This window comes from Rhinoderma darwinii, chromosome 10, assembly GCF_050947455.1.
Source record: "Rhinoderma darwinii isolate aRhiDar2 chromosome 10, aRhiDar2.hap1, whole genome shotgun sequence".
Lineage (NCBI taxonomy): Eukaryota > Metazoa > Chordata > Amphibia > Anura > Rhinodermatidae > Rhinoderma > Rhinoderma darwinii.
In genome coordinates, this window is record NC_134696.1 from 3,680,129 (window position 1) to 3,824,307 (window position 144,179).

Consider the following 144,179-nt stretch of genomic DNA (forward strand, 5'->3'; position numbering starts at 1 on the left):
CTGATCCTGAGTTATATCCTGTATTATACTCCGGAGCTGCACTCACTATTCTGCTGGTGGAGTTACTACCGTGTTTCCCCGATAGTAAGACACCCCCGATTGTAAGACGTATCGGGGGTTTCAGGGGGGTCGGCTAATATAAGCCGTACCCCGAAAGTAAGACATATGTCTTACTTTCGGGGAAACACGGGGGTATTGCCGCCTCCTGCCCACTTCCGCGCCGCCCCCCTCTCCATACGTCACCGCGCCGTCCCCTGCACTTGCTCCTGCTGCAACTGCCGGAATCGAAGCGCGCGCCGATTCCGGCAGTTTAACCCATTAAATGCCGCTGTCAATAGTGACAGCGGCATTTAATGTGTTTGACAGAGGGGGGAGCTCCCTCTGTCACCCGATCGGCGCCCCCGCAAACAAATCGCGGGTCGCCGTCGGGTTTCCATGACAGCCGGGGGTCTAACAAAGACCCCCAGGTCTGCCTTCAGCATCTGCCTGTTAGGCGATGCCGGAGGCATGACCTAATAGGTTGCCTGTCAGTTTTACACTGACAGGCAATAATGCTTCGGTATACTTAGTATACCAAAGCATTATATATGCGATCGGCACATCGCATAGTGAAGTCCCCTGGTGGGACTAAAAAAAAAAATGTAAAACAGTTAAATAAAGTTTGTGAAAAAAAATAAAATAATAATTCGACAATTTTTTTCCAATATAAGACATACCCCGAAAGTAAGACATAGTGGGGCTTTTGGGGATAAAAAGAAAGTAAGACACTGTCTTACTTTCGGGGAAACACGGTATGTACATACATTACATTACTGATCCTGTACTGATCCTGGGTTATATCCTGTATTATACTCCAGAGCTGCACTCACTATTCTGCTGGTGGAGTCACTGTGTACATACATTACATTACTTATCCTGTACTGATCCTGGTTTATATCCTGTATTATACTCCAGAGCTGCACTCACTATTCTGCTGGTGGAGTCACCGTGTACATACATTACATTACTTATCCTGTACTGATCCTGAGTTACATCCTGTATTATACTCCAGAGCTGCACTCACTATTCTGCTGGTGGAGTCACTGTGTACATACATTACATTACTTATCCTGTACTGATCCTGAGTTACATCCTGTATTATACTCCAGAGCTGCACTCACTATTCTGCTGGTGGAGTCACTGTGTACATACATTACATTACTTATCCTGTACTGATCCTGAGTTACACCCTGTATTATACTCCAGAGCTGCACTCACTATTCTGCTGCAGGAGTCACTGTGTACATACATTACTTATCCTTTACTGATCCTGAGTTACATCCTGTATTATACTCCAGAGCTGCACTCACTATTCTGCTGGTGGAGTCACTGTGTACATACATTACATTACTTATCCTGTACTGATCCTGAGTTACATCCTGTATTATACTCCAGAGCTGCACTCACTATTCTGCTGGTGGAGTCACTGTGTACATACATTACATTACTTATCCTGTACTGATCCTGAGTTACATCCTGTATTATACTCCAGAGCTGCACTCACTATTCTGCTGGTGGAGTCACTGTGTACATACATTACATTACTTATCCTGTACTGATCCTGAGTTACACCCTGTATTATACTCCAGAGCTGCACTCACTATTCTGCTGCAGGAGTCACTGTGTACATACATTACTTATCCTTTACTGATCCTGAGTTACATCCTGTATTATACTCCAGAGCTGCACTCACTATTCTGCTGGTGGAGTCACTGTGTACATACATTACATTACTTATCCTGTACTGATCCTGAGTTACATCCTGTATTATACTCCAGAGCTGCACTCACTATTCTGCTGGTGGAGTCCCTGTGTACATACATTACATTACTTATCCTGTACTGATCCTGAGTTACACCCTGTATTATACTCCAGAGCTGTACTCACTATTCTACTGGTAGAGTCACTGTGTACATACATTACATTACTTATCCTGTACTGATCCTGAGTTATATCCTGTATTATACTCCAGAGCTGCACTCACTATTCTGCTGGTGGAGTCACTGTGTACATACATTACATTACTTATCCTGTACTGATCCTGAGTTACATCCTGTATTATACTCCAGAGCTGCACTCACTATTCTGCTGGTGGAGTCACTGTGTATAGACATTACATTACTTATCCTTTACTGATCCTGAGTTACATCCTTTATTATACTCCAGAGCTGCACTCACTATTCTGCTGGAGGAGTCACTGTGTACATACATTACTTATCCTGTACTGATCCTGAGTTACATCCTGTATTATGCTCCAGAGCTACACTCACTATTCTGCTGGTGGAGTCACTGTGTACATACATTACTTATCCTGTACTGATCCTGAGTTACATCCTGTATTATACTCCAGAGCTGCACTCACTATTCTGCTGGTGGAGTCACTGTGTACATACATTACATTACTTATCCTGTACTGATCCTGAGTTACACCCTGTATTATACTCCAGAGCTGTACTCACTATTCTACTGGTAGAGTCACTGTGTACATACATTACATTACTTATCCTGTACTGATCCTGAGTTATATCCTGTATCTCTTTATTTTATATAAATTTACAAAACATAAACTGAAAAACAAATACATAACTAATTCCATATAACCAAAAAGTCACAACCCAATTCTTATAAACAAATTTTCTTATATACATCTCTGTATATGAGAAGAGAAAACTATACCAGACCCGGCCACATACACCCCACTCTTATATACTTACATCTACACTTCATCCGAAGCTAAACAATAACTAGAATATATACAAACATCATATAAACGTCATCAAAAGTACCAACAGAAAATCCCCCGACCCGCGTCAACCAAGGGCCTAAAGAAACAACATAATAATGATGATAATAATAATAATCAAACAACATAATAATAACAAATAAAATAATAATAACAAAAACAATCCAAAATATAATAATACTAATCCCAATTTTTTTTTTTTTTTTTTTCATATATTTTTTTTAAAATTTTTTTTTTTTTTTTTTTTAAATCACACTATACACATCCTGACTTTCCTTAACCTTACCCTTCTTACCTAAACTCCACCACCCCAGCCAGCATCTCGCCTCATGTCCTCTCACGTCCGCATAGTCCAGATGCTGGCCCCCACCACCACACCCAACACCCCAGCCCAGCCCCCCGCCCCATGTCCTCCCATGTCCGCATAGTCCGGGGCTGGGTCAGGCAAACCCCCCCCCCCGACCCCTCCCAACCTATCTATTAACCCCCTTAAGTCTATCCCTATTCTAACAACATTTTTACAATATAATACAATACACATCACCAACTTGTCCAAATACCAAACCATATACAAAATACACCGTACCCGAAAGCACCAAGTTCGGTCGCTTGTAAACCTTTTTCCTGCCATTTCAATCCTAAACAAAACAAAAATCTTCCTGTGCTTACCTAGCCCATCACCAGATAGAGAGAAGGGAAAGCCCCCCCCCAGCACCCCCCCAGAGGCCAAGGTACCACGTCCACCGCTGCACCCTCCCTATCGCTTGCCCTATCTCCTTACCCTATTACTAGCCCTTTCTTGACCCTATTGAAAGCTGACCCTATGCTGACCCTCACCTTTCCCTTATTCCGAGCCCTATCGCTATATTTTTTTTGGTGCCTCAGCGGAACGCAGACCCCCACCTCCAGTTGAGCACCAGTGACGACCCCCCCCTCCCTCATGAAGGCAGACACATTAAGGCACCCAAAAGGAAAAGCCCCTCCAAAGACGAGAGGCTTTGGATGCTCCCAATCTGCCAACCTCCAAAGAATGCACCTTCACCAGGTCACCCATGATATTGCTAACAACCTCATCCACTAGGAGGATTTTCTTCTGGGTAGAAACTAGACATCGTGCATTCCACATAAAGTGCCTGACCACTATACTGACTAGAAACAAGGTGCAATGGTCCCTACCACCGAGGTCTCCGAACACTCCATAGGCCCACCCAGCATAGGAGAGGCTGGTTAGGCCTGGCCAACCAATGGAGGCTCCCACCCTTTTGTATACCTCTGTATTGAAAGGGCAATGAAGCAGGAAATGCTCCATGCTTTCCAGCACTCCGCCGCACTCCTCCCGGGGGCAATCCCGATCATCAGAGCTTCTGCACTTTAGATTGCCCCTCACATACAGTCTCCCATGGAAGCAACGCCAAGCCAGATCCCAAAACTTCTGGGGAATCCTCGCTGAATTTAAAAGTTTTAATCCCACCCCGAGGTCACTACTTGGGCAGTCTTTGAGCGCCAGGGGCTTCTGGAAGTGGGTCATCAGGACCCTCCTGTCAAGAAATTTTCTCGACATGGTCCTGATCTCCCACACCTCCAGACCCCACCGGCGAACAATCTTCAGCGCCAGGGTGGCATAAGCCGGGAGATGTCCGTGAGGTGTACGCAGGTCTTTCACTTGCCCTCCTCTCTCCCATTCCAAGGCCGAAACCACCCCCTGCAGGAGGATATCCACCAAGGAGCCCTCTCTTGCCAGAGGTTTGCCAGGTTGATCTTAACAAAGGTGTTCACTAGGAACACCACCGGGTTAACCATACCTAACCCGCCTAGTGTCCTTGGTAGGTAAGTAACCTCCCTCTTGATTAGGTTGAGCCTGTTCCCCCATAACAGCTGGAAGAACAGGCTATAGACCCGAGTCCAGAGAGGTTCTGGCAAGATGCACACACTGCCCAGGTAAAGCAACATGGGCACCAGGTAGGCCTTGGCCAAGTGAACACTTTCCCTCAGGGTTAAGGACCAACCCTTCCATTGGTCGACCTTCTGGGCAACTAGATTCAGCCTATCCTCCCAGTTCTTCTTGGGGTAATCACCCGGGCCAAATTCGACTCCTAAGATCTTAGCAGACCCCTGAGGCTCTGGAAGGGTGTCCGGGAGATCAAAACCAGGATCTCCTCCTCCCAGCCAGAGACTTTTGCACTTATCCCGGTTGATCTTGGACCCAGATGCCAACGAGTAACGCTCCACTTCCGACATCACCCACTCTGCCTCCCCTCTCGAGGAGACAAAAATGGAGACGTCGTCTGCGTACGCAACCACCCTCTGAGTGGCCTCCGGCCCCTCCAGGCCGGCCCCGACTCCCGCCAATGGCCCACGATCGATCCTTTTAAGAAAAGGATCAATTGCGAACGCATATAGCAAAGGGCTCAAGGGACAACCCTGGCGGACACCAGACCCAACCTCAAAGGGGGTTCCAACCCAACCGTTCACCAGCGCAAAAGTCTCAGCCCCAGTGTATAAGGTCTGTAGCCAATTGACAAACCCCCCCGGTAGGCCGTACCTCAGAAGGACCGACCAGAGGTACTCGTGGTCCACCCGGTCAAAAGCCTTGGCCTGGTCCAAGGACAGGATGTACCCCTCCCACCGACCAGAATTTCCCTGCTCCACTGCCTCTCTGACACTGAGGACAGCACTAAATGTGCTGCGGCCTGGAACAGAGCAATGCTGGACCGGCGAAAGGAGCCGGGATGCAAACTTCACCAGCCGATTAAACAGCACCTTTGCGAGAACCTTTCTGTCCGTATTGAGCAGCGCTATGGGACGCCAATTCTCAATACGGGTCGAGTCTTTACCCTTCGATAAAACGATCAAGGCCGACCTCCTCATTGACATTGGCAAAGTACCCGAGGAAAGGCACTCATTAAACACCTCAGTCAAGAGGGGAACTAGGGTTCCTTTAAAAGTCTTATAAAACTCGGATGTTAAGCCATCCGGCCCTGGCGATTTTTTGAGGGCAAGCCCATCAATCGCCAATCCAACTTCCTCTTCCTTGATCGAGTCTATCAAAACACCGAGAGAGGGGTCTACCCCTGGCTCAGGGATGGTTTCAGCCAGGAAAGCCGACATCTCGTCTCGGTTTGGATCTTGCTTCCCCAAGAGGTGCGAGTAGAAGGATCTGACGACCTCCAAGATCCCTGATTTGGATCTCTTCAGAGATCCTGTACTATCAATCAGTCCTGTCACAACCTTACGACTCACTGACATCTTACAGTTCCTGTAGGGGTCGGGCGAGCGGTACTTCCCGAAATCCCTCTCAAGAACTAAAGATGTGTGCCTATCATACTGACACCTCCTGAGCAAAGCTTTCACCACGGAGATCTCCTCCCCACTACCCCCGGTTGAGACCAGATGTTCGAGTTTCCCCCTCAGTTCCTGATATAGGCGGTACCTACTCATGGACCTGAGGCTTGAGAGCCTGCGGAAAAATCCTGCCACCCGGACTTAGTACCACTGAGATCCAACAAAGGTACCTGGCTCTGAAGAAAATCCTCAAAGGCCTGTCTTATCTCCGCTTCTTCCAAGAGAGTAGAATTCAGCCTCCATATACCTCTTCCCATCTGGAGGGACTCTGCAATGTTCAAAGAGAAAATAATCATACAGTGATCGGAGAACTCCACCTCAACAACGGACACTGGTGAAGAGATGGCTTCCTCCTTCAAAAAAAACCTGTCTATCCTAGACCTACAACTACCTCTACGATAGGTGAAACCCGAGTGGCCTGGGGTATGCCTGATGTGGATATCCACCAGGCGAGCATCGCTAACTATATTTTTTAATGCTACACTATCATAGGTCAATTTTTTATCTCCGGAACCTCCTCTATCTCGGGGCCTCACGACAGTATTGAAGTCCCCTCCAAAGATAACTTGTCGACCTGAAAAAAGGAAAGGCTTAATCCTCATGAAGAGACTTTTACGGTCCCATTTGCTCTGGGGTCCGTATATATTGATTAGTCTTAATTCCTGTCCCCTCATGAGGACATCTAAGATCAAGCACCTCCCCATTTCTAACTCAATCATCCGTCGGCATGTTACCGGTGCGGTGAAAAGGACCGCCACTCCGCTATAGGGCTCAGCCGCAAGAGACCAGTAGGAGGGCCCGCGTCGCCACTCCCTCCTAGATTTAACGACGTCTGCCAAAAGTGACAGCCTGGTCTCCTGCAAAAACAAAATGTCGGCTTCAACTCGGCCAAGAAAATCAAAGGCTGCAAATCTCGCCCTATCTGACTTAATGCTGGCAACGTTAATTGATGCCAGCGTCAACGGAGTGGGTGCCGCCATCATGGATGTTTGAGTTAGACGGCTTTCTTCTTCCCACCCCCTCCTCTATCTGATGAGGACCCCCCTTCTTTGCCTCGCTTCTTGCAAACTGAGGAGTCCATACTCACCACCCTATTCCCATCTTCATCCCCAAGTTCCGGGTCAACCTCCCCCTCTGGGGGCAACGGCCCCTGCAGCAGGGGAGGCTCAACGACTCTAGGGTGCCCTACCATGCCCTCCCTCTTAGTATGAGAGGCTGGAATGTCCACGAGAGCATGGTATCGATCAGTAGAGCTCACCAGGGGGGTACAGGATTTACCTTCCTGGGCCAGGGCGGGGCCAGATGTATTTGGCCCATGGGTTTTGCCCGGTGTCCCTTTTGCTGTAGGCTGAGTCCTCTCTTCCTCTCCCACACTTTCATAGTGGGAGGACTGAGAGTCCTCAGCCCTCTGCTCCCTTTGGATCCTCCTCATCTCCCCGTTCAATTCGGCCTCCCCAGGGGCATCAGCTTCAGGGGGGGCATCCAGATCCGAATCAGAGGTCGTCCCAGTTTCCTGGAGCGCCCTCCAAATCCTCTCCTTCCTTCGCTTCTCCGCCCTTCTCTGGCGAGAAGGGGGACCCTTCTTTGCATTCTTCCCTTGCCCCTGTGCCCCATCGTCCCTGCCCGCACCCTCACCCACGGAGGCCTCCCTCCTTTCATCCTCCGCAGGTTTGGAACAGGCATTGACAACAGAGCGAGGACACCGACTGAACGGGTGACCTAAGTCACCACACAGGTTGCAGCGAATACGGTCACACGATGCGGCTAGATGACCAATCCCCCCACAATGAGCACACTTCTGCACCTTGCAGCCTGCACTCAAATGTGAGGGGTCGCCACACCGGTGACACAACTTCGGCTGCCCCTGGTAGAAGACAAGGATCCGATCTCTTCCCAGGAAAGCAGACGATGGTATGTGGGACACCGTCTGTCCCAGACGCTTTAGTTTAACCATGAACGTCCAGGCCCCTGACCAGATGCCAAACTCATCCATGTTCTTCCGTGGCATCTCTACTACCTCTCCGTACCTTCCCAACCAGGTCATGATATCAATACAAGAGAGTGACTCGTTACGGGTAAGAACGGTCACTCTCTTGGGACCACTTTGGCGAGAAATTGCTTGTGCAGCAAAGTCTCGCCAGCCAGGCTCGTCCTTCATCAGCTCGTAGTTCCCCCAGAAGACCTCAAGGCCCCCTAGGTGAACAAAGCTGATGTCAAACTCGACCGAGCCATGAGGATGTATCAAGGCAAAGATGTCACTCGCCTTGAAGCCCATCCCCAGCAGCAGCTCCACCACCCTCTTTCTGGGAGGGCACGCATCATTGCCACGCCACCGGAGACGGACCACATTCCTCCTGGCTACAGCCTGCCCGGCTGTTGGGAGCGACCACTGATCTCCTCGTTGCTCTCGGAAGGCATTTAGACCATATCTGTCTATCCAGAAAGACAGGTCCTTCTGCACTCCCCCTATGGTTAGGGTTTGCTTTCCCTCTCTTAAAGCGTCCAAGAGACGTTGTTGCAAGTTACCGTCCCCGGACCTTGAGGATGAAGATGGGTGGGCCCGCTGTCCCCCCGCTGCCACACCAGCATAAGACCTGCCGGATGTCACAGCAAGAGGAGCGCCAGGCCCATTGCCCCTGGTTGATACCCCATCCCCACCACCCACAGACACAGCACTCAACACCCCATTACCAGCAGACACTCCAGCATCTTTATTTACAGACACCTGCATACCCCCAGCAGTTCCCACATCCACAGCCGCAACTTTTTTATTTAACCCACCAGGTCCCCCTGCAGTCATCCTTCTGGCCAGGCCTGGTCCTATGTTATGTATTTTTCCTGTACATTTTGTGTGGGTAGACACTGCTTCAGTCTCCGCATCATCAGGCACCTTTGCAGGGACGCCACCAGATGTTATAAGCGGTGTCCCCGCTGTGCCCTCCGCCTCATTAACCTCCATCTTTTCTATGTGCGGAACATTTTTGGGAAAGGGGCCACCGTCGCCCCCGACGCCAGCAGCCCCCTTCTCGCCTACACCACTTTTCAGTGATGCGGACGAAGGAGCCACTGACGTCACTGGAGCCGCCTCCGGCGCCGGACCACTCCCCCCTCCCACAGAGGAGTGGCCAACAGAGCCGGAGCCCCCTCTGTGACCGCCCTTGTCCGGAACGTCTGACGGCTTGACACCGACAGACTTCCGGCTTTCAGACACCACATCCGGTTTCTGGTTTACCCGTTCTCCAGACCGCTGACTCGCATCAGAGACCAGTTTCCCGGGCTCGCCATTAACCGGACACGGGGACACACCCCCTGGCGTCACCAGGCCACCAGTACCGCCCCCTTTGCAGGGGTTGGCGTCCGGCGCCATTTTGACCACCACGTGTTCTAATGCCGGACCCGTAACACTCTCCCCGCATTCCCGCTCCAGCCCCACTGCAGAGGCTTGAGCTGGGGGTCTTGCGGGACCTGCGCCCTGATCCTGACTTTCATCTGGCTCAGAGCACAGGAAGGATCTTGCTGTATACACCATTTTAAATGAACCTTCAGCAGATTTTTTTTCCTTTGTCTTTTTTTTCTTCTTAAATTTTTTCTTCTTTTCCTTTTCCTCCTCTGCGGGTAACTCTGCACCGAAACAAAATCCCTGGAAGGATACCGGCGACTCCACATTACGGATCTGAGTGAGTAATCCTGGAGGCCGCTCACTGTCAGTATCAAAACTCTCCTGATTTCTCCCAGCTGTGTGTCCACCCTCCTCCTCCTCACTGCTCCTGGGTGCCTCAGAATCTGAGCCTTCTCTGGACTTTGCATTCTCATGCTCCATTTTCTCCCCCACAATTTCCTTTGCTGTGTCTGGGGCTCTGCTGTCTTCCTCCACACTTTCTATTTTTATAGGTTCTGCCATCTCGGCAAACCTCTCTTCATTTTTTAATTTTTCACCAAACACCCCTCCGCCTGCCAAAATCTCCTCACGTCTCTCTTCCACTTCTTTTATTTCCTCCAACAAGGATTTCACATTTAAAAGGTATCGGGACCTCTTACCTCCTGAGGCTTTTGCAGCTCTTCCTCTGGCGACCGCCAAGTCCGCACGGAGCCGTTGCAGCGACTTCCTGAGGTCCCGATACTCCTCCAACCGCATAGCCAGACGGGAGCTGAAGTTCTCCACCGTCTCTCCGGTCCTCAGCTGTCCCCATTCCTCCACACGACCGTCATCCAAATGTCCGGACGGCGCTGGTCCTTCTCCAGATGACAACACCTCGATCACCCTGCCGGACCGCGTCTCCATACCCTTATCCAGGGTTCCAGCCTCAGGGGGAGCCAGGACAGCCTTGCCCCGAGATGATCTCCTCACCCCCGCGACCGTTTGCATATTCCCAGCCAGCTGGGATGACCCTCTACCCCCCGCTGGCATGCTCCGGGAGGTAGAGGTCTGAGGCTCCATCCTAGGATGGAACCCCCCTCAGGGTACTTTCCAAGCCCAGGCAGATGGTATGAGGCCTGGGCAGATAGGATAAGGAAAGTCCCTGGATCCAAGGCCTGCACGGAAGTCTCAGCAGCTCTCTCCACACCTCCTACTCCACCCACTCCAGAGCTGCACTGACTATTCTGCTGGTGGAGTCACTGTGTACATACATTACTTATCCTGTACTGATCCTGAGTTACATCCTGTATTATACTCCAGAGCTGCACTCACTATTCTGCTGGTGGAGTCACTGTGTACATACATTACATTACTTATCCTGTACTGATCCTGAGTTACACCCTGTATTATACTCCAGAGCTGTACTCACTATTCTACTGGTAGAGTCACTGTGTACATACATTACATTACTTATCCTGTACTGATCCTGAGTTATATCCTGTATTATACTCCAGAGCTGCACTCACTATTCTGCTGGTGGAGTCACTGTGTACATACATTACATTACTTATCCTGTACTGATCCTGAGTTACATCCTGTATTATACTCCAGAGCTGCACTCACTATTCTGCTGGTGGAGTCACTGTGTATAGACATTACATTACTTATCCTTTACTGATCCTGAGTTACATCCTTTATTATACTCCAGAGCTGCACTCACTATTCTGCTGGAGGAGTCACTGTGTACATACATTACTTATCCTGTACTGATCCTGAGTTACATCCTGTATTATGCTCCAGAGCTACACTCACTATTCTGCTGGTGGAGTCACTGTGTACATACATTACTTATCCTGTACTGATCCTGAGTTACATCCTGTATTATACTCCAGAGCTGCACTCACTATTCTGCTGGTGGAGTCACTGTGTATATACATTACATTACTTATCCTGTACTGATCCTGAGTTACATCATGTATTATACTCCAGAGCTGCACTCACTATTCTGCTGGTGGAGTCACTGTGTACATACATTACATTACTTATCCTGTACTGATCCTGAGTTACATCCTGTATTATACTCCAGAGCTACACTCACTATTCTGCTGGTTGAGTCACGTACGATGAGGTGCTGACAGCTGCAGGATGCTCCATCAGAAGCTTCAATGTCAACATGAGTAAAGTGATGGCGCCCGTCATGGGTAACACTCACGCCTTCAGTGCTTTAGCTGTGAAAGAGCATGAGGTCCAAAACCGCCGGGGGTGCCATGGCCGCTTAAAGTACAATGTAGTTTTGTTGCGTTTTTGCCGTGATTCTGCCGCGAATCGCGGCAAGAACCACGACGAAACGGCATGTCCTGTAAAAGGAGCTTTACACATAAGGTCACATGACCGCAGCTCCATGCACAGCAGAAAAACTCCACAGAGAAGACTGAGCTGCTATGTAAGTATACGGGGATGGATTTGTTTAAGGGGTCTGTATTTAGGGGGTCTGGTTTGGGGACTGTATTTAGAGGGTCTGATCTGAGGTTTGCTGTCTGTATTAGTTTAAGGGGTTTAGGTCTGTATATTTAGGGGTCTGCTAGTTTAAGGTTTCAGGGGTCTGTATTAGTTTGACGTCTGGGGTCTGTATTAGTTTATGGGGTCTATTTAGGGGGCCTGTATTAGTTTAGGGGTTTGTATTTAGGGGTCTGGTCTGGGGTCTGTATTAGATTAGGGGGTCTGGTCTGGGGTCATTATTAGTGTAGGGGGTCAGGTCTGTGGTCTGTATTTAGGAGGGTCTGTATTAGTTTGAGGTCTGGGGTCTGTATTTAGGGGGTTTGTATTTAGTGGTCTGGGATCTGTATTAGTTTATGGGTCTTTATTTTGGAGTCTGTATTAGTTTAGGGGGTCTGGTCTGGGGCCTGTATTAAGGGAGTCAGGTCTGTGGTCATTATTAGTGTAGGGGGTCAGGTCTGGGGTCTGTATTTAGGGGTCCGGTCTGAGGTCTGTATTTATATAGGGTGATTGTTCTGGGGGTCTGTATTTGTTTAGGGGGATCTGGTCTGGGGACTGCAATAGTTTAGAAGGTCTGGGGTCTGTATGTATTCTATGATCTAGTCTGGGGTCCAAATTTATTAGTCTGAGTATAAGGGGTTGTCCGGGGACATCGATATGTCATCTGTATAAAAACCAGTCCGTGCCTGCACAACCCCTTTCATGTGTGGTCCTGGGCCTTGGAGTCTAAATTTGTGTGTTTCTATAGAGGCTGGAAATGGCTGCAGAAGTGATGGGCAAAGATGTCTCATCAGGAGAAGTCGCCATAACGGTCTGCGTCAGATAGAGAAGAAAAGAGAATGACTCCCATCAGAGAAGACGTCACCTGTGAGTCACTGGATCTATAGGGGATCTGTCACCTCTCCTGACATCCGTTGTAGGAAATCCTTGTATTCTACACATCTCTGTGTACCCAGGACTAATAGACAAGTGCGTGTTACCAGTCCCATTGTCAGGAGGTCGTGTCCTTACACAGTGTGACACAGTCAGCGATGGTTGGAGACTGTCAGTATGTAGGGACAAAGCCGTTTGACAAGGGGAATCGTAACAACCATTTGTCAATGCTCACACAGAAATTAGTGTTCACTATAGACAAGGCAGAGCGGCGTTGGGGAAGGGGGGCCCAAGTTTGGGAAACAGCCCAGGGCCTATGGTCTACTTAATCTGCCACTGGGTCTTAACTATAGTGACAGCTGCAGTCCACAAGATTGCAGGCAGCTGAATGCATTTAACTGGACTGCAGCTGTAGTGAAATGTTTAAAATCAATTCAAATGTTCAGCCATAAGTACCCCTACCCCTATGTATTAAGAGGTGCGAATCAGTGCTCTACCCTGAGGCATCATGGGAAGAATCTGAAGACTAATCTAGAGGGATGTAGAATATTATTCTGGGCTGATCCCCGGTTATTCCTGCAGTGTGGTCCATAATCCTGGAGTACAGGGTGTTGTACATAAGATTCTCCAGCAGGTGGCAGCATGTACCCAGTTATTTCATGTTAGTTGCGGATATTGTTCATATCTTACCATCATGATGCCATTACTGCCGCAAAGAAAAGCAAATATGTCACTTCAGTGTCTGCGCCATTTATGGGGAGTTCAGACATATCAATCTTTTTTTTATAAAGTTTGACCACTGTGTTCATTTTAAGGGTATGTATACTTTTGCAAGTATTTTTGATTGCCTCAAAGTATCTAAACTAATAATAATAATAATAATAATAATAATTTAAAAAAAAAGAAAGTCACTTTGCAAATAGTTTTGCTTAAAGAATTCCTATCATTTTGTGTGTACAGCTCCTTTGCTAAACTATGTGTCTTCATGGTTACACACTACAAAGAAACTCTGTGTAGTTTGATCCTGCAGTCATGTGTTACTCCTTCAATTTGTAAGTAAGGCCATATTCACACGAGCGTATTTCACGTCCATGTTACGCGCGTTAAAACAACGGACGTCACACGGACCTATGCAATTTAATGGGGCCATTCAGACATTGTGTGTCAACATTTCAGTGTTTTTCACGCAGCGTATGTCCGTGTGTCCGCCGCGTGAAACTCACTGCATGTCCTATTCTTGTGCGTTTTTGCGCATCACGCACCCATTGAAGTGAATGGGTGCGTGAAAATCACGGACAGCACACGGACGTCATATGTGTGCTGTCCGTGATTCACACAACAGTTGCTAAAGAAATGATGAGAAAAAGAAAAACACCTCCTTCAGTTTATTTTGCTGACATAAAAAAGCGTGACATACTGATGACATACGTGCGTAAAAAAACCGCAGTCACGCACCGTACACAGATGTCATATGGAGCTACAAAGCTAGAAAAACGCTGCGTTTTTACGCGCGCAAAAAAATTGACACTTTCGTGTGAATAAGGTCTTAGTATGAGGGAGTGGAGGGAGGGGAGTAACGCCTGACTGCAGGGTCAGACTACATACAGGGATTGTTTGTAGTCTGTAGACTTGGAGCTACATAGTTCAGCATAGGAGCTGAAGATACAAAACGGGAAGACTTTTTATTAATCAGGACTATTTGCAAAATTGCTTTATTTTATTTTAGATGAATTGGAGCAATAAAAAAATTTGAGTCTACCTCGGTATTAGTAGTAGGGGGATGTATTCTGCAGAAAGTGATCACTCAGTTCTAGAAGTTGTTGTTGGAAGCAGAAAAATGTAAGTGTCAAGTCCTGAGCGACTGTGACAAGCGGCAAATTGTGATGTGCGGATGACTGGGTCAGAGCTTCTCCAAAAACTTCCGGTCTTGTGGGGTGTTTCCGGTCTTGTGGGGAGTTCCCGGTCTTGTGGGGTGTTCCCGGTCTTGTGGGGTGTTCCCGGTCTTGTGGGGTGTTCCCGATCTTGTGGGGTGTTCCCGGTCTTTCGGGGTGTTCCCGGTCTTGTGGGGTGTTCCCGGTCTTGTGGGGTGTTCCCGTTATGTAGACGTTTGTATCGACCAAAACTTCTCCAAGGAAGTACAACCGGTGACCAGGACTGGAACATGGGCAACCAAGTCTCATTGAGCGGGGGCAGCAAGGCATGCAGGGTAATAAAGCTCCGTTACATCATCAGGGCCCCATTACAGTGACAGCCACAGGAGCCCATAACAGTGACAGACCCCAATATAAGTGACAGTCTCTGTAGAAGAATACATTGAGCCGAGGGAGGGGTGACGGAATAGAGAAATCAGTGGAAATCTTCCCCCTCCCATCTCCAGGACTTCACTTGTTCGGTATAAAGGTTATTATTATTATTATTATTGTTTATTATTATTTTTATTATTTATTATTATTATTTTTGTTTATTATTAGTATTATTTATTATTATATTCTTTATTATCGGTTATTATTTTAGTATCAGCGTTATTATTATTATTATTATATCTGTGTTGGAGGATGAACGTCTTGTATGAACTTCTCTTCCTTGACAAACATAAGAGCAGATAACATTATAAGATCTTACTAAGCGGAAATCACGAGACATCGCGGCGGTGACACGGGATCGATAGGCGGCCGCTCAATCCACACAACTGATAAGAAAATCATTGAAATATGTGAAGCGAATAACGAGGTGACGGGGGTCGCAGCAGGAAATGTATGAACATATACAATATATTATAGCTACATCTCACACTTGTTGAGTCACTTCGTCGATCATTCACTTCACTTGTATTATACATCCTGGCCTGTACTCCAGTCACATCCAGAGCTGCATTCACAATTCTGCAGCTCTGGATGTGTTACCAGAAGAGAAGTGCATTATGTGACTTTAGATGAACTACATAAACTACAGTCTCCTTCTGAAGGCCAACATACAGGACTGTGAATGCAGCTCTGCATGTGACTGGAGTACAAGCCAGGATGTGGCTTCAGATCTGTATGAGAGAATAAAGCAAAGTATTAGTAAAGCTATAACTGAAAACGGACGGATCCTTCTCTAAATGAACAAAACGTAAAGAAATAAGATCTCTCCTGCAGCATCGGTGGGATGAGAGGAGCAGAGCGATTGCAGGATCCCCGCAGCTTCTGACATCATCAAATGAAATGTAAATCTTGTCTTTTCAGCCATTAAATACATTGACATTACATTCCAGTTATGTTTCCCTTCATTGATTCATATTCTGTAGCCTTCAGAGCTGAAATCTCCCAGCATCCCCTGCTTGTTCAGTGTCTGCACAGGGATTGCTCTGGTGATTTGCATTCTGAGAAGTGTCATCATCACACCAGGAACTGTACAGTCATCTAATGCAGGAACCATGATCCTTGCATTATAGGAGCAGTGCTAACTTGTTATGGGAGTGTCTATCCACAAACTTGCTGACTGTTTCCAAGTGTGGAATAGGGGAGTGCCTATCCACAAGCTTGCTGACTGTATCCAAGTGTGGAATAGGGGCGTGTCTATCTACAAGCTTGCTGTTTCCAAGTGTGGAATAGGGGAGTGCCTATCCACAAGCTTGCTGACTGTTTCCAAGTGTGGAATAGGGGGACGTCTATCTACCAGCTTGCTGACTGTTTCCACGTGTGGAATGGGGGGTGCATATCCATAAGCTTGCTGACTGTTTCCAAATGTGGAATAGGGGAGTGCCTATCCACAAGCTTGCTGACTATTTCCAGGTGTGGAATGGGGGGCGTCTATCCACAAGCTTGCTGACTGTTTTCATGTAGTTATGGCCAAAGCTGCTCGGATATTAATTTTGAGTCTTTAATGCCTCATGCGCACGTCAGTATTCTGGTCAGTATTTTGCTTCAGTATTTGGAAGCCAAAACCAGGAGCGGGTCCAAAACACGGAAGAGGTGCAAATCTTTCCATTTTAGGTTTTTCTCTGTTTATGTTCCATTCCTGGTTTTTGGCTTCTTTTACCCAAAAAAACAATAAAGGGGAGGGGGCTGAAGTCTCTTAATTTGAAAACCAAATGATGACAAAAAGGTTATAATTTTACATTGAGGCGAATTGTGGACACAGATATACTGCGAGCTTCCTTTAATCTGACATTTGATAATCAAGAAAGTCTGATCCTGTTGTTCCTGAAGGTTTTCTACCCCTACAAGAAAATGTAATAGACGTCCTATAATCCAGAACATCTGATAATCCAGCACCGAGTCTTGTAACAAACCCCTGGTCTACGTAAAGAATCGGCTGAGATCCGCTCCATACAATGAACTTCTTGATAGGAGCGGTTTTACTCCAGTGGTTGTCTGCTCCACCAGCATGATCGGACGGAGTCGGGGTAAACACCTAATACCCCCCCATGTAGATGGTATGGCCCGTGTCTATCTGCCTCCTGTATCCACATAATACTATTTCTTGCTACAAACGTGTAAACACTGAGGCCGATAACTGATACATTGTTTCTAGTTTGTTGCTCCTCCTTATCCCGGGAATATCTATAGGTTCCCTCATTACGGCAGATCTGTAGGACGGATGATCTCGGAACACGGTTTCAATTTCGTCCCCACGTAACCGACACCGGCTCCCTATCACTGATCAACGCCGCCCATTGTAACCCATGCCAGGTTGGCAAAACACAGACATGGGGGTGATTAAGGCCCCTCCACAGCCCCAGCTAAAGACCCCCTTAAAGGAGAAGATGCCTGCACTGGGCAAAGCGCATGACCCCCACCTGCAGAAAGAAGGGCTCCGGGGACCTCTAATGATTTAGACCTTTGACCTTGTGTTTTAGCTATTAATATAATGGATGGAAAGAGTGATATCCCCGGCGGCGGCGTCACCACGAGGATGTACCAGGGACTAGGTGTTCCGTTTCTTTATATAACAGAGCCCCGGGCCCTGGACACATGATCGGTGTCCGGCCTGCAAGTATTTTTAATTACACTTGTATCTGAGCACCTGATCTCTGCAGCCATGTCTATGAATTGCGCCATTGATGTAGCAGTGCTGAGCCCCCAATCACATCACTATGGCATGTGCAAAAGAAAGTGATAGATGACAATGGAGAAGGGGGTGAAGCTGGGGTCTCGGAGGGTATGATTGGCCGCCGCTGCTGCTGGAGAATTAGTAGGCATGCATGGAATCTGGGTTATGACTGGCAATAGATGCAATGTAACCAGAGCCTGCAGCTTTCCAGGAGCACAGGGTGGAGCAGAACAGGGGGCAGTGTGCGCTTGCAAATTTGGTCTTGTCGTTGATTTGTGCCTGATTTTGCTGTCCTTCAGCATCCCCCTTCCTTGCGTCACCCCCCCCAGCCTCTCTACCTCTGTCTGCTGGAGCATAAGGGAGGCATTGAAGATGAAATGTTCTTTCTGGAGGCAGGGGCTTGTGCTCCGATGTCTCCAGGAGCCCGGCTGCATGCTCCACAAGGGCAATGGCCATAAAGGAAGGAACAAGAGGGGGATGCACAAGGCAGGAAAGGTAAGGAGGGGGCTGTGTCTGGGCTCTAGACAGGGAATGACCTCCTGGCATGGATCAGATGGTGCTGCCACCTTCCTTAGGTCTGCTGAGAGTCTGCAGGGACCATGTAGTCCTGAGTGGCTTCTGCTGACAGACCATAGGACTGACTTAGGTCCTGTCTTTATTGTCTGGTTTTGTTCTTTTCCACCCCTTTAAGGTCTAGGTAGGAAGACGCCCCACACAGGGGCCCCCCAAGACTGAATGAAAGAAGACCTGGGATTTGCAGCCCAGCCTCTGTTTGGATACAGGGGGTGGGGGGCAGGAGATGCTGCTGCATACAGACAGGAGGGTGGAATGTTCTGCAGGGTGTAAGGAGCTGTGGACTGTGTAAGAATGGAGGTGCCTGTAAATGGAGGGTGGGGAGCGAGTTTTCACCCTCCCCCTGTTTCTTTTTTGGAGTTTAGTGGATACAGATGCTCCGATCATTCCCCTTGACGTGCAGCCAGGAATGAGTGAGGCCCAGTGTCCGGGACATCCGCTGGCTGCAGGTTGGGGACTATCTATACGTTGCGATTTTCTGCACACCTTAAAGCGACAATGACATAAAAAGCCGCATGACTGAACTATGAATCTGGGGGTGTATGAAGGAATCTGATGAAGGAGTGCTGTGCACCTTGTCTAGCATCTCAACTCCATCCTTAACCCATGCGTCACCAGTGCCTGACTATAGTGACTGCTGACGGGTTCATTGACTTTCATATCTTGTAGGTGAGTTGAGTAGCTCTGCACCCCTCGCATTCCCTGAGACCCTAACTTGTGATGTTTTGGTTGTAATATCCACGGGTTAGGCTCTTGGGAGCTGGGAGTTGTGCTCTTGCATCTGTGATAGGGAATACAGTGAACTTTATGACCACCGTTGTGGGCTGCTGACTGGTACCGGTTGGGTACATGCCCAGTGACCAAGCTCTGCTGCATCGTAACCCCCTGTGCACTTTGCAGAGGATTAATACTTGCATTCATTTGCATGGTACTTGTCGGAGCTCCACCCATTTTCATGCAATTAAAGGGATAGTACACAGCTGAATAACTTAGGCTGACACTTGGCGGATCACACACAATGTTTCCAGTGAATATATTTCCGATCTTCTTTTTTTAAACCTTTCTTCCTTTGAGAGCAGCGCAAAGTACCCCTGGGGCGTATCAAAATCAGCTCAGTACATTGCAGCCTGACCTCATAGCATCTCATCGAAATTCCCAGCATGCCTCACGCCTCCAGTTTAAAAATTCAGCCATGTGGTGAAGGTCTCCAGAAATGTCTGCGTGATGCGATCTGCACTTGGGCTTCTTACATCAGATGCAGATTTAGGGTCTAAAGAAAGAACATTGCACAGACATACATATTCTATAGATCGTGTCGTGCCGTTACATGATGACGCATTGTTACGTCTCCTTTGTCTCTGATTATTATCCATAAGGAGAGACCACCAAGGACCCCCTGACTCCTTTCCTCCAATCAAGACATTTTTTCCTATTTCTTTTTTGTGCACTGTCACTTTAATAACGTGAATTAGATTCAATTCCTTTCCTTTGTATCATTTCCCACCTTAAGGATAAACTGAACAGAATGGACAATATGGCTGCTGTGTACGAGCCGCCGTCTATGGAGGGGTTGTCTAGACAGGCGTAAATCGCAGCATATTCCTCCCTTTATACTCGCTGTCACAGATTACAGATATTATTCTAATAACTATTTTTATATTGCGCCGACATGTAGGATAAACTATATATGAGAATATTGGTGAAGCCACACAACATCCTATATGTAATGATGACAATGATCTGTATATATCTATAGAGAGAGGCAGAACCCATATATATACCTACATATCTCTATATAACTACATACCTCTATATACCTCTATACATATACATCTATACACCTACAAACCTCTATATACACCTATATATCACACTATATATTTATATACCAACAGATCTCTATAAATCTATAAACCTATATATCTCTATATAACTACATACCTCTATACACCTATATACCTACATATCTCCCTCTATATACCTACATATCTTTATATACCTACATATCTCTATATACCTACATATCTCTATATACCTATCTCACACTATATTATTTTATATGTATTTTCTATCTCCCTCGTCCTCTATACTGAACGTCTATATTATTCTGTCCTGAATTTAATATTTGTGTATTGGGTTTATCTGTTATGTGGCCTCTAGAAAATGATACAGAAATCATGTAATATCCAGAAATACAACGTATACTACACTAGATACCCCCTTATAGTATCATTCATATGGGGAGAGCCGGCGCCAGGTGCGGCCTGTGAGAATGGGGCGACTGGTAAATGCAGTTACCAATAGTGGTACCATCCGGGACTGATCTTCCTGGTCTTATCCTATATGATTTCTGGCCATTGCCCTTTTCTCATCTTGTATGGGCGCCACTTCTCTAGGTCTGGGGTTTGGCGCCATGCTCACTATACACGTCAGGGTGGCAGAGCCCCGGCATGATAGGACGACATCTTCAGTCGCTGGAGGGTCTTGGTTTTCATAGGTTCAGAGGGAATCCAATTTCTGTAGTCATCTGCTCCAGGTTCCTTCAGACAGGTAGCCCCCCCCATAATCTAATCTTCAGAAAAGTCGACAATAGATGTGACAATAAGTAACGAACCCCAGAGAAAGAACAGTCCAGAAACAGCGGCCGAGCCTGGAAAACTGGTCACAAATATAAAGGTCTATCGTGACACACTGAGACTTGGGGTACAGGATAATGAGACGCTGACACTTGGGGTGCAGTATAATGATACACTGATACTTGGGGTACAAGATAATGATACACTGAGACCTGGGGTACAGGATGATGACACGCTGACACTTGGGGTACAAGATAATGACACGCTGACACTTGGGGGCAGGATAATGACACACTGACACTTGGGGTACAGGATAATGACACGCTGACACTTGGGGTACAGGATGATGACACGCTGACACTTGGGGTACAGGATGATGACACGCTGACACTTGGGGTACAGGATAATGATACGCTGACACTTGGGGTACAGGACAATGATACGCTGACACTTGGGGTACAGGACAATGATACGCTGACACTTGGGGTACAGGATAATGACACGCTGACACTTGGGGTACAGGATAATGACACTGACACTTGGGGTACAGGATAATGACACGCTGATACTTGGGGTACAGGATGATGACACGCTGACACTTGGGGTACAGGATGATGACACGCTGATACTTGGGGTACAGGATGATGACACGCTGACACTTGGGGTACAGGATAATGACACGCTGATACTTGGGGTACAGGATGATGACACGCTGACACTTGGGGTACAGGATAATGAGACGCTGACACTTGGGGTACAGGATAATGACATGCTGACACTTGGGGTACAGGATAATGACACGCTCACACTTGGGGTACAGGATAATGACACGCTGACACTTGGGGTACAGGATAATAACACGCTCACACTTGGGGTACAGGATAATGACACACAGACACTTGGGGTACAGGATAATGACACGCTCACACTTGGGGTACAGGATAATGACACTGATACTTGGGGTACAGGATAATGACACGCTGATACTTGGGGTACAGGATAATGACACGCTGACACTTGGGGTACAGGATAATGACACTGATACTTGGGGTACAGGATAATGATACGCTGATACTTGGGGTACAGGATAATGACACTGACACTTGGGGTACAGAATAATGACACTGAAACTTGGGGTACAGAATAATGACACTGACACTTGGGGTACAGGATAATGACACACTGACACTTGGGGTGCAGGATAATGACACACTGACACTTGGGGTACAGGATAATGACACTGATACTTGGGGTACAGGATAATCACACTGACACTTGGGGTACAGGATAATGACACTGATACTTGGGGTACAGGATAATGACACTGACACTTGGGGTACAGGATAATGACACACTGACACTTGGGGTGCAGGATAATGAGGCACGGAGACTAATCTATCTCTCCGCCCCCGTTGCGCCTTCTTCACACTATTTCTCCAGCGTTTTCAGACCTGATGTCAGTTAATACAATTTATTTCAAGCGTTTTTTATTTAGTGTTATTTTTTTATCTTTATTTTTTTCTGTTTTTTTTTTCTATTTCTACATAAAAGTCTTTGGGGAAAAACACCAGAATAAATGGCGCTGACTCAAAAAAAGCCACATAAATGCAACAAACCAAAATGCTTTGGGGGGAGTTTGGCGTAGAAAAGATGCAGTAGGGACTTTTTTTGTGGAAAGGGAGCGTGACTTCGCAATAGGGGGCATGACATCGACTCGCCACATTTATTATAATTTCCGCTTGTAAACTGGCGTAAATTATACTGGAAGTTTATGCAGCCCCTAAGCTTGAGTAGATTTCACTCTGGGCAACATAACAAGGTGGAGCCCAGAACCTTGACTCCCCTCCAGCGGACAATTAAATAAAAATAAATAAAAGATTACTCACCTCTCCGCTCTTCTTCTCGCCCTCCGGGTCCCTTCATCATTCCAGTATGGCTCATACAATGTACAGACATCGGGCACCATCAGGATGCTGTACGTGACGCTGTGACGATGTTCGGTGTTAGGACCTTATATGAGCCGCACCGGAATGATGAAGGTACCCAGAGGGCGAGAAGAAGAGCGGAGAGGTGAGTATCCTTTTTTTTTTCATCATGGACAATGAGGGGGGGGGGGGGGCGGCTGAATTTTAAAATCAATGCATGCCTATAGGGGTTTTCACACGTCCGTTTTTTTAACAGACCAAGTGAACGGCCCGGGACAAAGTAGGACATGTCCTATTTTTGCCCATTTTCCCGGATCCCTCCATAGTCTCAGTGCTATGAGCGATCCGTGAAAACGGGTCCCGCACGGGTGCAAATAAAGCCTAAGACGTATGAAACGTATGACACTTTGTATGCCTTTCAATAATTCACTAGAGGCTTTAATATAACATCTTGCTGCAGTGTTTAAGACCTTAAAAAAAATGTGCAAAAACGGCATGAAAAACGCAGCAAAACAGGGACATTCCTTCAGATATTTCTTTGTCGTCGGGGGAGGAGCTATGAACGGCTGCACTGGAGCTCTATAATAGAGCTCTGCATTACTGATGGTGATCACTAGTTACCGTCATATAATAGAGATCAGGTGATTATACGGGTCAGATAATGATGGGATTCACTGGATTACCACGATGTGGCCATTTACACGTAGTGATTAGTGTTGGGACCTGATATCCTCAATGTCCAGGCAGCAGAAGGGTTAAATAGAGCTGTCTGGGGCTCTGGATGTAGGGGCCTCCGCATCTGTGTTCTGGGAGGGGGGGGGGGGGATGGATATCAGATAATTAGGAGAAATCTCAGGACAAGTTTCCATTGATGCAGGTTTCATACAAGGGGCAATTACCGAGGCTGGATGAGAATGTCGCAGGATCTGAATACAACACAAGACGGAGTCTCCACATGTGAATCGTCCTGTGTCATTCAGCTGTAATAGAATAGAAGAGTTCAATTGTGCACCAGCGGAATAATCACGAGGTGAACGCAGCCGAGAACGAGGATTCTGTAAGAAAGTATTAAACAAAAACCATGCCCCCCCCCGTAACTCACACCGCTATTTAATACTTCTTATCATTATCACAGTGTCATTTCCATTTTTTTTCATATTATTTACAAATCCTGTTCATTATCCTATAACCTTTTATAACTATTAAAAACTAAATGATCTTTGTGCATTACCAAAAATTATGCTGTGCCCTGTGTCCCCCCCTACTGACTAATGTGTTGTGTGCGTGAGCTGCCAAGAGGAGTGGGGGAAGGGAAATGACAACTGTCCTAAGCACAGTTATGAATGACAAAACTGGATGTCACTCAAATACTGCCCCCTATATACAAGAATACAACTACTATAATACTGCTCCCTATATACAAGAATACAACTACTATAATACTGCTCCTATATACAAGAATACAACTACTATAATACTGCTCCCTATATACAAGAATACAACTACTATAATACTGCTCCTATATACAAGAATATAACTACTATAATACTGCTCCTATATACAAGAATACAACTACTATAATACTGCTCCTATATACAAGAATACAACTACTATAATACTGCTCCCTATATACAAGAATACAACTACTATAATACTGCCTATATACAAGAATATAACTACTATAATACTGCCCCCTATATACAAGAATATAACTACTATAATACTGCTCCTATATACAAGAATATATCTACTATAATACTGCCCCTATATACAAGAACATAACTACTATAATACTGCTCCTATATACAAGAATATAACTACTATAATACTGCTCCTATATACAAGAATATAACTACTATAATACTGCCCCTATATACAAGAATATAACTACTATAATACTGCTCCTATATACAAGAATATAACTACTATAATACTGCTCCCTATATACAAGACTATAACTACTATAATACTGCCCCCTATATACAAGAATACAACTACTATAATACTGCCCCTATATACAAGAATACAACTACTATAATACTGCCCCCTATATACAAGAATACAACTACTATAATACTGCCCCAATATACAAGAATATAACTACTATAATACTGCCTCCTATATACAAGAATATAACTACTATAATACTGCCCCCTATATACAAGAATATAACTACTATAATACTGCTCCTATATACAAGAATATAACTACTATAATACTGCCCCCTATATACAAGAATACAACTACTATAATACTGCCCCTATATACAAGAATATAACTACTATAATACTGCCCCTATATACAAGAATATAACTACTATAATACTGCCCCTATATACAAGAATACAACTACTATAATACTGCTCCTATATACAGGAATATAACTACTATAATACTGCTCCTATATACAAGAATATAACTACTATAATACTGCCCCCTATATACAAGAATATAACTACTATAATACTGCCCCCTATATACAAGAATATAACTACTATAATACTGCCCCTATATACAAGAATATAACTACTATAATACTGCGCCCAGTAAACAAGAATATAACTACTATAATACTGCTCCCTATATACAAGAATATAACTACTATAATACTGCCCCCTATATACAAGAATATAACTACTATAATACTGCCCCCTATATACAAGAATATAACTACTATAATACTGCCCCTATATACAAGAATATAACTACTATAATACTGCCCCTATATACAAGAATATAACTACTATAATACAGCCCCAATATACAAGAATATAACTACTATAATACTGCCCCTATATACAAGAATATAACTACTATAATACTGCCCCTATATACAAGAATATAACTACTATAATACTGCCACTATATACAAGAATATAACTACTGTAATACTTCTCTCTATATACAAGAATATAACTACTATAATACTGCTCTCTATATACGAGAATATAACTACTATAATACTGCCCCCTATATTCAAGAATATAACTACTATAATACTGCCCCTATATACAAGAATATAACTACTATAATACTGCTCCTATATATAAGAATATAACTAGTATAATACTGCTCCTATATACAAGAATATAACTAGTATAATAATGCTCCTTATATACAAGAATATAACTAGTATAATACTGCTCCCTATATACAAGAATATAACTACTATAATGCTGCCCCCTATATACAAGAATATAACTACTATAATACTGCCCCTATATACAAGAATATAACTACTAGAATACTGCCCCTATATACAAGAATATAACTACTATAATACAGCCCCAATATACAAGAATATAACCACTATAATACTGCCCCTATATACAAGAATATAACTACTATAATACTGCCCCTATATACAAGAATATAACTACTATAATACTGCCACTATATACAAGAATATAACTACTATAATACTGCTCTCTATATACAAGAATATAACTACTATAATACTGCTCTCTATATACAAGAATATAACTACTAGAATACTGCCTCCTATATACAAGAATATAACTACTATAATACTGCTCCTATATACAGGAATATAACTACTATAATACTGCGCCCAGTAAACAAGAATATAACTACTATAATACTGCTCCCTATATACAAGAATATAACTACTATAATACTGCCCCCTATATACAAGATTATAACTACTATAATACTGCCCCTATATACAAGAATATAACTACTATAATACTGCCCCTATATACAAGAATATAACTACTATAATACAGCCCCAATATACAAGAATATAACTACTATAATACTGCCCCTATATACAAGAATATAACTACTATAATACTGCCCCTATATACAAGAATATAACTACTATAATACTGCCCCCTATATACAAGAATATAACTACTATAATACTGCCCCTATATACAAGAATATAACTACTATAATACTGCCCCCTATATACAAGAATATAACTACTATAATGCTGCCCCTATATACAAGAATATAATTACTATAATGCTGCCCCCTATATACAAGAATATAACTACTATAATACTGCCCACTATATACAAGAATATGACTACTATAATACTGCCCCTATATACAAGAATATAACTACTATAATACTGCTCTCTATATACAAGAATATAACTACTATAATACTGCCCCCTATATACAAGAATATAACTACTATAATACTGCCCCTATATACAAGAATATAACTACTATAATACTGCTCCTATATATAAGAATATAACTAGTATAATACTGCTCTTATATACAAGAATATAACTACTATAATACTGCTCCTTATATACAAGAATATAACTACTATAATACTGCTCCCTATATACAAGAATATAACTACTATAATACTGCCCCCTATATACAAGAATATAACTACTATAATACTGCCCCTATATACAAGAATATAACTACTAGAATACTGCCCCTATATACAAGAATATAACTACTATAATACAGCCCCAATATACAAGAATATAACTACTAGAATACTGCCCCTATATACAAGAATATAACTACTATAATACTGCCCCTATATACAAGAATATAACTACTATAATACTGCCACTATATACAAGAATATAACTACTATAATACTGCTCTCTATATACAAGAATATAACTACTATAATACTGCTCTCTATATACAAGAATATAACTACTAGAATACTGCCTCCTATATACAAGAATATAACTACTATAATACTGCTTCTATATACAAGAATATAACTACTATAATACTGCCCCTATATACAAGAATATAACTACTATAATGCTGCCCCTATATACAAGAATATAACTACTATAATACTGCTACTATATACAAGAATATAACTACTATAATACTGCCCCTATATACAAGAATATAACTACTATAATACTGCCCCCTATATACAAGAATATAATTACTATAATGCTGCCCCCTATATACAAGAATATAACTACTATAATACTGCCCACTATATACAAGAATATAACTACTATAATACTGCCCCTATATACAAGAATATAACTACTATAATACTGCTCTCTATATATAAGGATATAACTAGTATAATACTGCTCCTATATACAAGAATATAACTACTATAAGGGCGGGTTCACACATGGCGGAATTTCACTTAAATTCCGCTGCGGACACTCCGCAGCGTTAATCCGCAGCGGAGCCGTTTCTCCATTGACTTTCACTTTAATTTAGCAGTGTTCGTTTACACGATGCGTACAATTCCGCTGCGGAGCATAGGCTGCGGAGCGGAATTTGGTGTCCGCAGCATGCTCTGTCTGTTGCGGAGCAGTGGCGGACTGGTTGCGGACTCATGGCGGAATTTCTCCATTGACTTCAATGGAGAGTCAAAATTCCGCAATGAAGTCCGCAGATCTTATGTGTGCTGCGGAGCATATTGTTTTTACTACCATGACATTTCTTCATTCTGGCTGGACCTATGTATTTCTAGGTCTACAGCCAGACTGAGGAAGTCAATGGGGCTCCCGTAATGACGGGAGCGTTGCTAGGAGACGTCTGTAAATAGTCACTGTCCAGGGTGCTGAAAGAGTTACGCGATCGGCAGTAACTGTTTCTGCACCCGGGACAGTGACTACCGATCTCAATATACATGTATCTGTAAAAAAACATATAAGTTCATACTTACCGAGAACTCCCTGCGTCTGTCTCCAGTCCGGCCTCCCAGGATGACGTTTCAGTGTAAGTGACGGCTGCAGCCAATCACAGGCCAAGCACAGGCTGCAGCGGTCACATGGACTGGAGCGTCATCCAGGGAGGTCGGGCTGGATGCCGAAAGAAGGACGCGTCACCAAGACAACGGGCGGTAAGTATGAATTTCTTTGACTTTCACTAGGGAAAGTGCTGTCCCTTCTCTCTATCCTGCACTGAATAGGGAGAAGGGAAGCACTTTTACCACAGTCCGCAGCGGCCAGTCCGCATCAATTTTCTGCACATTTTGTGCAGATCCGCAGCCGTAATCCGCAACCCGGATTAGGTGCGGCATTGATGCGGACAGTTGCGGAGGAATTCCGCCATGTGTGGTCATGCCCTAATACTGCTCCTTATATAAAAGAATATAACTACTATAATACTGCTCCCTATATACAAGAATATAACTACTATAATACTGCCCCCTATATACAAGAATATAACTACTATAATACTGCCCCTATATACAAGAATATAACTACTAGTATACTGCCCCTATATACAAGAATATAACTACTAGAATACAGCCCCAATATACAAGAATATAACTACTAGAATACTGCCCCTATATACAAGAATATAACTACTATAATACTGCCCCTATATACAAGAATATAACTACTATAATACTGCCACTATATACAAGAATATAACTACTATAATACTGCTCTCTATATACAAGAATATAACTACTATAATACTGCTCTCTATATACAAGAATATAACTACTAGAATACTGCCTCCTATATACAAGAATATAACTACTATAATACTGCTTCTATATACAAGAATATAACTACTATAATACTGCCCCTATATACAAGAATATATCTACTATAATGCTGCCCCTATATACAAGAATATAACTACTATAATACTGCTCCTATATACAAGAATATAACTACTATAATACTGCTCCTATATACAAGAATATAACTACTATAATACTGCCCCTATATACAAGAATATAACTACTATAATACTGCTCCTATATACAAGAATATAACTACTATAATACTGCTCCTTTATACAAGAATATAACTACTATAATACTGCCCCCTATATACAAGAATATAACTACTATAATACTGCCCCCTATATACAAGAATATAATTACTATAATGCTGCCCCCTATATACAAGAATATAACTACTATAATACTGCCCACTATATACAAGAATATAACTACTATAATACTGCCCCTATATACAAGAATATAACTACTATAATACTGCTCTCCATATACAAGAATATAACTACTATAATACTGCTCTCCATATACAAGAATATAACTACTATAATACTGCCCCCTATATACAAGAATATAACTACTATAATACTGCTCCTATATATAAGAATATAACTAGTATAATACTGCTCCTATATACAAGAATATAACTACTAAAATACTGCTCCTTATATACAAGAATATAACTACTATAATACTGCTCCCTATATACAAGAATATAACTACTATAATACTGCCCCCTATATACAAGAATATAACTACTATAATACTGCCCCCTATATACAAGAATATAACTACTATAATACTGCTCCTATATACAAGAATATAACTACTATAATACTGTCCCTCTATATACAAGAATATAACTACTATAATACTGCCCCAATATACAAGAATATAACTACTATAATACTGCCCCCTATATACAAGAATATAACTACTATAATACTGCTCCTATATACAAGAATATAACTACTATAATACTGTCCCTCTATATACAAGAATATAACTACTATAATACTGCCCCCTATATACAAGAATATAACTACTATAATACTGCTCCTATATACAAGAATATAACTACTATAATACTGTCCCTCTATATACAAGAATATAACTACTATAATACTGCTCCTATATACAAGAATATAACTACTAGAATACTGCCCCTATATACAAGAATATAACTACTATAATACAGCCCCAATATACAAGAATATAACTACTAGAATACTGCCCCTATATACAAGAATATAACTACTATAATACTGCCCCTATATACAAGAATATAACTACTATAATACTGCCACTATATACAAGAATATAACTACTATAATACTGCTCTCTATATACAAGAATATAACTACTATAATACTGCTCTCTATATACAAGAATATAACTACTAGAATACTGCCTCCTATATACAAGAATATAACTACTATAATACTGCTTCTATATACAAGAATATAACTACTATAATACTGCCCCTATATACAAGAATATAACTGCTATAATGCTGCCCCTATATACAAGAATATAACTACTATAATACTGCTCCTATATACAAGAATATAACTACTATAATACTGCCCATATACAAGAATATAACTACTATAATACTACCTCCTATATACAAGAATATAATTACTATAATGCTGCCCCCTATATACAAGAATATAACTACTATAATACTGCCCACTATATACAAGAATATAACTATAATACTGCCCCTATATACAAGAATATAACTACTATAATACTGCTCTCTATATACAAGAATATAACTACTATAATACTGCCCCCTATATACAAGAATATAACTACTATAATACTGCCCCTATATACAAGAATATAACTACTATAATACTGCTCCTATATATAAGAATATAACTACTATAATACTGCTCCTATATACAAGAATATAACTACTATAATACTGCCCCTATATACAAGAATATAACTACTATAATACTGCTCCTATATACAAGAATATAACTACTATAATACTGCTCCTTATATAGAAGAATATAACTACTATAATACTGCTCCCTATATACAAGAATATAACTACTATAATACTGCCCCTATATACAAGAATATAACTACTAGAATACTGCCCCTATATACAAGAATATAACTACTAGAATACAGCCCCTATATACAAGAATATAACTACTAGAATACTGCCCCTATATACAAGAATATAACTACTATAATACTGCCCCTATATACAAGAATATAACTACTATAATACTGCCACTATATACAAGAATATAACTACTATAATACTGCTCTCTATATACAAGAATATAACTACTAGAATACTGCCTCCTATATACAAGAATATAACTACTATAATACTGCTTCTATATACAAGAATATAACTACTATAATACTGCCCCTATATACAAGAATATAACTACTATAATGCTGCCCCTATATACAAGAATATAACTACTATAAGGGCGGGTTCACACGTGGCGGAATTTCACTTAAATTCCGCTGCGGACACTCCGCAGCGTTAATCCGCAGCGGTGCCGTTTGTCCATTGACTTACACTTTAATTTAGCAGTGTTCGTTTAGACGAGGCGTAAAATTCCGCTGCGGAGCATAGGCTGCGGAGCGGAATTTGGTGTCCGCAGCATGCTCTGTCTGTTGCGGAGCAGTGGCGGACTCATGGCGGAATTTCTCCATTGACTTCAATGGAGAGTCAAAATTCCGCAATGAAGTCCGCAGATCTTATGTGTGCTGCGGAGCGTATTGTTTTTACTACCATGACATTTCTTCATTCTGGCTGGACCTATGTATTTCTAGGTCTACAGCCAGACTGAGGAAGTCAATGGGGCTCCCGTAATGACGGGAGCGTTGCTAGGAGACGTCTGTAAATAGTCACTGTCCAGGGTGCTGAAAGAGTTAAGCGATCGGCAGTAACTGTTTCTGCACCCGGGACAGTGACTACCGATCTCAATATACATGTATCTGTAAAAAACATATAAGTTCATACTTACCGAGAACTCCCTGCGTCTGTCTCCAGTCCGGCCTCCCAGGATGACGTTTCAGTCTAAGTGACGGCTGCAGCCAATCACAGGCCAAGCACAGGCTGCAGCGGTCACATGGACTGGTGCGTCATCCAGGGAGGTCGGGCTGGATGCCGAAAGAGGGACGCGTCACCAAGACAACGGCCGGTAAGTATGAAATTCTTTTACTTTCCCTAGGGAAAGTGCTGTCCCTTCTCTCTATCCTGCACTGATAGGGAGAAGGGAAGCACTTTTCCCGCAGTCCGCAGCAGCTAGTCCGCATCAATTTTCTGCACATTTTGTGCAGATCCGCAGCAGAATCTGCAACGCAGATTCTGTGCGGCATTGATGCGGACAGTTGCGGAGAAAATCCGCCACGTGTGGTCATGCCCTAATACTGCTCCTATATACAAGAATATAACTACTATAATACTGCTCCTATATACAAGAATACAACTACTATAATACTGCTCCTATATACAAGAATACAACTACTATAATACTGCTCCCTATATACAAGAATACAACTACTATAATACTGCCCCCTATATACAAGAATATAACTACTATAATACTGCCCCTATATACAAGAATATAACTACTATAATACTGCTCCTATATATAAGAATATAACTACTATAATACTGCTCCTATATACAAGAATATAACTACTATAATACTGCCCCTATATACAAGAATATAACTACTATAATACTGCTCCTATATACAAGAATATAACTACTATAATACTGCTCCTTATATAGAAGAATATAACTACTATAATACTGCTCCCTATATACAAGAATATAACTACTATAATACTGCCCCTATATACAAGAATATAACTACTAGAATACTGCCCCTATATACAAGAATATAACTACTAGAATACAGCCCCAATATACAAGAATATAACTACTATAATACTGCCCCTATATACAAGAATATAACTACTATAATACTGCCCCTATATACAAGAATATAACTACTATAATACTGCCACTATATACAAGAATATAACTACTATAATACTGCTCTCTATATACAAGAATATAACTACTATAATACTGCTCTCTATATACAAGAATATAACTACTAGAATACTGCCTCCTATATACAAGAATATAACTACTATAATACTGCTTCTATATACAAGAATATAACTACTATAATACTGCCCCTATATACAAGAATATAACTACTATAATGCTGCCCCTATATACAAGAATATAACTACTATAAGGGCGGGTTCACACGTGGCGGAATTTCACTTAAATTCCGCTGCGGACACTCCGCAGCGTTAATCCGCAGCGGTGCCGTTTGTCCATTGACTTACACTTTAATTTAGCAGTGTTCGTTTAGACGAGGCGTAAAATTCCGCTGCGGAGCATAGGCTGCGGAGCGGAATTTGGTGTCCGCAGCATGCTCTGTCTGTTGCGGAGCAGTGGCGGACTCATGGCGGAATTTCTCCATTGACTTCAAAGGAGAGTCAAAATTCCGCAATGAAGTCCGCAGATCTTATGTGTGCTGCGGAGCGTATTGTTTTTACTACCATGACATTTCTTCATTCTGGCTGGACCTATGTATTTCTAGGTCTACAGCCAGACTGAGGAAGTCAATGGGGCTCCCGTAATGACGGGAGCGTTGCTAGGAGACGTCTGTAAATAGTCACTGTCCAGGGTGCTGAAAGAGTTAAGCGATCGGCAGTAACTGTTTCTGCACCCGGGACAGTGACTACCGATCTCAATATACATGTATCTGTAAAAAACATATAAGTTCATACTTACCGAGAACTCCCTGCGTCTGTCTCCAGTCCGGCCTCCCAGGATGACGTTTCAGTCTAAGTGACGGCTGCAGCCAATCACAGGCCAAGCACAGGCTGCAGCGGTCACATGGACTGGTGCGTCATCCAGGGAGGTCGGGCTGGATGCCGAAAGAGGGACGCGTCACCAAGACAACGGCCGGTAAGTATGAAATTCTTTTACTTTCCCTAGGGAAAGTGCTGTCCCTTCTCTCTATCCTGCACTGATAGGGAGAAGGGAAGCACTTTTCCCGCAGTCCGCAGCAGCTAGTCCGCATCAATTTTCTGCACATTTTGTGCAGATCCGCAGCAGAATCTGCAACGCAGATTCTGTGCGGCATTGATGCGGACAGTTGCGGAGAAAATCCGCCACGTGTGGTCATGCCCTAATACTGCTTCTATATACAAGAATATAACTACTATAATACTGCTCCTATATACAAGAATATAACTACTATAATACTGCCCCTATATACAAGAATATAACTACTACAATACTGCCCCTATATACAAGAATATAACTACTATAATACTGCCCCTATATACAAGAATATAACTACTAGAATACTGCTCCTATATACAAGAATATAACTACTATAATACTGCCCCCTATATACAAGAATATAACTACTATAATACTGCCCCCTATATACAAGAATATAACTACTACAATACTGCCCCTATATACAAGAATATAACTACTATAATACTGCCCCTATATACAAGAATATAACTACTAGAATACTGCTCCTATATACAAGAATATAACTACTATAATACTGCCCCCTATATACAAGAATATAACTACTATAATACTGCCCGCTATATACAAGAATATAACTACTATAATACTGCTCCTATATACAAGAATATAACTACTATAATACTGCTCCTATATACAAGAATATAACTACTATAATACTGCTCCTATATACAAGAATATAACTACTATAATACTTCTCTTATATACAAGAATATAACTACTAGAATACTGCCCCCTATATTCAAGAATATAACTACTATAATACTGCTCCTATATACAAGAATATAACTACTATAATACTGCCCCCTATATACAAGAATATAACTACTATAATACTGCTCCTATATACAAGAATATAACTACTATAATACTGCTCCTATATACAAGAATATAACTACTATAATACTGCTCCTATATACAAGAATATAACTACTATAATACTGCCCTCCTATATACAAGAATATAACTACTATAATACTGCTCCTTTATACAAGAATATAACTACTAGAATACTGCCCCCTATATTCAAGAATATAACTACTATAATACTGCCCCTATATACAAGAATATAACTACTATAATACTGCCCCCTATATACAAGAATATAACTACTATAATACTGCTCCTATATACAAGAATATAACTACTATAATACTGCCCCCCTATATACAAGAATATTACTACTATAATACTGCTCCCTATATACAAGAATATAACTACTGTAATACTGCCCCTATATACAAGAATATAACTACTATAATACTGCCCCCTATATACAAGAATATAACCACTATAATACTGCCTCCTATATACAAGAATATAACTACTATAATACTGCCCCCTATATACAAGAATATAACTGCTATAATACTGCCCCCTATATACAAGAATATAACTACTATAATACTGCTCCTATATACAAGAATATAACTACTATAATACTCCTATATACAAGAATATAACTACTATAATACTGCTCCTATATACAAGAATATAACTACTATAATACTCCTATATACAAGAATATAACTACTATAATACTGCCTCCTATATACAAGAATATAACTACTATAATACTGCCCCTATATACAAGAATATAACTACTATAATACTGCTCCTATATACAAGAATATAACTACTATAATACTGCCCCCTATATACAAGAATATAACTACTATAATACTGCTCACTATATGCAAGAATATAACTACTATAATACTGCTCCTATATACAAGAATATAACTACTATAATACTGCTCCTATATACAAGAATATAACTACTACAATACTGCCCCCTATATACAAGAATATAACTACTATAATACTGCTCCTATATACAAGAATATAACTACTATAATACTGCTCCTATATACAAGAATATAACTACTATAATACTGCCCCTATATACAAGAATATAACTACTATAATACTGCTCCTATATACAAGAATATAACTACTATAACACTGTCCCTATATACAAGAATATAACTGCTATAATACTGCTCCCTATATACAAGAATATAACTACTATAATACTGCTCCTATATACAAGAATATAACTACTATAATACTGCCCCCTATATACAAGAATATAACTACTATAATACTGCCCCCTATATACAAGAATATAACTACTATACTACTGCCTCTATATACAATAATATAACTACTATAATACTGCCCCCTATATACAAGAATATAACTACTATAATACTGCCCCTATATACAAGAGTATAACTACTATAATACTGCTCCTATATACAAGAATATAACTACTATAATACTACTGCCTCTATATACAAGAATATAACTACTATAATACTGCCCCCTATATACAAGAATATAACTACTATAATACTGCCCCTATATACAAGAATATAACTACTATAATACTGCTCCTATATACAGGAATATAACTACTATAATACTGCCCCTATATACAAGAATATAACTACTATAATACTGCCCCATATACAAGAATATAACTACTATAATACTGCTCCTATATACAAGAATATAACTACTATAATACTGCCACTATATACAAGAATATAACTACTATAATACTGCCCCCTATATACAAGAATATAACTACTATAATACTGCCCCTATATACAAGAATATAACTACTATAATACTGCTCCTATATACAGGAATATAACTACTATAATACTGCCCCTATATACAAGAATATAACTACTATAATACTGCCCCATATACAAGAATATAACTGCTTTACATTATTGTAGATGTGTTTTTTGCTGCAGATTGTCATTTATTTATCAGGCTTTTCTGTCCCCTATTCTCTGACACTTGTCCCTCTTTAGTTTTTTTGTCTTTAACCCTTCATTATCACAGTCAGTAGGGGGCAGATTGGAGAAATGTAAAATAACAGACAAGATCTTCCCCTTCTCTCCCTTTTCTCGGCTCCTATGAGTTGTTTTTCAGCCGAGCTCGATGAAATTAATAAGATAATTAGAAGCGGCTTCAATCAGCGCACGTCTCACCGGCTTGGTCCCACTAATTATGGGGGGGTAATTTCATTTTTTTTTTAAGGAGGGATTCATCTGTGGGAGAAAGGGTCTTGCCCTCTTAGCGCTCGACCATCCCACATGAATATCTAGAAATGCCAGGGCAATAGAAACTACATGAGACGACAGGGAGCAAATAACAAGAGGAATATAATGTGTTTCCCTCTCCCCCTCCTGAGTTCGCTAAGGACATTTGACTTGTCTGAATCTCTTGCTCGCTGTTCTTCTCGGCGTGAGATTTCCTTGCAGAAAAACACTCTGGATGCAGCATATGGTGCGATAAAATACAGAATTCTGCCGCCATTCCCTATTAAGGTGAACCCGCCACCAAGAATGTCATTAAAAAACAAGAAGCCCAAGGACGCTAATGATCCGCAGAGGTAGCAAGCAGCGCAACGGTCCAGTTTCTGCTAATTTTTTGGGTGGGTGTTTTAAAAATAAAGGATAGGGTTAGATAGGGACTGTGGTAAAGTATCACATCATTTCTAGTTCGTAGAGGAAGTCTGCAGATGCCCAGAGTCCAGGTCTGAGGATGTGTCACATGAGCACATGACCGTAACGCTTGTATGACAGTAGCGGTGTGGACATGTGACAGCTTGTGCGTCGTGCCGACTCGACTCTGCTGCTTCAGGCCCAGAACGCTACCTGCTGTGGGCATGCTCTTCCACAGCAATAGAGTCCACTCAGCATGACCTTTCACATGGTCACATGACCCGGACGATAGCGTCATACCAGCGTTACGGTTATATGACCATGTGAAATAGAACTGGACTACTCAGAACTGTGCGCAGAGGCATTCATTAACCCGGGACAATGGTTCAGTGTGGCGCCCCCCCACGTTACACGCGCACCTAGAATTTGTCCTACCACCCCCATAGAAAGTATAGGCCCTATATATATATATACACATATACATTTTAGGCCCATTTCCCATCACGCTATTGCACTCCGTTTGACGTCAAATAACATTTGCCGTTTGCATTGACAGTAACACATAAATAGTGGTGGTATACCAGACCCCTAAATTAGTAGGATCCCAGACCCCTAAAATGAATCTGACCCCAAACTCCTTAAATTAAGGAGACACCAGTCCAGACAAAAAAAGAAGAAGAAATTCAGGCGCCAGATCAGAGCATTTACTGACGCTCCTCTTAAGCTCCGGACGTCATCCAGCGTAAAGACGTTGTGCTCGCCGCCTAGGCTTCTGATCTTTTTCAGTAAAAAATAAAAGGGTGCAGTTTTGGGGCTTCGCTACACATGAAGTGGGATTTGCCACTTATATCTGGGAATTATTTATTGTCTGTCAAGATGGATATCTGATCCCCGCGTTACATATAATGTTAGGGATAAATATCGCCACTAATATCACTATTACTCTCAGACTACGGCTTTCCCATAGTGGCACCATGCATAGTGGTAGTCGTAGTCTGAGACGCTCTCCACACTGTGCAGACGTCTGTAATTTGATGTTAGAACATTATAATGAATAGAATAGCTGGTGGCGTCACTCATCATCGTCCGTCCACCTAACCAATATTATAAAATAAACCTAAAAAAGAATAATTACAAATTACAAACTAGAACATCAAGAATAACCTAGTTATAATTAAATAATCAGTGAAGCACTGAGGCACTACAAGTCCTAGTATAACCTAGTAATAATTAAACAGTTGAGAACTGAGCCACTACAAGTCCCAGAATAACCTAGTAATAATTAAATAAACAGTGAAGCACTGAGGCACTATAAGTCCCAGCAAAACCTAGTAATAAATAAATATGCAGTGGAGTACGAAGGCACTACAAGTCACAGCATAACAGTAGAAATAAATTTTGCAGTGGAGCAGAACAGCAGTGCTCACCTATCTTAGGTATGATGCGTGATCACAGGGGCAGGTTGTGGAGGAGGGCAGTCTCTAGGATATCTTAGCAGCTGGCAGGGCTGGGCATGATCTTCAGACTGCATTGTTTGCGGCATGCTGAAGAGGGTGAGGAGCTACAGGAGCCTGTTGGGGAGGGTGATGAGCTAAAGGAGCCTGCTGGGGAGGGTGATGAGTTACAGGAACCTGCTGGGGAGGGAGGGTGAGGAGTTACAGGAACCTGCTGGGGAGGGTGAGGAGCTACATGAGCCTGCTGGGGAGGGAGGGTGAGGAGCTACAGGAGCCTGCTGGGGAGGGAGGGTGAGGAGCTACAGGAGCTTGCTGGGGAGGGAGGGTGAGGAGCTACAGGATCCTGCTGGGGAGGGTGAGGAGCTACATGAGCCTGCTGGGGAGGGAGGGTGAGGAGCTACAGGAGCCTGCTGGGGAGGGAGGGTGAGGAGCTACAGGAGCCTGCTGGGGAGGGAGGGTGAGGAGCTACAGGAGCCTGCTGGGGAGGGTGAGGAGCTACAGGAGCCTGCTGGGGAGGGAGGGTGAGGAGCTACAGGAGCCTGCTGGGGAGGGATGGTGAGGAGCTACAGGATCCTGCTGGGGAGAGTGAAGAGTTACAGGAACCTGCTGAAGAGGGTGAGGAGCTACAGAAGCCTGTTGGGGAGGGTGATGAGCTACAGGAGCCTGCTGGGGAGGATGAGGAGCTACAGGAGCCTGCTGGGGAGGGTGAGGATCTACAGGTGCCTGCTGGGGAGGGTGAGGAGTTACAGGTGCTTGCTGGGGAGGGTGAGGAGCTACAGGAGCCTGCTGGGGAGGGTGTGGAGCTACAGGAGCCTGCTAGGGAGGGTAAGGAGCTACAGGTGCCTGCTGGGGAGGACTAGGAGTTATAGGAACCTGCTGGGGAGGGTGTGGAGCTACAGGAGCCTGCTGGGGAGGGTGAGGAGTTACAGGTGCCTGCTGGGGAGGGTGAGGAGCTACAGGAACCTGCTGGGGAGGATGAGGAGCTACACGATCCTGCTGGGGAGGGAGGGTGAGGAGCTACAGGAGCCTGCTGGGGAGGATGAGGAGCTACAGGAGCCTGCTGGGGAGGATGAGGCGCTACAGGAGCCTGCTGGGGAGGATGAGGAGCTACAGGAGCCTGCTGGGGAGGGTGAGGAGCTACAGGAGCCTGCTGGGGAGGGTGAGGAGCTACAGGAGCATCCTGAAGAGGGTGATGAGCTACAAGAGCCTGCTTGGTGTCGCGAAGGGTTTGTGGACCCACTGGGCCGTACCGTCTTGGCGGTATGGCAGCTGGCCAACAGGACGCAGGTCAAAGTCTATAGTTCGTATAGGGTACCTGTGGCAGCTCGGACAGTAGCGAGGCAGGCTAGGCAGGAACTTGGCAGCAGGAGGATGTCAGGTGTGGAGAGGCAGGTCAGGCGTGGAATACAGCACAGCACGGCTAGAGCTAACACTAGATTCAGGATACAGGAACAGGAAACAGGAACAGGAAAACACTGGGAGCAGGAAACACTAGGGGGCCATTTGCAAGACAGACTAGGGATACAACAACAAAGCTCAGGCATAGAACTAGGGGGCTGGACCCCTCTTATAGTCCAGAGTACTCACAGGTCAAAGGTCAGGAACGAGGTCCGGTGCGCGCACTGCCCCTTTAAGAGCAGGCGCGAGCGTGCGCGTGCACCCTACGGGATCCGGCATTGGTGAGTAGACGCGAGCGCTGGCTTCCCTGAGGAGGAGGCTGGGGCCAGCACTTGCCGACTCGTGGCTGCGGCTGTCAGGGGAGGAACGGAGCTGACAGCCCTCAGCCACGGACATGACAGTATCCCCCCTCTTACGCCCCCTCTTCTTGGGACCAGAGCGAGAGAGAATTTTTTTTCAGAAGAACAGGAGCATTAAGGTTCTCTTCTGGCTCCTTCAGGACCAAATCCCTTCCAATCCACCAAATAAAAGGTCTTTCCTCTCACTCTTTTGGTGTCCAGGATCTCTTGAACCTCAAAGGTGTCTGAAGGGCCGCTGGCGACAACCACAGGGCTAGGAGTCTTGGTGTAGCGGTTCAGGACCACTGGCTTCAGGAGGGATACGTGGAAGGAGTTGGGGATCTTGAGGGTAGGAGGCAGCCGAAGTTTATAGGCGACAGGGTTGATTTGTTTTAGGATCTCGATCTCCGAGGAACCTAGGAGCAAACTTGCATGACTGTACTCTTAGTCAAATGTTCCTGGAGGACAGCCAGACCTTAGTGCCAGGAAGAAACTGAGGTGGTTCTCTTCTCCTTGTGTCCGCCCTCCGTTTCATACGATCCACTGCCAGCAGGATGGAGGATCGAGTTTGCCGCCAAATTTGTAGAAAGTCCTTGAAGGCCGCGTCAGCAGCTGGTACCTTGGATGAATCAGGAACCGTGAGAGGCATTCGTGGGTGTTGGCCAAGGACTATGAAGAACGGAGTCTTCCTTGTGGACTCGCTGGTATGATTGTTGTAGGAGAATTCAGCCCACGGGAGCAACTGTACCCAGTCATCATGTTGCCTAGAGACAAAGTGACGCAGGTAGTTCTCCAAGATTTGATTGATCCTCTCGACCTGTCCATTGGACTGAGGATGGTAGGCCGAGGAAAAGTCCAACTTCACACCTAGAAGTCCGCAGAGGGCTCTCCAGAACCTCGAGGTGAACTGAACCCCCCGATCAGACACAATATGCTGCGGCAAGCCGTTCAGGCGGAAGACGTGCTGGATAAACAGTTTGGCCAGTTGAGGAGCAGACGGAAGACCGGTCAGAGGAACGAAGTGGGCCATTTTTGAAAATCGATCCACGACCACCCAGACAGCACTGCATCCAGCAGAGAGAGGCAGGTCCGTAATAAAGTCCATCGCTATATGCTGCCAGGGAGCATCGGGCACAGGCAATGGCTGGTGCAGACCAGCGGGTCTGGAGTGAGCGACCTTGTTAGTTGCACACACAGAGCAGGAGGAAACAAATTCCATAACATCTTTGGGCAGCGTGTGCCACCAGAAATGACGGGCAATCAAATCCCGGGTCTTACGGATCCCCGCATGAACTGCCAGTCTTGAGGCATGTCCCCAGCGGAGGACTCTCCTTCAGTCAGCCATGCACACAAAAAATCTCCCTGGAGGGATGTCCGCAACTTGCAGTGGATTGACTGAAACAATACAGGACGGGTCGATAATGTTCTGGGGCATCTCCATAGTGTCCTCCGTCTCGAAAGACCTGGATAAGGTGTCGGCTCTCACATTCTTGTCAGCCGGGCGATAATGGAGCTCAAACTGGAACCTGGCAAAGAACAGTGACCACCTGGCCTGACAAGGATTCAGCCGTTGGGCTGTCTGGAGGTCGGTGAGGTTCTTGTAGTCCGTAAAAATCAGGATGGGATGAGCTGCGCCCTCTAGTAGATGTCTCCACTCCTTCAGGGCCAATTTGATGGCCAGTAACTCTCGATCCCCAATCGAGTAGTTGCGTTCTGCGGAAGAGAAGAGCTTAGAGAAATATCCACATACCCTAGACTTGCCCTTGGAACCTCTCTGGAACAGGAGTGCACCCGCACCGACAGAGGATGCGTCCACCTCCAACGAGAACTGTAGAGAAACATCTGGATGATGGAGGATAGAGGCTGACATGAAGGCACTCTTCAGGGTATTGAATGCGGACTCTGCCTCAGGAGTCCACACCTTGGCGTTCATGCTCTTTCTTGGTGAGGTTAGAGATGGGAGATGTTAGTGAAGAGAAGTTTGGGATGAACTGTCTGTAAAAATTGGCGAATCCCAGAAAGCGCTGTATGGCCCTCAAGCCTTGAGGACGTGGCCATTCCAGGACGGACTTTACCTTTTCAGGATCCATCTTGAGGCCTCTATTTGAAATGATGTAGCCCAGGAAGGGTAGAGCATCTCTCTCAAATACGCACTTCTCCAATTTGGCGTACAGTTGATTCTACCTTAATCGCAGCAAGACTTGACGGACATGTTTCTGATGCGTCATAGGATCTGGAGAAAAAATTAAGATGTCATCAAGATAGACTACCACACAAACATAAAGGAGGTCACGGAAAATGTAATTCACAAACTCCTGGAAGACCGCGGGAGCATTACACAGGCCGAAGGGCATTACTAGATACTCATAGTGTCCGTCCCGGGTGTTAAATGCCGTCTTCCATTCGTCACCCTGGCGAATTCGGATTAGGTTGTAACAGAAGAGAACCATCCTTCTTTTTGACGAGGAAGAACCCGGCTCCTGCCGGGGAGGAAGACTTGCGTATGAATCCCCGCTCCAAGTTCTCTCTAACATAGGCGGACATAGACAGAGTCTCTAGCAGAGAGAGAGGATATACCCTGCCACAGGGAAGGGAAGCACCAGGAACCAGCTCGATAGGACAGTCATACGCCCGATGTGGGGGCAGTGTCTCCGCCTCTTTCTTGCTGAATACGTCTGCAAATGAAGCAAAATGACTCGACAATCCTGCCAATGACCGAGGCAGAGGAGGCTGAGCCAAACGAATCTGTCCCAGGCAACAATTGTGACACTCGGGGCCCCACTGGAGAACCTCTCCAGAGTTCCAGTCCTGGAATGGGGCATGCAATCGGAGCCAAGGCAGGCCCAGCAACACAGGATCAACGGCTCTGGGTAGGACATAGAGCGACAGCAGTTCGGAGTGGAGGGCCCCTACTTGGAACCTCAGTGGTTTGGTCACAGCAACAACTGGGTTAGGCAGGGGTAGACCATCTACAGAAGCAATTGTCAATGTGCTCTCCATAGGGGTGGTAGGCAACTGAAGAAGGTCCACCAGGTCTCTACGGATGAAATAAGCCGCGGATCCCGAGTCCAGATACGCAGAGACCTGATGCATTCTCTCGCCGGACACTATGGTCGCTGGTATGGACAATTTGGATGAAAGTCCTTTTTTACCCAGGGTTGTCACTCGTAGCAACTCTAGGCTTTGGGGCTTTAGGTTACACAGGCACACAAAATGGCCACCGAGGCCGCAATGGAGACAAAGTCCCGAAGTGCGTCTGCGTTGTCTCTCCTGGGTGGATAGCTTACCCCGGTCCATCATCACAGATTCCTTAGGAGGATCGACATCTGAGGACAGCAGGGGTTGCTGCAAAGTAGGTCCCAGACTAGCAGGGTCTCCCTCCCGACGAACCTCTTGTAGGTGTTCTCGGATCCGTATGTCAATCCGGGCGGACAGAAGGATGAGGTCATCCAGGGTAGATGGCAGGTCTCGAGCGGCAAGTTTGTCCTTAATCTTAGGGGACAGTCCATTCCAGAATGCCGCCACCAGAGCCTCATTGTTCCACAACAGTTCTCCCGCCAGGGTGCGGAAGTGGATGGCGTACTCACTCACGGAGGTTTCTCCTTGGCGTAGTTTAATCAAGGCAGCCGCTGCAGATGAGACCCGTCCAGGCTCCTCATATACCATGCGAAAGGTACGGAGAAAGGCTTGGAAGTCACGGGTCTCAGGTCTTTGTCTCTCCCAGATAGGGTTCGCCCATGCAAGAGCCTTTCCGGTGAGGAGAGAAATGATGAATGCAACCCTGGCGCCGTCAGATGAAAATGTCCTGGAACACCGGCTGAAATGGATCTGGCACTGGTTCAAAAATCCACGACAGGAACCTGCGTCTCCATTATAGCGGTCCGGAAGTGGCAAAGAAAAACGCGGGTCGACACTGCCAGGAGGTATAGTAGGAGGAACGGCAGCTCTTGCTTCCTGCTGATGAACGAGAGCGTTCAAAGCTTGGAGGAGTTGGTCCTGTCGAGACTGGAGATGCAGCAAATCCGCCCGCATCTCTTGTGACGTCGTCATGGTCTTGGATTGACCAGCGGGGTCCATGGCCTGAGCTTACTGTCGCGATGGGTTCGTGGACCCACTGGGCCGTACTGTCTTGGCGGTATGGCAGCTGGCCAACAGGACGCAGGTCAAGGTCAAAGTCTATAGTTTGTATTGAGTACCTGTGGCAGCTCGGACAGTAGCGAGGCAGGCTAGGCAGGAACTTGGCAGCAGGTGGACGTCAGGTGTGGAGAGGCAGGTCAGGCGTGGAATATAGCACAGCACGACTACAGCAAGCATGACACTAGATTCAGGATACAGGAACAGGAAACAGGAACAGGAAAACACTGGGAGCAGGAAACACTAGGGGGCCATTTGCAAGACAGACTAGGGATACAACAACAAAGCTCAGGCATAGAACTAGGGGGCTGGACCCCTCTTAGGGCATGCCCAGACGTGGCGGATTTCTTCCGCAACTGTCCGCATCAATGCCGCACAGAATCTGCGTTGCAGATTCTGTTGCGGATCTGCCCAAAATGGGCATTAAATTGATGCGGACTGGCCGCTGCGTATTGAGGTGAAAGTACTTCCCTTCTCTGTATCAGTGCAGGATAGAGAGAAGGGACAGCCCTTTCCCTAGTAAAAGTAAAAGAAATTCATACTTACCCGGCCGTTGTCTTGGTGACGCGTCCCTCTTTCGGCATCCAGCCCGACCTCCCTGGATGACGCGGCAGTCCATGTGACCGCTGCAGCCTGTGATTGGCCTGTGATTGGCTGCAGCCTGTGATTGGCTGCAGCCTGTGATTGGCCTGTGATTGGCTGCAGCCTGTGATTGGCCTGTGATTGGCTGCAGCCTGTGATTGGCCTGTGATTGGCTGCAGCCTGTGATTGGCCTGTGATTGGCTGCAGCCTGTGATTGGCTGCAGCCGTCACTTAGACTGAAACGTTATCCTGGGAAACCGCTTAACTCTTTCAGCACCCTGGACAGTGAGTGACTATTTACTGACGTCGCCTAGCAACGCTCCCGTAATTACGGGAGCCCCATTGATTTCCTCAGTCTGGCTGTAGACCTAGAAATACATAGGTCCAGCCAGAATGAAGAAATGTCATGTTAGTAAAACCAATACGCTCCGCAGCACACATAACATGTGCATGACAGCTGCGGACTTCATTGCAGAATTTTGAATCTCCATTGAAGTCAATGGAGAAATTCCCGCAATGAGTCCGCAACCAGTCCGCCACACCTCCGCAAAAACCATTGTATGCTGCGGACACCAAATTCCGCACTGCAGCCTATGCTCCGCAGCGGAATTGTCCGCAACGTGCATACGACCCAAATTAAAAAGCTGTGGAAGGCAATGGAGAAACAGGTCCGCTGCGGATTTCCAGAGCAATTCCGCCACGTCTGGCCATGCCCTTATAGTCCAGAGTACTCACAGGTCAAAGGTCGGGAACGAGGTCTGGTGCGCGCGCTGCCCCTTTTAAGAGCGGGCACAAACGTGTTCGCGCACCCTACAGGATCTGTCATTGGTGAGTAGACGCGAGCGCTGGCTTCTCCTGAGGAGGAGGCTGGGGCCAGCGCTTGCCGACTCGTGGCTGCGGCTGTCAGGGGAGGAACGGAGCTGACAGCCCGCAGCCACGCACATGACACTTGGGAGGGTGAGGAGCTACAGTAGCCTGCTGAGGAAGATGAGGAGCTACATGAGCCTGTTAGGGAGGGTGAGGAACTACAAGAGCCTGCTGGGGAGAGTGAGGAGCTACAGGAGCCTGCTGGGATGGGTGAGGAACTAAAAATGCATATTTGGTTAATGGATTCATGAGTTTTCAGTTTCACAGGTTTCTTCTCCAGTCCATGGAGACAATGGAATCCAATGACAAAACGCCATCTGGAGGAAATTGCTTTCATCTCTACAGTTGCATTTGCCATCAAAATGAAATATCACCACACACATAGCCCCTTAGGTTTAGAAGTACCCCATACCCCATTAAACTCATACCCCATTAGACCATCAGAGGATCTGCTTCCTAACCAAAAACACAGGGATCCTTAAACATCTATCAAAGGTCTATGGATGAAACTAGCAGATAATAAAGTGAACAGCAGCAACCAACGTCAGGTAGCTGCTGCTAAAGCAAATACAATCTTGGGATACAAAGAATAGGAACAATATATATATATATATATATGATAAAAACACACATTTGTAAATATGGTACCTAGTTAAACCACACATAGAATAAGTGCTAGTAAATGTTTATATTGAGGTTCATGATACCAGAGATTTCTCTAATAATCTTTTCATACCTAGGCTGGCAAATATAACTCGGGCACATTCACTATGTCTAGAATAAAGAAGATTTAGTTGTCAGTATTTACAGTAAGAGCAGTTCAACTAGGCAACTCTTTTCCACTAGACGTCGCGATGGTTAATGGTCTCGGCAGGTTTTTTGCCTCTGGATGTAAACAAGAATGTTTGCATTTCCTGACAGCTAGCAGAGATCATGAAAATAGTGAGCAATGGAAACATAAATTCTATTCAAAAATTGCAGAACGCTTCATTGTACAATGGTTATACTTTATATACCGCAGACTGGACCAGCTCTTTAATAGTTGACCTGGGAGGGGAGGGTTGTTGATAAATATTTTCTTAGAATTTGGAGAGTGTTGAAGTCTGGATAATATTTTCATGGATGGACTCGGGTGTGGACATTAGAAGAGTTAGAAAAAAATGTTACTATGTGGTCTACCCTGGTGTCTACAGAAAGATGAGTTACTATGGGCAACAGCATTAGTTCTCCATTGCACCCCAATGTGTTCAGAGGTGATGGGTCAGGGGCGGCCATATTAATTACAATAGTTCCCACAGGTAAATAGCGGAGAGACCACCAGGATCCAGTCCTTAGCGAGACCATTGTGTGTGTCATATAGTAGAGGCCCCAAGTAAATTCCTCCTACGCTCCTGCTTCAGGTGGAATTACGAAATGTTACGTAGAGTATAAAAAGAGCGGCACGGGGGCTCAGTGGTCATCGGTGATCCTGGGTCCTGACCTGACCAGGGGTAACATCTGGATGGAGTTTGAGTATTCTTACCTGGTTTTCATGCTCTCCTGAACTTTTGTTTTTTTACAAAGCAGAGCTATTTGAAACAAGTGGAGCTGCAGTGTAAAGCATGGAGAAGGGACTGTGCAGCAGCCTGAGCTAATATACGAGGTGGAGCTGAGAATCTAATAAACAGTGCAGCTAAGCTAAAAAAAAAAATAGCCAATATTAATAAAAATTAATAGTCGGTAAGCAGGATATTACAACTGGATGTCCGCCTTGATAATCATTCAACTCCACCTTAAATACATCATTTAATACAATGAATATCTGAAAATTAGTGAATCTGAGCAGTGCATTATGGGATTTATGTGACAGTAACACAGTGTTCATCTGTTAGGTCACATGGCTGAGATTGGGGGTGGAGCTAGACTGCTGTCTGTATATAATGATATCAGCAGAATTATGAAGGCAGCTCTGGATGTAAATAGAGAAAATAACAAAAAAATAATTAAAAAACGTAAAAAAATAAAACAAAAACTTACAAAGTGACAATAGGGCAGTGGGTGGAGCCTGAATAGCGGCACAGGAGCGTTTTGCAGCAATGGTGACACCCTCGTTGCTCCAAAATGCTCATTTGCATATATTGATTAAAGTGATTTTCTCTGCAACGGACGCGCTCATGTGAAAAAGGAAAATAACATTAGATTCAGACGAGCCTACATTATAATACTCTGCTGCTAGTTTGATAGGTACATTTCTGGTGACAGACTCCCTTTAAAGAAAAAAACACTGAAAAATTAAGTAAAGTTTGTCGCTTGGACTTTTATTTTGTCTTCTCGTCTGTTCCCATTTTGTAAATATTTTGATTTCCTTCCTGTAGACAATATATTTATTATTTGTTAAGATTATTTTTAAAATCGTTTATCAGAAGTTTTATTTTAAATAAATAAGATATTGTGAATGTAAAGATCTATTACTAAGGCCTCATGCACACGGCCCGCGATTGCACGGGAGCACGGCCCGTAAAAAATGAAAAGTAGAACATGCTCCATAATTCCCGGCATGGTCCTGTGGTACGGACACCTTATAATACTGCCCCTATATACAAGAATATAACTATTATAATACTATTCCTATACAGAAGGTAGTATTCTGTATAGGACCCGCAATGACGGCCCGGCCCGGTTCTATTGGCCGCGTACACCTTTCCGTACCGCTATGGATACTGTATATAGGAGCAGTATTATAGTAGTTATATTCTTGTATATAGGGGCAGTATTATAGTAGTTATATTCTTGTATATAGGAGCAGTATTATAGTAGTTATATTCTTGTATATATGGGACAGTATTATAGTAGTTATATTCCTGTATATAGGAGCAGTATTATAGTAGTTATATTCTTGTATATAGGGGCAGTATTATAGTAGTTATATTCTTGTATATAGGAGCAGTATTATAGTAGTTATATTCTTGTATATAGGAGCAGTATTATAGTAGTTATATTCTTGTATATAGGGGGCAGTATTATAGTCGTTATATTCTTGTATATAGGAGCAGTATTATAATAGTTATATTCTTGTATATAGGGGCAGTATTATAGTAGTTATATTCTTGTATATAGAGGCAGTATTATAGTAGTTATATTCTTGTATATAGGAGCAGTATTATAGTAGTTATATTCTTATATATAGGGGGCAGTATTATAGTAGTTATATTCTTGTATATAGGAGCAGTATTATAGTAGTTATATTCTTGTATATAGGGGGGCAGTATTATAGTAGTTATATTCTTGTATATAGGGGGCAGTATTATAGTAGTTATATTCTTGTATATAGGAGGCAGTATTATAGTAGTTATATTCTTGTATATAGGGGGCAGTATTATAGTAGTTATATTCTTGTATATAGGAGGCAGTATTATAGTAGTTATATTCTTGTATATAGAGGGCAGTATTATAGTAGTTATATTCTTGTATATAGGGGCAGTATTATAGTAGTTATATTCCTGTATATAGGAGGCAGTATTATAGTAGTTATATTCTTGTATATAGGAGCAGTATTATAGTAGTTATATTCTTGTATATAGGAGGCAGTATTATAGTAGTTATATTCTTGTATATAGGAGGCAGTATTATAGTAGTTATATTCTTGTATATTGGCGCAGTATTATAGTAGTTATATTCTTGTATATAGTGGCAGTATTATAGTAGATATATTCTTGTATATCGGGGGCAGTATTATAGTAGTTATATTCTTGTATATAGTGGCAGTATTATAGTAGTTATATTCTTGTATATAGTGGCAGTATTATAGTAGTTATATTCTTGTATATAGTGGCAGTATTATAGTAGTTATATTCTTGTATATAGGTGGCAGTATTATAGTAGTTATATTCTTGTATATAGGAGCAGTATTATAGTAGTTATATTCTTGTATATAGGGGCAGTATTATAGTAGTTATATTCTTGTACATAGGGGCAGTATTAGGGCATGACCACACATGGCGGAATTCCTCCGCAACTGTCCGCATCAATGCCGCACCTAATCCGGGTTGCGGATTACGGCTGCGGATCTGCACAAAATGTGCAGAAAATTGATGCGGACTGGCCGCTGCGGACTGCAGGAAAAGTGCTTCCCTTCTCCCTATCAGTGCAGGATAGAGAGAAGGGACAGCACTTTCCCTAGTGAAAGTAAAAGAAATTCATACTTACCGCCCGTTGTCTTGATGACGCGTCCCTCCTTCGGCATCCAGCCCGACCTCCCTGGATGACGCGCCAGTCCATGTGACCGCTGCAGCCTGTGATTGCCCTGTGATTGGCTGCAGCCGTCACTTACACTGAAACGTCATCCTGGGAGGCCGGACTGGAGACAGACGAAGGGAGTTCTCGGTAAGTATGAACTTATATGTTTTTTTACAGATACATGTATATTGGGATCGGTAGTCACTGTCCCGGGTGCAGAAACAGTTACTGCCGATCGCTTAACTCTTTCAGCACCCTGGACAGTGACTATTTACTGACGTCTCCTAGCAACGCTCCCGTCATTACGGGAGCCCCATTGACTTCCTCAGTCTGGCTGTAGACCTAGAAATACATAGGTCCAGCCAGAATGAAGAAATGTCATGTTAAAAAACCAATACGCTCCGCACCACACATAACATGTGCATGACAGCTGCGGACTTCATTGCGGAACTTAGAATCTCCATTGAAGTCAATGGAGAAATTCCGCCATGAGTCCGCAACCAGTCCGCCACTGCTCCGCAACAGACAGAGCATGCTGCGGACACCACATTCCGCTCCGCAGCCTATGCTCCGCAGCGGAATTGTACGCATCGTGTAAACGAACACTGCGAAATTAAAGTGAAAGTCAATGGAGAAACGGCTCCGCTGCGGATTAACGCTGCGGAGTGTCCGCAGCGGAATTTAAGTGAAAATCCGCCATGTGTGAACCCGCCCTTATAGTAGTTATATTCTTGTATATTGGCGCAGTATTATAGTAGTTATATTCTTGTATATAGTGGCAGTATTATAGTAGTTATATTCTTGTATATAGGGGCAGTATTATAGTACTTATATTCTTGTATATAGTGGCAGTATTATAGTAGATATATTCTTGTATATAGTGGCAGTATTATAGTAGTTATATTCTTGTATATAGTGGCAGTATTATAGTAGTTATATTCTTGTATATAGGAGCAGTATTATAGTAGTTATATTCTTGTATGTAGGAGCAGTATTATAGTAGTTATATTCTTGTATATAGGGGGTAGTATTATAGTAGTTATATTCTTGTATATAGGTGGCAGTATTATAGTAGTTATATTCTTGTATATAGTGGCAGTATTATAGTAGTTATATTCTTGTATATAGTGGCAGTATTATAGTAGTTATATTCTTGTATATAGGGGCAGTATTATAGTAGTTATATTCTTGTATATAGGTGGCAGTATTATAGTAGTTATATTCTTGTATATAGTGGCAGTATTATAGTAGTTATATTCTTGTATATAGGGAGCAGTATTATAGTAGTTATATTCTTGTATATAGGAGCAGTATTATAGTAGTTATATTCTTGTATATAGGGAGCAGTATTACAGTAGTTATATTCTTGTATATAGGGCAGTATTATAGTAGTTATATTCTTGTATATAGGTGGCAGTATTATAGTAGTTCTATTCTTGTATACAGGGGCAGTATTATAGTAGTTATATTCTTGTATATAGGTGCAGTATTATAGTAGTTATATTCTTGTATATAGGAGCAGTATTATAGTAGTTATATTCTTGTATATAGGTGGCAGTATTATAGTAGTTATATTCTTGTATATAGTGGCAGTATTATAGTAGTTATATTCTTGTATATAGGGAGCAGTATTATAGTAGTTATATTCTTGTATATAGGAGCAGTATTATAGTAGTTATATTCTTGTATATAGGGAGCAGTATTACAGTAGTTATATTCTTGTATATAGGGCAGTATTATAGTAGTTATATTCTTGTATATAGGTGGCAGTATTATAGTAGTTATATTCTTGTATATAGTGGCAGTATTATAGTAGTTATATTCTTGTATATAGTGGCAGTATTATAGTAGTTATATTCTTGTATATAGGAGCAGTATTATAGTAGTTATATTCTTGTATATAGGGGGCAGTATTATAGTAGTTATATTCTTGTATATAGGGGCAGTATTATAGTAGTTATATTCTTGTATATAGGAGCAGTATTATAGTAGTTATATTCTTGTATATAGGGGGCAGTATTATAGTAGTTATATTCTTGTATATAGGGGGCAGTATTATAGTAGTTATATTCTTGTATATAGGGAGCAGTATTATAGTAGTTATATTCTTATATATAGTGGCAGTATTATAGTAGTTATATTCTTGTATATAGGTGGCAGTATTATAGTAGTTATATTCTTGTATATAGGGGCAGTATTATAGTAGTTATATTCTTGTATATAGGGGCAGTATTATAGTAGTTATATTCTTGTATATAGGGGGCAGTATTATAGTAGTTATATTCTTGTATATAGGGGCAGTATTATAGCAGTTGTATTCTTGTACGTAGAAAGCAATGTATAAGAAGTTACACTTTGTCAATAGATAAATGTGAATTGTTAGGCAGAATTATGCACAAAGTAATTGTAAATTCCAAGCCCCCGCACGTATTGGCTGATACAAATTGTATAACACAGCAGGTGACGACATGGAGACATGATGGGAGAAACATTGAAAATAATGTATTATTTGTTTTACCAAACGACTGTCTTTGTCTTTATTTTGTATCTTGCTGTTATTACCTCTCTCTGTATTGCCCTCTTAGTATCCCATGTCTGATTTGCAGCAGTGTTACCCGTCTTCTGTCAGATTTAAATGATACTAAAATAGAAAGTAAATCCTTCCAGCTATTGTGTTGATAAATAGAAATAGCCGACTCCTGTTTCATCCTTAGTGCGTCTATGGTGTTGGACTATTTCATGTTGTCGGTAACTCAGCGACTCTACAATTTGTTCATAAACGTTCACAGATATAGAAAGGTTTACGTGGTGTCTCCTGATGCGGGAAACTCATGGAAGATAGTCACGTGTTTTAAAGCGCTCCCCAGGAGTCACAACCCTTTTTGATATTGCTGCTTAGGCTGGGTTCACACGACCTATTTTCAGACGTATACGAGGCGTTTTTTGCCTCGTTTTACGTCTGAAAAAACGTCTCAAATACGTTGACAAACATCTGCCCATTACTTTCTATGGGTATAACGCTGTATTGTTCCCACGACGCGTAATTTTAGGCGTCGTACGGCAATTACGACGCGTAAAATTACGCCTCGTAAAAAGAAGTGCAGGACACTTCTTTGGATGTTTTTGGAGCTGTTTTCTTATAGACTCCAGTGAAAACAGCTCCAAAAACGGACGTAAAAAACACCGCGAAAACGGCACGAAAAACGCAGCGAAAAATGCGAGTTGCTCAAAAAATGTCTGAAAAGCATGGGCTGTTTTCCCTTGAAAACAGCTCTGGATTTTCAGACGTTTTTGGTCACTATGTGTGCACATACCCTTATTCTTTATTATCTGTTGGTGGGGGATGGGGGATGTTGGGGTTTGTGACATAGGGCCACAATGTTTATGCTTATACAACATGACAGGTACACACTGAAATCAATGGACATCCAGTGTTTACAACAGGAAAGGAAGGAGACTCCTGGAGTCAAGACACTTTTTCGACAGTTTTTAGCCTCACCCCAAAATGTGTCCTTAAATAAATGTCTGTGAAGTTTGCAGGAACAAGTACTGGCTGAGGAATGTTTGTACCGTATATATAGAACTTCCAATCATCTGGCAACTAATAGTCCAGGTTTCAGGATTGGGCCATCAGAACCTAAAGTTTAGAAAATCGGATTGTTTAGACTATTAAAATATCTAAAAACATACAGATAGGGAATTTAGATTGTGAACCTCCTGGGGACAGGGATAACAGCTTTTAAACAGCGCTGCAGAATACATTGGTGTTACAGAAGAAACATAAAAATACAATAATAAATAAATATTGCTACATGCGTAATACCAAAATGTATCATTTCTTTCTTCAAGGGTTACGTACACCTCTCAACTTCATATTACAGTTTATACCTAGAATTAATTGATATAAATAGTGCAATCACTGTGTACATACATTATATTACTTATCCTGTACTGATCCTGAGTTACATCCTGTATTATACTCCAGAGCTGCACTCACTATTCTGCTGGTGGAGTCACTGTGTACATACATTACATTACTTATCCTGTACTGATCCTGAGTTACATCCTGTATTATACTCCAGAGCTGCACTCACTATTCTGCTGGTGGAGTCACTGTGTACATACATTACATTACTTATCCTATACTGATCCTGAGTTACATCCTGTATTATACTCCAGAGCTGCACTCACTATTCTGCTGGTGGAGTCACTGTGTACATACATTATATTACTTATCCTGTACTGATCCTGAGTTACATCCTGTATTATACTCCAGAGCTGCACTCACTATTCTGCTGGTGGAGTCACTGTATACATACATTACTTATCCTGTACTGATCCAGAGTTACATCCTGTATTATACTCCAGAGCTGCACTCATTATTCTGCTGGTGGAGTCACTGTGTACATACATTATATTACTTATCCTGTACTGATCCTGAGTTACATCCTGTATTATACTCCAGAGCTGCACTCACTATTCTGCTGGTGGAGTCACTGTATACATACATTACATTACTTATCCTGTACTGATCCTGAGTTACATCCTGTATTATACTCCAGAGCTGCACTCACTATTCTGCTGGTGGAGTCACTGTGTACATACATTACATTACTTATCCTGTACTGATCCTGAGTTACATCCTGTATTATACTCCAGAGCTGCACTCACTATTCTGCTGGTGGAGTCACTGTGTACATACATTACATTACTTATCCTGTACTGATCCTGAGTGTAATAGTGAGTGCAGCTCTGGAGTAAAATACAAGCTGTAGCTCAGGATTCGTATAAGGTACGTAATGTCATGTAATTATGGGGAAGTGTTTAATTTTGATTTCTGTGCTGTAACAGTAGGAACAGTGGTGGAAAAACAATTACAAGTTAATAATTCATATTCAATTCTATAATTAGTACCCAATGAATTATTGCAGCACTATTATTACAATGTATTCTGTTTTGATTTACTCACTTATTACAGGAAAAGAGGCGATGCCAAAAAGGAAGTGACATCATGAAACCGCAATACAGACAGGAAGTGAGTTCATGTTCTAAACTGAACACTCCAGAGACGAGTGTGTGACCTCCCATGACATGGAGAGAACTTCTAAGAAAAGTTGAATTGGCGCTGACATTTTTTTAGTAGTTGGATCTGGATGATCGTTTATTGCCATCTACTTAATCTTTACTTATTTTAGTTATATATCTCCATGGTTACAGACTACAAACACATCCTGTGTAGTCTGATCCTGCAGTCATGTGCTACTCTACTCTCACTGCCAATACAACTGTCGATTAGTTTATTAGTAATGGGAGGCAGAGGGAGTGACGTAACACATAACTGCTCGATCAGGTTATAGCCTGCAGCCATGTAGACACATACGTCCGCATAGGAGCTGTAAACACAACATGGTAGGAGATTGCTCCAGGGCAAGTAAAAAAATTGGTTCCAAGGACAAAAGTATTGAGACACCTACACATTCCACCTCCAGGAGATTTGATCACATCCCATTCTAAATCCATAGACATTAATATAGAGTTGGTTCCTCCTTTGCAGTAAAATATCTTCCACTTTTCTGGGGTCTTTTCTACAAGATTTTGGGGTCTGTAGTAATTTTTGACCATTCACCCAGAAGATCATCTGTGATACACTGTATATACACCCTGTGGCATAGATGTGTTTGTACATTCGGAGGTAGTGGATCTGTTCTTCCGTTTTTTATTGATTACTATTTATCTAAATGTGTCGGTTTCTTCGCCGTTCTCATGTGTTGCGGTTAATTTCGCCTGCGACGCGTTAAAACCACGTAAGTCATACAAACAAGGACACGTGAATGGCGCGGACGCCGCAACCTCCTGATTTCTCTTTTCCCCGAGGTGCTCCCTCCTTTATCTGGATAACGAGCTCACAGTGCGGCCAAAAATGTAGAATTTCAAAGGAGTCCGGGAACCAAACATGAAATTCCAGCCTCGGTTCACAAAGAGGCCACGATTCAGGGGGGAAGGACAAGGAGGCCGGAGGAACGAAAATCCTGATGTGACATGAAAAGTCCGGAGCGGGTGACACCATATAAAACATACAGCCAAATGCTCAGTCAATTACAGTAAAGACCCCCGAGCCGGAGGACCCCACCGGTCACAGGTGCAGCTTTGTTACTGATTATATCGTCCTTATATTTATCTTATCGTTTATATTCATTTTTCTGCCGCCCTCCCGCAATTCCATGAACTGGCGCAATTCTCTGTTTGGAAAGAGTCTATAGCGCTGTTCATCCTGGACCTTCTGGTTCATGAATAGAATCAGAGAACGACAGTGGAGACTGACACAGGTATAGCAGCAAAGTGGAAGTGTCTGTGGAGACGGACCAAGAGACAAGATAAAATATTATAAACCTTCACACGCGAGGGCGACTCAGGGGCCGTAATAAAGTGCACCCAGGGTGTAGCCTGCAGGTTATCATATTATACGTGTATATAGTTTGTTCTACAAGATTTTTATACAAGCAAAACGACCTAATGATTGGATAAGGCCTGAGGCGCCGCTGATCTCCTGAGCAGTATTATTAACCGTGAAAATGCAACCATTAGTTAAAGGGGCTCCGTGTAGTCGTAAAGTGTATGGTGCGGAGTATGGTCTCTGGGACCTCCCATTCAGGTAATACCTCTGCTTGCTTTGAGTGAATGGGAATAAACCTTAGAGGAACAGCACTACATTAGAACTCATATAACTATGGATGTGCGGAATAGTCCAATGCATAGGGGGAGAAGCAGCGTCTTATTTCGATAGTACAGGATTTATTTACAGAAGTTTTGTGGGAACGTAGCGCGCTGATAATCAGGAGCGATAATCATCGTCTATCAGAATATTAAACGCTGCCTCCTGTTGCGGGTTTTGTGTCGCCATTGAATTCAATGTGGAAAACCCGCAACAGAAAAGCAACGAAAACGCAGCATAAATTGACATGGAATTAAATTCCGCACCGCAGGTCAGTTTATTGACGTTTACGCTGCGGTTTTTCTCCGCAGCGCGGGCAGGAGGTTTTCTAAATCTCATCCACTTTGCTGCTCCTGTAAATGCTGCGGAATTTCTGCACAGAATTTTGTTGCAGAAATTCCGCTACGTGGAGAACCTGCCCTGGCATGTGCTGCTACCACAGGTGCAGAGCTCGTCACAGTGTCTCAGGACTCCAGGGCTGCACCTAGACTTTTTGTTGTAGTACTGATTGAGTTTAACTCTTGAGTGACAGCTGCAGCCAACGAGATGGCGGGCAGCTGAATGTATTTATTTGGGCTGCAGCTGTCACTATAGTTAAAATCAATCAGTAAATAAAAGTCTCGGTGGAGCGCCGGCTTTACGAGCCCTACAGCTGTGGGAACAGGACTGGCTCAGGATGGGGTGTTGGGCTGTGTTCACACGAGCATGTTACGTATGTAATGGACGGAACGTATTTCGGCCGCAAGTCCCGGACCGAACACAGTGCAGGGAGCCGGGCTCCTAGCATCATAGTTATGTACGATGCTAGGAGTCCCTGCCTCTCTGCAGGACAACTGTCCCATACTGTAATCATGTTTTCATTACAGGACAGGAGTTCAACGGAGAGGCAGGGACTCCTAGCGTCGTACATAACTATGATACTAGGAGCCCGGCTCCCTGCACTGAGTTCGGTCCGGGACTTGCAGCCAAAATACGTTCCGTCCTTTACGGACCGAACATGCTCGTGTGAATCCAGCCTTACCGTCAAGATGCAAACAATCCATTCAGTGACAACAAACAGATCTTCAAAAAGGTGAGGAATTGAAACCCTAAGTAAATGTTCACAATGATTGGGTTTCATTTACAAAGACCCCTGTAGGACCGGTCCCCCCTCCTGACGTCTCTATTTTAGTAAATACTCGTATTCCTCCTGAAATAACAATTCCAGAGCAGCTTTTCATACAACTCCACGATGCGCCGTTCCTCTGATATTCCTCCGAGATTAAGGGTATGTTCACACGGCTTATTTTCGGCTGTTTTTCGGGCGAAAAATTAGAGGCAGAATGACTCCAAACATCTGCTCATTGATTTCAATAGGAAAACGGCGTTCTGTTCCGACGGGCTATTTTGTTACGAGGCCGTTTTGTTAAAAAAAAACACCAGCGAAAAAGTGCATGTCAAATCTTGAGCCGTTTATCATTGACTCTATAGAAAAAACGTCCGTAAAAAAACGTGAAATCCGCTCCGTATTTTCAGATGTTTTTGATTTTGCGTGCGCTCATAGCCTAACATTGACAACTGTTGCCATTCCCCTTGTCAGTCGTGTCCCTACAGTCTCATCTGTCCACTCTGATTGGACATTGTCAGATTTTTGTAGGGACACACCCCCAACCAACACCTAGTTGTCAATTTATTCATACATTTCTAGGAGGAATAACGGAGGAACGGCACAACGTGTGGAGTTCTAGGGAAACATGATCCATTATGATGCCAGTATTTACTAAACGAGACCTGTCCGGAGAGGGACCGGTTCTCTTTAACCCCTTCTCGACATCCGCCGTATATATACGACGCACGCCGGGTGGGGGAATATGGAGCGGGCTCACGGGCTGAGGCCGCTCCATAGAGCGAGTGTGTCGGCTGTGTGTTACAGCTGACACTTCCGGGTAACGAGCAGGATCCCGTTCGAGCACGATCCCACTTGCTTAACCCGTTGAATACCGCTTTCAATAGCGATCGCGGCATTTAACTGACTAAAAACAGGGGGTTGACCCCCTGCAACGTCCCAACGGCCCACCCGTGGCAAGATCAGGGGGTGCCGTTGGGTGGCACAGCTGCCTGGGGGCCTAAGTCCCCCAGGTCCACCATCTTTGTACTCCTATGAAGCCTTCATAGGAGACTGTCAGCCTTCGTGCAAGCGATCTAACGATCGCTGGTTAAAGTCCCCTGGGGGGGGGGCAAGTATAAAAGTAAAAAACAGTAAAATAAAGGTTTTTTTTAACAAAAAAAAATTATTAAAAGCTAAAAAAACAAAAACCTTTTCACATTTTCCGTCAAGCACAATGTAAAAAAAATAAAAAGCGAACATAACTGGTATCGCCGCGTCCGTAAAAGTCTGAACTATTACAAGATATCATTATTTAGTCCGCACGGTGAACGCCGTAAAAAATGTAAAACATCAGAATTGCTGTTTTTTGGTCCCTTCTTCTCCCACAAAAAATGAAATAAAAAGTCTCACGTACCTCAAAATGGTACCAATATAAACCCCAGCTCGCCCTGCAAAAAATAAGCCCCCACACGGCTAAATCGAGAGAAAAATAAAACCGTTCTGGCTCTCAGAATGTGGCGACAAAACTCAAATGTTATTTTTAACGTTCAGTATTTTCCTTGTAAAAGTAGCAAAACATAAAGAGAACTGTATAAATTCGGTATCGCTGTAATCGTATTGACGCGCAGAATAACACGCCGTTTTTACCATACGGTAAACGCCGTAAAAACAAAACCACCCAAAAGTTGAAGATTCACAGTTTTTTTTCCTATTCCACCCCACATATATATTTTTTCTCGTTTCCCACTACATTATATGGTACAAAAATGGTGCTGTCGAAATCTACAGCTCGTCCCGCAAAAAACAAGCCCTCATACGGCGATATTGATGGAAAAATACGAGTTATGGCTTTTGGAAGGTGGGGAGGAAAAAACAAGTGAAAATCCAAAAAATGGCTGCGGAGGGAAGGGGTTAAGGAATTAACGTCTAAAACGCTGCAGATTGAAGATAATAAACGTCCTCGTGCGTCGTCTTCCGGATCGGCGCCGTTTCTTCACTCTGGGTCTTCGGGAGATGGAGACAAATATCGCTGTGTGGGATCCAAGGGAGAAGTATCTAATATTTATGCCTAAAAATGACAGCGCTCATCTCCCAGCACAGGACTGTGGAGGAAAAGCTGTCAATCACACAACAGTCCCACCCATACTCAGCTGCTCACATTGTAAACACTGGGGACAACACAGCAGAGGCCATTACGAGTATTTTTTCACTTTTACAGTTACATTATAATACTACTTTATCTTTTTGCTGATAGAAGCGTCAGACTGGATGTCTCCAACCTGAGGTTCTCCAGCTGCTGTAAGACTACAACTCTCAGCATGCTCAGAAAAACTGTGGTTGTAGTTTTACAAGAGCTGGAAAACCCCCAGTTGGAGGCCACAGTTGCCCCTTTCATTTTCTGCATCCACAGAGCGTGGTCTTCGGCCCGTATTGCCTGTCCGTTGCCTCCCGTCTCTCCCATCGCCGGGTCTGCACTTGTCTTTTCCAGAATGACTCATCTCCGGTCTGGGACAAGTAGAAAGTTCTGAGATTTCATGAATGGTCCATGACTCACGGGAGCAGCTTCCACCTTAGTTTCCTGGACAAGTAACCAGGCTCCGCCGATTATGGACGATCTCGATGAGTCACCTTCAGCCATACAAGGGATCGGCAGGATCTGGCATCCACTCAGTAGGTCCGGTCCATGTCTCATCGTGATGGTCATCGTCCTCCTCCTGCTTCATCATCTCTGTGGCCTCCACCCAACGTCTATATTTGTTATTTCTGAGCTGATTCATGAACGGAATGCCAGGGCCACAGTAAAGACTGACACAAGAAGGGGGGGGGGGTGTTCTATAACTGCATAATAATGAGATCAAGATCAAGACTGAGAAGCAGCTAAATGGGATATTAGAGAAGTTCTTACAAGAGGACGACCCGGGCTTTATAGCATGAATTCAGGATGTGCACAGATTTCATCAATTACTCCGTGTTCTTCGATGCCGACAGCTCATTCATAAAGCTGGCAGCCTGGGCCGGGCACCTCCTGCCGCCTCATTGTCAGCGGTCTCACCCCGGCCCCTGACTCACACACATTGACGTTGGTCTTGGGCCAGGAGTCGTATGTGGAGAGCGGAAAATTCTGTAATTCTGGATGTATGAAGGGAATGTGTCACCACCAAGGAAATGCTGCAACTTGTTCAAATCCGCTCGTTAACGGCGGCGCGCCCTGGAGGAAAACGCGACTAATCCGGCGAAGAGGCAGACGATTCCAAAGGGGTTTTTGTTTTTAATTCACGAACATTAAATGACTGGGAATGTAGTTCTCTGGGACTCACGCGTGGTAGGATTAGATACACGGCTCAGCAGACAGTATCACACATGGTAGGATTAGATACAGGGCTCAGCAGACAGTATCACACATGATAGGATTAGATACACAGCTCAGCAGACAGTATCACACATGATAGGATTAGATACACAGCTCAGCAGACAGTATCACACATGGTAGGATTAGATACAGGGCTCAGCAGACAGTATCACACATGATAGGATTAGATACAGGGCTCAGCAGACAGTATCACACATGATCGGATTAGATACAGCGGCTGAGCAGACAGTATCACATACATACTCCCAACCGTCCTGGATTCAGCAGGACAGTCCCGGATTTCGGGAGGTGTCCTGCTGTCCCGGTCGGTCGGTGGTATGTCCCGGGCTTCCGGTATTAACTGTATCTGCATCCTCAGGATGCAGATACAGTTAAACCGAATGCTAAAGCAGGGAACTGTCAGCTCCCTGCTTCAGCATTCACACAGAGCGTAGGAACAGAGGGAGCTTCTCTGCTCACCGAGGACTCCCTGGACATAGTGCTACTTCAAGCGCTGAGCCATGGGAAGCCCTTGATGTCACTGTCTATATATATATATATATATATATATATATATGTGTCACGAAGGGTCTGTGGACCCACTAGGCCGTACCGTCTTGGCGGTATAGCAGCTGGCCAACAGGGCGCAGGTCACTGTCTATAGTTCGTATAGGTACCTGTGGCAGCTCAGACAGCAGCAGGGCAGGCTCGGCTAGGACTAGGCAGCAGGTAGACGTCAGGTGAGGTGAAGCAGGTCAGACGTGGATGCAGCACGACACGACTTTAGCACAGCACAGTGCTCCACCAGGAAGGTATGGAATGCAAGGAACAGGAACCACACTAGGAAACCATTGCATAGACAAACTAGGGAAACCACAACGCTCAGGCATCTAAGAGGGGGCTGGCCCCCTCTTATAGTCCAGGGTACTCACGGGTTCAAGTTCATGAGAAGTCCGGTGCGCACGCTCGTGCCCGCTCTTTAAGAGTGGGCACGAGCGTGCGCGCGCACCCTACGGGATCCAGCTGAGGTGAGTGGCTTGGGCCAGCGCTTGCCGACTCGTGGATGCGGCTGTCAGAGGGAGATTGGAGCTGACAGCCTGCAGCCACGGACATTACAGTGTGTGTGTATATATATAAAGTGGGTATGAGTGCAGAACGCTATACCTGTTGTATTTATTTTACTTGTAGTTTAAATACTGCAGAAATCAATGGTAATGGTAACGGAAAGCTATGGTTTACGTTTGGTTTCCGCTCGTGGGTTCCCCTGATGGAAAGGTCTGACTGAACCCATGAACGGAACCCAATGCAGGTGAGAATGAAGCCTAATTATTACTGTATGATCTGTACAGATGGTGGAGGGTACTATTTTTTGGGGTGTAAGCAACTCCCAGTATATCATTACCATTGTTCAGGTCATACTGGAAGCTGCTAACCCAACTTTGCAAATGATCTCTGTACTGAAATGCATTTGTACTGAGCTGGGTTTTGGTGTGTGTGTGTGGGTGTGTGTGTATGTATATATAATATGCACTGAACATGGTTGTGGTGCTGTATACATGTACTGAGCATGGTTGTGGTGCTGTATATATGTACTGAACCTTGTGGTGCTGTATATAGGTACTGAGCTTGGTTCTGGATTTATGTACTGATCTTTGCTCTGGTGATGTATATAGGTACTAAGCTTTGTTCTAGTACTGTATTGATGTACTGCGCTTTGTTCTGGTGTTGTATATATGTACTGAGCTTGGTTGTGGTGCTGTATATATGTACTGAGCTTGGTTGTGGTGCTGTATATATGTACTGAGCTTGGTTGTGGTGCTGTATATATGTACTGAGCTTGGTTGTGGTGCTGTATATATGTACTGAGCCTGGTTGTGGTGCTGTATATATGTACTGAGCCTGGTTGTGGTGCTGTATATATGTACTGAGTTTGGTTCTGGTGCTGTATATATGTACTGAGTTTGGTTCTGGATTTATGTACTGATCTTGGTTCTGGTGATGTATATATGTACTAAGCTTGTTTCTAGTACTGAGCTTGGTTCTGGTGTTGTATATATGTACTGAGTTTGGTTCTGGATTTATGTACTGATCTTGGTTCTGGTGATGTATATATGTACTAAGCTTGTTTCTAGTACTGAGCTTGGTTCTGGTGTTGTATATATGTACTGAGCTTGGTGGTGGTGCGTGTGTGTATACATGTATGAGCTTTGTTCTGGTACTGTATATATGTACTGAGCTTGGTTCTAGTGCTATATTTATGTATAAACTTGGTTCTGGTGTTTGTGTGTGTGTGTGTGTGTGTGTGTGTGTGTGTGTATACATATATGAGCTTGGTTCTGGTGATGAATATATTTACTGATCTTTGTTCTTGTCCTGTAATTATATAGGATATATTTATAATATAAAATTGCAGAGCAGATGGTACTGAGCTTAGTTTTGGTGCTGTATATATGTACTGAACCTTGTTGTGGTGCTGTATATATGTACTGAGCTTGGTTCTGGATTTATGTACTGATCTTTGTTCTCCTGCACTAATTGTACCTGCTTTACAATGACTTGCCCCGCCAATCAGTGCCTTTCAACTATGCTAGCGGTGCGATGACGTCATGTGGGGCACCATCTACAGGGGGGCTATATGTTGGGCACTATATACAGGGTGCTCTATGGGGGCACTATCTACATGGGGCTCTATGGTGGTACTATCTACATGGGTCTCTATGGGGGCAATATCTATTGGGAGCAGCGTGTGTGTGGGACACGGTGTATGGTGCTTTTATAATCAGGGACACAGTGTATGGTGCTATTATTATTATTAGAGGTGCAGTGTATGGTGCTAGTATAATCGGGGACACAGTGTATGGCGCTATTATATTTAGGGGTACAGTGTGTGTCACCATGAGAATTGTATCTTCGTTTATAGGTGCAGAAATATTTGAATAGTGAGTAGCTGAAGACATCTGAGCGGCAAACTCTGCAGAAATGGGTCATGGCCGGGAGAAGTCATCATAGAGGTCTGAACTGGACGGAGAAGAAAAGAGTAAAAGAACAACTAGAATCTGAGACGTCACCGGTCAGTCACTTAATATAAATGTTTATTCTGCCTCTAATCAGTAATGTAGTCACTGTATGATCTGCAGCGAGATGATGGGTGGTATGTTTTGTTTTTTTGTGAAACAGCATCTCCCAGCATATCCCTACCATTGTTCGATCCATGCTGGGAGATGTAGTTTTACGCTGTACAAACCTATACGCAGGGGTTGCACTAAATTCAGCTTTTTTTGTGCTGGTGCTGTATTTATGTACTGACCTTGGTTCTGGTGTTGTATATATGTACTGAGCTTTGTTCTGGTGTTGTATATATGTACTGAGCTTGGTTCTGGTCCTGTATATATGTACTGAGCTTTGTTCTGGTGTTGTATATATGTACTGAGCTTGGTTCTGGTGCTGTATATATGTACTGAGCATGAGTCATAAGTGTGAGTGGTGTGCATGTGCATGTGTCCTAGGTGTGAGTGGCACGAATGCAGCATGTGTCCAGCTTCTGGGTTGCATCTGTGCGTCACGTTTCCAGGATGTGTGCGTGTGTGTGTGTGTGTGTGTATATGGCTGAATATGACATTGAAATCATGCTATTTAGTTTGTGTGGTGATATTTTAGCATTGTATACTGGTATAATTTGCAATCTTTGTACGTCAGTATTAGGCCATGATCACACAATCAGGATTTGATTAGGACTAAGTCCCTGATTCCACACCCAAATCCCTTTCAAATCCACTAACATTCTGCATCCATTAATAGTGAATGGGCTATTTTATACCCCATTCACATGCAGCAGAAATAAGTCTGCTTCAATTTTTTTTAGGTTCCGCAATCCTTGAATAATGAGCATGTTCATTATTCTCGTGGGAACGCAGTGGATTCATTGGAGTTGGAGCTATCAGGAACTATTCCTCTTTTTATTTACACCTGTTTTAATAAATTTCCCCGTGTCTTGTATAGCTGAAAGGTGGTCCCAGCCCAACACTGGTGGCTGCGCATGGCCTGCGGTGGCCTGTCTGCTTAAAAATGCCAGGGCTGATTTTAAGTCCCAGTCCGGCCCTGTCTGGGACCCACGCCTATCTCTAGAACGGGGCACCCTAAACCCCGTTCTTCCGCTCTGTGATGCGGCTAATGCGTGTGATTTTCGACAATGAAGAAGAAAACAGCGTAGCCCGCTGAGCTGCGCTGTTTCCGTAACTCCCATAGTAGTGAATGGCATGCGAGCTATGCTGTTTCCGTAACTACCATTCAGTTGTAAGGGACTTGCAGAGACCGCGCAGCTCAGCGAGATACGGAGATCCGCTGTTTTTGTAACTCAAGACCATATAACCTTTTTTTATGGTCGGAATTCACCTCATTCAGCCGCATCACAGAGCGGTAGAACAGAGTTTAGGGGGCCCCGTTCTACAGATAGGTGCAGGTCCCTGATGTGGGACCCTCGTCTATCTGACATTTATGACATATAATGTGGAGATGTCGTCATAAATGTCCCTGCTGAGAAAACTTCTTTAACCATTTATCGGGTCATCAATAACTTCAAGAAGAGAGGTTCGATTGCTGTGAAGAAGCTTCAGGCCGCCCAAGAAAGTCCAGCAAGTGCCGGTACCGTTTCCTAAAGAGGATTAAGCTACGGGATCGGATCTACACCGGTGCAAAGCGTGCTCAGGAATGGCAGCAGGCCGGTGTCAGTGCATCTGACCGCACAGTGAGGTGAAGGCTAATGGAGGCCGGCCTGGTGTTAAGGAGGGCAGCAAAGAAGCCATTTCTCTCCAAGAAAAACATTCAGGACAGTTCCCTGCAGGAAGTACCGGGATTGGACTGCAGAGGACTGGGGGAAAGTTATTTTCTCTGATGAAGCCCCCTTCACACTGTTTGGGACATTTGGAAGAATGATTGTCCAGAGAAGAAAGGTTGGGCGATACCATGAGTTCTGCGTCATGCCAACAGTAAAGCATCCTAAATACCATTCATGTGTGGGGTTGCTTTTCATCCAAAGGAGTGGGCTCAAAACTTTGCCTAAGAAAACTACCATGAATAAAGAATGGTATCTAAGCATCCTCCAAGAGCAACTTCTCCCAAACACCCAGGAGCAACTTCTCCCAACCATCCAGGAGCAACTTCTCCCAACCATCCAGGTGCAACTTCTCACAACCATCCAGGAGCAACTTCTCCCAACCACCCAGGAGCAACTTCTCCCAACCATCCAGGAGCAACTTCTCCCAACCACCCAGGAGCAACTTCTCCCAACCACCCAGGAGCAACTTCTCCCAACCACCCAGGAGCAACTTCTCCCAACCACCCAGGAGCAACTTCTCACAACCATCCAGGAGCAACTTCTCCCAACCACCCAGGAGCAACTTCTCCCAACCATCCAGGAGCAACTTCTCCCAACCACCCAGGAGCAACTTCTCCCAACCACCCAGGAGCAACTTCTCCCAACCACCCAGGAGCAACTTCTCTCAACCATCCAGGAGCAACTTCTCCCAACCATCCAGGAGCAACTTCTCCCAACCACCCAGGAGCAACTTCTCACAACCACCCAGGAGCAACTTCTCACAACCACCCAGGAGCAACTACTCCCAACCACCCAGGAGCAACTACTCCCAACCACCCAGGAGCAACTTCTCCCAACCATCCAGGAGACAATTTGGTGATGAACAATGCTATTTCCAGCATGATGGACCATATCACAAGGCAAAAGTGAGAACTAAGGGGCTCGGTGAAAAAAACTTTGAAATTTTTGGTTCATGGCCAGAAAACTCCCCAGATCTTAATCCCATGGAGACCCTGTGGTCACTCCTCAAAAAGTGGGTGGACAGAAAAAACAAAACACAGAAATTGTGATAGACTCCAAGCGCTGATTAGGTAAGAATTGGTCATCAGTCAGGATTTGGCCCAGGAGCTGACATCCATCATGACAGAGCGAATTGCCGAAGTCTTGAATAAGAAGGGTCAACACTGTAAATATTGAGTCTTTGCATAAACTTGATGGATTTGTCAATAAAAGTTTAAAAACGTATGAAATGTTTATAATTGTCCTTCAGTAATCAGAGAAACATCCGACTAAAAGATCGAAAAACCCTGAAGCAGAAAACTGTAAAAACCAAAATCTGTGTCCGACTCAGAACTGTTCTCCGATGTGTTATCTGTGGTGACCCGGCTACAGCAAGTGGCACAGAAAGTTGGTTTAGACGTAATACGTTAAAGGGGTTTTCCACCTTCTGACAACTGATGACCCCTCCACCGGATAGGTCATCAGTATATTATCGGTGTGGGTCTGGCACCCGGATTCCGCACGTTAAACCGCTCCAGTGGCCTGCGGGCACCGGATGTTATGGCACGTAATGCGATGTACAAAGTCGGAAGCAGTTGGCTCTGTATATAGCACAGCGGCCGCGCTGTAGAAGCTCCGCCGCTATTCCGTGTCCGGAGCCAACTGCTTCCGGCATGTAAGTGCACGGAGGCACCGGAGCAGCTGATCTGTGCGGGGTCTGGGGCTCCCGTGGATAGGTCTTCAGTTTTCAGAAGGTGGAAAACCCCTTTAATGAACTCCTCGGCTTCTCCAGATGCCACTGACCCCGTTCTCTATAATATTTGTGCAATATCTTTAGTAAGAATAAGAAGTATAAACGACTGTACAGTGCGGAGAAGAAGGGTTAATAAATGAAGGTGATGGGGGGGACAGTGCGGAGAAGAAGGTTAATAAATGAAGGTGATGGGGGGGACAGTGTGGAGAAGAAGGGTTAATAAATGAAGGTGATGGGGGGGACAGTGCGGAGAAGAAGGGTTAATAAATGAAGGTGATGGGGGGACAGTGTGGAGAAGAAGGGTTAATAAATGAAGGTGATGGGGGGGACAGTGCGGAGAAGAAGGGTTAATAAATGAAGGTGATGGGGGGGACAGTGTGGAGAAGAAGGGTTAATAAATGAAGGTGATGGGGGGGACAGTGCGGAGAAGAAGGGTTAATAAATGAAGGTGATGGGGGGGACAGTGCGGAGAAGAAGGGTTAATAAATGAAGGTGATGGGGGGACAGTGTGGAGAAGAAGGGTTAATAAATGAAGGTGATGGGGGGGACAGTGTGGAGAAGAAGGGTTAATAAATGAAGGTGATGGGGGGGGACGGACAGTGTGGAGAAGAAGGGTTAATAAATGAAGGTGATGGGGGGGACAGTGCAGAGAAGAAGGGTTAATAAATGAAGGTGATGGGGGGGACAGTGCAGAGAAGAAGGGTTAATAAATGAAGGTGATGGGGGGGACAGTGCAGAGAAGAAGGGTTAATAAATGAAGGTGATGGGGGGGACAGTGCGGAGAAGAAGGGTTAATAAATGAAGGTGATGGGGGGGACAGTGTGGAGAAGAAGGGTTAATAAATGAAGGTGATGGGGGGACAGTGCGGAGAAGAAGGGTTAATAAATGAAGGTGATAGGGGGGACAGTGCAGAGAAGAAGGGTTAATAAATGAAGGTGATGGGGGGGGGACAGTGTGGAGAAGAAGGGTTAATAAATGAAGGTGATGGGGGGGACAGTGTGGAGAAGAAGGGTTAATAAATGAAGGTGATGGGGGGGGGGGCAGTGTGGAGAAGAAGGGTTAATAAATGAAGGTGATGGGGGGGACAGTGCAGAGAAGAAGGGTTAATAAATGAAGGTGATGGGGGGGACAGTGCAGAGAAGAAGGGTTAATAAATGAAGGTGATGGGGGGGACAGTGCAGAGAAGAAGGGTTAATAAATGAAGGTGATGGGGGGGACAGTGCAGAGAAGAAGGGTTAATAAATGAAGGTGATGGGGGGGACAGTGCGGAGAAGAAGGGTTAATAAATGAAGGTGATGGGGGGGACAGTGCAGAGAAGAAGGTTAATAAATGAAGGTGATGGGGGGGACAGTGCAGAGAAGAAGGGTTAATAAATGAAGGTGATGGGGGGGACAGGACCATATGCACTTTACATGACGTCACTGCTCGGAGTTGTGCCTGAAATGATCATCTCGCCTCCCGTTCTTCGGTTTCTTGCTTTATATTTGCTCTGTCGAGATCGTCTTTAAAAAGAAAAAAAAAAACAAATATCACGTCTTTGTAATTTAATTGTCATTTCTTTTTCTACCTGATTTATATTGCGGTTCCTGCACCCCTTAGAGCAGCTCCTGTGCCGACATGACGTCTCCTCCTGCCATTCTTTAACAAGCAATATACATTATAAAAAAAGCCCGTCAGTCCTGCGAATATCTCTCAGCTGCCGGCGATAAAGCGTTTTACTAATATGGTGCAGGTGGCATTTACTGTTGTGTCTGACCACATAAGCTGCAGGACGACGGCTCCACCAGATCACATCTTACACCTCATAAAAGAAAAGCGCTGTAACCTGACTTTCAGCAGAAGTCACTATTCACCACATGGTCTCATGAGAGCGATGGGACTGGGGGGGGCTGTGACTGGGGGGCTTTGGGCTAAAGTGCTGAGTTCAGGAACACTCCGGTGTTGGCCCATGTACCTGGGGTTGCTGCATGCTGCTTGTGTGGTAGATGGCGGTCTCCTCACTTATACGAGTGCTGCTTGTGCTTAAAGGTGACAACGTTTTCACGACAAATTTGGCAAGCGGCTGGCGCTAGACAGGGCAATGCATTTCTCCTTTAAATGAACGTCTCGCCTTTGTGAACCTGCACTGGTGAAGGGCTTTCTAGGAGGAGATCCTGGGGGTAGGACCCACATGTTCCTGACTCATCTAATTCATCAGCAGAGAACTTTACCAGTGCACTACCTCTGCTGGCGAGAGCTGTCTGCAAACTCTTCCAAAGATGACATGTTCTTATTCCTGCTGGAAGTGACGTTTACATTTGGTCTTATGGAGACAATAAGAGGGACAAGAAACCAACCTGAGCACAATCCATGTGGTGATTAAGTGGTGTCTAAACATTGAGTGTCTTCTGTGTTCAAATCCTGATGTGTGTCCTTGTCTAAAAGGGAACTCTGTTGGGTGGTGTTTATAGTGGTGTGGAGGCAGTGCAGTGCCATTGTTGTGTCATAAGAAAGTTATATGTGTGTGTGTTTGTATATATATATATATATATATATATATATATATATATACATACAGTGAAGGAAATAAGTATTTGACCCCTTGCTGATTTTGTAAGTTTGCCCACTGTCAAAGACATGAACAGTCTAGAATTTTTAGGCGAGGTTAATTTTACCAGTGAGAGATAGATTATATAAAAAAATAAAAATAAAATCACATTGTCAAAATTATATATATTTATTTGCATTGTGCACAGAGAAATAAGTATTTGATCCCCTACCAACCATTAAGAGTTCAGCCTCCTCCAGACCAGTTACTGCTCCAAATCAACTTGTTGCCTGCATTATAGACAGCTCTTACATGGTCACCTGTATAAAAGACTCCTGTCCACAGACTCAATTAATCAGTCTGACTCTAACCTCTACAACATGGGCAAGACCAAAGAGCTTTCTAAGGATGTCAGGGACAAGATCATAGACCTGCACAAGGCTGGAATTGGCTACAAAACCATAAGTAAGACGCTGGGTGAGAAGGAGACAACTGTTGGTGCAATAGTAAGAAAATGGAAGACATACAAAATGACTGTCAATCGACATCGATCTGGGGCTCCATGCAAAATCTCACCTCGTGGGGTATCCTTGATCCTGAGGAAGGTGAGAGCTCAGCCGAAAACTACACGGGGGGAACTTGTTAATGATCTCAAGGCAGCTGGGACCACAGTCACCAAGAAAACCATTGGTAACACATTACGCCGTAATGGATTAAAATCCTGCAGTGCCCGCAAGGTCCCCCCTGCTCAAGAAGACACATGTACAGGCCCGTCTGAAGTTTGCAAATTAACATCTGGATGATTCTGAGAGTGATTGGGAGCAGGTGCTGTGGTCAGATGAGACTAAAATTGAGCTCTTTGGCATTAACTCAACTCGCCGTGTTTGGAGGAAGAGAAATGCTGCCTATGACCCAAAGAACACCGTCCCCACTGTCAAGCATGGAGGTGGAAACATTATGTTTTGGGGGTGTTTCTCTGCTAAGGGCACAGGACTACTTCACCGCATCAATGGGAGAATGGATGGAGCCATGTACCGTCAAATCCTGAGTGACAACCTCCTTCCCTCCACCAGGACATTAAAAATGGCTCGTGGCTGGGTCTTCCAGCACGACAATTACCCAAAACATACAGCCAAGGCAACAAAGGAGTGGCTCAAAAAGAAGCACATTAAGGTCATGGAGTGGCCTAGCCAGTCTCCAGACCTTAATCCCATCAAAAACTTATGGATGGAGCTGAAGATCCGAGTTGCCAAGCGACAGCCTCGAAATCTTAATGATTTACAGATGATCTGCAAAGAGGAGTGGGCCAAAATTCCATCTAACGTGTGCAAACCTCATCATCAACTACAAAAAACGTCTGACTGCTGTGCTTGCCAACAAGGGTTTTGCCACCAAGTATTAAGTCTTGTTTGCCAAAGGGATCAAATACTTATTTCTCTGTGCACAATGCAAATAAATATATATAATTTTGACAATGTGATTTTCAGTTTTTTTTTTAAATATAATCTATCTCTCACTGGTAAAATTAACCTAGCCTAAAAATTCTAGACTGTTCATGTCTTTGACAGTGGGCAAACTTACAAAATCAGCAAGGGATCAAATACTTATTTCCTTCACTGTATATATATTGATCGTTACAGATTTCAGCAATATTCTCATCACTCAAGCAGGTATCATAATCAATCACTCAATAGGTGATACTTTGGGAAAGGGGGAGCTGCCCAGGGTCACCAGGAGGACAACATGGGGGTTAGAACCCACATTGTACAGAAGTGATTCCTGTGCTTAATTCAGATCATGTAAGCTGTGAGTTGGCAGCTCCATGGGAACATATTTTTCACCTCTTTTTAAAAAATTTAAATAAAAAAAATGGTGAGCAGACTTTCATGAAGAGAAACTTTCACTCACATCGGGGCATGACCACGCTGTGCCTTGGGGCTTAGGCCAGGTTTGCTTTGGATTTCGACCATGTGCCTGGGTTCGAAGCTTGTGTGGTAGGTGGCGTTCTCCTTACTTATACGAGTTGGCTGCTTGTGCTTAAGGGTGACAACAATTTTGGCAAGCGGCTGACGCTCAACAGGGCAATGCATTTGTATTTTAAAAGGACCTTATGAACCTGCACTGGTGAAAGGCCTTCAAGGAGAAGATCCCAGGAATAGAACCCACACGTTCCTCACTCCTAATTCATCAGCAGAGAACATTACCAGTGCACTACTCCTGGTGTTGAGAGCCACCTGCAAATTTTTCCAAGGATGAAATGTTCTTAGCCCTCCTGGAAGTGATGATTACATTTGGTCTTATGGGGACAATAAGAGCCTAACCTGGGCTGGTGGTCTGGTGCTTAAGTTGCACCCTAAGCAGTGAGTGTCTTCTGGGCAGCCCATGGTTCAAATCCTGATGTGTGGCCTTGCCTAAAAGGGGGCTCTACTAGGTGGTGTTTATAGTGGTGTGGAGGCAGTGCAGTGTGATTGTTGCTGCATAATAAAGTTAATTATATGAAGAAAGTTACTTATGCAGCTGTCTATTTTGAGACAGCTGCATTTATGTAGTAGATTATTGTAGATTATTGTAGATTTCAGCAATATACTCATCACTCAAACAGGTATCAGAATCCATCACTCCATAGGTGGCACTTTGGGAAAGGAGGAACAGCCCAAGGTCACCAGGAGAACAACGTGGGTGTTAGAACCCACATTGTACAGAAGTGATTCCTGCGCTCAACTTGGATCACACAAGCTGCACGGCAGCCTTTCTCAGATGCATTTTTTTCACCTCTTTTAAAAAAGGGTAATCGGACCTTCAACAAGAAAAACCTTAGACCACATTGGGGAGGGCAGCAGCAGGACAGTGTAGTGGCTTGGGGCTTAAGTGCCTATGCCAGGTTTGCTATGGAGTTAACCTGTGTCTCTAGGTTCAAAGCATCCTGCGTGCTGCTTGTGTGGTACATGGCGGTCTCCTCACTTATATGAGTTTGTTGCTTGGTGATGTTTTTCCAAAAATTTTGGCAAGCGGCTGACGCTCAACAGGGCAATGCGTTTCTCCTTTAAAAGGATGCCTCGCCTTGTGAACCTTCACTGGTGGAAGACTTTCAAAACTGAGACACAATGGGGAGATTCCAGGGATAGAACCAACATGTCCCTGATACTTCTAGTTTATCAACAGAGAACATTACCAGCGCACTACCTCTGCTGATGAGAGCCAGCCACAAACTCTTTCACAGATGACATGTTCTTATTCCTGCTGGAAGTCATGATGTAATTTGGTCTTATGGGGGACAATAAGAAAGCTAAGATGCCAATGTGAGCTGGTGAGGTGATTAAGTGGTGTCTGAACAGTGAGTGTCTTCTGTGCAGCCCCTGGTTCAAATCCTCATGTGTGGATTGTCCAAAAGGGTACTTTGCAGGGTGGTGTTTATAGTGGTGTGGAGGCAGTGCAGTGAGATTGTTGCTGCATAAGAAAGTTAATTGTGTAAAGAAAGTTACGTATGAAGCTGTCTCTTTTGAGACAGCTGTATTTAGATAGTAGATTATTACATATTTCAGCAATATACTCATCACTCAAACAGGTATCAGAATCCATCCCTCCATAGGTGGCACTTTGGGAAATAGGGAGCAGCCCAAGGTCACCAGGAGGACAACATGGGGGTTAGAACCCACATTGTACAGAAGTGATTCCTGCACTCAACTTGGATCACGCAAGCTGTGAGCTAGCTGCATGGCAGCCTTACTAGAACACATTTTTCACCTCTTTTAAAAACAGGTAATTGGACCTTCAACAAGAAAAACCTTGGATGACATTGGGACATGACAGCACGGTGGCTTGGGGGTTAACTGCTTTTTAGGCTGGAGATCCCGGGGATAGAACTCACATGGTCCTCACACCTCTAATTTATTAGCAGAGATCTTTACCAGTGCGCTACCTCTGCTTTCAACTGTCCGCCACAAATTCTTCCAAAGACGACGTGTTCTTATTCCTGCTGGAAGTGACGTTTACATTTGGTCTTATGGGGACAATAACAGTGCTCAGAGATCAGTCAGAGCTGGTGGTCCGGTGCTTAAGCAGCGTCTTCTGTGTGGACCCTGATTTATACCCTGAAGTGTGGCCTTGTCTGAGAGGAGACCTCGCTGGGTGGTGGCGGTGTAGTGAGGAGGTTGCTGCATAAGAAAGTTACTTATGCAGCAGAACCAGTTCTCTTTTACAGAACATTATTGCAGATTTCAGCCATATACTTATCACTCAATCAAGTATCACATTCCGTCACCCCGTAGGTGTTGCTCGAAGGGGAAAGCTGAATGTTGAGCACATAAGCTGTGAGCTCGCTGCTCCACCGGAACGCATCTCCACCTCTTAAAAAAGTGCGGTAATCTGACGTGCAACAGAAATCACTTTGGACCGAATCGACCGCCGTGCGCTGTGTCTGGGGGGCTGTGACTGGGGGGCTCAGGGCCAGGGCCGGCTTTAGACTGAGTGTGTTGTGTGCCAGGGCTGCTTTATTGTCTCAGTCCGGCCGTGATGTATGGGGTGTATCACAGAGACTGCGGCAAATCTACAGCAACCTCAGGCGATATCCCAGGAGCCCTGCAAGGCCTGAACCAAACACTGCGCAGCATTGTCCTCCAGACTGTGGAGCCCTGGGCATGATGAGAGGAGAAGAATGGGGACAAGTGGGTAGCTCTCCGCAGCACAGAGCACTTCAGGAGAGTAGCGCACTGATCTTGTGGGAGCTCACAGACTAAAGTTACATAGTGGAAGGAGCAGTCACTAGCAGCACAAAGTATTTCAGGAGAGGAAAGTGCTGGTCTTCTGGGAGGTGACAGGCTAATATATTACTAAAGATACCAGGCTAAGGCCTCATGCACACTACTGCTATTTAGTCCAGGTAGGGACAGGTGTTATTTTTGGCTAGGAATCTGTGGGAATGCTACAATAATTGAACTTTAGGTGGATTATTACTCATTATTGGTGGCCTTATCAGTCCTTACCTGCGGTATCTTCAAGAATATATTGGCTAGTTTAGCCCATTTTTAGGATTCAATATTAAAATTGTCTCTTTTACAGGCAGATTTATCTACTTTCAGTTTTTTTAATGCAAAAATTCAAAACTTTTGTTCTTCAGGTCACAGGCTGAGGCTCAGCATCCTCTCCCAGCAGCACCGAGTATTTCAGGAGAGGAGAATCTTTTGGGGGTCAGTCGTTTTTCAATTCATTAGGGCTGCATGTGTCGGGGGCAGTAATTATTATATAGCATTATTTTATGTTCTCATATAAAGGTTTCAATACTCAACGAAACTGGAGGGAGAGGGGAGTCCCATGGAATATTCCAATCATCACACCCAAACTGGGGGAAGACGCGAGTCCCATGGAATATTCCAATCATCACACCCAAACTGGGGGAAGACGCAAGTCCCATGGAATATTCCAATCATCACACCCATTTGTGACAAATACTAAAAACTCCAGATCTTCCCTGTGGTAGAATTGTCTCCATCCTCTGATGTCATCCGATCCCTTTATTTGGAGAATCTTGTTTTATGACATCACGTCCGCATATGTCATGAAGATCTAATGGGAGGACGTCTAATATATAATATTTCCCTGAGATCCTGGGAAGCCGTAATAAGAGGTGTTATTATGAACATCTCCGTCCTCTCCTCCCCCACCGCAGCCGTCTGATTTTGCTGTAATGGTTTCTGGGTCTGTGTCCACTGCGATGGTTGACATGACAACACAACCGGTATTATTAGAGAAAACCTCCTCACGTTTCCGTTATCAGCTCCCCTGCAGCACCCAAATCAGGCGAACCACCCGGCCCCAGGACTACGGCAATATTTGCATCTGCGTAAAAACCGCTGGTAAATTATAGCGAGGAACACGAGGAAATTCAAGTCCATGGTCTGCGGTTTCTTCAAGGATCTTGTTCGTGAGGTCCCTTTAACACTGGTTGTGTATGTGCTTAGCAGAATTAGATTGTAAGCTCTGGAGGTATAGAAACCATGTATTCTCTGTACAGCGCTGCAGAATATGTTGGTGCTACAAAATGATAATATTATTAAAAATAGTCATAATTAGGAGTGGACACAGCACATGTGCAGCTGCCTAGGGGCTCATCGATAGGGGGGTCCACTGATCAAAGGTAAAGTAACAGCGACCGACTGTCCATGAGGAGGTTCCGTAATGTCTCCTGTGCCTTACAATTATTTCTAGAACTGGCGAGGGACGTGCTGGAGATCCATGATGGAGACTATAACAGGCAGATCACCCCAAGAGGGAAAGGGGCCCCCATACTGTTACAATATAAACCGATTGCAACTTTTTACTGTGCCATTGGTTAAGAGGACGCGCGTTGTGCACCCAAAGAAATGTACAAAAATTGTATGAGGGCGTGAGCGTCATCTACCTGCACGGCGCAGAGGCGACAATTGCAGCACCTCAGGGGTCTACAGATCACCCGCCACATCAGAAATGAGGATGTGCAATGATGTCATCCTGGTGGGCGGAGCTCCCTCCAGACTGTGATGTATATAGATCATGTGACATCCCTGGCGGTTAGATGGAGGGCAGTAATAGACACAGAGGCCCCCCCCCCTGTACAATGATACAATGTAGCCGCCCTGTGTGGCTACATTGTACATTATCTTGACAGACATCCGCTGCCCTGATCACATGACTGGACGCCTCCCGCTCACGCAGTCGCTGGACTGGGGCTTTATTTATTTTTTTTAGCTTCATTTTTGGAAAGAAAAAATGTGCGGCACACGGCTCTGCTGTCTGGTAACCTTGGCAACCCGGGTTTACTAGTCCACCTCGTCATTCATCAAGACGGGATCCCGCTTGACGGAGCAAACAACCTCGACTCTGCAGCGCCGAATAATACTGGCGGCTCCTCCATTCAATCCGGGGGCAGAATTATCGGATTACTGATGTTTTAGGGGCATTTTAGACGTCAAGATAAATGCGTAAGAACGAGCGGCGATGGACATTCATTTATACGTAACAATAATCGTATCTTTTTATACGGAATTTTGATCGCTTATAAGATCGCTTGACTTTCCTCCTATCGCTGACTAACGACTCGTAGACGACTGGTCTCACGAGGAAATGGAACGGCGAAAAACAATCATTTTGAGATCATAATAAAATATTCGATCAACGACAAATGAGCGAATTCTCGCTGTTTGTGCAGTTGCTGCTCATGTTACAACGCTGCGCTATTCTTAGCTGTAATAGTTCCCCTGCTATGCGGTCCAGTATGGCGTCCGTTCTGTCATCATTGCACTTGGCTCTATATCGGATATTGTCCGGTTTTATATAAATGAAGCTTAATCATTGTACGATGAAAAGTTCTGGCAACATTCTTATTTACATCGAGAGGCTGAAAACTCATTCTGATATAATACTGTGGTTTGTTACAATGTATCAGCCTAGACAATCCTCTAAAAGCTCAATGAAGCAGCAGCACAAACCTCTCTCCTGTTATGATAATTTGTTTCAATGTATCAGTAAAAGTAAATGTATCTGAAGTCCAGGCTGTTTATTTCAATAGGATTATCTAGAGTTGATACAAATGAAACAAACCCTCAGCTGTGCAAAGTATTAGGTCTGGATGGGTTTTCAGTCTCTGGACGCAAAGAAGAATGTTCGAATTTACTGACAGCAAGCAGAGAGCGTGAAAAATAGTGATTAAGCTTTAAATACGTACCACTGGACGAGCCATTTAATGCAGGGTGAAGCTCGTGGACATGGGAGGGGGCACATTATACAAATTAAAATAGGATGTCAATTTTCTGCCGCCGGTCGACAATGTTACACGTCTGTTATAAATTTGCCTCAAATTTGAAACAAATTAAAACACAACTCAAAACAAAAAACTTCCGACCAAGATGAGAACATACAAGAATTGGCTCCCAGGCACTGTATAAAATTGGCGCCAAAGTTTAATAAATGTGCCATGATGTATAGATTGTTGGAGATCTGGATGTAGATCTGGATTACTCTCTGTATCGGCCGCTGATTGGCTGCTTTCCTCCGGTGCAGGTTACATTGTATCATCGCTCTTGGAATGTTCAGACTATTTGAATTTGTTCGGAATTGTGATTTGCTTTTAATATTCGCCGGCGCAGCCTTAGCCCCTGATTTCACGCTGAAACGTTAACAAGGACTGACACTGGAGATTAGATGCAGACAGCAGGAATGCCGGCTCTTTGTTGCTGTATGGACCGCGGCCAACACCGATCAACCGCAGCCAAGAGAGACCTGGGAAAGTCTTTAGAATAAAGGGGGTGAATAAGGTGGTGTACTGAGAGGCCATGAAAGAAGATCATTACCGATTCCTTCATCCTCCAAAATCTAATTAACCTTCAGTCATACGGAGGATGGGAGTGAGTGTCAGGAATCGCTCGCTCCAGCGCAATTTAAACAAATTCACTTTTTTTTTCCCCTGTATTTTTAGCAACAACCTCGCCGTCTCTTCCGTAGCAACTCCTGGGTCCCAGACGGGCACACGTGGGTTGGCGTCCTTAATGAGGTCTCTGCTAAAAGTTGGGGTTTTGCTCCCAACTTAAAGTAAAAGCGTCACATAGATGAGAACATTTCTTAACCATTAGTCCACGCCCCTATGCTATCAATGCCACGCCCATTTCAAGGGACTAACACGCCCCTCCCGGGAAATGAAGGATTTTTTGTAGATATAAAGATGAGGAATGTCCCATAGAAGAAACAAGTTTTAATATTTTTTTTGATCCATTTGGCCTTTAGGAAACCCTACTTTGAAACTTGGTAGAAAGTGGATTCCAATCATGTGACTCTTCAAGGGGAAAATATGGAAATTAGCTCCTCCTCAGAAGAAGAAGATATTCTCTCTGGAATCAGCCAATGAAAAGCGGCACTCTTCCAAACGTTTACCTCCAACAGAAGACTGCAACGTATAATCCCACTATATAGGCCATAATATGGACGGAGACGTCAGGAGCCTCCCTAGGGTCGGAGTCCCCGGGCAGAGCACTTCATGAGGATGGCGGTGCTCCCTGTGGCGCTGTGAAGGGAGCTTCAGTGATATAATTCTCCATATACCGTACACCAGTGACCCATAGGATCCCATGCTAAAAAAAAAATGCTATTCCACCCTAAAAAATGTATACTGACGTATACCGGCCCGCTGGAGGCAGGTAGAACGCTCGTCTGGCCTCTGTCAGGGTAATGCAGTCTCTCTCTGTCTCTCTCTTCTGCGGAGCTTCAGGACTAATTCGGGATCATGCTGCCTACACACAGGACCCGGGAGTGGATTAGAAACCGGTGCGGCAGTGGAGAATTGAGGACTTTTCAGCCCGGCAGAACCTAAAGGTGGCCATATGGTTGGCCGATCCCACTGAAATTAGCAGGGTCAGATGACGTATGTCTAATTCGTAGGACCACCTTAAGGTTAGATTCACACGAATGTGGGGAAACTTTGAGTCTATGGAGGGATCCGTGAAAACGGAACAAAATAAGACATGTTCTAATTTTCAACGGACTCTTCACACGCTCCGTTGAAACAATAGCCGTGTGAATGGCCCGATTGAAATACATGCGTCCGTGTGACGACCGTTGTTTTAACGGCCATCGTGCGGACGTAATCAACGTTCATCTGAATGAGCCCTAACAATGAGAGACGTGAGGACCCCAACACTACAGCTGCAAACAAGCCTCAGAGCTCTGAGCCACAGAATGAGACTGCTCATACTCAGGCAGCATATTAGACCGCTTACATCACCTGCTACTGCCCAGAACGTGAGAGCCCAGACTCCGGCCCTCATAGGATTCCCTGAAATGTGGATAGAATACAGCAGAAGTGCAGCCCAATACAGATCATGCAGTGCCAGTCATGTCCATACACACAGTAGGCGCTGCATTCGTACTGCATTGCACCGTCTGATATTGTGTATAGTTCGAAATCAGAGGCATCGCTTGGGGGGTTGATATGTATGGTATGGTAAAGCGGTACTATTTATGTGCACAGGATTGCAGTACTATTTGTGTATGATATAGCATCATTTATTTGTACAGTATAGCAGTATTTATGTGCAGTATAGCAGTACTATGTATGTGTACAGTATAGCAGTACTATGTATGTGTACAGTATAGCAGTACTATGTATGTGTACAGTATAGCAGTACTATGTATGTGTACAGTATAGCAGTACTATGTATGTGTACAGTATAGCAGTACTATGTATGTGTACAGTATAGCAGTACTATGTATGTGTACAGTATAGCAGTACTATTTATGTGCAGTATAGCAGTACTATGTATGTGTACAGTATAGCAGTACTATTTATGTGCAGTATAGCAGTACTATGTATGTGTACAGTATAGCAATACTATTTATGTGCAGTATAGCAGTACTATGTATGTACAGTATAGCAGTACTATGTATGTGTACAGTATAGCAGTACTATTTATGTGCAGTATAGCAGTACTATGTATGTGCAGTATAGCAGTACTATTTATGTGCAGTATAGCAGTACTATTTATGTGCAGTATAGCAGTACTATGTATGTGTACAGTATAGCAGTACTATTTATGTGCAGTATAGCAGTACTATGTATGTGTACAGTATAGCAATACTATTTATGTGCAGTATAGCAGTACTATATATGTGCAGTATAGCAGTACTATGTATGTGTACAGTATAGCAGTACTATGTATGTTTACAGTATAGCAGTACTATGTATGTGTACAGTATAGCAGTACTATGTATGTTTACAGTATAGCAGTATTATTTATGTGCAAAGTATAGCAGTATTATTTATGTGCACAGTATAGCAGTACTATGTATGTGTACAGTATAGCAGTACTATTCATGTACAGTATAGCAGTATTTGTGTACAGTATAGCAGTATTTGTGTACAGTATAGCAGTATTTGTGTGTACAGTATAGCAGTATTTGTGTACAGTATAGCAGTACTATTCATGTACAGTATAGCAGTATTTGTGTACAGTATAGCAGTATTTGTGTACAGTATAGCAGTATTTGTGTGTACAGTATAGCAGTATTTGTGTACAGTATAGCAGTACTATTCATGTACAGTATAGCAGTATTTGTGTGTACAGTATAGCAGTACTATTTGTCAGTATAGCAGTACTATTCATGTACAGTATAGCAGTATTTGTGTGTACAGTATAGCAGTATTTGTGTGTACAGTATAGCAGTATTTGTGTGTACAGTATAGCAGTACTATTTGTGTACAGTATAGCAGTATTTATGTGTATGGTATAATGCCACTATTCATCTGTTACTGTCAATACAAATTGCTACTGTAGTTCTGCCTCTGGAGATGAGAACCCATTTTAACACCTTATTTTAGTGGGGTTGTCACACTGAATCTTTCTCCCAGGTAAAGCCCAGCTACAGCTCTGCTGTCAGTCATATATATATACTCTTCTGTAAATGATTATATTTAGAGAGAGCTGCCTGTTCACACTGTATGACTGTATGCAGCGAATACAGAGCTGTCCATCATCCTGCAGCCCAACCCACATGTAACTGCTCACATTGTAAACATTGGGGACAACACAGCAGCGGCCGATAGAGAATGGGGATGTTTATTACTTCTACTTTGTCCTCCTCTTAAATTCTGCCATAATGCAATATATTTTTACTCCTGGAAAAAACCTTTAGAATAGATAATTCTTCACTTCATGAGCATGGTATTTACAGAACGTCTTTGTGATCATGCGCCTTTATATAATTCCGGTCTCCTGTGGAGCGAGCCTCATAGATGGACGGGGGTCTCATAGATGGAGGGGGTCTCATAGATGGAGGGGGGCCTCATAGATGGACGGGGGTCTCATAGATGGACGGGGGTCTCATAGATGGAGGGGGGTCTCATAGATGGAGGGGTGCCTCATAGATGGACGGGGGTCTCATAGATGGACGGGGGTCTCATAGATGGAGGGGGGTCTCATAGATGGAGGGGGTCTCATAGATGGAGGAGGGTCTCATAGATGGAGGGGGGCCTCATAGATGGACAGGGGTCTCATAGATGGAGGAGGGTCTCATAGATGGAGGGGGGTCTCATAGATGGAGGGGGGGTCTCATAGATGGAGGGGGTCTCATAGATGGAGGAGGGTCTCATAGATGGAGGGGGGCCTCATAGATGGACGGGGGTCTCATAGATGGAGGGGGGTCTCATAGATGGAGGGGGGTCTCATAGATGAAGGGGGGGTCTCATAGATGGAGGGGGGGTCTCATAGATGGAGGGGGTCTCATAGATGGAGGGGGGTCTCACAGACTGTCTTAGCTGATTGGGTAAAATACACCAGGAGTTTGCGGAGCTGGAGTGCCACTTTATTAACCAGTTGCTGTGAGTTTGTGTTTTTGCCCCAGAACAAGTTTTAACATTTCCCCCTTTATTTTTCACATGGGGACCTGCAACGTTACATTAGAAAGAAAACGGCATTCTCTCCTAATCTGCTAATCCCGACTCCAGACAAGATGGTTCTTTTAAATCCACTGCCATTTTATCAGCCCAGTGGAGCACAGATCCGGACTTCTTTTTTATTGAACAATAGATTCTCTTCACGAGAGACTGGCCAGGCTAACACCACAAAAGGGCCGCCGCGTCCTGAACAGCAGCTCCCGCATCAAATCCTCAATAATCACAGGGCGGTTTTGTTGGCGATTGAGAGAATGATAGATCCTTGTGTGAAGTTTCCAGATTGAACTCATTGTTACTTTACAATCAGCCACTTTCTCACCTCTGGGAGATTTCCATGAGCTGGAAGAAGAACCGAGAGGCAGCTCGGAGCAGAAACGTTCCCTTTGTGTGGCTGAAGCTTAATACATGCGACAAGAAACTGGCAAAAAACGGAGATTTCTTATCGGAATCATCAAGATTGTAATTATATCTGTAAATAAATAACAAAATGTATCCGTGTAACGGCAGCAAAAATACATCATTCTCTAATTACCTATTACTTACCCTGTGGTTCACTGCAGTCTATGCTATGGTAACAGCTATTCATCTATTACTACTGACAACCAGCCTGTATATCATGTATGAGAGGTTGTCACAGCCCCGCCCCCTGTTACTGACATCACTGATATATAATATAATTACACTGTGATCACACATGAGATCCTCACATCTTATATACAGTAACAGCTATTCATCTATTACTACTGACAACCAGCCTGTATATCATGTGTGAGAGGTTGTCACAGCTCCGCCCCCTGTTACTGACATCACTGATATATAATTACATTGTGATCAGACATGAGATCCACACATCTTATATACAGTAACAGCTATTCATCTATTACTACTGACAACCTGCCTGTATATCATGTGTGAGAGGTTGTCACAGCCCCGCCCCTGTTACTGACATCACTGATATATAATATAATTACACTGTGATCAGACATGAGCTCCGCACATGTTACATCTGATTGCCTTCACACAGCAATAAAGGCCAAGTTTGACCGGTGTTATATTTATTGATAATCATGAGCCTCCATTATATGCGTATTTGCATTTCCATATTAGTCATTTTGGGTGGTGCCATATGTTCTGCAGCAGTTTGTCAGCCGGTAAGTTACCCAGCTGAGGATGAATGGCGGCTGCTGGTATTTGCGCAGACCTTGGCATTGCTCCATTCAATCGCTCGCCATGCCCAAAGGCAGAGATTTAATTTGAACCGTGTAGCATTGATTCTGACGAACTAATGGGGGTCTCTTTGTTGCTCGGTGTTAACCAGTTGTTAGATGGAAAGTATGAGATGCTTTTAATTAACTACTAATTTCTTTATTCGCGAAGGCTGTTAACCTAATTAACAGCCCTCATAAAGCATTCTGCAGGAAGGGGAATCATGATTGCTTTTTAATGCTAAGTTTTGTGCTCTGTTAAATAATTCATTTGTATTTCAGAGCCCCATGTGGAGTCATTTAATGCATCGACGTCCCGTAAATCAGAGGATTTCACCCAAAATAACTAAAACGAAAGTTTAAAAAGTCTTAAAAAAAAGAACAAAAAAAAAGAATAAATATGCAACTTAAAGACATAGAGAAATCAGATTTTACTCTTTGTAATAAGATCTCAGACTGGAAACCGATACAAAAATGTCAAAACAAAATATTATTACTATGTTACTGCCCCCTATGTACAAGAATATAACTACAACAATACTGCCCCTATATACAAGAATATAACTACTATAATACTGCCCCCTATATACAAGAATATAACTACTATAATACTGCCCCCTATATACAAGAATATAACTACTATAATACTGCCCCCTATATACAAGAATATAACTACTATAATACTGCCCCCTATATACAAGAATATAACTACTATAATACTGCTCCTATATACAAGAATATAACTACTATAATACTGGCCCTATATACAAGAATATAACTACTATAATACTGCTCCTATATACAAGAATATAACTACTATAATACTGCTCCTATATACAATAATATAACTACTATAATACTGCCCCTAAATACAAGAATATAACTACTATAATAATGCCCCTATATACAAGAATATAACTACTATAATACTGCTCCTATATACAATAATATAACTACTATAATACTGCCCCTAAATACAAGAATATAACTACTATAATACTGCTCCTATATACAAGAATATAACTACTATAATACTGCTCCTATATACAATAATATAACTACTATAATACTGCCTCCTATATACAAGAATATAACCACTATAATACTGCTCCTATATACAAGAATATAACTACTATAATACTGCTCCTATATACAAGACTATAACTACTATAATACTGCCTCCAATATACAAGAACATAATTACTATAATACTGCTCCTATATATAAGAATATAACTACTATAATACTGCCCTCTATATACAAGAATATAACTACTATAATACTGCTCCTATATACAAGAATATAACTACTATAATACTGCCCACTATATACAAGAATATAACTACTATAAGGGCGGGTTCACACATAGCGGAATTTCACTTAAATTCCGCTGCGGACACTCCGCAGCGTTAATCCGCAGCGGAGCCGTTTCTCCATTGACTTTCACTTTAATTTAGCAGTGTTCGTTTACACGATGCGTACAATTCCGCTGCGGAGCATAGGCTGCGGAGCGGAATTTGGTGTCCGCAGCATGCTCTGTCTGTTGCGGAGCAGTGGCGGACTGGTTGCGGACTCATGGCGGAATTTCTCCATTGACTTCAATGGAGAGTCAAAATTCCGCAATGAAGTCCGCAGATCTTATGTGTGCTGCGGAGCGTATTGTTTTTACTACCATGACATTTCTTCATTCTGGCTGGACCTATGTATTTCTAGGTCTTCAGCCAGACTGAGGAAGTCAATGGGGCTCCCGTAATGACGGGAGCGTTGCTAGGAGACGTCTGTAAATAGTCACTGTCCAGGGTGCTGAAAGAGTTACGCGATCGGCAGTAACTGTTTCTGCACCCGGGACAGTGACTACCGATCTCAATATACATGTATCTGTAAAAAAAAATATAAGTTCATACTTACCGAGAACTCCCTGCGTCTGTCTCCAATCCGGCCTCCCAGGATGACGTTTCAGTGTAAGTGACGGCTGCAGCCAATCACAGGCCAAGCACAGGCTGCAGCGGTCACATGGACTGGAGCGTCATCCAGGGAGGTCGGGCCGGATGCCGAAAGAGGGACGCGTCACCAAGACAACGGGCGGTAAGTATGAATTTCTTTGACTTTCACTAGGGAAAGTGCTGTCCCTTCTCTCTATCCTGCACTGAATAGGGAGAAGAGAAGCACTTTTCCTGCAGTCCGCAGCGGCCAGTCCGCATCAATTTTCTGCACATTTTGTGCAGATCCGCTGCAGAATCTGCAACGCAGATTCTGTGCGGCATTGATGCGGACAGTTGCGGAGGAATTCCGCCATGTGTGGTCATGCCCTAATACTGCCCCCTATATACAAGAATATAACTACTATAATACTGCCCCCTATATACAAGAATATAACTACTATAATACAGCTACTATATACAAGAATATAACTACTATATTACTGCCTCCTATATACAAGAACATAACTACTATAATACTGCTCCCTATATACAAGAATATAACTACTATAATACTGCCTCCTATATACAAGAATATAACTACTATAATACTGCTCCCTATATTATATACAAGAATATAACTACTATAATACTGCTCCTATATACAAGAATAGAACTACTATAATACTGCCCCCTATATACAAGAATAGAACTACTATAATACTGCCCCTATATGCAAGAATATATCTACTATAATACTGCTCCTATATACAAGAATATAACTACTATAATACTACTCCCTATATACAAGAATATAACTACTATAATACTGCTCCCTATATACAAGAATATAACTACTATAAAACTGCCTCCTATATACAAGAATATAACTACTATAATACTGCTCCCTATATACAAGAATATAACTACTATAATACTGCCCCTATATACAAGAATATATCTACTATAATACTGCTCCTATATACAAGAATATAACTACTATAATACTGCTCCCTATATACAAGAATATAACTACTATAATACTGCCCCAATATACAAGAATATAACTACTATAATACTGCCCCCTATATACAAGAATATAACTACTATAATACTGCCCCTATATACAACAATATACCAACTATAATACTGCCCCCTATATACAAGAATATAACTACTATAATACTCCTATATACAAGAATATAACTACTATAATACTGCCTCCTATATACAAGAATATAACTACTATAATACTGCCCCCTATATACAAGAATATAACTACTATAATACTGCCCCTATATACAAGAATATAACCACTATAATACTGCCTCCTATATACAAGAATATAATTACTATAATACTGCTCCTATATATAAGAATATAACTACTATAATACTGCCCTCTATATACAAGAATATAACTACTATAATACTGCTCCTATATACAAGAATATAACTACTATAAGGGCGGGTTCACACATGGCGGAATTCCACTTAAATTCCGCTGCGGACACTCCGCAGCGTTAATCCGCAGCGGAGCCGTTTCTCCATTGACTTTCACTTTAATTTAGCAGTGTTCGTTTACACGATGCGTACAATTCCGCTGCGGAGCATAGGCTGCGGAGCGGAATTTGGTGTCCGCAGCATGCTCTGTCTGTTGCGGAGCAGTGGCGGACTCATGGCGGAATTTCTCCATTGACTTCAATGGAGATTCTAAGTTCCGCAATGAAGTCCGCAGCTGTCATGCACATGTTATGTGTGCTGCGGATCCGTCTTGCTTTTTTAACTTGACATTTCTTCATTCTGGCTGGACCTAGGTATTTCTAGGTCTACAGCCAGACTGAGGAAGTCAATGGGGCTCCCGTAATGACGGGAGCGTTGCTAGGAGACGTCTGTAAATAGTCACTGTCCAGGGTGCTGAAAGAGTTAAGCGATCGGCAGTAACTGTTTCTGCACCCGGGACAGTGACTACCGATCCCAATATACATGTATCTGTAAAAAAACATATAAGTTCATACTTACCGAGAACTCCCTTCGTCTGTCTCCAGTCCGGCCTCCCAGGATGACGTTTCAGTGTAAGTGACGGCTGCAGCCAATCACAGGCCAAGCACAGGCTGCAGCGGTCACATGGACTGGCGCGTCATCCAGGGAGGTCGGGCTGGATGCCGAAAGAGGGACGCGTCACCAAGACAACGGCCGGTAAGTATGAAAATCGTTTACTTTCACTAGGGAAAGTGCTGTCCCTTCTCTCTATCCTGCACTGATAGGGAGAAGGGAAGCACTTTTCCCGCAGTCCGCAGCGGCCAGTCCGCATCAATGTACTGCACATTTTGTGCAGATCCGCTGCAGAATCTGCAACGCAGATTCTGTGCGGCATCGATGCGGACAGTTGCGGAGGAATTCCGCCATGTGTGGTCATGCCCTAATACTGCCCACTATATACAAGAATATAACTACTATAATACTGCCCCCTATATACAAGAATATAACTACTATAATACTGCCCCCTATATACAAGAATATAACTACTATAATACAGCTCCTATATACAAGAATATAACTACTATAATACTGCTCTCTATATACAAGAATATAACTACTATAATACTGCCTGCTATATACAAGAATATAACTACTATAATACTGCCCCCTATATACAAGAATATAACTACTATAATACTGCCCCTATATACAAGAATATAACCACTATAATACTGCCTCCTATATACAAGAATATAATTACTATAATACTGCTCCTATATATAAGAATATAACTACTATAATACTGCCCTCTATATACAAGAATATAACTACTATAATACTGCTCCTATATACAAGAATATAACTACTATAATACTGCCCACTATATACAAGAATATAAGAATATAACTACTATAATACTGCCCCCTATATACAAGAATATAACTACTATAATACTGCCCCCTATATACAAGAATATAACTACTATAATACAGCTCCTATATACAAGAATATAACTACTATAATACTGCTCTCTATATACAAGAATATAACTATTATAATACTGCCTGCTATATACAAGAATATAACTACTATAATACTGCTCCCTATATACAAGAATATAACTACTATAATACTGCTCCTATATACAAGAATATAACTACTATAATGCTGCTCCCTATATACAAGAATATAACTACTATAATACTGCCCCTATATACAAGAATATAACTACTATAATACTGCCCCAATATACAAGAATATAACTACTATAATACTGCCCCAATATACAAGAATATAACTACTATAATACTGCCCTCTATATACAAGACTATAACTACTATAATACTGCTCCTATATACAAGAATATAACTACTATAATACTACCCCCTATATACAAGAGTATAACTACTATAATACTGCCCCTATATACAAGAATATAACTACTATAATACTACCCCCTATATACAAGAATATAACTACTATAATACTGCCCCTATATACAAGAATATTACTACTATAATACTGCCCCCTATATACAAGAATATAACTACTATAATACTGCCCTCTATATACAAGAATATAACTACTATAATACTGCTCCTATATACAAGAATATAACTACTATAATACTGCCGCTATATACAAGAATATAACTACTATAATACTGCTCCTATATACAAGAATATAACTACTATAATACTGCTCCTATATACAAGAATATAACTACTATCATACTGCCCCCTATATACAAGAATATAACTACTATAATACTGCCCTCTATATACAAGAATATAACTACTATAATACTGCCCCCTATATACAAGAATATAACTACTATAATACTGCCCCTATATACAAGAATATAACTACTATAATACTGCCCCCTATATACAAGAATATAACTACTATAATACTGCCCCCTATATACAAGAATATAACTACTATAATACTGCCCTCTATATACAAGAATATAACTACTATAATACTGCCCCCTATATACAACAATATAACTACTATAATACTGCCCCTATATACAAGAATATAACTACTATAATACTGCCCCCTATATACAAAATTTTGAAAGAGAACATATGATAAAATCTTAGATGTTCCTCTAATTTTTATAATATAATGGCCATAAACTTTATTTCGGTAAAATGCCGTTGCTCCCACTCTCCTCTGCTGAGCGTGCGTGTGTTAATATTGGGGAGAGAGTAGTTGCTGTAGGACACTTCGGGTACAAAAATCTGCATGTTGAAATCCAATATGCCCGATCCGTCTTTCCCCGGGAAACTCCCATTCACATTACATAGTCAGCCGTTCTCGCCAAGATTGTTATGTATGGCCGACTGTTATCTAATGTGAATGGGCACCTTAAGTTGCTGATTTAGGGAGAAAACTTCTGCTCCTCCTACTCCTCCTCCTTCTTTCTTCACCACTCCTCATACTTTCTCCTCCTCTTCGCCTTCTCTACTCCCTCCTCCTTCATTCCTTCTTTTCTCCTCCTCCTGTTTCCTCTTCTTCCTCTTTCTCCTTTTCTCTAGCCCTCCTCCTACTTCTTTCTCTAACACTCCTCCTACTTCTTTCTCATCCTCTCTTCTTCCTCTTTCATCTCCTCTCTTTCTTCCTCCTCTTCCTCTCGCCCTCCTTGTTGTACTTCTCCTTCCTCTTCTCCCTCCTTCCTCCTTGCCCTCCTTGTTGTACTTCTCCTTCCTCTTGTCCCTCCTTCCTCTTTCCTCTTCACCCTCCTTGTTGTGCTTTTCCTTCCTCTTCTCCCTCCTTGTTGTACTTCTCCTTCCTCTTCTCCCTCCTTTCTGTTTCCTCTTCGTCCTCCTTGTTGTACTTCTCCTTCCTTTTCTCCCCCCTTCCTCTTCTCCCTCTTTCCATTTTGCCCTCCTTGTTGTACTTCTCCTTCCTCTTCTCCCTCCTTCCTCTTCTCCCTCCTTCTTGTACCTCTCCTTTCTCTTCTCCCTCCTTCCTCTTTGCCCTCCTTGTTGTACTTCTCCTTCCTCTTCTAACTCCTTCCTCTTTGACCTCCTTGTTGTACTTCTCCTTCCTCTTGTCCCTCCTTCCTCTTTCCTCTTCACCCTCCTTGTTGTGCTTCTCCTTCCTCTTCTCCCTCCTTGTTGTACTTCTCCTTCCTTTTCTCCCTCCTTTCTGTTTCCTCTTCATCCTCCTTGTTGTACTTCTTCCTTTTCTCCCCCTTCCTCTTCTCCCTCCTTCCTCTTCTCCCTCTTTCCATTTTTCCCTCTTTGTTGTACTTCTGCTTTATCTTCTCCCTCTTTCCTCTTCTCCCTCCTTGTTGTATGTCTCCTTTCTTTTCATCCCTCTTTCCTCTTCTCCCTCCTTGTTGTACTTCTCCTTCCTCTTCTACCTTTCTCTTTCCTCTTCGCCCTCCTTGTTGTACTTCTCCTCTCTCTTCTCCCTCCTTCCTCTTTGCCCTCCTTGTTGTACTTCTTCCTCTTCTCCCTCACTCTTTCCTCTTCTCCCTCCTTGTTGTACTTCTCCATTCTCTTCTCCCTCCTTCATCTTTGCCCTCCTTGTTGTACTTCTCCTTCCTTCCTCTTCTCCTTCCTTCCTCTTCTCCCTCCTTGTGGTACTTCTCCTTCCTCTTCTCCCTCCTTGTTGTACTTCTCCTTCCTCTTCTCCCTCCTTGTTGTACTTCTCCTTCCTCTTCTCCCGCTTTCCTCTTATCCCTCCTTGTTGTACTTCTTACCTCTTCTCCCTCCTTGTTGTACTTCTTCATCCTCTTCTCCCTCCTTTCTCTTCTTCCTCCTTTCTGTAATGGCAGGGGGTAGGGAGACGGACAAGTGAGCCCTAATCTACCCGCCACTCTGTCCCTGCCTACTTGCAACGACCCGCCCTAGGCGACGGGGTACAACTGGGCGGCGGTCCCTGCGCTCAGTAAGTGCACGACAAATACGACAAACATACAAGGAACACAAGCAAGGAAAAGGGGCCGTTGCCCACGGCAACACCGTGAGCAACCAGAGTGGTGAACGAGCCGAGTCAAGCCAGGAGTGTGCGAGGTACAAAACGAAAAGCAGAAGAGTAGTCGGTAAGCCAGGGTCTGTATGGAGCAGGATCAAAAATAGCAGGAGCTGTAGCTGGGCCAGGAAACCACAAGGAGGGAAACACAAGCAATAACAAGCACCGAGGGACAGGAAGTGCAGGCTTAAATAGACCGAGGGCGGGAGCTAGCTGAGTCTGGCCAGGTTACGATAGGCTCTCCCACTCCTAAGCCTGCCAGCCTGAATGGTGGAAGCAGGAGTCAGTCTCAGGGATGTATTCTCAGGTGCTGACTGATTAGTTCTGGGAGTTAACCCCGCTGTGCCTGGCAGATCCTTTACACTTTCTTTCCTCATCGCCCTCCTTGTTGTCTTTCTTCTCCTTCCTCTTCTACCTCTTCTCCCTCCCTCTTGTACTTCTCCTTCCTCTTCTCCCTCCTTCCTCTTTGCCCTTCTTGTTGTACTTTCCCTTCCTCTTCTCCCTCCCTCCTAGTTGTACTTCTTCTTCCTCTTCTCCCTCCTTCCTCTTCTCCCTCCTTGTTGTACTTCTTCTTCCTCTTCTCCCTCTTTCCTCTTTGCCCTCCCTGTTGTACTTCTCCTTCCTCTTCTCCCTCCTTCCTCTTTGCCTTCCTTGTTATACCTCCTTCCTCTTCTCCCTCCTTCCTCTTCTCCCTACTTGTTGTACTTCTCCTTCCTCTTCTCCCTCCTTGTTGTACTTCTCCTTCCTCTTCTCCCTCCTTCCTCTTCTCCCTCCTTGTTGTACTTCTTCTTCCTCTTTGCCCTCCGTGTTGTACTTCTCCTTCCTCTTCTCCCTCCTTTCTCTTCTCCCTCCTTGTTGTACTTCCCCTTTCTCTTTGCCCTCCTTGTTGTACTTCAACTTCCTATTCTCCCTCCATTCTCTTGTCCCTCCTTGTTGTACTTTTCCTTCCTCTTCTCCCTCCTTCTCTTTCCTCTCCTTGTTGTACTTCTCCTTCCTCTTCTCCCTCGTTGTACTTCTCCTTCCTCTTCTCCCTCCTTGTTGTCCTTCTCCTTCCTCTTCTCCCTCCTTCCTCTTTGCCCTCCTTGTTGTACTTCTCCTTCCACTTCACCCTCCTTCCTCTTCTCCCTCCTTCCTCTTCTCCCGCCTTCCTCTTCTCCCGCCTTCCTCTTCTCCCTCCTCCCTCTTCTCCCTCCTCCTTGTTGTACTTTTCTTTCCTCTTCGCCCTCCTTCCTCCTTGTTGTACTTTTCTTTCCTCTTCGCCCTCCTTCCTCCTTGTTGTACTTTTCTTTCCTCTTCGCCCTTCTTCCTCCTTGTTGTACTTTTCTTTCCTCTTCGCCCTCCTTCCTCCTTGTAGTACTTCTCACCTGTCTTCCTCGGTTGTGTATTAGATCAGTGGGATCTTACAATAGGATAAGGTTTCGGACATAAACAAGGAAACTATTGAAAGGCGCAGAGAGTCTTATTTAATTAAAGCAATCTCCTGAAATTACAGCCGTTCCCTTTTCTCCCCTTGTGCAGCACGGTGGTGAATGCGCCTCGTTGTTTCTTGCTGGGGCACTGCCAGCGCCCGTCGTGCATTTTTCACTTAATTGAATAGTCCAGTATTTGCTTGTATCACTTCAGATACTTTTATGATTGTGACACTAAAGATTTCACATTCTATGTGTTCGTATTCCGGTGGGTGAGCAGTGGCCCGAACATGCAGGGGTTAACTCCCGCTTCCTCTTATTTGACAGCTTTTTACTTTTATTTATAGACTTTTCTGAACAGTTTAACATTTTTTGGAGAGTAAGGTCTGACCCTCGCACTATGGAAGCCATCATGTTATCGGTTCTGAGGCGGAGCCAGGTCCACCCACTGACAAAGCAGGCGACCCCTGACCCCAGAATATATCACAAGGATTGAAGAAATATAACGCCAGCACACACAAAGGTACACAAGAGATCCAGATGCAAACTAAATTTAAGTTTTATTGCAACAAAATGATGGTATCGAAGTAGTAAGCGACTTGATAGGACGTTTCGGCCGACCAACGGCCTTTGTCACTGTCGCTGATTATAGATATCACTGGTATGGGATGTCCGCCGGATCTGCCCTGTGTGTCACCAGGTTATAGTATGTGACAAAGGATGATGGGGATACAAGGAAGGAAGTCTACAAAGATGATCCCAGTGCAACCGACCGAATGTTATCCCAGATGTCCTACACTAATTGTCCAATAACTGAGAAGTGTGACGAAATGATAGATACAAGATGGACGGATATGAGGTAGATAGATAGATAGATAGATAGATAGATAGATAGATAGATAGATAGATAGATAGATAGATAGATAGATAGATAGATATGAGATAGATAGATAGATAGATATGAGATAGATAGATAGATAGATATGAGATAGATAGATAGATAGATAGATAGATAGATAGATAGATAGATAGATAGATAGATAGATAGATAGATAGATAGATAGATAGATAGATAGATATGAGATAGATAGAGAGAGAGAGAGAGAGAGAGAGAGAGATATGAGATAGATAGATAGATAGATAGATAGATAGATAGATAGATAGATAGATAGATAGATAGATAGATAGATAGATATGAGATAGATAGATAGATATGAGATAGATAGATAGATAGATAGATAGATAGATAGATAGATAGATATGAGATAGATAGATAGATAGATAGATAGATAGATAGATAGATAGATAGATAGATAGATAGATAGATAGATAGATAGATGGATGGATGGTTCCCAAGGAGTAAGCAGCACTGAACATGAGCTCCTGAGTCTACATCAATATATACCTTGTAATGAGCAAACTGTAAGGCATAACCTGGATAATACAGACTCCATGGAAGACAGGAGGAAGCAGGACTAAAAGTTCTTCATGAAAAATAAGAAATGTAAAGATTTGAAAGAAAAAACAAGAATTTTGCTTAGAGGACAGACTGCAGCAGAGAACATCAAGTCTGACCGAGTCCAGAGAACTGAGCATCCAAAAGGTAAGAACTTCCTGCAACACCAACACAATCCTACTAGAGAGAAAACACCATAGATATAAGGATTTATCTAAAAATGGAAAATCACAACTTAGAACAAGAAATGCAGAATAAAGTAAATGTCCATAAGACGGAGTTTGGGATAGAAGATTCAGACAAGAGGGGGTCAGGCACCTTGGAGATCACATACTCCGAAGAGCAGAGGAGCATTCAAGCGAGGAAAGCCGTAAAACATGCCACAATCAGACACAATCCAGAGACACTTTTTGCTGACTTTACCTCTAAAGAAGAAGTCAAGAGGAAAACAAATGTATTATTCTACACTGAGCACCGCTCCGCCTGGCACACAGCCCTGTGCCAGCACTATAAGGACATATCAAAGTGTGGCATCAATAAGGGCCGACAGATCAGAATAAAAGACCCAGGAAATGATGGGAGTATTACACTTACCATAAGTCTATACAATAACGGCAACGTTCTCATACAAGGCAATGAGGACAAGCTAGAGGAATTCCAAGAAATCTTTCATCATATTAAAGACCAGGCCCAAACTTACAAAGAACAACAAACTCCAGCAACCCAGACCAGAGATGGACATACAGAGACAATCTCCAGCGACACCCCCGCTGCCCCATGTCCCAATGTCCCACACCCCTCACCCGACACCCTCAGAGACTGTTTATCTCAATTAGAAAGAGACTTTGTACAATTCAAAGAAGAACTTCAAAGAAATCTCGGTGACAAAAACACAAATGACCAAGTAATTAAAGAGATAAACAAACTGAAGTGTGAACATGCATCAGCTCTGCAGGAAATACAATGTACACTCCGAGAGCTGCAACAAGAAAATACAAAGCTCAGATTAGAGATAGAAAATCTAAAACCACAAACACAAAGTCTAGGAGCAAGGGAGAGTGCTGACATAAGGACTGCCAATGACCAGGGCGCTAGTACATCAAATCACCCAAACCCAATAAATATTCCTGAAATTAATGAAAACAAACTAGGAGAAAACAGAGCGATACAAGTGGGTACAAAGCCGACCGCCAACCAATCCTCCAGCACAGAACCACAGCAGCACCACATAACACCACCAAGCAGGACCCAGGACACAAGCATCAGACAAGCCACCCGCAAGTCACAATGTCCTGATACTGCCCTAATAATTGACTCAAATGGCAAATACCTTAATACACGGCGACTCTTCCCAGGAAAAAGGGTCAGTAAAATTCACTGTGCAACTATCCAACAAGTCACATCAGTCATCAATAACCCACATTTTACCAATCCAAACCATCTCATTATACACACGGGTACAAACAACCTCCAAGACCAGCAACAGCAGATTGCAGAACAACTGACCCAACTAGCAAAGACGGCACAACAAAAGTTCCCTGACAGTAAAATAATTATATCATCCGTGCTCCCAAGAAAAGATGTACCCAACGAGATCACCCAGGCCATCAACACAGAGCTGGCAGCGAACATCAGCTCAATGTCAAACATCAGCCTGGCACAACACCCCTCCATAGAGCAGCACCACCTGTATGATGACAAACACCTCAACAAACGAGGGGTCAGCCTTCTGGCCAAAGAACTGAAAGACATTGTGCTGAACAGACCCCCCAGACCTGGACCCCACACCAGCCAAAGCCAAAACATGGAGACATCACTAACAATGAAAAGACCTCAAACTCCACACACCTCACTACACCCAGGAGAAAAACCCCTTTACCCAAGGTCAGACCAACAGAGGCAAAAGCCATGGAGAAAACCCCCTGCCTCACACAGAGACACGCAGAGCAGAGACATGGAGGAAACCCCCTGCCTCACACAGAGACACACAGAGCAGAGACATGGAGGAAACCCCCTGCCTCACACAGAGACACACAGAGCAGAGACATGGAGGAAACCCCCTGCCTCACACAGAGACACGCAGAGCAGAGACATGGAGGAAACCCCCTGCCTCACACAGAGACACGCAGAGCAGAGACATGGAGGAAACACCCTGCCTCACACAGAGACACGCAGAGCAGAGACATGGAGGAAACCCCCTGCCTCACACAGAGACACGAAGAGCAGAGACATGGAGATGCTAAAGACCCTGCTCAGCACTCTATGTAAAAAACTAATGTGACTGTACAACACGAGAACATCTACAACACATCCAACAGTCACATCTCCAGCCCGTCCTACACAGCGCCGCTCATTACAAGGTATATGGACACACAATGACGTCCTTTATAATCAGCAGCTGGAATATTCAAGGCCTCAACGCCTCAGCCTTTGGATGCAAAATTAACGATCCAGACTTCATCCAAAGACTGAAAAATATCGATATACAAATCCTCCTGGAAACATGGACTAGGACAGAGAATGAGTCCCTGGTGCCCACTGGATACAGGGAAATCTCTGTCCCCGCCCTGAAAAATAAACACATCAAGCAGGGTCGGTGTTCAGGAGGAATATTAGTCTGGTACAAGGAGGAGCTCCATGAGCAGATCAAAGCCGTGAAGCGAGGAGACAGCCACATCTGGATAAGAATAGGCAGCTCCATCCTCACCTCTCAGTCTGACATGTATCTCTGCGCAACGTACATCGCACCGCCAGAGTCCCCGTACTCCAACCCAGACAGCTTTGAGATTATACAAAGGGAAGCCGCCCATTTCCAGACCCTGGGCAGCGTTCTCATCTACGGAGACCTCAATGCAAGAACGGGGAGAGATAAAGACTACCTGACCAATGATGGAAACATCTTCATCTTTGGAGCAGAGGCCGACTGTCATAACTCCCTACAGAAAGAGAGAAACAGCTATGAAAGCACCGTCAACAAAAGCGGGAAAAAACTACTGAATCTATGTCGAAGCTTAGGACTCCACATACTGAATGGCCGCACCAAGGGAGACTCTTTAGGAAGGTATACACTAAACTCCCATGTAGGCAGCAGTGTAGTAGACTATGCCATCACGGACATGGACCCCGCAAACATTGGCGCACTCATAGTCACTCCACAAACGCACCTGTCAGATCACAACCAATTACTTCTATACATCAAATCCACAACCAAACCATCTGCACAAAAACCACATCAAACCGGCCTCTTCAACCTGCCCCCATCTTATAAATGGTCCAAAACGTCAACTATAAAATATAAAGAGACAATGAACAGACCAGAAGTGCAGGAGATGCTTCACAACCTCTACAACAAGGTGTATGAGACCAGCCCAGGAGGGGTCAATCAGGCCGTAAATGACCTCAATAATATATTCTATACCATGGCAGAGAAGTCTGACCTGAAAAGATGTGACTACAAGAGGCCACAAGAAATACATCCTAACGGTTGGTTTGACCGTGAGTGCAAAGAAGTACGGAAGACCCTAAGAAATGCCTCAAATAAGAAGCACCGAGACCCAAACAACACCGGTCTGAAGGAGGCCTACAGCAACATACAGAGGCAATACAAGACCATCCTCCGAAAGAAAAAACAAAGGCACATCTCCACCAAACTTACCCAACTCCAAGATGCCCTCCATGACAACTCGTTCTGGGAATTATGGAAACACATGGGCAAAAATTGCAAGAAAAACAACCTTCATATTCAAAATGGCAACATCTGGCTCCAATATTTCAGGGACCTCTACAAAGATATCCCGAAAGAAGAACAAAGCCAAGAACAAAAACAAATAATATCAAAATTGAAGGCGATGGAGGAAACACTTAAAGATTCTCAAAACCCCCTGGATACACCAATAACACTGCAAGAAGTAACAGAGAGAACCTCAGACATAAGGTGTAAAAAATCCAGCGGCCTAGACAGAATCTCACCAGAAATTATAAAACACAGCCCGCCAGAAATACAGGCCGCAATAGTCAAACTATTTAATATAGTGCTGAGTGCCGGCTACTTCCCGCAAATCTGGAACCAAGGCCTTATAACACCAATCCACAAGAGTGGGGACAGGTACGACCCGGCCAACTACCGAGGGATATGTGTCAGCAGCAACCTGTGGAAACTGTTCAGCAGCATCCTGAATAAGAGAATCCTCAGCTTCCTCACCCAGCACAATGTCCTCCACCAAAGCCAAGCTGGGTTCATGCCAAACCACCGCACCACTGACCACATCTACACCCTGCGCAGCCTCATCAAGAGCCACGTCCACAATACAAAGCATGGGAAGATTTACGCCTGTTTTGTGGACTTTAAGAAGGCCTTTGACTCAGTGTGGCACCCGGGCCTATTCCTGAAACTGCTGGAGAGCGGAATAGGAGGTAAAACCTATGACGTCATCAGAAGCTCCTACACAGAGAACAGATGCAGCGTGAAGGTGAACGGGAGAAGAACGGCTGATTTCCAGCAGAGCCGAGGAGTCAGACAAGGCTGCAGCCTCAGTCCAACGCTCTTCAACATCTACATCAATGAACTGGCCACAGCTCTGGAATCCTCCTCAGCACCAGGTCTCGCCCTCCATGACACCCAGGTGAAATTCCTGTTGTATGCAGATGACCTTCTGTTACTATCACCAACCGAGAAAGGTCTCCAAGACAACCTGCAAATCCTAGAAAAATTCAGCTCCACGTGGGCACTACCCATCAATGCCAAGAAAACCAACATCATGGTGTTCCAGAAGAGAAACTCAAAATCCCCCAGGCACCCGACCTTCACACTAAATAACGCCACAATCACAGCGACCGACAGGTACACTTACCTGGGCCTAGAAATCAACCAATCAGGAAGCTTTAAACAAGCCATAGAGATTCTGAAAGACAAGGCGTGCAAAACCTTCTATGCCATCAGACGAAAACTCTATCATCTCAAACCACCAGTGACGGTCTGGCTGAAAATCTTTGACTCCATCATCTCCCCAATCCTCCTGTATGCCAGTGAAGTCTGGGGTCCGGACACATACCCAGACTGGTCAAGGTGGGATTCCAGCCCAACAGAAATCTTCCACCTAGAATTCTGCAAACACCTTCTCCAAGTCCATCGGAGCACCTCAAATAGTGCCTGTCGGGCAGAACTGGGCAGATTCCCACTACACCTCACAATCCAGAAGAGGGCGCTATCATTCTGGGCCCATCTACACAGCAGCAGGCAAAGTTCCTATCACCATAAAGCCCTGTTACACCAAGGGGTCCCAGGTAAACCAGGCCCCCCAGAACATCTCACCCTGACCCGGCCTGAAGAAAATGTCACCCAGCGCGGCCTCACAAAAGCCGAAATCAAGAAGACAATAAACAAAGGCCAAGAGGAATATATCAGTGACTGGAGGAACGACATAAAGACATCCCAGAAACTGACAATATACCGGAGTCTACAGCGGGAATATAAACTGGCGCCATATCTGGAGAAACTGCCAAACCACAGAGACAGACAGATCCTGAGCCGCTACAGACTGAGCGCCCACAACCTGCTCATCGAATCCGGGCGCCACAGACAGACCTACAAGCCCAGGGAGAGCCGACTGTGCCAACAGTGCGACCAGGAGGCCGTGGAGGATGAGGCCCACTTCCTGCTACACTGCTCCAAATACTCAGCAGTGAGGGACACTCACTTCAGGAGACTCTCTGATCTCTTACCGGACTTCAGCTCCATGGAAGAGGAAGAGAAACTCTACATCCTGCTGGGTGAAGAGGAAACCACAGTGGGCACAGCGGCACAATATGTCACTGCATGCCATAAACTGAGAGAGACATGATATGCCATGGACTTGTATAACCCCAACCCTAGATATGTCCCTATCCCCCAATCCCTCAGTCCCTATCCCTCATTCCCTTACTTCTTACTTGCTTTGGCAATGCTAATATGTATTTGGTCCTGCCAATAAAGCTTCTTTGAATTTGAATTGAAAAGATATGAGATAGATAGATAGATAGATAGATAGATAGATAGATAGATAGATAGATAGATAGGAGATAGATAGATAGATAGATAGATAGATAGATAGATAGATAGATAGATAGATAGATAGATAGATAGATAGATAGATATGAGATAGATAGATAGATAGATAGATAGATAGATAGATAGATAGATAGATAGATAGATAGATATGAGATAGATAGATAGATAGATAGATAGATAGATAGATATGAGATAGATAGATAGATAGATAGATAGATAGATAGATAGATAGATAGATAGATAGATAGATAGATAGGAGATAGATAGATAGATAGATAGATAGATAGATAGATAGATAGATAGATAGATAGATAGATAGATAGATAGATAGATATGAGATAGATAGATAGATATGAGATAGATAGATAGATATGAGATAGATAGATATGAGATAGATAGATAGATAGATAGATAGATAGATAGATAGATAGATAGATAGATAGATAGATAGATAGATATGAGATAGATAGATAGATAGATAGATAGATAGATAGATAGATAGATAGATAGATAGATATGAGATAGATAGATAGATAGATAGATAGATAGATAGATAGATAGATAGATAGATAGATAGATAGATAGATAGATATGAGATAGATAGATAGATAGATATGAGATAGATAGATAGATAGATAGATATGAGATAGATAGATAGATAGATAGATAGATAGATAGATAGATAGATAGATAGATAGATAGATAGATAGATAGATAGATAGATAGATAGATATGAGATAGATAGATAGATAGATAGATAGATAGATAGATAGATAGATAGATAGATAGATAGATAGATAGATAGATAGATAGATAGATAGATAGGAGATAGATAGATAGATAGATAGATAGATAGATAGATAGATAGATAGATAGATAGATAGATAGATAGATAGATAGATAGATATGAGATAGATAGATAGATAGATAGATAGATAGATAGATAGATAGATAGATAGATAGATAGATAGATAGATAGATATGAGATAGATAGATAGATAGATAGATATGAGATAGATAGATAGATAGATAGATAGATAGATAGATAGATAGATAGATAGATAGATAGATAGATAGATAGGAGATAGATAGATAGATAGATAGATAGATAGATAGATAGATAGATAGATAGATAGATAGATAGATAGATAGATAGATAGATAGATAGATAGGAGATAGATAGATAGATAGATAGATAGATAGATAGATAGATAGATAGATAGATAGATAGATAGATAGATAGATAGATAGATATGAGATAGATAGATAGATAGATAGATAGATAGATAGATAGATAGATATGAGATAGATAGATAGATAGATAGATAGATAGATAGATATGAGATAGATAGATAGATAGATAGATAGATAGATAGATAGATAGATAGATAGATAGATAGATAGATAGATAGATAGATAGGAGATAGATAGATAGATAGATAGATAGATAGATAGATAGATAGATAGATAGATAGATAGATAGATAGATAGATAGATAGATAGATAGATATGAGATAGATAGATAGATATGAGATAGATAGATATGAGATAGATAGATAGATAGATAGATAGATAGATAGATAGATAGATAGATAGATAGATAGATAGATAGATATGAGATAGATAGATAGATAGATAGATAGATAGATAGATAGATAGATAGATAGATATGAGATAGATAGATAGATAGATAGATAGATAGATAGATAGATAGATAGATAGATAGATATGAGATAGATAGATAGATAGATATGAGATAGATAGATAGATAGATAGATATGAGATAGATAGATAGATAGATAGATAGATAGATAGATAGATAGATAGATAGATAGATAGATAGATAGATAGATAGATAGATAGATAGATAGATAGATATGAGATAGATAGATAGATAGATAGATAGATAGATAGATAGATAGATAGATAGATAGATAGATAGATAGATAGATAGATAGGTAGATAGATAGATAGATAGATAGATAGATAGATAGATAGATAGATAGATAGATAGATAGATGTACACAAGACTTGACTCTGTAGATTAGTTCCAGGCTAAGGACCTACATGTGACAGCGGTGGCAGTTTTGGGGTCTCTATTCTACGAGGGGGGTATAATATTTCTGTGTCACTCTGTCGGATGTTTGCGCTCGCGGTGACCCCTCATGTCTAATAAATGGCGCAGACGTAATAGGCGAACAATGGCGATGGCTTCACTCGTCCAGGTCTCATCTTTGTTACCCTTCTTGTGCTCTTATTGTGCAGAGAAATAAAACCCGATTTATTCTGAGGATTTCTTCTCGTCTGAGAAAATGTGAAGTAAAATAAACTGTAAGGAATTCCGCCGGAAATAAGAAACACATTGAAACGCCAAATCCTGGTGGATGAAGAAGCAGCAAAACAAGATCCAAGGAAATCTACCCAAGAATGTTCTGTGTAATCGAAAACTGTAATCACTGATGATCACTGACCCCCAAAAGATCAGCACATAACTCTCCTGAAGTACTCTGTGCTGCTGGGGAACATGCTCCATCCAACTAGCTCAGTCTATGAACTGCCACAAGATCAGCTCACTTGCCTCCTGAAATGCATTGTGCTGCTGGGAGAACCTGCTCCTTTCACTATGTAAGTTTGTCTGTGACCTCCCACAAGATCAGAGCAATCCTCTCCTGAAATACTTTGTGCTGCTGCTTAGTCAATATTTTGCAAAGTGGCTGCACCGGTTAATATGTAAATGTTTGAACTTCTACGTTGTCTAGAGCTGAGGCTTACATCTAGATTGATGTCCTTTACCTTGGAGTGGCAGCTGGGGGTCACCTCCATGTCTGTGTGGGCGGGATAAGACGAGGCTTACCAGGTGATTTCTACACTTGTCACACACCATCCTCCACAGGTTTAGAATAGGAAACTTTTTTTTAATTAGCTCACTTTTTAATTATAATCAACGTGGCTTCCAGTGAACTCATCCAGGCATGAAGATTCCCCCGAGAAGGACTCCAGCCGGGAGATAATTGGAAAAGACGATGTATCCGCAGAGACAACGGAGAAGATGATTTGTCTGTTACAACCTGCCCTAAAATTATCTGAAAAGTAAAATTTAATATTAAGAAGGATCTGTCAAGAAGACACCAGCGAGAGCCACAGAACGGAGTCCCGGGGTCCCGGCTGCCACCTGTCACAAAGATGTTCATCTAATGGAGAGTATTAAAGGGTCTGTCCACCTCCGATCCTCATATAGCGGTCACTGTGTATATACATGACATTACTTATCCTGTACTGATCCTGAGTTACATCCTGAATTATACTCCAGAGCTGCACTCACTATTCTGCTGGTGGAGTCACTGTGTATATACATTACATTACTTATCCTGTACTGATCCTGAGTTATATCCTATATTATACTCCAGAGCTGCACTCACTATTCTGCTGGTGGAGTCACTGTATACATACATGACATTACTTATCCTGTACTGATCCTGAGTTATATCCTGTATTATACTCCAGAGCTGCACTCCCTATTCTGCTGGTAGAGTCACTGTGTACATACATTACTTATCCTGTACTGATCCTGAGTTACATCCTGTATTATACTCCAGAGCTGTACTCACTATTCTGCTGGTGGAGTCACTGTGTACATACATTACATTACTTATCCTGTACTGATCCTGAGTTACATCCTGTATTATACTCCAGAGCTGCACTCACTATTCTGCTGGCAGAGTCCCTGTGTACATACATTACTTATCCTGTACTAATCCTGAGTTACATCCTGTATTATACTCCAGAGCTGCACTCACTATTCTGCTGGTGGAGTCACTGTGTACATACATTACATTACTTATCCTGTACTGATCCTGAGTTACATCCTGTATTATACTCCAGAGCTGCACTCACTATTCTGCTGGTGGAGTCACTGTGTACATACATTACATTACTTATCCTGTACTGATCCTGAGTTACATCCTGTATTATACTCCAGAGCTGCACTCACTATTCTGCTGGTGGAGTCACTGTGTACATACATTACATTACTTATCCTGTGCTGATCCTGAGTTACATCTAGTATTACACTCCAGAGCTGCACTCACTATTCTGCTGGTGGAGTCACTGTGTACATACATTACATTACTTATCCTGTACTGATCCTGAGTTACATCCTGTATTCTACTCCAGAGCTGCACTCACTATTCTGCTGGTGGAGTCACTGTGTACATACATTACATTACTTATCCTGTACTGATCCTGAGTTATATCCTGTATTATACTCCAGAGCTGCACTCCCTATTCTGCTGGTGGAGTCACTGTGTATATACATTACATTACTTATCCTGTACTGATCCTGAGTTACAGCCTGTATTATACTCCAGAGCTGCACTCACTATTCTGCTCGTGGAGTCACTTTGTATATACACTACCGTTCAAAAGTTTGGGGTCACTCAGACAATTTTGTGTTTTCCATGAAAACTCACACTTATATTTATCAAATGAGTTGCAAAATGACTAGAAAATATAGTCAAGACATTGACAAGGTTAGAAATAATGATTTTTATTTGAAATAATGATTTTCCCCTTCAGACTTTGCTTTCGTCGCTCCATTTGCAGCAATTCCAGCATTGCAGACCTTTGGCATTCGAGCTGTTAATTTGCTGAGGTAATCGGGAGACATTTCCCCCCATGCTTCCAGAAGCCCCTCCCACAAGTTGGATTGGCTTGATGGGCACTTCTTGCGTACCATACGGTCAAGCTCATTCCACAACAGCTCTATGGGGTTGAGATCTGGTGACTGCGCTGGCCACTCCATTACAGATAGAATACCGGCTGCCGGCTTCTTCCCTAAATAGGTCTTGCATCATTTGGAGGTGCTTTGGGTCATTGTCCTGTTGTAGGATGAAATTGGCTCCAATCAAGCGCTGTCCACAGGGTATGGCATGGCGTTGCGGAGTGATAGCCTTCCTTATTCACAATCCCTTTTACCTTGTACAAATCTCCCACTTTACCCCAGACCATCACATGACCTCCACCATGCTTGACAGATGGCGTCAGGCGCTCTTCCAGCATCTTTTCAGTTGTTCTGCGTCTCACAAATGTTCTTCTGTGTGATCCAAACACCTCAAACTTCGATTTGTCTGTCCATAACACTTCTTTCCAATCTTCCTCTGTCCAATGTCTGTGCTTTTGCCCAAATTAATCTCTTCCTTTTATTAGCCGGTCTCAGATATGGCTTTTTCTTTGCCACTCTGCCCTGAAGGCCAGCATCCCGGAGTCGCCTCTTCACTGTAGACGTTGACACTGGCGTTTTGCGGGTACTATTTAATGAAGCTGCCAGTTGAGGACCTGTGAGGCGTCTATTTCTCACACTAGAGACTCTAATGTACTTGTCTTGTTGCTCAGTTGTGCAGCGGGGCCTCCCACTTCTCTTTCTACTCTGGTTAGAGCCTGTGTGTGCTGTCCTCTGAAGGGAGTAGTACACACCGTTGTAGGAAATCTTCAGTTTCTTGGCAATTTCTCGCATGGAATAGCCTTCATTTCTAAGAACAAGAATAGACTGTCGAGTTTCACATGAAAGCTCTCTTTTTCTAGCCATTTTGAGAGTTTAATCGAACCCACAAATGTAATGCTCCAGATTCTCAACTAGCTCAAAGGAAGGTCAGTTTTATAGCTCCTCTAAACAGCAAAACTGTTTACAGCGGTGCTAACATAATTGCACAAGGGTTTCCAAGTGTTTTCTAATCATCCATTAGCCTTCTAACACAGTCAGCAAACACAATGTACCATTAGAACACTGGAGTGATGGTTGCTGGAAATGGGCCTCTGTACACCTATGTAGATATTGCATTAAAAACCAGACGTTTGCAGCTAGAATAGTCATTTAGCACATTAACAATGTATAGAGTGGATTTCTGATTAATTTAATGTTATCTTCACTGAAAAAAACTGTGCTTTTCTTTCAAAAATAAGGAAATTTCTAAGTGACCCTAAACTTTTGAACGGTAGTGTAGGTGACATTACTTATCCTGTATCTCTTTATTTTATATAAATGTACAAAACATATCATACTCAATAAACAAAACAACTTCTTACACCATACACATTACTATATACGTTACTATATAGAGAAACAAGCCAGTCCTGGCCACACTCAACCCACGTGTCAGATATTCTCTCACCAACATACCATATTATAACAAGAAATAAAACATATACCGACCTTATCAACCAGGGGCCAATCACTGATACACAAGAAAGAAATAATAACAACAACAACAACATTGCTGATAATAATTAAAAAAAAGACAATAATAATAATAATATAATAACTGAAACCATCTCTAATATAGACTATTTATATATATATATTTTTTTACACACAACTACTACCTAACTCTCCCTAACCATCCTTCTCTACCCCTCACCCCCCTAGCCAGCATCTCGCCTCATGTCCTCCCGCGTCCGCATAGTCCAGATACTGGCCCCTCCACCACACCCGACACCCCAGCCCAACCTCTCGCACCATGTCTTCCTCATGTCTGCATAGTCTAGGGTTGGGCCAGGCACACACCCCACCCCCCCGACCCCCCTCCCAACCTATTTTTTCCCCCATCTAACCCTAATGTAACAGTTTTTATTATGTACAAAACTACTATCACCACAAATATATACAATTTACCACAGCAATCCGATCCAATCCATACCCGAAAGCACCAAGTTTGGCCGCTTGTAAGCCTTTCTTCCTGTCAACTCAAAAGAAAACAAAAATTCTACTGTTTCATGCCAGCCCACCACCAGAGAGAGAGAAGGGGAGATCCACATCCAGCACCCCCCCAGAGGCCGAGGTCCACACCCACCGACGCACCATCCCTATCACTTGCCCTATCGCCTTGCCCTACTGCTAGCCCTCCATCTTGCCTTGCAGAAAAAACTAACCCTATGCTGACCCTCCCTTTCCCTATCCTGACCCTATTGCTTACTTTAAGATGCCCCGGAGGAACGGAGACCCCAACCACCAGCGGAGCACCGGCGACAACCCCCCCTCCCCCTCATGGAAACTGACACATTAGGGCACCCTAAAGGAGAAGCCCCTCCACAGGCGAGAGGCTCTAGATGCACCCAATCTGCCGACCTCCAAAGATTTAACCTTCACCAGGTCTCCCAGGATGTTGCTAACGACCTCTTCCATGAGAAGGATTTTCTTCTGCGTTGACACTAAGCACCGTGCGTTCCATATAAATTGCCTAACTACTATGCTAACTAAAAACATAGTGCACCGGTCCCTTCCACCAAGGTCTCTGAACACCCCATAGGCCCATCCAGCATAAGAGAGGCTGGTTAGGCCAGGCCAACCCATGGAGGCCCCTACCCTTTTGTATACCTCTGTATTAAAGGGGCAATGAAGCAGAAAATGCTCCATGCTTTCCAGCATTCCGCCGCACTCCTCCCGGGGGCAACCCCTATCATCAGAGTTCCTGCACTTTAGATTGCCCCTCACATACAGTCTCCCATGGAAGCAACGCCAAGGCAGATCCCCAAACTTCTGGGGAATCCTCTTCGAATTCAAAAGTCTTAATCCCACCCCGAGGTCACTACTTGGGCAGTCTTTGAGCGCCAGCGGCTTCTGGAAGTGGGTCATCAGGACCCTCCTGTCAAGAAATTTTCTCGACATGGTCCTGATCTCCCATACTCCCAGACCCCACCGACGAACAACCTTCAGAACCAAGGTGGCATAAGCCGGGAGATGTCCATGGGGTGTACGCAGGTCTTTCACTTGCCCTCCTCTCTACCATTCCTGGAAGAAGGGCCGAAACCACCCCCTGCAGGAGGATATCCACCAAGGAGCCCTCTCTTGCCAGAGGTTTGCCAGGTTGATCTTAATAAAGGTGTTCACTAGGAACACCACCGGGTTAACCATACCTAAACCGCCTAGTGTCCTTGGTAGGTAAGTAACCTCCCTCTTGATTAGGTTAAGCCTGTTCCCCCATAACAGCTGGAAGAACAGGCTGTAGACCCGAGTCCAGAGAGGTTCTGGCAGAACGCACACACTGCCCAGGTAAAGCAACATGGGCACCAGGTAGGCCTTGGCCAAGTGAACCCTTTCCCTCAGGGTTAAGGACCAACCCTTCCATTGGTCGACCTTCTGGGCAACTCGAGTCAGCCTACTCTCCCAGTTTTTCTTGGGGTAATCACCTGGGCCAAATTCCACTCCTAAAATTTTAGCAGACCCTTGAGGCTCTGGAAGGGTGTCCAGGAGGCCAAAACCAGGACCTCCTCCTCTCAGCCAGAGACTTTTGCACTTATCCCGGTTGATCTTGGACCCAGATGCCAACGAGTAACGTTCCACTTCCGACATCACCCATTCTGCCTCCCCTTTCGAGGAGACAAAGATGGAGACGTCGTCCGCGTACGCAACCACCCTCTGAGCGGCCTCTGGCCCTACCAGGCTAGCCCTGACTCCCGCCAATGGTCCACGATCAATCCTTCTGAGAAAAGGATCGATAGCGAACACATATAGCAAAGGGCTCAAGGGACAACCTTGGCGGACACCAGACCCAACCTCAAAGGGGGTTCCAACACAACCGTTCACTAGCGCAAAAGTCTCTGCCCCAGCATATAGGGTCTGGAGCCAATTTACAAACCCTTCCGGTAGGCCGTACCTCAGAAGGACCGACCAGAGGTACTCATTATTCACCCGGTCAAAAGCTTTAGCTTGGTCCAAGGACAGAATGTACCCCTCCCACCGACCAGAATTTCCCTGCTCCACTGCCTCTCTGACACTGAGGACAGCACTAAATGTGCTGCGGCCTGGAACAGAGCAATGCTGGACCGGCGAAAGGAGCCGGGATGCAAACTTCACCAGCCGATTAAACAGTACTTTCGCAGGAACCTTTCTGTCTGTATTGAGAAGCGCTATGGGACGCCAATTCTCAATACAGGTCGAGTCTTTACCCTTTGATAAAATGATCAAGGCCGACCTCCTCATTGACACTGGCAAAGTACCCGAGGAAAGGCACTCATTAAACACCTCAGTCAAGGGGGGAACTAGGGTTCCCTTGAAGGTTTTATAGAACTCGGATGTTAAGCCATCCGGCCCTGGCGATTTTTTGAGGGCAAGCCCATCAATCGCCAGTCCCACTTCCTCCTCGTTGATCGAATCCATCAAAACACCAAGAGAGTGGTCTACCCCTGGCTCAGGGATGGTTTCAGCCAGAAAAGCTGACATCTCGTCTCGGTTTGGATCAGACGTTGCAGAAAACACAGCGGAAATCCGCAGTGAAATTCTGCTTCTTCTCCGCAACAGTCAGTGCATGCTGCGGAGGGAAAATTCTGCACCGCAACCTGTGGTCCGCAGCGGAGTTTTCCACAACGTCTGAACTAACTTGCCTAAAAATGTATAGAAACAAATGTAAAAACGGCCGCTGGAGAATTCCACTGAGGATTGTCCGCCGCGTCTGAATGTGCCTTTATAATGCAAGGGGCAGTAATATTTCTCAACATCAGACAACTATAGAGAGCCTGTGTAAAGCTGACGCTTGCAAACATATAAGTCACAAGAGTAAACAATGTACAAGCAGGTAATGCTGGGAGATTTCAGCTCAGAAGCTTGCAGAATTTGCCCATGTAAAAACAGTTTGTCGAAATAGGACATCAACTTTAAAGGATGTTGTTATCATCATCATCATCATTATTATAGCTGCACGATGGCTCAGCCACTGGAATCCCGGGTGCAGATCCTACCACAGGTAACATTGGGGGGGGGGGGGGGTCCGCATGTTCACCCCACACTTTAAAACCATATCAATATGTCAATTTGACCAATATTAAATTGACCGGTGTTTCTGAGATAGAGAAATTAGATTGTGAGCCCCTGGGGACAGTGACAATTTGTTTATACATCGCAACAGTTTATGTCAGCGCTATGGCAGGTAATAAGCTCTTGGTGTCTTTGCTAGTGGGGGTTGGTTTCCTTGTCGTTAGGTGCGCGGTCGGGTGTTCTGTGAAGGTGACGGCTCTAACAGGCGGCAGACAATCCGCTCCAGAAGGTTGAAGTGACATTTCAGTGTAATGTTCCCCATGGAGAGCGGCTGAAACCCAATCCTGTCCCCTTTTTCTCACTCGGAGCAGGAGAATGTTTTGATGTGGAGATACAATGACAGCGGCTGTTTCCTGCCGTTCCCAGGCGCACCGTGCCAAGCGGCCTCAATGCCGCCTTTATGTCCTGTATCTCACAGGTGTCCGCACTGGACGTAATCTGGAGGATCAGCTCCGGCCCAGGAAAGAGGCTCAACCACCGGCACCGACGAGAGAGAAAAATTGTGGGGAACACAACGATATACGACTTATAAACCATCACAGCTTCATATTTACTGATACATTTCATAGTCAATACAAAGTAACCAAGAAGAAAACCTCATCCTTGATATACCCTGCTCCACTGTAACAATATCAACTCCAACCATAGGGGGCAGTATTATAGTAGTTCTATTCTTGTATATAGAGAGCAGTATTATAGTAGTTATATTCTTGTATAAAGGAGAAGTATTATAGTAGTTATATTCTTGTATATAGAAGCAGTATTATAGTAGTTATATTCTTGTATATATGGGGCAGTATTATAGTAGTTATATTCTTGTACACAGGGGGCAGTATTATAGTAGTTATATTCTTGTATATAGGGAGCAGTATTATAGTAGTTATATTCTTGTATATAGGGGGCAGTATTATAGTAGTTATATTCTTGTATATAGGAGCAGTATTAGGGTATGTGCACACACACTAATTACGTCCGTAATTGACGGACGTATTTCGGCCGCAAGTCCCGGACCGAACACACTGCAGGGAGCCGGGCTCCTAGCATCATACTTATGTACGATGCTAGGAGTCCCTGCCTCGCTGCAGGACCACTGTCACGTACTGAAAACATGATTACAGTACGGGACAGTTGTCCTGCAGCGAGGCAGAGACTCCTAGCATCGTACATAAGTATGATGCTAGGAGCCCGGCTCCCTGCACTGTGTTCGGTCCGGGACTTGCGGCCGAAATACGTCCGTCAAATACGGACGTAATTAGTGTGTGTGCACATACCCTTATAGTAGTTATATTCTTGTATATAGGGGCAGTATTATAGTAGTTATATTCTTGTATATAGGAGCAGTATTATAGTAGTTATATTCTTGTTTATAGGGGGCAGTATTATAGTAGTTATATTCTTGTATATAGGGGGCGGTGTTATAGTAGTTATATTCTTGTATATGGGGACAGTATTATAGTAGTTCTATTCTTGTATATAGGAGGCAGTATTATAGTAGTTATATTCTTGTATATAGGAGCAGTATTATAGTAGTTATATTCTTGTATATAGGAGGCAGTATTATAGTAGTTATATTATTGTATATAGGGACCAGTATTATAGTAGTTATATTCTTGTATATAGGAGCAGTATTATAGTCGTTATATTCTTGTATATAGAGAGCAGTATTATAGTAGTTATATTCTTGTAAATAGGAGCAGTATTATAGTAGTTATATTCTAGTATATAGGGGCAGTGTTATAGTAGTTATATTCTTGTACATAGGGAGCAGTATTATAGTAGTTATATTCTTGTATATAGGGGGCAGTATTATAGTAGTTATATTCTTGTATATAGGGGGCATTATTATAGTAGTTATATTCTTGTATATAGGGGGCAGTATTATAGTAGTTATATTCTAGTATATAGGAGCAGTATTATAGTAGTTATATTCTTGTATATAGGAGCAGTATTATAGTAGTTATATTCTTGTATATAGGAGCAGTATTATAGTAGTTATATTCTTGTATATAGGGGACAGTATTATAGTAGTTATATTCTTGTATATAGGGGACAGTATTATAGTAGTTATATTCTTGTATATAGGAGCAGTATTACAGTAGTTATATTCTTGTATATAGGGGGCAGTATTATAGTAGATATATTCTTGTATATAGGAGCAGTATTATAGTAGTTATATTCTTGTATATAGGAGCAGTATTATAGTAGTTATATTCTTGTATATAGGAGCAGTATTATAGTAGTTATATTCTGTATATAGGGGACAGTATTATAGTAGGTATATTCCTGTATATAGGAGCAGTATTATAGTCGTTATATTCTTGTATATAGGGGCAGTAATTATAGTAGTATATTCTTGTATATAGGAGCAGTATTATATTTAGTTATATTCTTGTATATAGGGAGCAGTATTATAGTATTATGTTCTTGTATATAGGAGCAGATTATAGTAGTTATATTCTTGTATATAGGTGCAGTATTATAGTAGTTATATTCTTGTATATAGGAGGCAGTATTATAGTGTTCTATTCTTGTATATAGGGGGCAGTACTTATAGTAGTTATATTCTTGTATATAGGGGGCGGTGTTATAGTAGTTATATTCTTGTATATGGGGACAGTATTATAGTAGTTATATTCTTGTATATAGGAGGCAGCATTATAGTAGTTATATTCTTGTATATAGGGAGCAGTATTATAGTAGTTATATTCTTGTATATAGGAGGCAGTATTATAGTAGTTATATTCTTGTATATAGGGGACAAGTATTATAGTAGTAATATTCTTGTATATAGGGGCAGTATTATAGTAGTTATATTCTTGTATATAGGAGCAGTATTATAGTAGTTATATTCTTGTATAGGGAGCAGTATATAGTAGTTATATTCTTGTATATAGGAGGCAGTATTATAGTATTAATATTCTTGTATATAGGGGACAGTATTATAGTAGTAATATTCTTGTATATAGGGGCAGTATTATAGTAGTTATATTCTTGTATATAGGGGGCAGTAGTATAGTAGTTATATTCTTGTATATAGGGGCAGTATTATAGTAGTTATATTCTTGTATATAGGGGGCAGTATTACAGTAGTTATATTCTTTGTATATAGGAGCAGTATTAAAGTAGTTATATTCTTGTATATAGAGAGCAGTATTATAGTAGTTATATTCTTGTAATATAGGAGGCAGTATTATAGTTGTTAATTCTTGTATATAGGGGTAGTATTATAGTAGTTATATTCTTGTATATAGGAGCAGTATTATAGTAGTAATATTCTTGTATATAGGGGCAGTATTATAGTAGTTATATTCTTGTATATAGGAGGCAGTATTATAGTAGTTATATTCTTGTATATAGGGGACAGTATATAGTAGTTATATTCCTGTATATAGGGGCAGTAATTATAGTAGTTATATTCTTGTATATAGGGAGCAGTATTTAGTAGTTATATTCTTGTATATAGGGGCCGGTATTATAGTAGTTATTTCTTGTATATAGGAGCAGTATATAATAGTTATATTCTTGTATATAGGGGCAGTATTATAGTAGTTATATTCTTGTATATAGGAGGCAGTATTATAGTAGTTATATTCTTGTATATAGGGGGCAGATTATAGTAGTTATATTCTTGTATATAGGGGGCGGTGTTATAGTAGTTATATTCTTGTATATGGGGACAGTATTATAGTAGTTATATTCTTGTATATAGGAGGCAGTATTATAGTAGTTATATTCTTGTATATAGGGGACAGGTATATAGTAGTAATATTCTGTATATAGGGGCAGTATTATAGTAGTTATATTCTTGTATATAGGGGGCAGTAGTATAGTAGTTCTATTCTTGTATATAGGGGCAGTATTATAGTAGTTCTATTCTTGTAATATAGGGGGCAGTATTACAGTAGTTATATGCTTGTATATAGGGAGCAGTATTAAAGTAGTTATATCTTGTATATAGAGAGCAGTATTATAGTAGGTTATATTCTTTTATATAGGAGGCAGTATTAATAGTTGTTATATTCTTGTATATAGGGGTAGTATTATAGTAGTTATAATCTTGTATTTAGGAGCAGTATTATAGTAGTAATATTCTTGTATATAGGAGGCAGTATTATAGTAGTTATATTCTTGTATATAGGAGGCAGTATTATAGTAGTTATATTCTTGTATATAGGAGGCAGTATATAGTAGTTATATTCTTGTATTATAGGGACAGTATTATAGTGTTATATCCTGTATATAGGGGCAGTATTATAGTAGTTATATTCTTGTATATAGGGAGCAGTATTATAGTAGTTATATTCTTGTATATAGGGGACAGTATTATAGTAGTTATATTCCTGTATATAGGAGCAGTATTATAGTAGTTATATTCTTGAATATAGGGGCAGTATTATAGTAGTTATATTCTTGTATATAGGAGCAGTATTATAGTAGTTATATTCTTGTATATAGGGAGCAGTATTATAGTAGTTATATTCTTGTATATAGGGGGCAGTATTATAGTAGTTATATTCTTGGATATAGGGGCAGTATTATAGTAGTTATATTCTTGCATATAGGAGGCAGTATTATAGTAGTTATATTCTTGTATATAGGGGACAGTATTATAGTAGTTATATTCCTGTATATAGGGGCAGTATTATAGTAGTTATATTCTTGTATATAGGAGCAGTATTACAGTAGTTATATTCTTGTATATAGGGGACAGTATTATAGTAGTTATATTCCTGTATATAGGAGCAGTATATAGTAGTTATATTCTTGAATATAGGGGCAGTATTATAGTATTTATATTCTTGTATATAGGGAGCAGTATTATAGTAGTTATATTCTTGTATATAGGAGCAGTATTATAGTAGTTATATTCTTGTATATAGGGGCAGTAGTATAATAGTTATATTCTTGTCTATAGGGGGCAGTGTTATAGTAGTTATATTCTTGTATATAGGGGGCGGTGTTATAGTAGTTATATTCTTGTATATGGGGACAGTATTATAGTAGTTATATTCTTGTTATATAGGGGCAGTAGTATAGTAGTAATATTCTTGTATATAGGAGCAGTATTATAGTAGTTATATTCTTGTATATAGGGGGCAGTATTATAGTAGTTATATTCTTGTATATAGGAGGCAGTATTATAGTAGTTATATTCTTGTATATAGGGGGCAGTATTATAGTAGTTAATTTCTTGTATATAGGGGGCGGTGTTATAGTAGTTATATTCTTGTATATGGGGACAGTATTATAGTAGTTATATTCTTGTATATAGGAGGCAGTATTATAGTAGTTATATTCTTGTATATAGGAGCAGTATTATAGTAGTTATATTCTTGTATATAGGAGCAGTATTATAGTAAGTTATATTCTTGTATATAGGGGCAGTATTATAGTAGTTATATTCTTGTATATAGGGGCAGTATTTGTAGTAGTTATATTCTTGTATATAGGAGCAGTATTATAGAAGTTATATTCTTGTATATAGGAGCAGTATTATAGTAGTTATATTCTTGTATATACGAGCAGTATTATAGTAGTTATATTCTTGTATATAGGAGCAGTATTATAGTAATTATATTCTTGTGTATAGGAGCAGTATTATAGTAGTTTATATTCTTGTATATAGGGGGCAGTATTATAGTAGTTATATTCTTATATATAGGGGACAGTATTTATAGTAGTTATATTCTTGTATATAGGGGCAGTATTATAGTAGTTATATTCTTGTATATAGGGGCAGTATTATAGTAGTTTATATTCTGTATATAGGAGCAGTATTATAGTAGTTATATTCTTGTATACAGGAGCAGTATTATAGTAGTTATATTCTTGTATATAGGAGCATATTATAGTAGTTATATTCTTGTATATAGGAGCAGTATTATAGTAGTTATATTCTTGTATATAGGAGCAAGTATTATAGTAGTTATATTCTTGTATATAGGGGCAGTATTATAGTAGTTATATTCTTGTATATAGGAGCAGTATTATAGTAGTTATATTCTTGTATATAGGGGGCAGTATTATAGTAGTTATATTCTTATATATAGGGGACAGTATTATAGTAGTTATATTCTTGTATATAGGGGCAGTATTATAGTAGTTATATTCTTGTATATAGGGGGCAGTATTATAGTAGTTATATTCTTGTATATGGGGACAGTATTATAGTAGTTATATTCTTGTATATAGGAGCAGTATTATAGTAGTTATATTCTTGTATATAGGAGGCAGTATTATAGTAGTTATATTCTTGTATATAGGGGCAGTATTATAGTAGTTATATTCTTGTATATAGGAGCAGTATTATAGTAGTTATATTCTTGTATATAGGGGCAGTATTATAGTAGTTATATTCTTGTATATAGGAGCAGTATATAGTAGTTATATTCTTGTATATAGGGGGCAGTATTATAGTAGTTATATTCTTGTATATAGGGGCAGTATTATAGTAGTTATATTCTTGTATATAGGGGGCAGTATTATAGTACTTATATTCTTGTATATAGGAGCTGTATTATAGTAGTTATATTCTTGTATATAGGAGCAGTATTATAGTAGTTATATTCTTGTATATAGGGGGCAGCATTATAGTCGATATATTCTTGTATATAGGGGGAAGTATTATAGTAGTTATATTCTTGTATATAGGGGGCAGTATTATAGTAGTTATATTCTTGTATATAGGGGGCAGTATTATAGTAGTAATATTCTTGTATATAGGGGGCAGTATTATAGTAGTAATATTCTTGTATATAGGGGCAGTATTAGGGCATGACCACACATGGCGGAATTCCTCCGCAACTGTCCGCATCAATGCCGCACAGAATCTGCGTTGCAGATTCTGCAGCGGATCTGCACAAAATGTGCAGAAAATTGATGCGGACTGGCCGCTGCGGACTGCAGGAAAAGTGCTTCTCTTCTCCCTATTCAGTGCAGGATAGAGAGAAGGGACAGCACTTTCCCTAGTGAAAGTCAAAGAAATTCATACTTACCGCCCGTTGTCTTGGTGACGCGTCCTTCTTTCGGCATCCGGCCCGACCTCCCTGGATGACGCTCCAGTCCATGTGACCGCTGCAGCCTGTGCTTGGCCTGTGATTGGCTGCAGCCGTCACTTACACTGAAACGTCATCCTGGGAGGCCGGACTGGAGACAGACGCAGGGAGTTCTCGGTAAGTATGAACTTATATGGTTTTTTACAGATACATGTATATTGAGATCGGTAGTCACTGTCCCGGGTGCAGAAACAGTTACTGCCGATCGCGTAACTCTTTCAGCACCCTGGACAGTGACTATTTACAGACGTCTCCTAGCAACGCTCCCGTCATTACGGGAGCCCCATTGACTTCCTCAGTCTGGCTGTAGACCTAGAAATACATAGGTCCAGCCAGAATGAAGAAATGTCATGGTAGTAAAAACAATACGCTCCGCAGCACACATAAGATCTGCGGACTTCATTGCGGAATTTTGACTCTCCATTGAAGTCAATGGAGAAATTCCGCCATGAGTCCGCAACCAGTCCGCCACTGCTCCGCAACAGACAGAGCATGCTGCGGACAACAAATTCCGCTCCGCAGCCTATGCTCCGCAGCGGAATTGTACGCATCGTGTAAACGAACACTGCTAAATTAAAGTGAAAGTCAATGGAGAAACGGCTCCGCTGCGGATTAACGCTGCGGAGTGTCCGCAGCGGAATTTAAGTGAAATTCCGCTATGTGTGAACCCGCCCTTATAGTAGTTATATTCTTGTATATAGGAGGCAGTATTATAGTAGTTATATTCTTGTATATAGGGGCAGTATTATAGTAGTTATATTCTTGTATATAGGGGGCAGTATTATAGTACTTATATTCTTGTATATAGGAGCTGTATTATAGTAGTTATATTCTTGTATATAGGAGCAGTATTATAGTAGTTATATTCTTGTATATAGGGGCAGTATTATAGTAGTAATATTCTTGTATATAGGGGCAGTATTATAGTAGTTATATTCTTGTATATAGGAGGCAGTATTATAGTAGTTATATTCTTGTATATAGGGGACAGTATTATAGTAGTTATATTCCTGTATATAGGGGCAGTATTATAGTAGTTATATTCTTGTATATAGGGAGCAGTATTATAGTAGTTATATTCTTGTATATAGGGGGCGGTATTATAGTAGTTATTTTCTTGTATATAGGAGCAGTATTATAGTAGTTATATTCTTGTATATAGGGGCAGTATTATAGTAGTTATATTCTTGTATATAGGAGGCAGTATTATAGTAGTTATATTCTTGTATATAGGGGGCAGTATTATAGTAGTTATATTCTTGTATATAGGGGGCGGTGTTATAGTAGTTATATTCTTGTATATGGGGACAGTATTATAGTAGTTATATTCTTGTATATAGGAGGCAGTATTATAGTAGTTATATTCTTGTATATAGGGGACAGTATTATAGTAGTAATATTCTTGTATATAGGGGCAGTATTATAGTAGTTATATTCTTGTATATAGGGGGCAGTAGTATAGTAGTTCTATTCTTGTATATAGGGGCAGTATTATAGTAGTTCTATTCTTGTATATAGGGGGCAGTATTACAGTAGTTATATGCTTGTATATAGGGAGCAGTATTAAAGTAGTTATATTCTTGTATATAGAGAGCAGTATTATAGTAGTTATATTCTTTTATATAGGAGGCAGTATTATAGTTGTTATATTCTTGTATATAGGGGTAGTATTATAGTAGTTATATTCTTGTATATAGGAGCAGTATTATAGTAGTAATATTCTTGTATATAGGAGGCAGTATTATAGTAGTTATATTCTTGTATATAGGAGGCAGTATTATAGTAGTTATATTCTTGTATATAGGAGGCAGTATTATAGTAGTTATATTCTTGTATATAGGGGACAGTATTATAGTTGTTATATTCCTGTATATAGGGGCAGTATTATAGTAGTTATATTCTTGTATATAGGGAGCAGTATTATAGTAGTTATATTCTTGTATATAGGGGACAGTATTATAGTAGTTATATTCCTGTATATAGGAGCAGTATTATAGTAGTTATATTCTTGAATATAGGGGCAGTATTATAGTAGTTATATTCTTGTATATAGGAGCAGTATTATAGTAGTTATATTCTTGTATATAGGGAGCAGTATTATAGTAGTTATATTCTTGTATATAGGGGGCAGTATTATAGTAGTTATATTCTTGTATATAGGGGCAGTATTATAGTAGTTATATTCTTGCATATAGGAGGCAGTATTATAGTAGTTATATTCTTGTATATAGGGGACAGTATTATAGTAGTTATATTCCTGTATATAGGGGCAGTATTATAGTAGTTATATTCTTGTATATAGGGAGCAGTATTACAGTAGTTATATTCTTGTATATAGGGGACAGTATTATAGTAGTTATATTCCTGTATATAGGAGCAGTATTATAGTAGTTATATTCTTGAATATAGGGGCAGTATTATAGTAGTTATATTCTTGTATATAGGGAGCAGTATTATAGTAGTTATATTCTTGTATATAGGAGCAGTATTATAGTAGTTATATTCTTGTATATAGGGGCAGTAGTATAATAGTTATATTCTTGTCTATAGGGGGCAGTGTTATAGTAGTTATATTCTTGTATATAGGGGGCGGTGTTATAGTAGTTATATTCTTGTATATGGGGACAGTATTATAGTAGTTATATTCTTGTATATAGGGGCAGTAGTATAGTAGTTATATTCTTGTATATAGGAGCAGTATTATAGTAGTTATATTCTTGTATATAGGGGGCAGTATTATAGTAGTTATATTCTTGTATATAGGAGGCAGTATTATAGTAGTTATATTCTTGTATATAGGGGGCAGTATTATAGTAGTTATATTCTTGTATATAGGGGGCGGTGTTATAGTAGTTATATTCTTGTATATGGGGACAGTATTATAGTAGTTATATTCTTGTATATAGGAGGCAGTATTATAGTAGTTATATTCTTGTATATAGGAGCAGTATTATAGTAGTTATATTCTTGTATATAGGAGCAGTATTATAGTAGTTATATTCTTGTATATAGGGGCAGTATTATAGTAGTTATATTCTTGTATATAGGGGCAGTATTGTAGTAGTTATATTCTTGTATATAGGAGCAGTATTATAGAAGTTATATTCTTGTATATAGGAGCAGTATTATAGTAGTTATATTCTTGTATATACGAGCAGTATTATAGTAGTTATATTCTTGTATATAGGAGCAGTATTATAGTAATTATATTCTTGTGTATAGGAGCAGTATTATAGTAGTTATATTCTTGTATATAGGGGGCAGTATTATAGTAGTTATATTCTTATATATAGGGGACAGTATTATAGTAGTTATATTCTTGTATATAGGGGCAGTATTATAGTAGTTATATTCTTGTATATAGGGGCAGTATTATAGTAGTTATATTCTTGTATATAGGAGCAGTATTATAGTAGTTATATTCTTGTATACAGGAGCAGTATTATAGTAGTTATATTCTTGTATATAGGAGCAGTATTATAGTAGTTATATTCTTGTATATAGGAGCAGTATTATAGTAGTTATATTCTTGTATATAGGAGCAGTATTATAGTAGTTATATTCTTGTATATAGGGGCAGTATTATAGTAGTTATATTCTTGTATATAGGAGCAGTATTATAGTAGTTATATTCTTGTATATAGGGGGCAGTATTATAGTAGTTATATTCTTATATATAGGGGACAGTATTATAGTAGTTATATTCTTGTATATAGGGGCAGTATTATAGTAGTTATATTCTTGTATATAGGGGGCAGTATTATAGTAGTTATATTCTTGTATATAGGGGACAGTATTATAGTAGTTATATTCTTGTATATAGGAGCAGTATTATAGTAGTTATATTCTTGTATATAGGAGGCAGTATTATAGTAGTTATATTCTTGTATATAGGGGCAGTATTATAGTAGTTATATTCTTGTATATAGGAGCAGTATTATAGTAGTTATATTCTTGTATATAGGGGCAGTATTATAGTAGTTATATTCTTGTATATAGGAGCAGTATTATAGTAGTTATATTCTTGTATATAGGGGGCAGTATTATAGTAGTTATATTCTTGTATATAGGGGCAGTATTATAGTAGTTATATTCTTGTATATAGGGGGCAGTATTATAGTACTTATATTCTTGTATATAGGAGCTGTATTATAGTAGTTATATTCTTGTATATAGGAGCAGTATTATAGTAGTTATATTCTTGTATATAGGGGGCAGCATTATAGTCGATATATTCTTGTATATAGGGGGAAGTATTATAGTAGTTATATTCTTGTATATAGGGGGCAGTATTATAGTAGTTATATTCTTGTATATAGGGGGCAGTATTATAGTAGTAATATTCTTGTATATAGGGGGCAGTATTATAGTAGTAATATTCTTGTATATAGGGGCAGTATTAGGGCATGACCACACATGGCGGAATTCCTCCGCAACTGTCCGCATCAATGCCGCACAGAATCTGCGTTGCAGATTCTGCAGCGGATCTGCACAAAATGTGCAGAAAATTGATGCGGACTGGCCGCTGCGGACTGCAGGAAAAGTGCTTCTCTTCTCCCTATTCAGTGCAGGATAGAGAGAAGGGACAGCACTTTCCCTAGTGAAAGTCAAAGAAATTCATACTTACCGCCCGTTGTCTTGGTGACGCGTCCTTCTTTCGGCATCCGGCCCGACCTCCCTGGATGACGCTCCAGTCCATGTGACCGCTGCAGCCTGTGCTTGGCCTGTGATTGGCTGCAGCCGTCACTTACACTGAAACGTCATCCTGGGAGGCCGGACTGGAGACAGACGCAGGGAGTTCTCGGTAAGTATGAACTTATATGGTTTTTTACAGATACATGTATATTGAGATCGGTAGTCACTGTCCCGGGTGCAGAAACAGTTACTGCCGATCGCGTAACTCTTTCAGCACCCTGGACAGTGACTATTTACAGACGTCTCCTAGCAACGCTCCCGTCATTACGGGAGCCCCATTGACTTCCTCAGTCTGGCTGTAGACCTAGAAATACATAGGTCCAGCCAGAATGAAGAAATGTCATGGTAGTAAAAACAATACGCTCCGCAGCACACATAAGATCTGCGGACTTCATTGCGGAATTTTGACTCTCCATTGAAGTCAATGGAGAAATTCCGCCATGAGTCCGCAACCAGTCCGCCACTGCTCCGCAACAGACAGAGCATGCTGCGGACAACAAATTCCGCTCCGCAGCCTATGCTCCGCAGCGGAATTGTACGCATCGTGTAAACGAACACTGCTAAATTAAAGTGAAAGTCAATGGAGAAACGGCTCCGCTGCGGATTAACGCTGCGGAGTGTCCGCAGCGGAATTTAAGTGAAATTCCGCTATGTGTGAACCCGCCCTTATAGTAGTTATATTCTTGTATATAGGAGGCAGTAGCTGGGCGTTGTGAAGAGAAGTGGATGATACTTCTCATCAGAGCGCCCAGCTAGTAAAAGTAGTAAAAACGCCCCGATGTACGCACATAATACACGCCCAGTTGTACTTTTACTTTTAAACACGCCCACTTGGACTTTTGCAAGCCTCATTTGCATAAATACAAAAATGGTCATAACTTGGCCAAAAATGCTCGTTTTTTAAAAATAAAAACGTTACTGTAATCTACATTGCAGCGCCGATCTGGTGCAATAGCAGATAGGGGTTGCAAAATCTGGTGACAGAGCCTGTTTAACCTTGATGGGGCTGCTTTTCTGTAACATAGTCACACAGGCCGTCCTCCCCCTCCCTCCCTTTGCTCTCCCTGTCAGTCAATCACAGTGAGAGAAACCTCCCATCTGTGCACCCATATCCGACTGAAACTCTATCTGAATCATTTAAAAAAAACATCAGAGACCAAATACAAAGCTCAAAGACAGCTTTGTAGAATAGTTTAAGGCCACGTTCACACGTGGCGGAATTGCAGTAGAATTCTGCAGCAGCCGTTTTTTACATTTCTTTCTATACATTTTTAGGAAACTTAGTTCAGACATTGCGGAAAATAACTGCGGAAATCAGGCTGCGGTGCGGAATTTTCCCTCCACAGCGTTCTCATGACATTGCGGAGAAGAAGCGGAATTTCACTGCGGATTTCAGCCGTTGCAATGCAGAAACTGAAATCTGTGGCAAGTCCGCTGTGATATCTGCAACGTCTGAATTACCTGTCAAATATGCAAATGTTGCTGCAGATTCATTGCGTAACTGCCCCAAATCTGCACCAACATTTGCAGCAAAAAAATTCTGCTACGTTTGAACATGACCTTACAGTGACATCAGTGACGGAAGTAGCTTGCTTCTCCTCCTACTGGATTTCAATTCTACTGTTCACCTATTAATAGCAACGACAGCCATTTTTAGGGCTATGTTCACATGGCTTATTTTCAGCCATTTTTCTGGCTGTGAACGCCTCCAAACATTTGCGCAATAATTTCAATGGGAAAAATTGCGTTTTATTCCGACAGGGTGATTTTTAATGCGGCCGTTTGAAAAAACGACGCGTAAAAAAACGCCACGTAAAAAGAAGTGCGTGTCCCTTCTACAGCCATTTGTCATTGTCTTAATAGAAAAACAACTCCAACAACGGCCGCAAAAAAACACATCAAAAAACGCTTGATGTTTAAAAAAAAAAACGGCTAAAAATCAGAGGCTTTTCCCTTGAAAACAGCTCCGTATTTGACAGCCGTTTCTAGTTTAGCGTGTGAACACAGCCTAAGAAGGTGAATGTCCGGTTGTCAGAGCCCCGCCCCTGTTTCTTGCTTTCTTGCCACGCCGGATGTGAAGGACAGTCATTAATCATTAGAAGTTCTACTATTTTCATGTTCTGGTTTTGATACCTGGCAAGAAAAATTGTGAAATTCTTAAAAATTTGAGAAGTTGCTGTAAGAGAAAATTGTGATTGGACTGTAAGTATCCGGGAGTAACGATGTCTGACGTGAGACGCTGGCGAAGAACCTAGTGTGGAAATTCATGTTCTCCACGTGGAGTCCAGTGCCCGGGCCCATTGCCTGTAGGAGTTAGAAGAGGAACCTGTAGAGCCTCAGTTAATGGGCACTATCTGAATGTCCGTCTCTTCAGCGCCTCCCTCCTGGTGCCCCCTGGACATTACAACACGAGGTCTTACACACAATTATTTATGGCTTTGGCGCAGACGAGCTGCGGAGAATAAGATGCCTTTGTCGTAGCAGTGCAGCCGCCATTGCCCGTCTTTTCCCTGTAGCTGTGCCCGTCTGGAGGACAATGCCACCATTATCACTGCGGTGACTTTTCCCCTCAGACTCCTGTTGATATAATCTGTATCCGATTTACAAATAATTCGCTCATTGTCTCTTGCGTTGGATTTTTCTTCATCGGAGATGATCCTCGCCAATCCCATTAACCAGCCTTTTGTGATACGGTTTGTTGTGTCGGCTGTCGGCGTCGCGGTCTCTGACAATACTATAACAATGCTGCTCTACCCTCCGCGAGACGCTGCGTGACAATCTCCGAGGCGCGCCATTGTCTGCTGCTCCCCATATACTACGAGGCGATGTCATTCAGACATTAATCCTCCCTCCTAAAACATAAAATGTAAATATAATCCGAGTCGTCGTCTTTCGTCAAGTCTGTTAATATGGAGTGAACGCTGACAAGACCACCACGAATGGCCGCCATTATTGCGTTCGTAAGGGATTTCACCAACCTTTCTATAAGCTCTGAATGGCATCTGTATCCGACTTATAGCCTCATCTCCCGCTGTAGTTCTATTCATGAATCAGGAGGCTCAGGATGAACAGTGCTATAGGTCTCCCCCACATAGGGTTCTTCTACCAGAGGATGATAAAGTGCAAATAAGATCATCATCAGGAACATTGTGGCCATTATCAAGAGAAGAATAACAGTCGATACAGCGATGTGAACAAATATAGAATTCACAGCAAGTGTCCACTATTCTATTATTGGTAGCGCACGAATAAGGGGTTGTCACAGCCCCGCCCCCTGCTCCGTGATAACCAGCCATCTTATCATAGGAATGACTAATGTTGTCACAGCCCCGCCCCCTGCTCGCTGATAACCAGCCTTTATATCATAGTAATGACTATAAGCTTGTCACAGCGCCGCCCCCTGCTTACCAGCCTTCTTATCATTGTAATGACTAAGGTTGTCACAGCCCCGCCCCCTGCTCCGTGATAACCAGCCTTCTGATCATTGGAATGACTAGAAGGTTGTCACAGCCCCGCCCCTTTAACCGACATAGTCCTTTAAGACTATATTTGAGCTTCTTGAATGCTGAAGGACAGTCAGTGAAAGTGTTTAGACCATTTTTCTTGGTTAAGACGTCTGACAACACCACAGGTTCCTCGACAAAATCAAGCCGAATCTTCCACTTTAAATTAAAATTTCCAGACTGAAAAGACGATGAGATCGAAAAAGTCGGAGACGATTGTGACGACTCAGAGAGAAGAGCGGACATTCCGGGTCACCGGTCAAGGAACGATGATGTCACGAAGGACATTTGTGTTCTGGGAAGGACGCGCCGTCCCACCAGTCCCATCAATATTCTGTCGTCTCCATAACCGCTCGTAAAATGTCTCCTTATCTTCACGACGTTCCATCGAGCTGCTCACTCCAGCCCGTCCATAGCCGCCGCTCGTCAATTACTTCTCCTAGGGGAATATTAAAGGGCCGCTCCAGCCTTCTATAAACCTAAATCGCTGCATAATGTTAATATCTGCAACTTTCTAATATACTTTGTGTTTCAAATCCTAATCAATTTTAAGATCTCTGCTTGCCGTCAGTGAAAGGGAACATTATTGTTTTCATTTAGAAGATAAGTCTTGGTCATGGGGTTGATGGGTTTGTTATAATAGGAGTTCAGGGCAGGGGAGAGGTTTTTGCTCACAGAGGATTGTCTACACCGATACATTGTAACAGAATGCAGCTGTGAGTAAAAGTAAAAGATCCATTTGTTTGTGATCTTCAGGCTCCTCCAAATGTCAGCAGTGTTAGAAGAGCAGCGGCTGGTATCAGTAACACACATGGATGTAAATGTCTCTGGAGAATCTCAGCGCTAAAAAAAAGTAGGGATCATGAGGGAGCAGAGAGGTTTCTGCACTCATCCCATTGAAGAACACTACAGTCAGCCACTCCTCCGCCTGAAATGGCTGATAACAGGGAACAATAGCTTACATGCACCTGTCCTTCTGTCACCCTCTCCCCAGTCTGAAATGGCTGATAACAGGGAGCAACAGACCATTCACCCTCACAGCAAATAGTCGATGGACGACGCACATTACCTCCTCCGATAGTGATCCGTTATTACAGGCCGCCGCGTCTTATATGTGATGATAAACCCCTCCTGTCTTATAATGAACATGTCAAGTCCCCCCGATCTCCCACCTCTCCCAGTCTGTCAGGCTGGTGGCTCCAGTGACGATCAACCGCTTACTAATTTGAATCGACGCAGCGGCTGCCAGATGAGTGAGAGCGACGTGTCAGTCAACAAACGTAGAAAAAGATGAAAAATGTCAATATTAGGAGCAGAACGAGGCGGCTGCTGGGTCCAGTCCACGAACTGACAGCGGAGAGAAACCGCAGGGTCCTAGGAAGAAACCGCGACTGAGGAACCCCGGACACTAATGTCTCATCTCTAGTAATAGTCCTGAGAAGAGCGGCTCTCCAAGTGTATGTCCCCCCCACCATTATACAGATCATATATGGGACAAATAAACAGCGCGGTCACTGCCACCTGTCACAAAGATGTTCATCTAATGGAGGGTATTAAAGGGTCTGTCCACCTCCGATCCTCCTATAGCGGTCACTGTGTATATACATTACATTACTTATCCTGAGTTACATCCTGTATTATACTCCAGAGCTGCACTCACTATTCTGCTGGTGGAGTCACTGTGTACATACATTACATTACTTATCCTGTACTGATCCTGAGTTACATCCTGTATTATTCTCCAGAGCTGCACTCACTAATCTGCTGGTGGAGTCACTGTGTACATACATTACATTACTTATCCTGTACTGATCCTGAGTTACATCCTGTATTATACTCCAGAGCTGCACTCACTATTCTGCTGGTGGAGTCACTGTGTACATACATTACATTACTTATCCTGTATTATACTCCAGAGCTGCACTCACTATTCTGCTGGTGGAGTCACTATGTACATACATTACATTACTTATCCTGTACTGATCCTGAGTTATATCCTGTATTATACTCCAGAGCTGCACTCACTATTCTGCTGGTGCAGTCACTGTGTACATACATTACTTATCCTGTACTCATCCTGAGTTACATAATGTATTATACTCCAGAGCTGCACTCACTATTCTGCTGGTGGAGTCACTGTGTACATACATTACATTACTTATCCTGTACTGATCCTGAGTTACATCCTGTATTATACTCCAGAGCTGCACTCACTATTCTGCTGGTGGAGTCACTGTGTACATATATTACATTACTTATCCTGTACTGATCCTGAGTTACATCATGTATTATACTCCAGAGCTGCACTCACTATTCTGCTGGTGGAGTCACTGTGTACATACATTACATTACTTATCCTGTACTGATCCTGAGTTACATCATGTATTATACTCCAGAGCTGCACTCACTATCCTGCTGGTGCAGTCACTGTGTACATACATTACATTACTTATCCTGTACTGATCCTGAGTTACATCCTGTATTAGACTCCAGAGCTGCACTCACTATTCTGCTGGTGGAGTCACTGTGTACATACATTACATTACTTATCCTGTACTGATCCTGAGTTATATCCTGTATTATACTCCAGAGCTGCACTCACTATTCTGCTGGTGGAGTCACCGTGTACATACATTACATTACTTATCCTGTACTGATCCTGAGTTATATCCTGTATTATACTCCAGAGCTGCACTCACTATTCTGCTGGTGGAGTCACCGTGTACATACATTACATTACTTATCCTGTACTGATCCTGAGTTACAGCCAGAGTCTAGACTGAACAACCAATCCCATATGGTGGGGGGGGGGGGGCTGGAGCAAGTGCAGGTGTTCTGTAGACATCACTGGCTCCGGTGAGGACTCATCTAGGGGACTACAGCAGAACATCTCACTCTCCCCACTTGCACGGTCCATTATTATACTCTATACTGATGAAGATTGTTCTGTTTGACAGCACTGCTGGGAATGACTGGACTTGGCTCCCCCCAGTGGTGATCAGGGATATTGCATATTATGGAGTGTAAAGAAATTACTATATGTAGGATTTGTGCACATATCATTACTATGACCACTATATATATATATGGCTGTGAAGGTTTGGTGAATAAATCCACGTTAAATAGATCCACATTATTTTGGGGTGCTGCTTTCTTGCGGTTTGATTTTTGTGATCCACAAGGAGAGGTCACTTCTCAGAAGTCCTGCACCAACCACATGTTTGTTTTGCTACAGCGCTGCTCCATTGAGATATATATATATATATACACTTCTACACTCGTCTACCATTCAGCGCAGGGTCCTGACCGCCATCTTGCCGTATCGGTACGGTGGACTATATAACTACAATACACAGCACTGCCCTGTCTACTGGACGGTGGGTGACAATGTTGGAGCTCCACCAGGACATAAAGTTCCCGTCTTGTCCCCCAATTGTCAATTAAAACACGACTGCAGAATTTGTGCCGTTATTTTTCTCGCTTTGCCCATCATTTTGGGGTCATGTGACGGATTCTGCACATTTTTCTTCTTTTGATACAAATGGGTTTTGCGGAGCCGGCGTCCCTCCAGTAAATGAATCGCGGTCAGACGAGTGTGTGGATGTGAATGCTGCAGCGGAGTCTGCTCCATCTGCTGCTATTCATTGGAGTCAATGAATAACGGCTCCAATTACGGCCAAAGAAGTGACAGGTCACTTCTTCTATGCGGGCGTCTATTTACGCGCCGTCATTTGACAGCGGCGCGTAAATATACGCCTCGTGTGAACAGACAAACGTCTGCCCATTGCTTTCAATGGGCAGATGTTTGTCAGCGCTATTGAGGCGCTATTTTCAGACGTAATTCGGGGCAAAAACGCACGAATTACGTCCGTAAATAGGCCGTGTGAACATACCCTGAGCTGTGACTTCTTTGGCCGTAATTAGAGCCGTTATTCATTGACTCCAATGAATAGCAGCGCTAATTACGGCCGTAATTGACGCGGCGTTCAAGCGCCTGCACATGCCGGTACGGCTGAAATTACGGGGATGTTTTCAGGCTGAAACATCCCCGTAATTTCAGCCGTTACGGACCCCCGCCGTGTGAACATACCCTCAAAGATTTCCAGGGGCCAAACCAGAGAGGAAAAAACGGATTATTTCACTAATAATTCTATATTTTATCTCCATTTTTTGGGATCGTCATTATTATTTAGCTCCATCTTAATATCGGTTACCTGTGAAACGTTGGACAATTCGGAGAGGATTTTGCTTCTTTTTTGGTTCTTAAAAGGCCGTAAAAATCACAAAGGACTGATTATTATCCAGCTCATAAGAGGTTAACACTGTGAACCCCCCCCCCCCTCCTGCTGAAGACCTCCAGGATGTATTAGAACGCACAGTCTGGAGGACTCTACATCTGGGTAATGTCCACAGTATCCGCCGCAGCCCGTGATACGCCGAGTGTGACAAACGCCGTCATTTTACCGTTATTAGTGTTTATTTCTATAGAAAATTAGTCCCAACGTCATCTAAATGGTAAACTGGTGCAAAGGAGCTTGCAATCTACCAGGGCCGGGAAGATTTTATGCATAAGAATGTGCGGTGTATTTCTGGGGCCATCACTTTATAATAAACAGAATACAAATAATAATCAAAAATGATACCAATAAAATGAATAATAAAAATAAAAAAGTTAAAAAATAAAATTGTTACTCTTATAAATAATAAAAGAAACTAAAAATACAGAAAAAAAAGAATTAAAATACAAACAGAACAAAAATAATAAAGATAATGAGTATAAAAATTAAAATGAACACATAATAAAAAAAAACTTTGAGAAATGATTAAAAAGATATAGAAATAAAATACAGCAAATAAAACAAAAATTTAAAAACAGAATAAAAATAACAAAATACAATAAAAAGTAATAAATAATAATCAGCATTAACAATTTCAATAATCCTATCCCCGATTTCCATCTCTCTAGCGCCCTCCGCAGCGCTGTACGATCAGAGGGAACGGTAAACGCGACCAAACCCCCCGATAAATCGAACAATACCGAATCTGAACTAAATCCTCGTATTAAAATGCAGAAATTGAGCAATTCTGTGCGGAAAAGAATGAAAAAAAAAAAAAAGATAACGAGCTCGCCGCCCACCGCGCGGCATTCACAACCTGCATTAGATTAACCCTTCCCTCCCCAGACGCCTCAGCTCAGGGGGCGCAGCCGTCTCGGATGCAGCTGCAGATTTGCAGTCGCTATCGCTTTAAGACTATAGACTGCGGCACCTCAGATGAACTTCGCTGCAGACAGTGGAATAAAAAAAAGGGAACGCCGGCCCCGCTGCTGCAGCGCCATTATTCATGATGTCATTATCCAGGTGTCAGCTTGCAGGAGAGGCAGCGAGACTCCGGCTTGTTGCTAGGACGTGAAGGGTAAAGTCGGACGTGATTGGTTTTTCGATTTCCCCGTATAAACCAATGGAGTGCGATCAGCGGGAAGCCGCAGAAAGGCACATTCTTCTCTTCTACCAGGACAAATAACCTATTGGCAGCGCCGGCTGCACGGGGGGCTTCACCGCTCTTGTATTGGCTTCCACGGGGGCAAAGGCACAAAGGCTCGGCCGACAAAGAGAAATCCAGGAACAGAGGAAGTGTCAGGGGGGACGAGGGGGGATCAGAGCGCAGACCCAGCACGTAGACGAGGGGGAGGGATTAATATGAGAAACGATCAGAGAGATGAGCCGGGCGATCGATTCCAGGTCTCGCAAACTAATTCGCCTTCTGTCCCCATCAGGATTTTCCCGGGAAAAATTTGTCGTGTTTCGGATTCGCTTTTAGATTTTAAAAAAAAGGCAACATTGTGGCGAAACGGCTCAGCTGGCAATTTTGCGCAGTGGGCGGATCCATCTGACTATCTCTCTATATAATATTGTATATAGGATCCATATAATCTCTATCCCGGTCGCCAGTGAACAAAAAATAAAAATCTTAAAAATCTACGATCCAGTGCCGGCTCCGGCCGCCATCTTCCCTCCCAGCCAGAAGTACTAGAGTCGTTTACGATGCACCAATGATTCACCCTGGGAGACAGATCCCGGTAATGGCAGGCTGAGCCCATGTTGACGCCACCGGCCACATCCAGAGCGGCTGAAATAACTCATTAAAGGCGTTGTCCAGGACTGGAAAAACATGGTTGCTTTATTCCAGAAACAGTGCCACCCCTCTACATGGGTCGTGTCTGGTACTGCAACTCAGAATAGGTGAACTGGTCTGAGCTGCAATACCACACACAACCTGTGGACAGGTGTGGCGCTGTTTTAGGAGAAAGCAGCCGTGTTTTTCTAATCCTGACACCTGCTCTAAGACTAAAAGAAATGAGAGAATTAGAATTAATTCAGGGGATCCATTTCACATTATTGCTTACTATGGTAGAGGTGGCGGAGCCATGCAAATCATTTCGAGATGATTTCAATATCTTGGCATCCAGCACGGCCGTTGTATGGCACAAATACAAAGTACAGGGCCATTTATTCCAACTTGCAACTAGCGGTTCCCATCTTGTCAGTCCTCATCAGTGCAAGATATGGAGATTACGGCTCTATGGACGTTTGGGCAGCAACCAGACGGTATAACCAGTTAGGCTACATTCAGACGAGTGTGTCCGATTTGCGCACGTAAAAAATGCGTTTTTTTTTTCTACATTTCAGGTGCGTGTGACCTCAGTCTGCTTTGCACGGGTCCGGGTGCAGTCAGTTATTTCAACGCACAGAACACGGATGAGGAACACGCTCGTCTGAATGAGGCCTAAGGGTTTGATGGGATGAAAGGCAGTAATAAGCCAGCGCATAGATCCAGCCTACAAAGTACAGAGCCATTCATGGCAAATTGTATACAACTGTTTCCATCTTGTTAGTCCTCATCAGGATCAAGATATAGAAGCCATGACCATAGGGACTGGCACCTTAAGAGCAGCCGGACCAGATTACCAGTAAGGAAGCAAAAAGCCTCCAGTGAAGGAAGACAAAGTCCAGCCTGTCCTTCTTAAAGGGAAGGGGTCATGAATTTTTTTATTATTTTTTTATCATATTGCTTTTAGTAAGATAAAGAAGAAAATTTATTTGTGTTCTTGTGTTCTACTTTTTTTTTTACTTTTACTTCTCTATGGGGGCTGCCATTTTTTTTTTCATCTCTGTTTGTGTCGATTAACAACACATACAGAGATGGAATACGGCACATACATCCCCATAGAGAATGGGAACGGGAGCCGTTCCATTCACTGCAGCGTACGCCTTCTGTGTGGGAACGGCGCATGCGCCGCTCCCACACAGACCAAAAGCAAGCTCTTTGGCAGAGCGAAATCTGGCGCCATTTTCATGTGGACCGGAAGCCGCGGCCGGACAGTAAGATGACGACTTCCGGCCATATGTTCAAGGAAGCGAAGGCGCAAGGAATAGGAGCGGAGGCGGCAGGAGCAGGTAAGTTATGTGTGTGTATGTTCGTGTTATACTGTCTGATTACCACTGTATCTAATACTCCTACACTCTGCAGTTGCTCAGAAAATGGCGGCACACAGTGTAGGAGGTTTGAAGATTCAACCCCCTCCTTCTCCAGGCACTAGCCAGAATAAGGGAGGGGGGATTGTGTGAGGACACTAGAGCGAGTGTGTCCACCCCAAATTTGCAGCATAAAGCAATGAGGTTGCTTTACCACAGTGACCATGCTGCAATTTTGGAAACTGCTCCCTCTAGTGACCAGAACATGGAAATGTTATATATTAGAATCTAATTTATAATATTTCATGACTTGTGAAAAAATTAAAAAAATTAAAACAATGTCTAATCACTCAAATAATGATTAACTAAAAAAGCCAGAAGTTATTTGCAAATCTCAAAAAGTGGAGGCTCATTCCTGATTTTAGAATAGCGGATGGATGAACATTTATTTTAAAAGTCAGTTTCCCGCCTGTGACAACCTAGCCATCCAGAACCGATGTCCAGCACAGATGTAGCCTATAAATCCAGAGCAATTTATCTGCAGAGCTGCTCCTGCCTTGTTAGTCCTCATCAGCGTAACATAGATCTGTACAGTGAGGCTTTTAGAGCAGCCACATGACCGAGCCAGTAAGATTATAGACTGGTGGAATAAAAGAAACAATACCAAGTGTCATGTGCACGAATCTGTGGTCCAGCGTGGCCTCTTACCGAAACTTTACTGCAGTAACTCCACAGGGCTGTAACTTGCGCTGATGACGGTCACAAGGCAGAAACAGGTGTATACAAGTTGTGAGACAAGACTGCAGAATGTTACACTGTATCTGTGCCATACACTAGGGGGTCTGGATGCTGAGCTGCCAAAGGGCGACGCTAAATGATTTGCATGACTCCGCCCACAGGTATAAAAAAAAAAATAATTTTGTGGACACGAGATTTTGGCGTTTCTTGGACACGAGATTTCACACTAAACAAAATAACTTCTCTACGTATATCAGACCCATGACCGCGGCACTATAAATTATAAAGCCCTGGAGTCCTGTGGGAGGTTCTTGCTGCCAGACACCCGGCAACACCCCGTTTTCTTTCTTTTTGTATTATTTTATGAACGGAGCCTCGGGGGTTTTAGTGTCTGGTGCCCTTTAAAACCGTGCAGGTTCCAGTTTTTTTTTTCCAAATGTTTGGAATATTACAGGTCATCCCCAGACTCTACTGCCATCTACACTTCCTCACATCTCCGCAGGACTACCGCCTGTGAAACTACAACCCCCAGCATTCATTTTTATTGCAATTCCCCTTGAAGATGTGCGAGGGCTCAGAAATAACGCACAACAAACCGGAAGATCCAAATACATTTTAATGCGGAGGGAAAAATAACAAACGACAATGAACATTGAATCTAAAATTTGTGCAAACACGAAAAAAAGAAACATAAAAGGCACAAATAACGCGGAGTAAAGTAAATCTGAGGCGGGGAATCCTACAGGGAGGGGGAGGCGCTGCAGGGGGGGCTGTAAGCGGTTTATGGCGGCGAGAGTGGCGTTTATAAGTGGAGGAGTGCGAGGGTTTCACGGTTATTGCGCCGGGATACTGAGCGCGGTTCTGCGGAACCTTTTACCTTATATTCTATTTTACAACTGTTTACGATGAACATTCGCCCTCCGACCGAAACCACGACGCGTCCCGTCACTATTCAAGAAGCGGCAGCCAATGGCGTTAAAAGGAGAAGACCGGTACGAACAAGACTGCGCTCCGGCATATTAGGTATACAACGCAGGAAACATTTCGGACGGTGTATTCTGTGCTCCTTAAAGGGAAACTCCAGCCTGGAGCGGTTTAGAATAGGGAATTGCACGATGAGCGATTACTTAAAGGGACCACACACTATAAAAAAAATTGTGTCTCTGCACGGGTCGTGGAGCACGTCCAGGAAGTGTTGTCCTGTTGACAGACGCACCATCGGCCTCACAATCAGGACTACAAAGGAGGAACCGGGACAGAGTATGTTACAGTTCAAGCCTCTGAGCACTACCTGTAGAGGTCCCCTTTAAAATCCGGATATTGCCATAAATCCGTTAGTCCGACATCTAATGGTCCAGAAATCCTGGAACAAAAACAGACTCATTCTGGAGTAACAGGGATTTCTCTGATAATCTGGCACTTTCATTTGATGGGGTTCCCATAATCCAGAGCTCCTCATTGTCTTTATAGTGCAGACCCCAAGATCTACCGGGACGCCGGATTACTGGAATCTGACTGTATCATGCAGCGGCGGCGGCCTGTGCTCTGTGAACGGTTGCAGATTCCGCACCTGCTGACGGCGTGCGCAGGATTTGGTGGTGAAGCTTCACCTCTCCGTGGCAGAGCATTCTGGGATAGATAATAGGTAATCGCTTACAATGTAATTCCCTAATATTTCATGCGGCTCCGAAATACGATAAGGACGATATAGTGCTAAAGGTAATGCGAGTAAAAAAATAGCGCCGCTCCTGTCAGCAACCAATCAGATTGCAGATGCTTTTGTAGTGCAGTTGGAGAATGAAATCCGTCATCTGTTTTGCTGCAGCTCCAGAATTTGCGCTTCATATTTACAGTCCGTTATTATGGCAACGTGCGTCACCGGAACGTATGATAAGCGGACGGCGGGCGCTGCTGCACAACGCAGTCATATGGCACGACGAGCAATTCCATATTGCTTACAATATAAGGGGAGGGGGGTCCATGAGTGTGCGAATACACCGTATACCTCTGCCGCGGGCACGGAACGAGCGTCTGTAGAGCCTGGAAAACAGCGCTCTACTGCTGAACAGACTTTCACAGGTTAAAATCTACCGATGATGTAACTCAAGAATAATAAAAAATACATCCTGCAAGGGAAATCCAGCGCTTCTACACCAGTCACAACCAGAGCTGCATGCACAATTCTGCAGTTATATCAACTCTTCTACTCCATACACATCCAGAGCTGCATGAACAATTCTGCGGTTACATCAACTCTTCTACTCCATTCACATCCAGAGCTGCATGAACAATTCTGCGGTTACATCAACTCTTCTACTCCATTCACATCCAGAGCTGCATGGACAATTCTGCACTATCCTGTGCACTGCATTGTGGGAGATGTAGTATTTTTTACATTAGACTTTTAAATATTACCTGGTATAAACCACAGGGTTTTAAGGTGGCGTAAGAGTCTACTCAAAGGTGCAGTTTGTAGCTCCTGGGCCCGCAACCTACATTCTATAGAACGTATAGTATTGCATTGTGGGAGATGTCGTTTTTGTATTCTCTTTACATCAGACTGTTGTAGTGTTTACAAAGGACACTTTACATCTCCCACAATGCACTACAGCAGAGCATGTGCTGGAGCAGCAGTGAGAAATCTAGAAAGAAGTAACTAGCAGACCAGAATTGTGAATGCAGATCTGGATGTGACTAGAGTATAAAACATAGTGTATAAGTTACAATATATTTATGAAGTTACTCGGCGTCCCATGCAAGTTCTGTAAAGACGACCGCGTATCACATTCTTGCCTATAAAGCAGCGCGGCGGGGGGAGGGGATTCTGGAGCGTAACGTGATCTCGGGGGAGAATTTGGCAATTTTAGATGCTGGTGATTTCGAGGGAAAGTAAAAACTGCGAAAAATGTTGCAGCGAAAAATGTGGAATTATTATTTTTTTTGGCCAATGCAAATATATACGTAAAAAAAATATCTCTGAAACAAATGGCGCACACAGACATTCACACACGAACGGATCCTCAGCGTATCAGACACAGCGGCTCGACCCGCCACATAACAGCCCGCGCTGACTTGGCACCGCGCCGCATTCCTGAGATTTTAGAGCCCTGATACAAATCGACTTCTGTGCGCCCGGCGGAAAAAAAGAAAATAACGTCCCTATGGCGAAAGCACAACGATGGCGTTCACATAACGCGGCTACTAACGGCCGACAGGGTCATAGAGACGTGGAGAGATTATAGACGGGTGTATAGGCTTCTTTACCTTACATATGTCCTAAGACCTAGGGGGCGCAATTCCTCCAACTAATACCCAAAGTGTCAGTCAGGAGCTGGAAAACAGTGAGCGTCATGTACCCCTCCCCCTCTCTAAATCCCAGCTATGGGGGTGGGGGGGTGACTAGTCCAGTCACTGGGGGAAGCCGTCCGGACCGCACATAAAAGTGAAACATTGTATAATGAAAAGTTCTGCAACTTCCGAATATATTTTATGTTACAATGTATCACCATTTCAGTATCTTTGTTTGCAGTCAGTGAATTGGAACATTCTTAGTCCCATTCAGAAGTTGAAAATCTGTACTGATCGAATACTGCTGAGGTCCTGTTCACACTTGCGTCGTTGTTTGCGCATCGCACAACGGAAATCTCCAGCGCCCGACGAAACAATTACTAAAAATGGTTCTGCGGAGACGCCCGTTGTTTAAAAATGTTTAAAAATGTTTAAAAATAATGTCGCATGCAGCGCTATTATTACCCTAAAATCCGACAGGTTCTATTCACATCTGCATTGGATGCAAATTCTAACACAGTTGAGGGTTTGTTACAATGTATTCAGCCTAGGCAATGGAGTCTAGACTGCAACAATGTATCAGCGCGGATAAAATGTATCAGTCTGAAGTCAAGGCTGTTTAGCTCACAGTTGATGGTCTACAATTGTAACAAAACCTCAGAAGTGAATAGTATTAGGTCTGTACAGGTTGTTCAGCCTCTGGGTGTAAACAAAAATGTCCCTATTCACAGACAGCAATCAACGATCTTGAAAATGGTGATCATTTGAAACGAAGTATATTATTCAGAACATTATGGAACGATTCAGCTTTATTTACAGACGACTGCGCCGTCCCTTTAAGGTGCGGGAGAACTTCCTAACCAATGGCGTACTTGTCCCTAAAAGCCGGGGTCTCAGGCTGTAGACTCTGACTCAGCCGATAGCTACGCACTCATACTGGCACAATGTACCGCCGCTCAGCTGTGTGGATGAGACTCTTTCGCTGCTGTAGGATTCGCCGCAATAACCGGTACAGTCCGTGAGATCACAGTGAGGAACAAAGTGCAGAAACCGATTCACTTCACATTCAGAATAATAATAACATTAACAATAAAAGATGCAAATATTACATTCTCTATATACAGTCAATGCAACGCCGAGACGACGCGGCGAATACGCACCGCATGGCGACCGCCACGCTACGAGAACAGAAGAATAGAATGAAGACATCAGACCGGGGCGACCATGAAGTCAGACATTTCACATCCCCTTCACCTCCGCCGATGGGGAAAAATGGCGCAAAACGTGAAATCGGGGCAAAAAACCCAATCAGAAAGTTCAGTATTCACGGAGCGTTGGCTCTTACAATGAAAAACATCCCCAGTAAATATAAATCCTCGAGTCCAACTCTTCTGTCAAGAATTCCATTCAGCTCCTGGGAAAGCTGGGTGACAACCAAAACCCCTTCCACCTTACCGAGAGTCCTGAATACATCCCAGGCTGGTAGATTTACTATTCAGGAGTGTGGGAAAGCTGGGTGATAACCCCTGTGGGAGCTGTACACAGTGCCCAACTTGTTGTAGCCCAGCTTTCCAAGACTCCTGATTGGAAAAAATGTGTCGTTAAATATAATATATTCCTGTCTGGGCAGATGTGCCATACAAAAGAGTGAGACAAAAACCCAGTAAAGCCTAAATAGCAGTCGCACTGTAAGCTTTCACCCAACTTTTCATAAGTCCTGAATGGCAAATCTGTCACGTTATGCAGCATTACATGCCTTGTTAGGCGGTATGGCCACTGAGCAGTCCAAGAAAATAAAACTGGGAGCTATAACTGCACCCCTATTGGTTGTCACCCAGCTTTCCGAGAATCCTGAATGGCCATCTGCCTAGTTGTGCAGTAATCGATACTTTACTAGACAGAGCGTGGGGAAGTTACGGCTGTGGGTGCTGTAGTGGCAGCCTACCAGTGATCACCCAGCTTCCCCAGAACCAAATATGACTAGGCAACGACAATAGGGATTTTTGGGGTAAATTTATCCCTTACCCAGAATCCTCCGATAATAAAGAAATGACACCCCTAAGTGCAGGCGGAGGACACAGTGAGGGGGTCATCTGAAAATCTGATAGACAGGTAGAATAGACAGGAGATACACGGCCTGAAAAGCTTAACCCCTTCAGCGCCGCTCCCCGAACCTACAAACGCCAGGAGGGGGGGGGCGAGGCCGTTTGGCGGATACAACTTGCGGTGCGGTGACCAGTCTCCTCCTGTAACCAGAGTCCTGGTGAGAGGTCAGTAAGGCACCTCGCGGAACGTCCCAAATCCTAAGCGTGGCCGTTCAGGGCGAGCGGGCGTCTGTACACGTATATATTACATATCTTCACATTTACAGCAGACTGTAGGGCGAGGGCCGGAGCGGGCCGAAGGGGTCACATTTCGCGGATGGAACCATCGATATTTGGTTAAAAGAAATATTATTTTGCATTTCACAGTCGACTACGACAAAGTTCTTTTTTTTTTTTTTGCCCCATATAAAAATAATGTATCGCAACTGAAAAGTGCGAGAAATCCAAAGAAAGTGACGGACGATTCCTCGGGAAAGAAAATATTTACATCATTTGGATTAAAGCGAAATGATCTTCACGCGATGACCATGGGGACGTCGTCTGAAAAACCGGTGATCATCGGAGCGTCGTCATCGTCGTCACCTGAAAGAAGGGAAAACGGTCAAAACATCGCAGCGCAACTTCTCTTCGTGGAGGGACCGCCGCCAACAGAGTGATACATGAACGTGCATTATACACTGAAATAATCCAGCATCTGATAATCCAGAATGTCTGATAATCCGGAACAGGTTTCCAGCACAGAGCAGTAATATCATTAAAGCGACAGCAGCAGATTTCGGGGTGATCTCATTAAAGCGACAGCAGCAGATTTCGGGGTGATATCTTGGGTCGGGCTCCCGAAACTTCTCAGTCCTTACAAGATTTTTTGATGATAATTTAAAAATCCAGAATATCTGCAAATCTGGCAACTATCAGGTCGCGTTGATGCAGATTAAACGAATATTACTGTATTTATTTTAGGATATATATTTTTTAAACAATTACCCCAATTTCTTAAAAGCAACAGGGTTCCCCACCTATAATCTGATCAATGCTGCAGGTGGAGATGGAGTCCGGTCTGACAGTCTGGTTGCTAGGGATACATTGTAACAACAACATTCTATTCTGTGGGGTTGTCGGGCATCATTTCCTCCCTAGCGACCAGTCTGCCACAGATTACTCAGGTCTCCAGTTTAGGATGGGATTGTCACTGAACGGGGGGAGGACTGGCAGGACTTCAGAAGTTTCTCCAAGATATTTTACCAAGATATAAAATTAATCTCTGAAAGACCATTTTCCCCCAAAACCACCAGAGAAAAGTCGTCTCCCTGTAAACGGGTGACGACCAGCACAGCTCCCCTAGAGGTAGGGATGCAGCACTGCAGAAATAAGTAGATTTGCCTGCAGGACTCTGGGAAAGCTGGGTCGCTGCCCCTGTGGGAAGTGTAATGGCAGCCATGTTGGATGCCTTCCAGCTTTCCCAGTAAGATACAGCTGAAAGGTTTGTCAGAAGAAGATGATTATTTAGAAGAGGGGGTAACCAGTAGCCCATAGCGTTATTACACGGGCCCCTGGCGTTCTGATCCGGCGGTCGTCTTACCTATATCATCCCCGGACGAGAAGATGGCGGCTCCAAGGCGTGAGCTGTAGTGACTGTTTGCAAACGCTGTGAAGCTGTTCTGAAGTCTCCGGTGTCGCATGTACAAAATAACGAAGCCGAAACCGGTGGCCACTAAAAGCAGGAATAAGACCGGGACCACGATAGAAGCCACATCCGAGGACTGGACACTGGTGGACGGCAGCGAATCCAGTCCTGAAAACAGCAGAGGAACGAATTAATCAAATACCCCATACCTGTAACTTTCTAATGCATCTTGTGGTTCAAGTCAAGCTTTCAGTATGTCTGCTTGATGTCAGTGAATCAAAACATTCTTTGGTTACATCCGGAGGGTTTAAACCCATCCAGACCTGATCATTCTGAAAGCAGAGGCTTCAATTGTATCAAATGTAGACAGTTCTCCGCTAACTAAAGAGCCTGAACTCCAGACTGATACAATGTATCAGTGCTGGTAAAATGTAACATACTATCAGGGCAGGAGAGAGATGTGTGCCGCTGACGGTGTACTTAGATCACAAGGGTTGGTTAGACTGGAAACATTGTGGCAAACTCACAGCTGTGAGAAGTAATAGGTCAGTATGGCTTATAGTATATAAATAGGAATGTACCTATTCACCGACAGCAAGCATAGATCTTTAAACGCAAAGTATATTAGAAAGTTGCAGAACTTTTGACTGTACAATGGTTACACTTAATTTGCAGAAGCCAGAAATCCCATGGCGCTGCCAGTCATAGGAAACAGAGATCTTACCTGTTCCAAGATTGTCATAGAGAAGCAGCGCCGGCTCGCCGCAGATCTGACCGCTGTACAGGCATCGGGCTTGGATGCTGAACGTGTAGCTGTGACCCGGTTTCAGGTTGGAGATCTTGAAGAAGCTCTCGGTTGTGTTTCCCAGGGAGGTGGAGATGTTATTTGAGCTATCAAACATGTGAACCTCATATCCCTGCAGCAACCAGAGGACAACGCAGAATAAATCACCATAAACCATCACCCGGACTGATTCTCCGGGCGAGAGGGTCACCCAGCTTTACACAGGACACCTACATGTACCCACAAGATATATAGGGCACCCCCAACCTACAAAGACCCAAAACAAGACTTAACCCCCAATACAATGTACAAGAAAGTCATCAAGTTTATTAATTGGAACAAATAACAATAATCAGATATAAGAAAACCAGAGCGATGACGACACCGCGCAAATCCATGTACGAATCAGAAGACCCCGACCTCAGAAAGTGCCGCTACCAAGGGATAAAACCGACAATGATGAAAACATACCAGGACCGTCCGAAAATCACAACAAACGTAGAATCGTCCGGCCACAATATAAATCCATAACATGTGCAGTTTACCGGCAGACGACACTGTAACGATACACGGCCCGATACTGAACGCACAGCAATGACCATATATAGGCATCTTATAACCACATGCAATACATGACCGGACGTCTACAAACAAATATATCAGGGGGGTCCGGCAGCTTCTACTTGGACATCATGTCTGTAAACAAAGAGGAAATCACGAGACGCACATCGTCCCGCCAGCTTCATCAGGATTACGGATTCATATTGCGGCCGGACAATTCTACATTTGTTGTGCGATATTTTATTTTATCCCTTGGTAACTGCACTTTCTGATAAGTTCAACTTTAAGGAGTTCTCTTCCAGCTTTACACAGGCCCCGAGGGTACAAATCTACAGGTTATGTAGAGGAAAATCTCTCCTCTGCTCTGCGAGTGTATATACCAGTCCTCACCATAACATGTAACCCCCAGTTATATACATATTGCAGCAATCAGCCACTTCTCCATGTGTTCAATGGAGGTGAGCAGAATAGTGAGCACAGCTCTGGAGTATAAAACGGGATGTAACTCAGGATCAGTACAGGATAAGTAATGTAATGTATGTACACAGTGACTCCACCAGCAGAATAGTGAGTGCAGCTCTGGAGTATAATACAGGATATAACTCAGGATCAGTACAGGATAAGTTATGTAATGTATATACACAGTGACTCCACCAGCAGAATAGTGAGTGCAGCTCTGGAGTATAATACAGGATGTAACTCAGGATCAGTACAGGATAAGTAATGTAATGTATGTACACAGTGACTCCACCAGCAGAATAGTGAGTGCAGCTCTGGAGTATAATACAGGATGTAACTCAGGACCAGTACAGGATAAGTAATGTAATGTATGTACACAGTGACTACCAGCAGAATAGTGAGTGCAGCTCTGGAGTATAATACAGGATGTAACTCAGGATCAGGACAGGAAATGTAATGTATGTACACAGTGACTCCACCAGC

At 42.9% G+C, this 144,179-nt stretch overlaps 1 protein-coding gene and 1 long non-coding RNA gene across 3 annotated transcripts in view; one reads left to right on the top strand and one right to left on the bottom strand.

Moving 5' to 3' along the window:
- The first annotated feature begins 18,269 nt into the window (after positions 1-18,269).
- On the top strand, positions 18,270-84,251 carry LOC142662397 (uncharacterized). Of its 2 annotated transcripts, XR_012850921.1 has the most exons (4): positions 18,270-18,380; positions 23,837-23,989; positions 55,923-55,979; positions 83,608-84,251. It is a non-coding gene; the product is annotated as an uncharacterized LOC142662397 (long non-coding RNA). The 2 variants fall into 2 exon arrangements; XR_012850920.1 differs by lacking the exon at positions 23,837-23,989.
- Positions 84,252-135,473: 51,222 nt separating this feature from the next.
- Positions 135,474-144,179, bottom strand: part of SORL1 (sortilin related receptor 1) — a 78,479-nt gene continuing 69,773 nt past the window's right edge. The window contains exons 46-48 of the mRNA XM_075839172.1: positions 142,617-142,809; positions 141,848-142,060; positions 135,474-140,850 (exon numbers count right to left, since the gene is read on the bottom strand). Coding sequence (XP_075695287.1) covers positions 140,783-140,850; positions 141,848-142,060; positions 142,617-142,809 — 474 coding nt within the window. The 3' untranslated portion in view covers positions 135,474-140,782. The remainder of the gene's footprint in view (positions 140,851-141,847; positions 142,061-142,616; positions 142,810-144,179) is intronic.